Source organism: Suncus etruscus, chromosome 2, assembly GCF_024139225.1.
Source record: "Suncus etruscus isolate mSunEtr1 chromosome 2, mSunEtr1.pri.cur, whole genome shotgun sequence".
NCBI classification, from domain to species: domain Eukaryota; kingdom Metazoa; phylum Chordata; class Mammalia; order Eulipotyphla; family Soricidae; genus Suncus; species Suncus etruscus.
The window spans coordinates 115,516,984-115,661,162 of NC_064849.1; the positions used below are offsets into that span (position 1 = coordinate 115,516,984).

Consider the following 144,179-nt stretch of genomic DNA (forward strand, 5'->3'; position numbering starts at 1 on the left):
TCAAAAGTGAGGCAGTTATTAATGACCTTGCAAGATGGTAGGTAGGTAAGCACCCTCAAATTCAGTATTGCATTCCTTAGCATGCAAGTCCCTCCTGTTTCCTCATTGGGTAAGCACTCTGGTTTGTATGAGATTCTGTGGTTTACAATTCTATTAATAATGGTTTCAAGGGCCCGGAGAGATAGCACAATGGCATTTGCCAGGACCAAAGGCGGTTGGTTCGAATCCTGGTGTCCCATATGGTCCCCCGTGCCTGCCAGGAGCTATTTCTGAGCAGACAGCCAGGAGTAACTCCTGAGCACCGCCGGGTGTGGCCCAAAAACCAAAAAAAAAAAAAAAAAAAAAAGGTTTCTCATACACATAATTCCAGCACTACACCGGTCACCAGTGTATTCACTTCCCTCACCCAAGGACCCTGCACCTCACCCTTTTATTTTTTTGTTTTTGGGTCTCACCCGGTGACGCTCAGGGGCTACTCCTGGCTATGCACCCAGAAATCGCTCCTGGTTTGGGGGACCATATGGGACACCAGAGGATTGAACGGTAGGTTGGTCCTAGGTTAGCCATGTGCAAGGCAAAAGCCCTACCGCTTGCGCCACTGCTCCAGCCCGGAAGTCTGCAGATAATTTTTATATTTATCTATAATCAAAATAATCTCGTGTTAATGTTTCACTGGCAGCTGAACTATACAGTATAATTAAGTTGGGAAGATGCATATCTTACTGTATCACATGACTGACTCATGGCAACTTCACCTTTCTTGGCTCCCCTTGCACTTAGGGCTCCCGGTGGGATTGTGTGTCAATTCCTTCAGAGCTGTAGTGCTCTCAACACAATGTGCAAATCATCTTTTGGAAATATACTGACAGTATGTGTGTGCTAAACATTTTAGGGAGGCTCAGGTTGGTCCCTGATATCATGTGGTTCCAGAACACTGCTGGGAGTGCCTTAGAGCTAAGAGCTAGGAGTAGCCTTAAGTATGACCAAAAGGGGCCGGAGCGGTAGTAAAGGTAAGGCATTTGCCTTGCACGCACTAGCCTAGGACGGACCACAGTTCAATCCCCTGGAGTCCCATATGGTCCCCCTAAGCCAGGAATGATTTCTGAGTGCATAGCCAGGAGGAACCCCTAAGAGTCACCAATTGTGGCCCCAAAACAAAAACAAAATAAAAATAAAGGAAAGAAAGGACCGAAGAGGGGCCTGGGAGATAGCACGGAGGCAGGGCGTTTGCCTCGCAGGCAGAAGGTCGGTGGTTCGAATCCTGGCGTCCCATATGGTCCCCCGTGCCTGCCAGGAGTGAATTCTAAGCATAGAGCCAGGAGAAACCCCTGAGCGCCACTGGGTGTGGCCCATAAACAACAAAAAAAAAAAAAAAAAAGAAAAAAAAAAAAGAAAGGACCGAAGAGATAGCGGAGATAGTATGGAGGTAGGGCATTTGCCTTGCATGCAGAAGGACTGTGGTTCAAATCCCAGCATCCCATATGGTCTCCCGAGCTTGCCAGGAGTGATTTCTGAGCATAGAGCCAGGAGTAACCCCTGAGCGCTGCCGGGTGTGACCCCCCCACCAAAAAAAAAAAGTATGGCCAAAAAAGAAAATTAAAAAATAAACTACCCTTCCGTTTTTTTTCTCTCCTAGATATCAGACTAGATCTTACTGTCTCCTAGCAAGAAACTTTGATTCAGTATTCCATTGTGTATCTGCATTATTCTTCCCCTTTATGGACATACAAAGATGCATGCTGATAGAACAGATTGTTCTTGTTGGGCCGCTCCGGCCCCTTTTGGTCATACTTAAGGCTACTTCTAGCTCTATGTCACTCCCAGCAGTGTTCTGGAACCATATGCTAGCAGGGACCAAACCTGAGCCTCCCTAAAACTTTCAGCAAACACACACTGTCAGTATATTTCCAAAAGATGATTTACACATTGTGTTGAGAATACTATTTGATGACAAAATCGCACATTTGATGACAGATCAAAGGATAGGGCACATGCTTTCCAGGCCTCAGGCCCAGGTGAGGCCTCTCCCCCACCCACCACAAACATAGAAACCACATAGTCACCTGAGCATCACCTGCACACACTCCCACACCCCACCTCACCCCATCCTGCCTTCAGGGGTGAACCTGGGCAAGGCTGGTGTGACACCCCCCCAACCAAAAAAAAGAAAACTCTCAGTGTTATGGAAAGTGAGAAACAAATAATTGGATGGATTAGTATATATGTTTTAACAGTAATTGAGGTAAGAAGAGAGTTTGGTTGTGTTTGTTTTGCTTTTGGACCATAGACTATGGTGCTCTCCCCACTCGGTACTTGGGAGTCATTCCTGGCAAAGGACCTTTAGGTGCTACAAGGGAAGGAACCTAGGACTCCTGAAAGCAAAGCCTATATGCACTCAATGCTTTGACTTCTCTTTGGCTTTTTCTTTCTTTCTTTTTTTTTTTTTTTTTTTTTTTTTGCTTTTTGGGCATATCCATTGACACTCAGGGGTTACTCCTGGCTATGTGCTTAGAAATTGCTCCTGGCTTGAGGGACCATATGGGACACCAGGGGATCGAACCAAGGTCTGTCCTAGGTCATTGCATGCAAGGCAAATGCCCTACAGCTAGCACCACCACTCTGGCCCCATCTTTTCTTTTCTTTTTTTTTCAAGACAAAAGCACATTTTCTTTGTTTTGTTTTTTGGTTTTTGGATCACGCCCGGCAGTGCTCAGGGGTTACTCCTGTCTCTATGCTCAGAAATCACTCCCGGCGGGCTTGGGGGATTCGAACCACCGACCTTCTACATGCAAGGCAAACATTTTATCTCCATGCTATCTCTCCAGCCCTGACAAAAGCACATTTGATGAATCTTCTCTTCCATGATTTCAAGTATCAGAGTCCCCTGCTGCCTCCCACCCACACACATTTAATGGCAGCTCTCCTGCTAAAAAGTTGGACATTCACCGTGATAAACAGAATTTGCTTCCACAGAACTTAGTAGGCACCAGATTGTACCACATCAACAATAGAAACAACCCATTTTCATTCTGTTAGCATTTACCCTGGATTGCTTTCTGACTAAGGCCCACAGTTTATCGAGATAGACAGTTGGGGTGTTCCTACTTAAGAGCTAATGCCTCATCTCAGCTCTCACAAGATGATATTTGTCTAAGCTGAGCCTCTGGTTATGAAGGTCACCAGCATTGCCCTGACTCCTGGGTGCTTTCAGTGCTTGCTTATGTGGGTCATTGTCTTCGGAGTGTCCAGATTTTACATGAAGGAAAGAGGAAACCCTCTGCCTAGTACTGAGTTTTTCAGCTGGACTGTCGGATGGGGATAGAAGGTTTGAAGAAAGGGAAACAGGGTGGAAATCAACACTGAGGAAAATAGAAGCTGACTTGAGTAAATAAATCTGTAAGAACTGAATTGGAAATGTGGATACTTGTAATAGGATCAGTGAGCATGATTTTCTACAGGAGAGAACACACACGCAGAGTTGATTATAATCAAGAGTAATTGAAAGCCTTCCGTTTTAGAGCATACAGAATCCAATCAGGATTTGGCTTTGTTAGATTATATGATCTTGCAGATCTCATCCACTCCTTAACCTTTCTAAAAGAAAAGAATGAGGAGATCTCTTTTTTTTTTTTAATTTTTTATTTAATTTTTTAAAAGTCTTTCACAGTTATGGGCCGGAGAGATAGCATGGAGGTAAGGCTTTTGCCTTGCATGTAGAAGGACGGTGATTCGAATCCCGGCATTCCCTTGTGGTTTCCCCAAGCCTGCCAGGAGCAATTTCTGAGTGTAGAGCCAGTAGTAACCCCTGAGCGCAGCCGGGTGTGACCCAAAAGAAAAAAAATAATAAAATAAATAAAGGGGCCAGAGAGATAGCGCAGCGGTAGGGCATTTGCCTTAGACACTGAATGACGGTGGTTCGAATCCCGGCTTCCCATATGGTCCCCTGAGCCTGCCAGGAGTGATTTCTGAGCCTGGAGCCAGGAGTAACCCCTGAGCGCTGCTGGGTGTGACCCAAAACCAAAAAAAAAAGTCTTTCACAGTTGTATTTCAGTAACATAGTGACAGTGAATTAGGGCCATTCCTACCACCAGTATTAACCTCCCTCCACCATAGTTTCTAGCATGCATCCTATACCTCCACTCTTAGCCCCCTAGACTGCTAGCATAACAGGTCCTTTTTGTGTATAGCTTGTTATAGTTTGGGTCTCTTGATTCTACTGTCTTTGACATTGGTTTGGGTATTTAGGGCTGACCATTTTTTTGTTTTTGTTTTTGTTTTTGGGCCACACCCGGCGGTGCTCAGGGGTTACTCCTGACTATCTGCTCAGAAATAGCTCCTAGTGGGCCTGGAGAGATAGCACAGCGGTGTTTGCCTTGCAAGCAGCCAATCCAGGACCAAAGGTGGTTGGTTCAAATCCCGGTGTCCTATATGGTCCCCTGTGCCTGCCAGGAGCTATTTCTGAGCAGACAGCCAGGAGTAGCCCCTGAGCACTGCTGGGTGTGGCCCAAAAACCAAAAAAAAAAAGAAAAAAGAAATAGCTCCTAGCAGGCATGGGGGACCATATGGGACACCGGGATTCAAACCAACCACCTTAGGTTCTGGGTCAGCTGCTTACATGGCAAACGCTGCTGTGCTATCTCTCCAGCCCCAAGGCTGACCATTTTTTATTTCCATTCTATGCTCCTGAGACCGTTTGGTCCCTGGGTCCCATCCACTTTTCTTTTTTTTTTTTTTTTTTTTTTGGTTTTTGGGCCACACCCGGTGACACTCAGGGGTTACTCCTGGCTTTGTGCTCAGAAGTTGCTCCTGGCTTGGGGGACCATATGGGACGCCGGGGGATCGAACCATGGTCCGTCCTAGGCTAGCGCAGGCAAGGCAGGCACCTTACCTCCAGCGCCACCGCCCGGCCCCCTTTTTTTTTTTTTTTTTAATTATTGTTTTTGTTTGTTTTTTGGGTCACATCCAGCAGTGCTCAGGGGTTAATCCTAGCTCTGTGGTAAAAAAAAAAAAAAAAAAATCACTCCAAGCAGGCATGGGGGACCGACCGTATGAGATGCCAGGGATCAAATCTGAGTTGGCTGCATGCAAAACAAACACCCTACCCACTGTCCTATTGCTCAGGCTTCTGACATCTCTCTTTCGTCTAGGACAGGGGTCTCAAACTCAATTTACCTGGGGGCCGCAGGCGGCAAAGTCAGGGTGAGGCAGGGCTGCATAAGAGATTTCGCTTACTGCAGCGTGGTGCTGAGAGATAGCATGGAGGTAAGGCATTTGCCTTTCATGCAGGAGGTCATCAGTTCGAATCCCGGCGCCCCATATGGTCCCCCGTGCCTGCCAGGAGCAATTTCTGAGCCTGGAGCCAGGAATAACCCCTGAGCACTGCCGGGTGTGACACACACACACACACACACACACACACACACACACACACACACACACACACACACACACACAAAAGATTTCGCTTACCGAATATTTGCAATAAAAAAATCGCATTAGTAAGAAAAAAACCGCAAAAAATCACATTAAACATTTGCATACCCCGAACGGAACTGCTCAGGGTATGCAAATGTTTAATGCGATTTTTTTCTAACTAATGCGATTTTTATTGTGATTATTCGATAAGTGAATAATCGCAAATACTGCGATATTTGAAGGCCGGCCTTGGGCCACAAAATGTTGTAGGGAGAGCCCGCGGGCCACGAGTTTGAGACCCCTGGTCTAGGAATTCCCTTCCAGGGAGGAAAGAAAGGATAAACTGGAACTAAGAAGTCCAGATAAGGTCTAGGAGCTCTCTTCCTTTTATTAGCATTTCTTTAAAAAAAAAAAAAAAGTAGAGATTTCTCTGTAGAATTCCCTTCAAGTGAATTGAAGTCAGGTAGGGAGGAGTAGGCAGCAACTGATCAGAGGGATCTGCTCCTTAAGCTTGAAGCAGAAAGTATCTGTGGGTGTGGGCTGGAAATAGGAGAGTGTTTTGGTCAAAAGAAGAGAGCATTTTTTGTTGTTGTTTAGTAAGCAATTTAAGCACCTTGTTCTCATTTTTGAACCTGCTAGCAGCACTCTGGGGATCTGGAAGCATCAGAGCCAGTCCCACGGAGATTCAGCCTAGCTTTGGAGGTGGAGTGGTTCAATGCTCAGCTAGCCACTGAGCCACTCTGAATGCTCAGAGTCTACCAAGGCTGTGCCTAGAGGCCCTTGAGGGACTATGCAAGAGTGTCAGGGCTCAAATGCAGAGCCTCAGTTATGCCAGGTATGCTCTGCAGCCCTTTGAGCTATGTCCCTGGCCCAACACTGAGCATTTTTTATTTTTTATTACCATCTCCCCTGTTAGTGTTGCGATAACAGGAATTGCACACAGGTTGGCTAAGGTACTTACATGTTATTTTTAAGGTCCGGTGTCCCTGAAGTTTGCACATAAGTTTATGGTGCTCACTCAGTGGGCCATAATGCTTACTGAGGTTTGTACTCATTTTATTGTGGTGTTGCTCACATGCTTGCCAGGGTTCATACTCTTAATCCAGGCATATATATATATATGTATATACACACACACATACATACATACATACATACATACATACATATATATATGTTTTGGGGCCACACCTGTTGACGGTCAGAGGTTACTCCTGGCTATGTGCTCAGAAATTGCTCCTAGCTTGGGGGGGGGGCATATGGTATGCTAGGGGATCGAACCACAGTCTGTCCTAGGCTGGCACTTGCAAGGCAGAAGCCTTACCCCTAGCGCCACTGCTCCAGCCCCTTAATCCAGACATGTTAATTATTCTTTTGGTACTTGCCTGGGGTCACTGGAGTATTCATATGCATGCTTGCCAAAGGTTGTGCTTCTTCACTGTGGCACTAGCAAGTGTTTGTAGCTGTGGTGATAGCCAGGAGTCAATAACCCTTTTGGCTTTTTATTTTTGGACCATACCTGGTGGTGCTCTGAGATTACTTGAGCCTCAGCACTCAGGTGGGGTACAGGGGACCTATAAGGTTCCTATGTGGTTCTGAGGATCAAAAGTGGGTTGTTCCCTGTGCAAGGCAATATCCTACCTGTTTTGTGGTGCTCACACATGCCTGGCTATGCTGATTTGGAGTGGTTCACAGTGCCACCAGGTATCACTAATAACCAAGGTAATGTACTCACACAACAGAACTACCAGGAACAATCTCAGTGCATGTGGGACACTGGAGGTTTGTACTTGTATGCTTTGTGGCATGTGCTCTATCCCTCTACTATTACCCAAGATCCTCAATACTAAGTATTCTTTTTTGGGGGGGAGGGGGCACACCCGGTGACACTCAGGGTTTACTCCTGGCAGCTATGTGCTCAGAAATTGCTCCTGGCTCAGGGGACCATATGGGACCCCAGGGGATCGAACCACAGGTCCTTCCTAGGTTGGCGCATGCAAGGCACGCTTTCACTACCGCTCCATCCCCCGGGTGCCAGAAATTGAATCCTGGTCAGCCACATGCAAGGAAAGTGTTGCCCTACCTGTTGTACTATGTGTCACTCTGGCAACAATACTAAATGTTCTTGTCCAGCTTTAATGTTTATTGAATTTCCTAGGATTGCAAGTACTAAACAAACTAGAAGAAGTCTCACCAAGAAACATTCAGAAGTTTAGAAAATAATACACAAATCATATGTAACCCAATATTAAGTTCATTAAATTTTTTAGTCTGCCATTGTAACTTTTGGAGTCGATGATAACCATAGGGAGGTTCTGATAAAAAATAACTGAGACAGACATATGAAAACCTTTTTAGTTTGAGAATAATATTTACATATTATATATTTTTATATTTAATATATGTTAGATATCTAGATAGTATAGTATATATAATATTATATAATATAAAATAATATTAAGGAAAAATTTTTGGCTGGAGGGATAGCACAATGGGTAGGGTGTTTGCCTTGCATGTGGCCTACCCAAGTTTGATCCCTGGCATCCCATATGATCCCTTGAGCACCAACAGGAATGAATGACACCTGAGTGCAGAGCTAGGAGTAATCTCTGAGCATTGTTGGGTGTGGCCCAAAAAACAAAAAAAAAAAGAAAAAGGAAAAATTATTGTTTGAATCCAGCACTGAACACATCTAGTCCAGCAGAGAGAAAACACCGCTGGAGAGTAGGTTGAATTGAAAGACTTTTATGGACAAAATAGGGTGGGAACAAAAGTTATGCTATGCACTGCCTCTAGGGCATTTGCCTTGCATGCAGAAGGACACTGGTTCAAGTCCCGGCATCCTATATGGTCCCCCAAACCTTCCAGGAGCGATTTCTGTGGGTAGAGTCAGGAGGAACCCCTGAGTGCTGCCGGGTGTGACCCAAAAAAACAAACAAAAAGAGTTACTTTCTACTTAAGGCATAAGTGAATTCAGTCAGCGATGATCTCACTACAGACCATCAGATGATTTCTGGGAGAACCAGAATAGACATGAATTCTCTGCTGACCTGGACTTAGAACATTAGCAATTCCTTTTGGGTGGAGCCTATGGTCTTTCTTTCTCAACAGTCTAAACTTATGACTATGCCATTATGCATGCCATTGAAACTGTGATTAAGGATTTGCACATTGAACTGTGTATTTTAATTGTAAATTTTTTCAGTAAAAGGAGCAACACAAAACATTTGTAATCAAATAGAGGTGGGGCATGAGCCAGAACTCAAAGGGCTAATTCCAGAGTATCACCAGGTGTGGTTCCCAAACCAAATAATAAAAAAGAAAGACAGTGGGATCAGTGAGTGAGACATGTTGTGGAATAACCCAGGAAAGGGAAGAGACAAAGACATAATTTTGGATAAAGCAAGAAAAAAACTATTTAACATGGGCGTTGACCCAGCTTAGTTGTCTTCAAAGGCTCAGTGCCAGGCCAAAGTTCAGGAGACATTGCAACTAGGCTTGGGAGTGGTCTTCATTGGGAATATGCAGCTGGGAAGGGAAGTGGGCAGAGTTACATAAGTTAAGATGCTTTACAGACATGGTAAAAGCAGGATCAGGAGTCAGGCTTCCTGACAGTAGTGACATAGTAATAAGCAAAAGCGAAATCAGACCTCCCCTCATTAAAATGTGTATAGAGCTCATAAAACAGGTACAGAAATCAAGCTTCCCTTCACTGTACAGGAGATAAAGTGCTTGCCTTGTGATGACCTCTATATATGTTTTTTTTTTTTTTTGGTTTTGGGCCACACCCATTGGCACTCAGAGGTTACTTCTGACTCTATGCTCAGAAATCACTCCAGGACTGTTAGCACAGTGCTAACTTCTGACTCTATGCTCAGAAATCACTCCAGGACTGTTAGCACAGTGCTAGCACAGTGGTAGGTCATTTGCCTTGCACGCGACTGATCCAGGATGGACCAGGTTTGACTCCCACCATCCCATATGTTCCCCTGAGCCTGCCAGGAGCGATTTCTGAGCGCAGAGGCAGGAGTAACCCCTGAGTGCTGCCGAGTTTGCCTCCACCCCCCAAAAAATATCATTCCTAGCAGCCTAGGGATGCTAGGGATAGAACCTGGGTTAGCCTCATGCAAGGCAAATGCCCTACCCACTGTGCTATCACTCCACCCCCCCCCCCATGCTTGATCCCTGTCACCACATATGGTCCACAATCTCTGTACACAGTGTCAGGATTACCCCCTGAATACCACTGGTTGGGTTCGAACACCCCCCCCCAAAAAAAAGAGAAAGTGAAGATTGAACACAGAGCCAAGAATGAAGGTTGAACACTAAGGAGAGGAGAGAGTCCCATTGCCTCATTATAAGAGCTTTTCACAATGGGACACTATGCTGATGGCTTGGTAAAGTCAGGGGTGGTGACGGTAGTGGTAAAAGAGGTAGACTTGAGGAAAAAGTGCTTCCACATCTCTCAACCTTTTAACCACTTCAACCACCAGTTTAGTTCCAACTGATGAAGTCTACACTGACCATATTAGTTCCAACCAATGTCTGACCTACATCAGGTTAGTTCCAAACTCAGCGCAGACCTTATGGGTCCATCCACCCTTCCCTGAATTTCAGGAAGAGGAAACTGGAGAAGTTAGATTTTTATTTAAATATACTTAGGAAGATGTAAGAAGATAGAAGTACAAGTTGAAAAAAGAACACAGGTTTCTCCAGAATGGAAATAGGCAAGCTAAGAAACAGACAAGCTAGATATGTGTTCAAGGAAGAATACGGGCTTGAAGAGCAAGAAGCCCTGAATGGCTTTTGGGAGGAGCTTTTATACAGTTTGTCCAAATGATTTTTATCTGCAGTTTTGCATACATTAAGTTAATTTGGGTGTTGTCACAGGTATTGCTGGTTGGTGATCACATGATCTCATTTCTTGCACTGTTGATGGTTGATGGTCTCCTTTTTTTTTTTTTTTTTTTTTTTTGTTTTTGGGTCGCACCCGGCATCGCTCAGGGGTTACTCCTGGCTCTGTGCTCAGAAATCACCCCTGGCAGGCACGGGGAACCACATGGGATGCTGGGATTCGAACCACTGTCCTTCTGGATGTAAGGCAAATGCCCTACCTCCAGGCTATCTCTCCGTCCCTGTTGATGGTCTCCTTATAATCTGAAATTCTTCTATAGCTTCTCCTTTTCTGAGGGGACTGCTCTTCTGTGTGTGGTACCTTGGATATCGGTATCTGTGTGGTTACTCAGTTTCTCATTCCAAAGAGTTTAGAAGGGGTGTGTGTGTGTGTGTGTGTGTGTGTGTGTGTGTGTGTGTGTGTGTGTGTGTGTGTGTGGCTACTTCAGGGTGAGGTAATCTCTTTTTAAGTTTTATTTTTTCTTCAAATTACATTACTCAGGCTTCCTTACCTATCTGCCTACAGTAGGATCCTTCTCGGAATACCATGAAGACAGGAAAAATTGGGCCATGTGTATGTAAGGATAAATTGCCTAAGTGCCTGGTGCTTTGATATATACAAAAGGAGTCACTCTTTGAGGGATAGTTGGATAACAAGACTGGGAGGAATTTCAGTAGTTTAATCAATAAACTAGACATGCAGGGTACATGCAGAAAGCAGCATCATTCTAGTATTGGTGCATGAGGGTTGGAAGGCGTTACTTCTCAAGGTGCTTCGGGATTCCTGTCAGTGCCAGGAATTGAAACTGGAGCTTGGGTCTGAGTTAATACAGGGGTTAAGGCATTGCATTTGCCCTATCTGGGTTTAATCCCTGGTGCCACATACCCTGAGTACTACCAGGAAAATCCTTGAACACACGCAAAGCCAGGAATAAGCCCTGAGTACAGTCTGGTGTGCCCTAAATTCCACAGTATCTCTCTCTCTCTCTCTCTCTCTCTCTCTCTCTCTCTCTCTCTCTCTCTCTCTCTCTCTCTCTCTCTCTCTCTCTCTCTCTCTCTCTCTCTCTCTTTTAACAAATATGTCCATTTATTCAGGGAGGGACATTAAACATACATGGAATCGCCTTTTCCAAGTCATTTCCAATAAGCAAGAGGACAGTTAATTTTGTTTTTTACCTTGTGTATACCACATTACTTAAACTATTTTAGAGGGCTGAAGCCAGCAGAGAGACTTATTTTTTTTGCAAAATACCTTTATTTAAGCACCATAATTACAAACATGATTGTAGTTGGATGAGTGCATTTAGAGATATAACTACACTAACAACTATCATGACAATGTTAATGAGTGAGAGAGGTGGAATGCCTGTCTCAAATACCGGCAGGGGGTGGGGAAGGAGGAAGGGGTGGGCATTGGTGGTAGGAATGTTGCACTGGTGAATGGGGTTGTTCCACATTATCTCTTAAAAAAAGAAATAGGGGGGCCAGAGTGATAGCACTGTGGTAGGGCATATGCCTTGCATGCAGCTGATCCAGGACAGATGGTGGTTCGAATCCCAGCAACCCATATGGTCCCCTAAGCCAGAAGTGATTTCTGAGTGTTTAGCCAGGAGTAACAGGGCATGGCCCAAAAACGAAGGAAGGAAGGAAGGAAGGAAGGAAGGAAGGAAGGAAGGAAGGAAGGAAGGAAGGAAGGAAGGAAGGAAGGAAGGAAGGAAGGAGGGAGGGAGGGAGGGAGGGAGGGAGGGAGGAGGGAAGGAGGGAGGGAGGGAAGGAAGGAAGGAAGGAAGGAAGGAAGGAAGGAAGGAAGGAAGGAAGGAAGGAAGGAAGGAAGGAAGGAAGGAAGGAAGGAAGGAAGGAAGGAAATTGAGGACCATGTGTAGTGCCAGGGATCAAACTAGAGTCAGTTGCACTCAAAGCTAGCCCTCTGGACTATTTCTCCAACCCCCAAGCCTTCCTTTCCTTGAGAAGAGGAAAGTTAAGGAGAAAGGTCTTACATGGCTATCATTAGTATTGGCATCCTCTAGATTGGAAATACTTTAAATGCTGATCTCTGTTACAGAACCTTTCTGGACATTTATATCTAACCTTATCAACCATATTTATAGGCTTCTGCAGGCTCTTCCAGGGGGCACCTGTGGTCCTCTCTTGGTTCTGACAGAGGTTATCTCAACCAAATTCTCCCAAGCTCCTTTGGGCCCTTTCTCAGCAAGACCTCAACCTTGGCCCATAAATACACGGGCAAACACTTTACATGTTTTCTAGCAACTCAAGGCTGTATCTCTAGAAAGAGTCCAACCTCCCTTTAAATTCCTGCCTAAGAACACTCAAGGCTTCCCAAAGAATTTACTCTGTTCCCCCCAAGCTCACCCAGAGATAGGATCCTTGTTTCCTGGCTCTGGGGGAGGGGAGGAGCTTAACTTCACACAATGGGTCTCACTCAGCCTAAGCACCTCTCCTATTCATTGTAGTTTCATTTCCTTATTCTACTGCTGCAACTTGCTCTCCCTCCCAACCCCCACTTTTCAGCTCTCCTGCATTCTCTTTTAGTTCCTCAGCCATCTCTGTAGACAGAAATTGAGTTCACCTTGTTCTTTTTTCTACAAGAGTATATTACCTGTTAACATTTGTGCTTACCAGGCCTGGAAAGAGAACAAAAGTTAAAGCATATGCCTTGCATGTTACTGACTCTAGTTTGATCCCTGGCATCACCTGCTCCCCAGAGCACCTTAAGGCATATCCCCCAAATCTCACCCCCTAATTTTTTTCTTTTTTTGGTTTTTGGGCCACACCCGGCATTGCTCAGGGGTTACTCCTGGCTGTCTGCTCAGAAATAGCTCCTGGCAGGCACGGGGGACCATATGGGACACCGGGATTCAAACCAACCACCTTTGGTTCTGGATAGACTGCTTGCAAGGCAAACGCTGCTGTGCTATCTCTCCGGGCTCTCACCCCCTAATTTTTCTCTTTATCATTTAACTAGTGCTCCATGACGGGTTTGTTTGTTTGATTGTTTCTGGACCACACCCAGCAGTATTCAGGGGTTACTCATGGCTCTGCATTCAGAAATCACTTCTGAACAGGCTGTGGGGAGAGGAGTATGGGATGCTGAGGAATGAATCCGGGTTGGTCCTAGGTTTGTTGTATGCCAGGCAAACACTCTACTTACTGTGCTAGCACTCTGGCCCTGGTTTTTTGTTGTTTTGTTCTTTGGAGCTCTTCCTGGTAGTGCTCAGGGGAACATGCAATCCAGCCTTTTGGACCATCTTCTTGGTACCATGAATACTGTTATTTTATTGTTGAGTCAAGTACACTCCTTTCACTGTACCCATTTGACTCTTGGGAAACTCTATTCTCTATCCACTGCCAAAATTTGGGTGCAGGTCTAACTCAACTGCCTTGTTCAGCTTTATTGTCAAAGAAGCATGTTGCCATGGCCTTAAAATTTTAGGTCAGGAGCTGGAGCAATAGCAAAGCGGTAGGGCATTTGCCTTACATGTGGTCAACCGGATGGACTTCAGTTCGATTCCTGGCATCCCATATGGTCCCCCGAGCCAGGAGCGACTTCTGAGCACAGAGCCAGGAGTAGCTCCTGAGCGTCACTGGGTGTGACCCAAAAAACAAACAAAAAACCTTTTAGGTCAGTAAGCTACATCATGACCACCCTCTTTATTCGTTTAAGAATGTTTGGGCTGGAGCCAGAGCCATAGCATAAATGGTAGGGTGTTTGCCTTGCACACGGCTGAATGGCTTTCAGTTACTGGAATCCCATATAGTCCCCTGAGCCTGCCAAGAGTGATTTCTGAGTGCAGAGCCAGGAGTAACTCATGAGCATTTGCCAGGTGATGGCCCCCCCAAAAACAAAATGATGGCTGGGCTGAAGTGATAATATAGTGGGCAGGTGCTTGCGTTGCATGAATCTTATCTGGGTTCCATACCTGGCACAGAGATAGTTCCCTGAGAAGTGAGCCTGTGTACAGAGCCTGGAGTAATCTCTTAGTACTTCCAGGTGTGCCTTCCTCCTAAAAAAGGAATCTAGGCCAAAAAGATAGCATAGGTACAGGATGTTTGCCTTGATGAGGCTAAGTCTGGTTCGATCCTCACATATGGCTCCCTAATTACTGCCACGAGTAATGTCTCTGAGCACAGAACAGGAATAAGCCCTGCAAACTACTGGGTATGGCCCAATGTTTCCCCATGCCCCACCCCCCAAAAATTGCCTAAACAGACCAGGATGTGGCTCAATGGTAGAGAGAGAAAGTGGCCTAAGCATTTTTAGTCATTTGACTATTGCCAAGGGCATTAGGACACTGAGTACATCACGCAATAATGTGGGTGTTTGACGTTCATTCTCTTTTCTTCCTAGAATCAAAAGCTGACTTTCATAAATATAAAGGAAGCCATAGGTATCTGACTTTGTGCACCCTCAGCATTTCACTCCAGAGTTTAGGTCAGAATAGGCTTTGTACCACTATGACTGTTTAGTAGGTGACTGAAGGTATCATTGCTAAGTATGTTTTCTGCTTATAAAGTGCAGAACAAAGAACATTTTAAACAAGGTCATTTTTCTGTTATTTGGGTTTCCTTTCTCCCTTATTAACCAATTCTATTTTTTAGCTCACTTTTTTAGTTACCAGTTTTATTTTATTTCCCAAAGTGATTGCCTGCCTTCCACTAATCTTTATACTTCTAGAAGTTTAACTTCATTTTTGCAGTAGAATAGAATGTCAAATGTAAGGAGACTTCCCAGAGAAATCTTTCTCGGATTTCCATTCTGCTGAAGTGAAAAGCACGCTTGTCCTTGTGAGAGAGGCAAGGGGAGAGGATAAATTGCTTCCTTTTCAATTTATTCTCCACAAAGGGGATCCTGCTTTAAAGGAAAACTTGTTTACAGACAGCAGAAGTGAACTTGATTCTTCTTTGGGTCAGCTATCGTGATGACACAAAAAGAGAGAGAAACGGTTGAATTGCTAGATTTACTGCATGGTTTGTGTCCGGCAGCCAATTTCTTTCCCAGAACGGGAAGGTCTGTCCTGGATGACTATGAATTTGATGACTTTAAGAAAACATTCACAGTATCAGTTACCTCCCAGGACAAAACCCCTTGAATTCATAGATCCTTTTTAGATGGGGTTTCAGAGACCACCTCAAACTAGTGAAGCAACCTAAGGAATTAATTTGCCTTTGTGGCTGCAAGTTCACAGATGGTCACTACTTCGATAAGTATCTGAAAGCTGGTGAGAGGTAGATCAAGTGGTAGAGCACATGCCTAGAATGCAGCCAACCTGAATCTGATCCTGGGCATCCCATATGGTTCCTGAACACCACCAAGAGTGATGTCTGAGCACAGAGCCATGAGTAACCCCTGAGCACCACTAGTGTGGCCCAAAAAGCAATATTAAAAAATATATATAAGGCCAAAGTGATAGCACAGCGGTAGGGCGTTTGCCTTACATGCGGCTGACCCAGGACAGACCTGGGTTCCATTCCTGGCATCTCATATGGTCCCCTGAGCCTGCCAGGAACAATTTCTGAGCACAGAGCCAGGAGTAACCCTGAGTGCTTCTGGGTGTGGCCCAAAAACCAAAAAAAAAAAAAAAGTCAAACAACTATGTCAAATTTTGCCTTAATTTTTTGGTGACCTGGAACAGGGGCAACTAGAAAGAGAAACAAGAAGAAAAAGACATTGATAAAAATAGATGCAATATACCTTTGTGCTTTTTTGGTTGGATTGGGGGGCTACTCCTAGCTCTGTGTTTGGGAAAACCGTTCCTTGCAGTGCTTTGGGGGGATGAGGTGCCAGGGGTCTAACTGGGTTTCCCAAATGCACAACATTCTCTCTACCCTAGCTACCTCCTGAGCCTAGTCACCTTTAAGAATGAAGAAGTAGGGGCCGAGAGATAGCATGGAGGTAATAAGGCATTTGCCTTTCATGCAGAAGGCCATTGGTTCAGATCCCGGCGTCCCATATGGTTCCCCGTGCCTGCCAGGAGCGATTTCTGAGCGTAGAGCCAGGAGTAACCCCTGAACACTGCCGGGTGTGACTCAAAAACCAAAAAAAAAAGGGGGGGGATTATCTTAGTGTTACAGCTCTTTTAGAATTTGTCCAGCAGGTCTTCTGGTCTCCACCAGAAGGGCCCCCTATTAAAAAAAAAGAATGAAAAAGTGTGATCTGACTGAGACAGTCAGCAGCCTAAGTTGTCACTAGAGTCAGCAGCAAAGGTGTCACAAAGAACTCCATAATAACAAGGATGAATAAATGACAGTGAGTAAGACTGCCAAGCAAGTGAAGTAACCCTAATTACAGCCACAGAAAGCCAAGTATTGGAAACCCACAGATAAGGCTGGCATTTCTTTTACATCATGTCCCCAGTTTCTCAAGCCTTTAATCAACATTAATTAGCATTTAAAATGTTCTGGTTGGGGCTAGAGAGATAGCACTATGGGTAGGGCACTTGCTCTACACAGCCAACCCAGGTTCAATTCCTGGTGTCTTATACAGTCCCTTGAGCAGCGCCAGGAGTAGTTCTTGAGTGTAGAGCCAGGAGTAAATCCTGAGCATCGCTGGGTGTGGCCCCAAACCCAAAAATAAATAAATGAATGAATAAATAATTTGGCCCCTTTTCAGAGCCTTTCTTGATATATTGATGATGTCATTAGATTCATGAATTATTTAATAAAGTGGCACTCTAGTGTAGGATGGACCACGGTTCAATCTTTTTTTTTTTTTTTTTTTGGGTCACACCCGCAGCTCAGGGGTTACTCCTGGCTCTACACTCAGAAATCGCTCCTGGCAGGCTCGAGGGACCATATTGGAATATCTGGATTCAAATCACTGGCCTTCTGCATGCAAGGCAAACGCCCCACCTCTGGCCCCATTTTTTTAAATAGGAAAGATGAATTATTATTTTTAATAAATCTTTATTTAAGCATCATGATTACAAGCATGTTTGTAGTTTGGTTTCAGTTATAAACAGAACACCTTCCCTTCACCAGTGCAACAATCCTACCCACCCCCAATGCCCCCTCCTCCCTAACCCCTGCCTGTATTCTCACGACAGGCATTCTACTTCTCTCATTCTTTAACATTGTCATTTTAGTTGAGTGCATAGCCAGGAGTAACCTCTGAATGTCACTGTGTGTGGCCCAAAAACAAGCAAAAAATAAATAAATAAAATTTATTAGATCGCTAAACTAATCAAAAAACTCCGAGATGTTCTGTTTGAGTTTCAGTTTGGTTTTTATGCCTGTCAGTGTTTAATGAGTAGTGCTGGTAAAAATGGATATGTCTGTGGCTGGGCAGAGGGCTCATGTTTTACATGCTCATGACTTGGGTTTAGTCCCATGTTTTCCTAACACTACAGGGAATGGCTCCTAAGCATAGCACTGGTGGGTTTGGTTATTTCCCTCAAAAGAAAATATCTGAAACATACTGCATGTGATAATGGCATAAACTATTAAACTATTAAAGAATTAACAACAAGAGTCTAGAAATATACGTTATCATGTGCCTGCCAGAAAGTTGACTTATCTGGACATATACAAATTTTTACAATCAGTTTTAATTTTGGAGGATGTATTTGATTCACACCTCATGGTACTTAATGGTTACTCTGAGCTCTGTGCTCAGAGTTTGCTCCTGGGGAAATTTAGGGAAATCAAGAGATGCTAGGTATGGAACCCAAGCCTCTTATGAGTGAAATCATTTGCTTAGCCTGTTGAGTTGTCTCTTCAGTCCCTACAATGAATAGTCAGTAATTTTATCAGGATTTGATTGACTTTCTAGAGATCTTACAAGTCAATATGGAAGAAATGAATGTTTTTCATCTGCTATTTATAGTACTTAAATTAGCAAATTCATAGTGATCAGTGAACCTATGAAGAGATATTATAGAGGTTACCAGGGGTCTCAAACTTGCGGTCAGTGGGCCATTTGCGGCCCTCCGTACAACATTTTGTGGCCCTGCCCTAGAGGAATCTTTTTTGTTTTGTTTTAGTTGTTTGGGTCGCACACCCCCAATGTTCAAGGCTTACTACTGACTTCGCACTCAAGGATCACCCCGACTTTGCCTCCTGCAGCCCCCAGGTAAATTGAGTTTGAGACCCCTACCTTTAAGCACTTACTTTTTTTTTTGTTTGTTTTGTTTTTTGGGTTACACCCGACAGTGCTCAGGGGTTATTCCTGGCTCTATGCTCAGAAATCGCCCCTGGCAGGCACAGGGGACCATATGGGATGCCGGGATTTGAACCATCGACCTTCTGCATGAAAGGCAAATGCCTTACCTCCATGCTATCTCTCCAGCCCCATAAGCACTTACTTTACATATGGCTGGCCTGGGTTCAGTCACTGGCACCATATATGGTCCTCTGGGCAACACCTGAAGTGATCCCTGAGCACAGAACCAGAACTAAGCTCTGAGCAAGGCCAGGTGTGAGTTAAGCCTTCCTGCCCCCAAAAGAAAAGGTGTTTAACTTTAGTATTATTCAAAAGAATGCAAATTACAATGCATTTAAAATATGCTCAATATTTGAAATACATAATTGGTGTTTTTCTTTAACAAAGCTAATGTCAGATGCTTTCTCAAGCTTCTTAGAGGAGTACACTAGTAGACCAATTCTGGGAAACTATATTTTCAAACTTATGATTTTGCTTTTCCAAGAACATACCAAAAGATGATAAACATCAGTGCTTTGGGAGAGCCCTGAGGTCCAGGGATGTTGGAATGTAAGGCCATGATGACTCTGGCAGAATGTTGGATAGCAGTATCAGTGACCAGGATCAGGGTTGGGGGTCAATGCCTAGGTGGGCTGTTCCTGTAGGCTAGCCTAAGGACTGGAAATAAATTTATCACTTGGCTGGACAGCCAGTCCCAGGTCACGAAGATGATCAGATCCTTGGAGGATCCTTGGAGGATCTTTATCTTTGTTCATTGCCCATCAAGGAATCTGAACTCTCTCTCTCTCTCTCTCTCTCTCTCTCTCTCTCTCTCTCTCTCTCTCTCTCTCTCTCTCTCTCTCTCTCTCCCCTTCTCTCTCCTCTCTCTCCTCTTCTCTCCCTTGTCCCTCTCCTCTCCCACTGCCCTCTCCTCTCCCTCTCCTCCCCCTTTCTCTCCTCCCCCTCTCACTCTCCTCCCTCCCCCCTCCCCCTCCTGCCCCTCTCCCTCTCCCTCTCCCTTTCCCTTACCTCTCCTTACCCTCATCCTCTTCCTCTCCCTGGAGCAATCCCTCAAGGATGAAATTTTGAGGATTAATCCTTGAGAATCCAACCTGCTGACTAAATTCAAGGCATTTGTTGCCATTGGGATTATAATGGATACTCAGTCTTGGTGTTACATGCTCCAAGGAGATAGCCCCTGGCACCCCAGGGGTTATGGAACTCACCAAGCTCTCCATTGGTCCCTTGCTTCAAGGCTAATGAGGAACATGTTCAAAAAGGTACACATAGTTCTTCTAGAGAGATCAAGCGCTTTGTTACTATGCTGGCACTCATCATTCCTCCCCCGTAGTCTCAATCCCTGAGCCCAGGAACCAACTGCTGAGAATTAGATAGGCACTTTGCCAATTTACCTTTGATGCTGTCCTTGGGAACTTCAACTATTCCCCTGATTTCTTCAAAGAAAGCATTCACAAGTCTTGCTGCCAGCAACCCAACAAACACATTGTAAAGAAACACACCAGAATTCCTGTGAAGAGGATTCAGGCTCCATCTGTGGCCACTACATAGTGTTTTTATTTATTTATTTTTTTGCCACACTCAGCAGTACTCAGGGGTTACTCCTACCTCTGCATTTAGAAGTCACTCCTGTTAGGCTCAGGGGACCATATAGGATGCTGGTAATCGAACTTGAGTCTGTTCTGTGTTGGCAGCGTGCAAGGCTACCCTGGCCCCAACTACATACCGTATTTTTCGGCCCCCTAATTTTGCAGTTAAAACATAGGTTTAGGCCTATATTCGCTGTATCAGACAGAACGTTCCTGTGCTGCAACTGTATGTACCACAGTGAGCCAATCACAACAAGCAACGGTTCAGAGGTTATACTGTAATAGACTTCCTCTCTGACTCTGGCCAATCTGAGCAGGCTTTTTACAGTGTAGATTCGGGTCCAGAACATTGTCTAATTTGCATGCATAAAAAGCCTGCTTGGATTGGCTGAGTTAGAGAGGCGGTCTGAGCAGCCTTGCAGTGATTGATCCCTTATCATAGGCACCTTTTCTGACAATTCCCTGGTGGCATCAGTTAATCTCCCCCACTACATGAACCAAACAACACCCAATCCTCAGACCCTAGCACTGAACCACCAACACGGTTAGCTGGGTTTTGCCAGAAGTGGCCCCCAGATCTCCTGAGTACTGTTTGGGAGCCCCCAAGAAAGAGATTTGGAAACTCTGCGGCCTGATTTTTTTTTTCCTTTAGTGGCATATTGAAACATTTTTCTGGATATACTTGGTGTATAAGACGACCCCCAATTTCGGTTGACTTTTTTTGTTTCAAAAGTCATCTTATACGCTGGAAAATACAGTAGTTTCTTTGTTTTGGGGCCACACCTGGCAGTGTTCAGTTGTACTCCTGCCTCTGCCCTCAACAGTCACTTTTGGCAAGGTCCAGGGGAACACAGAACCCCAGCAGGCTCTGTGAAAACTCAAGTACCCTGCCTGCTGCACCATCTTTTCAGCCTAGTGTTCCTGATAGAACCTAGAGCTCCAGCATGCAAAGCATGTGCTCAAGACCTTTGAGCTATCTCCCTAGCTCTAGAACCTTTTGTTTTTGTTTATGACCATACCTAGCAGTACTCAGTGGCTACTCCTGGGCCTCTATGCTCAGGAATAAATTGAAAATGACTTGCAGTTCTCCTTTGAGCTATTTTTTTGACCCCTAGAACTTTTTGTTTATACCCAGTAGTGTTCATGTCTTATTCCTGGTTCTATGCTTAAGGATCACTCCTATTGGTGCTCTGGGGACCATCTGAAGTACAGTGGAATGAATCAAGTTTGGTCACATGCATGGCAAACACCTCACCTGTTTTATTATCTAGACACTGACCTCCAGAATTTAGAAAAACATACAACACCCTTTAACAATGCACATTTCTCACCCCTGGTGGTATCTCCGGTTTCCCTCCTGCCCTCTCCCTCCAGTCTGCCTCTATGGCAGACATATTCTCTCTCTCCATTTTTTTTCTTTTAGACACTGTGCTTTTCAATAATGTTACTGAAAGGGTATCATGCATATCACTTTATCTCATTTCAGCATCCACTTTTTGTCTAGAGGGGTCATTTCCAACTGTCATTGTCATTAATGGTCCCATTCTGCCCTAACTATACTCTCCTGCTATTTGTGGCAAGCTTCTTACTATTTTGCTTATTGTTCATGTTGTAAGCTATTTCTTTCCTGCTACTTGATTCCTTCTCTCTTGACTCTCACTACAACCCTCTTTTTTGTTTTTGAGCAATATCTTGCAATACTGAGGAATTATTCTTGGCTCTGCATTCAGGATTCACTCCTGATAGGCTCAGGAAACCATATGGGATGCCAAAGATAGAGCCTGGATTAGCCAGGTGCAAGGCAAGTACTCTACCTGCTATACTCTCTCTCCATACCCCTCAAACCCCACTGCAGCTTTTTTTTTTTTTAAACTTTACATTATTTTCTTTTATTTGTTTGTTCGTTTGTTTTCGTTCACCACCTGTTCCTTGCTCTAAGGGATGCTCCTGGCTGAACACAGAATCCCAGGGGACTGAACTCTGGTCAGTCACATTGTAAAACATGAGCTTCAGCTCTTATGTGGGCTACACCAGGCGGCACTCATGAGTTACCTCTAGTTTTCTGCACTCAGAGCAAAAGCAAACAAAGAAACAAAAAGAAATAGCTTCTGGCAGGCTTGGGACGTTATAGGATGCAGGGATGTCCTTCCTGAATTCTTTTTCTTTGTTTTTGCTATTGGGCAATACCTGGCGGCACTTAGGTGTTACTCCTGGTTCAGTGCTCAGAAATCACTCCTGGTAGCAGGCTGTGGGAGGGACAACCATATGGGATGCCAGGGATTGAATCTGAGTAGGCTGAAGGGCAAATGCCCTACCTGCTGTGCTATTGCTTTGCCCCTTCATTCTGAATTCTTAGCAAGACTGAGTAACCCCCCCCCCCCATGAGATATAATTCCAGGAAAAGGGAAACATCCTAACTTGAATGAAACTTCAGGAAAACAGAACTTATTTATTTTTTTTGACCACGTGACTTTTGGGGTTATCTTTTAGACTCTTTTCTTTGGGAAAAGAACTGATAGTTCTCAGGCACTACTCCTGGCTCAGTGTTTAGGGGTCACTCCTGGCAGTGCTCAGGTGACCGTGCAATGTTGATGATTGAGACTTGAGCTTTGGGTCTAGATTTTGTAGCTTTTAATGATCCAAATTGAATTTGCAGCTTCCTTTATCTACCTAATTTGTTTCTTTACCTGATTTTTTAAAACCTACCAGCTTCCACCCAATGAATCAAATTGGAACTATGTGTGGCCAGAAAGATAGCTCAGCATGTAGGAGATTGCCAGTAAGTATATGGTCTGGTGAGCAGGGTCAAGAGTGAATTCTAGAGGGCTGGTGTAATAGTAACAGTGGCTAAGACTCTTGTTTTGCACGTGGCCAACCTGTGTTTGATCCCTGACACCCACACAGGGTCTCCAAGCTTGGCAGAAATGATCCCTGACCATAGATCCAGGGTAAGCTCTCAGGGTTACCACACAATACAGGGTGTGGCCCCAAAACAAAACAAAAAGAATGAACTCTAGAGCATAGCTGGGAGTGGTGTGCATGGCTCTCAAAACAAACAACAAAAATATGGGGCTGGACAGATAGTACCTTGTGTAAAATGTTTGCCTTGCATATAGTCCACTGGGGTTTGGTCCCCAGCACAGCATATAGTCTCTTCATTCCCCACGAAGACTGATCTCTGAACAGTCCCCAATGCCACCAAGTCTTGCTCCAAAACAAAAAACCCAAAATGAAAACCATAATAAATTGAAACCAGTTGCAATCTTTGACTTTTTCTTATTTTATTTTCTTTACAAACATTTAACTACTTTCTTTCTTTTTTTTTTTTTTTTTTGGTTTTTAGGTCATACCCAGTCGTGTTCAGGGGTTACTCCTGGCTCCACACTCAGAAATCGCCCCTGGCAGGTTCAGGGGACCATATGGGATTCGAACCAATGACCTTCTGCATGAAAGGCAAATGCCGCCTTACCTCCATGCTATCTCTCCGGCCCCTATTTTTCTTTTTTTTTTTTTAACTATATTTTTCTATGTTCATTTTTTTTTTTTTTTTTGGTTTTTGGGCCACATCTGGTGACATTCAGGGGTTACTCCTGGCTATGTGCTCGGAAATCACTCCTGGTTTGGGAGGACCATAAGGGACGCTGGGGTCAGCTGCATGCAAGGCAGATGCATTAGAAGGAAAATTTGAAAGGAATACCAATGGCATAAGAACAGTAAAAAAAAGGGGCTCGAGGGGTAGCATGAGGTAAGGCATTTGCCTCATATGCAGAAGGACGGTGGTTCGAATCCTGCATCACATATGTTCCCCCGAGCCTGCCAGGAGCGATTTCTGAGTGTAGAGCCAGGAGTGACCCCTGAGCGCTGCTGACCCATTACTCCTGCCTCTGTTCACTTTCTTTTTTCTGTTTTCAATGCTGAGGATCAATCCCACCTTAAAAGCAAGATAAGGGCTTTATTGCTTAGTTACAGATACTGGACCTGTATCCACTCTTGAACCTGTTTATATCTTTCCCTGCCCATTCATTCACTTAATGAATTCCTTTTGGATTTGGGGTTTAACCTGGCAGCTGTCAGGACTAGTTACTCCTGGCACTGTTCCAGAGTGACCTTTGGCAATGCTCAGGTAACCAACCATGGGCATTTAAACCATGGTGGCTGATGTGGCCACATGCAAGGCAAATGCCTTACCCACAGAATAATCTCTGCCTCATCAGCCATGAATTTTTCTTTTTTTTTTTTTTTTTTTTTTTTTTTTGTTTTTGTTTTTGTTTGTGGGCCATACCCGGTGACACTCAGAGGTTATTCCTGGCTATGCGCTCAGAAATCACTCCTGGCTGGGGGGATCATATGGGATGCTGGGGATTGAACCCAGGTCCATCCTGGGTCAGCTGCATGCAAGACAAATGCCCTACCGCTGTGCTATCGCTCCGCCCCTGCCCTGAATTTCTTATGAGATCTGTTCTTGCACTGTGTAAAATACATAGTAAGCAAAATATATATAAGTAATTTGAGAATTAGGATTAGTATTGTGACAGTTGAAGAAATAGGGACCAGAGTGTGCTGCCTAAGGATGTAACATTTAGTTTTTAGTCTATATCACTCCTGCATTGTGAAGGGCTTACTCTTTGCTCAGGCATCACTCCTGGAGGGGCTCTGGGGACCATTGTGCCTGGCATTAAACCTGGGTCATCTGTGTGCAAGATAAGTGTCCTTCCTGCTGTACTAGCTCTTCCTTGCCAAGGATGTACATTTAGATTGAGGCTTGAAAATTTGCAAGAACTGGTGGTAGAAAATAAGGGAATTCAACCATAAGGAAGAGTTTGTGTTATAACCTTCACACAATCATGAGGTTTTCTTTTTTTTTTATACAATCATGGGGTTTTAGAATGATCCTTGAAGACAAGCTTGGTGTGTAGGACACATGTAAAGATGGCAGGGAGTTTAAGCTATTATCATCTTTCACCTGGATTACTGCAATAGTCTCCTAGCTTCCTAGAGTTTAATTTTCTTAATCTCTTCTCTAGAGGATTACAAGACTCTTTGCAAAGCTTGAATCTAATCATGTCCCCTTGATTTAAAAGACTTCAGGGCACACATCTAATCTAAGTAGTTTAGGGTGAAGGTTCTTGCTGTTCTCCAGCCTTTCAAAACAGATAACAAGCCTTTGCTGTTCTAGTGGCTTCTTGTATTTTTGGAAACTTCTTGCTTCGACTTTCTCATTTCTTTATATCCCTAGCTGGGCAGCAATTAATAGAAGACCCGCTTCATCTCGAAGGCTGTTTAACTTACCTTATTTAGTGTATATATATATATATATATATACTGCTGAGCTACATCATGATCTAGAGGTTGTGTTTTTGGAAATTATCTGTTGAAGAAAATATATATATATGTATATATAGTTGTTTTCTTGTTTTTTGTTTTGGGTCACACCTGGTGTGATGCTCAAGGGTTACCCCTGGTTCTGCACATATTTTGCTGGGGGAAACACTATGGGATGCTGGAGATCAAGTACTTGTTGGCTGTGTGCAAAGTAAGCGTCCTACCCGTATATATCATTGGTATATAACATGTTTGTACAGTTCAGTGTTTGTATATATTATGAAATGATCATTGCAATAAATATAATTAATGTCACCATAATTACAAGAACTTCTGCTGACAAGAACTTTTAAAATCTTGGGCCACACCCAGCAGAGCTCAGAGGATCATGTGATGTCTGGAACTGAATCCAGGGTTCCTATGCAAAACATGTGCTTCAGCCATTTGAGTAATGTCCTTCTCTCTAAGACCACTGATCTTCTTAAAACTACAAAATATGGGCTGGAGAGATAGTGCTTAGGCTTTACATATAAGGGGCCCAGGCTCATTTTGGCTCCCCCTGCGTGGTTTCAATCTCCAGCACATTAGAGAGAACAATCCCTAAAAACTGCTGGGTATGGTTTTCTACCTTAAAAAGGTTTGTTGTTGGTTTCTTTTTGTTTATGGGCTACATCTAGTGGTTCTCAGGGCTTAACACCTGGCTCTGCTTGCTCAGGAATCACCCCTCTTAGTGCTAAGGATTGAATGGGAGTCAGCTGCCGGCTAGGTAGCACCTTACATACACTAACTGTATTATTCTACTCTTCTCTGGCCTTTCTCTTGGATTTTGTACAAGCCTGGGGCTGGAAATTAGAATCAGTACAGTGCAAGTTAAGCACTCTACTGCTGAGCTACATCCTGATCTAGAGGTTGTGTTTTTGGAAATTATCTGTTGAAGAAAATATTTCCTTTTGTTTTTGGTTTTGGATCACACCCAATGGTGATCAAAATTTGCTTCTGGCTCTGTGCTTAGGGATCACCCCTGGCAGTGGAAACCAAATGGGATGTTGGGGATCGAACCTAGCCCTGGAGAAATTAAACAGTTTTACGCTTCTTGTTTGTTTTTGGTCACACCCAGCAGCGCTCAGGGGTCACTCCTGGCTCTACACTCAGAAATCGCTCCTGGCAGGCTCGGGGGAACATATGTGATGCGGGATTCGAACCACCATCCTTCTGCATGTGAGGCAAATGCCTTACCTCATGCTACCCCTCGAGCCCCTTTTTTTACTGTTCTTATGCCATTGGTATTCCTTTCAAATCTTCCTTCTAATCAGAGGAAGGAGAACAGAGGTGAAAATACTAATTAGGTAACCTAGGTTAAACATAACTAGGCCTGGAGTAGTTTTTACGAACCTATGCATGTGTTTTGATTAAGTGGTCAATTTTCCAGTAATTAGTTTTATGTATAATTATATTTTCGAGGGGCTGGCACCCAGTGGTACTGATGCTTCAGACAACTTACTCTTTGGTTCTTGGGGGACTATGTAGTATTTTTTTAGCCACACTCAGCTGCGCTCAGGGGTTACTCTTGGCTCTCTGGTCAAAAATCACTCCTGGCAGGGTTGGGGGTACCCCGTGGGATGCTGGGAATTGATCCCGGGTCGGCTTCATGCAAGGCAAACACCCTACCCCAGTGCTATCGCTCCAGTCCCAGCTATGTAGCTTTGGATGGAATCCAGGTTTCCTGCATCTTAAACATATCTAGTTCTTTGAGACATTTCCCCTACCCCAATTTTATGTACAATTTAAACTCTTCAGAAGAGAGAAAATAAACATTATAAACAAATTTATAATCATGGGTTCCATTGAGAATCTTATTAGCACTTTTTTAGAGTGGAAGGTGGGTTAGAAAAATAACTCAAGGGGCCGGAGAGATATCATGGAGGTAAGGCGTTCGAATCCCAGCGTCCCATATGGTCCCCCGTGCTTGCCAGGAGCAATTTCTGAGCCTAGAGCCAGGAATAACCCCTGAGCACTGCCGGGCTTGACCCAAAAACCACAAAAAGAAAAAAAAAATAGCTCAGAAGGTTACTTTTTTTTTGTTATCCCATTGTATTTGGTGCTACAAGCATCAAGGATCAAGCCTTCCATATACAAAGCAAGCACTCAGCCTGCTAAACTATTTTCAGGTCTTGTTTATTTGGTTTTGGACCTTACCCAGTGGTGCTCATGGATTACAGTCAGGAATCATTCCCTGGCGGTGTTCCGGGACTGTATGCCCATCAGAAACCTTTACCTGCTCTACTCCATCAGGGCTGTTTTTTATAAAGGAGACCCTGGGTGGGGAGTAAAAGGAGGTAAAGGTTCTCTCCTGTCTACTATTGAAAATAACTCCTGAGCACAGAGGAGGGATCAGCCCCGGATTGTGGGGTATAAGATGTTCCTTGTCCCCACCAAACCAAAAGAAAATTACAAAAATGAATATAAAATGTTTTAAATTGAGAAACAAATTTTATTTCAATCCTTTAAAAGCAACAGAAAAACTTGTGCTCAGGAATCTTCCTTTTGCAAGGTTTGGGGGACCTTCCTTGTGTGGCTGGTACCGGGTATTTGAAGTTCCTGTTTTTGGAGAGCTCTGGAGAAGCGGCGTGGTTTGTCAGAACGTGACCTACACCTGCATTGAAGAGCGGCGCAGTGAGGCTGTAGCGCCGAAGTCGAACCCTCCTGTTGCTTACCACGCTAAGCGCGTTACTTAACCTAAACCAGTTTCAGACACGCAGAAAGGGAAAACGATCCCCTTTGACACGGTAGATGAACGTGCCCGACAAGGAATCCAGAAGAGCCGATTCTCTTTTCTTTGCATTCAGCTGCGCATCACTAATTTGCCAAAGCGTCCATTTCTCGGACGAAGCGAGGCCAGTGAGAAGTGCCATTTCTGGTGCATTTACATCCGTACTTCCAGGGCTAGCTGTTGAGCACGACCAACTCCACCCCGGACACAAAAAGACAGTAGTTTCTGTGTGTGGAGTCCTGGTGGCTGGGGGCGGCGAGGAGCCAAATACTAACGAGCTTTTCCGAACGTTTCGTCGTTAAGTCCTCCTCGTTCCACACCCAGCGTAGGTCATTTCCTTCCTCCTAGACTAATTCTTACAGGTTTCTCGGTGAGCCAAAAATACCTGGCCAAAAGAGAGCCCAGTTTGGAAAACGGTGACAGTCATCGGCTTCTTTAAAAGAAACAGTCGTCCTAACTGGTCCGGGCTGAGTCTCCGCGGAGGCAGCGCTCAGCTGGCGTAGATGGAACCCAGTCGCAACAAGGAGCAGGTGGCGCGTCGGCCGAGACAGAGAGACGGGCGCCTCGGCTTTCCCCGCCGACCGACACTCGATCTGCATACGAGGAGCGAGCTGCAGCTTCGGGGTGCCCGTTAGCCCGGCGCTGGCCCGCCCGCCTGCGCACAACCGTGATCCGCCTCCCGCCGGACCCGCCGAGTGGGGCGCGCGCGGCGTGCGGCTCCTCCGAGGATCAGTTACAGTTACGAGGCTTCGGAAACGCCGCGGCTCGCGCCATTCGGGGCCCGGCGCCGCGCTCCCCGTTTTCCCTCAGGGCGGCCTCCCCCATCCCCATCCCCATCCCAGGCCCATCCCCGGCAAGGGGGGAGGGGACGGGAGGTGGGGCTCTCGGGGAGCGGCGGGGAATTCCCCCTCCAACGAACGTTCCCGCTAGTGGAGCGTCGGCGCGTCAGCAGCAGGGGGTAATCCCCGGCGCCAGCTGCTGCTGACGTCATGGCGCGTGGCCGCCGCCCCCCGCGAGCCCCTGCCTCGGGGGCCTCGTCGAAGCCCCGCCCCCGGCGCGGCACGCCCTCTTCCGCTCCCCTCCCGGCTCCTCCCCGTCGGCGCCCGCGGTAGGGGGCGGGGCTCCTTGGGCCGGGCGTGAGCGATGGCGTGGGCCGGAGGGTCGCCGGGGAGGGCGCTCCTCGGCTGGCTCCGCCCGTGGGCTCCGCGTCGGCGTCCTCCGCACCCTTGGCGTCCCTCCTCCTCCTCTTCGCCCCGCCTCTCCCCCGCCCATCCGCTTCCCCGCCTCGCCGCTCCGACGCTCTCGCGAGACTTGGCCCAGAACATTGCGGATCGGGTCGGCGCCATTTTGGGACCGAGACTGGCGGTGGGGGAGGGAAAAGCGGCAAAAGGGGATTATTCAAAGTACCGAAAACCTCCTCCCGGGATCGAGCGCGGCGGCACCCCAGGCCCGGAGCCCCTCTGGTGCGGCCGAAGGTAACGCCGTCCCCGGGGCTCGGCGCCGGCGCCTGCGGAGGCCGCGGGGCCGGGTAGGGCGCCGGGGCCGGAGGGTCGGGCCGGGTCGGGTCGGGAGCGGCGTTGGCGGCGCGAGGTGCGCGGCGGGCGGGCGGGCGAGAGGCGAGGCGAGGGAGGCGAGGCGAGGCGAGCTGCCCGCGGACGCGGTGGGGCGGGGAGCGGGCCCTGGAGCGGGCGAGGGCTGCGCGGCGCCGGAGGCCCGTCTGGCCCGCGGCGGGCTCGGCCTTGTGGCGGAGGCGGCGGTTGCGGGCCGGGGCTGCGCGGCTGCGGACGGGCTCGGGCTCGGGCTCGGGCTCGACGCCCCGGGCGCCGCGCCGCGCCCCGCCTCGCCTGCCTGCCTCCCGCTCCTCTCGCCCGCGGCCGACGCCGACCCGTGGCGCGGCCTTCGCGGCCCCCGGGCTCGCCCCGCCCGGGCCCGTGGACGGAGACGGAGACGGAGGCGAGCGGCGCCGCGTCGCTGGGAGCCGGCGGGCGGGCGCGCGTGCGGGGCGCGAGCCGCTCGGAACGCGGTGGCCGCGGGGCTCGGCGTCCCCCGCCCCCTCGGGCTCGCGCCTGGAGCCGCAGCCGGCTTCTCCGCGCCCCGCGCTGGCGGCTCCGAGCGATGCTCTGCCCGGCTTCGCCGGCCGCCTGGGACGGGGACGGGGACGCCCGGCCGGGCCGAGGCGCGCACGGCCGCTCTGGACGCGGCTTTCGGGGCCCTCCGAACGCTCCGGCCCGTTCAGGGAAGGAGCCCCGCCACACGCGCGCTCCTCGGGGGGAGGGAAGCCGACCCCGTTGAGTCCCGCCTCGGGGTCCGAGGTGCCCCCGCCCCCGCCCCGCGTGCGATCCTCGCCGCCGCTTCCTGCCCGGGCCGGCCTCCCCGCCCGCGCCTCCCCCGCTTTCGGATTCTTGGCTCACTTGCAGCCTCTTTGGGGTCCTCCTGACATTTCCCGGAGCCCGGTCGAGTCTGTGGAAGTGATTCTTCTTCCCTCCCGTGGGCAGTCGGTTAGGACGGGATTAACTTTTACCTCGAAATGGAAACGCGAGTGTGTAATTTCAGTTTGTCTGATAACTTTTGCAGGTGATCGAATTACTCAGATATGAAGATTTTCTTCTAGGTTTTGTGTGAAAGGCCCCGGATATTTCAAGTGGCCATTTTGGAATTACAATGTTTTTGGATAATTTTGCCCCAGAAGTTTAAGATCGGCAGGAATCGTCTCGGAAGTGTTCTGATAGTAGTGAATGTTTCTACAAGCCGCTTAAAAAGAGTGACGGACACCGCTTCACTATTTCGGTTCAGACGGATTCTATAACATACTCAAGTATTGCAGCTGGTGGTATTTTTGCCTCCCCCACCCTCTCTGTTGGTGTTCTTCAGCCAGAACTGTAAGATATGTTTGATTTGTGTACTGAATAGTTCCGACAGTTTCAAATTACTGTTTAAATATTTCTGACGTCCCATGGCAGTTTATTTTTACTTTTATTAAAAATTTTAGGAATTGTTTACCTCAACCCTTTTCAGATCACAATGGGACAGAGTTTCTAAATGAAGACATTGAAAAACACAATCTTTCTCCTTCTATCTTTTATTTAAGTGGGATTTAAGATGTTGCCATTTCCCAGCAGCATGGTAGTATTGAGATAGCTATGTGTCTGTAGATGCTGAATGTTTAGGAATGCCCTTCAGATGTGAAGTTTCTTTTTGTTTTTGCTTTTGGGCTCATAACTTGGATATTTCATCTGGAGTGGATAAGTACAACTGTGACAAATACATGGAATAATTCAAGAAGACTATAGAATCTTAAATCCAAGGAACTTGGCTTATTCTGAAGATAGCCATATGAAAACTTTAAAACAGAAGTATGGGTAGCTGACTTGAAGTAGTAACTCTATGTCAAATAGTCGTAGGTTAAGTATCTTTAAAGAACTTGGATATTATTTCAGAGGATACAAAATAAAAAAACAAACTGGAAAACATAAAGATTACAGAGAAAAACGCAACACCTTCCTGTGCAGTCCTATTGGAATTTGTAAGTACTGTGTGGTAAGCAAAGCAAATGTTCATGTGTAAACTGTGAAAGAGTGTCAAATTTACCCTGTTCTTGGAGACAGGTTCTTGTAATACTGTAGCTTGACTTAAATTTTTTCCTGGACTGTCTGAAAACAGCTATCAGTAATTATTGGACAAACAAATGTGGAATGATGAGAGATTTAAGAATATTCTGCACTGGGGCTTGAACAATAGCACAGCAGTTAGGGTGTTTGCCTTGCGCTTGGTAGACTCAGGTTTGATTCCCAGCATCCCAAATGGTCCCCTTAGCTGCCAGGAGTGATTTCTGAGAGCAGAGCCCGGAGTAACCTCCGGGTGCCACTGGGTATGGCTCAGAAACAAACAAACAAAAGGATATTTTTGCACAAATATGATTTTTTTGGCTGTGAGGTTTGGGGCCTCACTTGTTGGTCCTCGGGGAACACCCAGCTTTTGCCTTAGATTTCTCTTGGTGCCTTGTTTTGTTTTGGGGCCACATGCAGTGACGCCCAGCTATGGGCTCAGAAGTCCTGGCTTGGGGGCTTGGGGGACCATACGGGACACTGGGGGATGGAACTGCGGTCCATCCTAGGTCAGCCCTATGCAAGGCAAATACCTTACCTCTGTGCCACCACTCTGGGCCCCTTGGTTCTTAATGTGAAACTCCTGCATGCAAAGCATGCATTTTGTGTTTTTACTTATATTTCTTTTCTTTCGTTTTTTTTTTTTTTGGGGGGGGGGCACACCCGGCGGTGCTCAGGGATTACTCCTGGCTCTGCACAGAAATATCTCCTGGCAGGCACTGGGGGCCATATGGGGTTCCGGGATTCGTAGGTTGCTTGCAAGGCAAACGCCCTACCGCTGTGCTATCTCTCTGGCCCCTTGAGTAATTTTTCTGAACTAAAATTTTAAAATCGGAATGAGTGGGTGGCTTCTGGGATCAATCCAAAGGCCTCAATACATATCCATGGGAATGAAGCCTATATTTTTGAGTTATAATACCCATTTCCAGATAATCCATATTTTAAGAACTTAGTTTTTTAAAATAAGTTTATATGGTCAGTATTCACCTTAGTTTTTGTGGATTCATAGATGTGTGGGAACATAGAGCTCAATATGTGTGCTTAGGTGGTGCAGTTTATAATTAGGTTTGTTTAAAACTTTAAATTTTTTTTTTTTTTTTGGGTCACACCTGGCAGCACTCAGGGCTTACTCCTGGCTTTACGCTCCGAAATCGCTCCTGGCAGGCTCGGGGGACCATATGGGATGCCAGGATTCGAACCAATGACCTGCATGAAAGGCAAACGCCTTACCTTCATGCTATCTCTCCGGCCCCAACACTTTAATTTCTTGGTTTTTGAGTCACACCCGGTGGCGCTCAGGGGTGTTACTACTGGCTCTGCACTTAGAAATCACTCTTGGCAGGCTCAGGGGACCATCTGGAATGCCTGAGATTGAACCTGGGTTCTCTGTGTGGAAGGCAAATGCCCTACCTGCTGTGTTATATCACTCTGGTCCAACATTTTAATTAATTAGTTAATTAATTAATTAAGGGTTACACCCGGCAGCACTCAGGAGTTACTCCTGGTTCTATCCTCAGAAATCGCTCCTGGCAGGCTCTGGGGACCATATGGGATGCTGGGATTTGAACCACCGTCCTTCTGCATTCAAGGCAAATGCCCTACCTCCATGCTATCTCTGGCCCCATTTAATTTAATTTTATTTTTTCCGACCCCAATACTTAATTTTAAAAACAATTTAATATAGGTCCTAGTTGTATTTTTTTTAAGTTAAAACAATTTTTGAAAACAAAACAAAACAAAAACAGGCTTTTGGAAATTTTGAAGGAGGGAGGAAGAGTAGAGTGCTCAAGAAAGCATTTGGACTTATCCAAAGGCAGAGAGTGCCCCAGAACACAGCTTGAAAGAATGAAAGGGGTCAGAGCAATAGCATAGCCGGTAGGGCATCTGCCTTGTGTGTGGCGTACCCGGGTTTGATCTCTAGCATCCTGTATGACCTCGAGCCAGCCAGGAGTGTTTTCTGAGCCAGGAGTAACCCCTGAGCACCACTGATTGTGCCCCAAAACCAAAATCAAAGAAAAGATGAAAGTACATATGTCAAGAGGGGAGATGCATGCCACATACTTTCTTGGCATCCTGTGGTACAGGCTGGCAGCACAAATGTGTGCCTAGGTCTTAGTTTTCTGTTTAGTTTCTGTTTTATGAAATCATGTATATTTTTTTCCCCTAAATTCTTAGTGGTGCTGGGGATTGAGCCTTTCAAGGTTTGTGTACTAACTGCTGAGTCACATACCCAGCCTTCATGAAGTAGCTTTTAATGCATAACCATCCCCCCTTATTTTGTATTTGAATATTACCTGCTCAGGGATCTATATTTGGTGTAGGGGCAAACTGCATGCATACTAAACACCTTAACCTCTGATAGCTCTCCCCTCCATGTTGTTTTTTGGGGGGATTATTGGGAGAGGGTGAAGTACCTTTACTCTAACCCAGTCTCAATGCATGTGCTCTACCCCTGAGCTATATGTACTTGGCTTAAGAATAGCCAACTATTCTTCCTCACATTTTAATTCATTATAGAAATTAAGTTTATGAGGGCCTGGAATGATAGCACAGTGGGTATGAGTAGGGCACACAGCCTGGCATCCCCTATGGTCCCCTGAACTTAGCAATGATTTCTCTGCACAGAGCCAGGAGTAACCTGAGTGCCACCGAGTATGGCCCAAAAACAAAAACAGAAATAAATTACTTTTATTTTTATTTATTTATTTATTTGTTTGTTTATTTGTTTGTTTATTTATTTGGTTTTTGGGTCACACCTGGCAGTGCTCAGAAGTTACTCCTGGCTCTCCGCTCAGAAATCGCTCCTGGCAGGTTGGGGACCATATGGGATGCCGGGATTCGAACCATCATCCTTCTGCATGCAAGGCTAATGCCTTACCTCCATGCTATCTCTCTGGTTCCCAAGAGATTACGTTTATGAATATTTGCTTAGGTGTTTTTATATTTTAACTTATTCCTTAACAATTTAGTTGCAAAAAGTCTAGTCATGAGTTGGAGACAGTAAGTACTGTTGCTGAGGCATTTGTCTTGAGTGTTGCTAGAGACCACAAACCTATTTCAAAATATCTGGCACTACATATGGTCCCCTGAACACTGTTCAGAGTGACTCCTGAGCTCACAGCCAGGAGTAAGCCCAGTTGTGACCCTGGACAACAGCAACAATAATTGTTAAATGGGGGAAAAACATGGAAACTGTGTGGTAAGAAGGAAGCATCAGAAATTAAGCATTATTAAGAGTGAGAGAATGTCACTGAAATGTAGTATTTTTGCCCAAGGGAGCATTGATTGGTCTAACAAATTTTCACTGTAAGTAGCTCTTTGCCTATATTTGCAGTTGCGACCAAAATTTTTTTGGGGGCCACACCTGGCAGCGATCTGGGGTTACTCCTGGCTCTTCACTCAGAAATCACTCCTGGCAGGTTTCTGTTGATTTTGTTTATAGCAGTTTAAAGGAGACTAACTTGTATGTTTTCAGTCTCTTTCCTTGGTATTGAGAACTATTGTACTGGTAATGGAACAGTTACTAAGTGTTGCTTTTTCTCTCATAAGAACCACTTTTCTTTTTTCTTTTATTCCATTTTCTCTTTACCTGCTTTTAAATTATAGGCAGAAAAATCACTTAAAAATAGTCACAAAAAGGCTGGAGTTACAGTACAGGAGGTAAGGCTTTTTTAAATAGCCTTTTCTTGTAGCTGACCCTGATTCAATCCTAGCATCTCTTACAGTCCCCTGAGTCTTTACAATAGTGATTGAACAAAGAGCCAGGAGTAAGCCCCAAGCAGAACTAGATGTAAAGCAAACTCCCCCTCCCCCCTTCCTGGTCAAAGAGATAGCATATTGGGTGGGGTGTTTGTCTGATTTGTATTTGATCCTTGATACTACATATGGCACTCTGAGCATTTTGCCCAGTGTGTCCTTGTTGCAAGTAAGCTCCTGAAGAGGTTGACTGATGGAGGATGAGGTCTTTTCCCTCCAGCTCGCAGACAGTCAGGCTTGTGGAAATATTAGCTTTATTCGGTGGACAAGACTGAAGTCCAAAGCCTCAGCATCAGTTCCAGCCAAAAAAGCCCCTCGCCTTCCACAGACCCTTGTTTTTATCCCCCAGAATCAGGTACCACCCAATGGTGGGATCAGATACCACCCAACGGTGTAAGCAGAATCAGGTACCACCCTAGGGTGGGAGCAGAATGCCAGGTCACACCTTAGGGTAGTGCACAATCACCTATCAGGGTAGGGTCAGTAACATAATAATTCCATAAAATGTTTACATACACATGTCCTAAAAACATAAAGTACAAATGTAAACTCAAATTTTAAAATATAAATTATAGCATTATTATGTGTGGGTTGTCATGTGCTTTTAATTATATTCTAAATCTTAGAATCTTATGAAAAAAAGTTAACAGTGCTAGGTGTGGATTTTGAAGGAGTTTGGGAGAAAATTTCTTGGGATAAGGAATAAAATCAAATCTCCAGCTATTGGCGCATTTTACAAATTATTAGTGTGCCATAATTACACTGTTTTTGTGTGGATTTGACTCATCCTCTTTGAGCATTATTTTACCTTTTTTTTGGCCTTTTGCCACACCTGGCGGCATCTGGGTTACTCCTGGCTCTGTGCTCAGTAATCACTCCTGGCATGCTTGGGGACCATACAGGATGCCAGAGCAGAGATTGAATCCTTGGATTTTTTTTCTTTTTGGGTCACACCCAACAGCTCAGGGATTACTCCTGGTTCTACTCTCAGAAATCACTCTTGGCTGCAAGGAGCGGTATCTGAGCATGGAGCCAGGAGTAACCCATGAGCGCTGCCGGGTGTGACCCAAAAACTAAAAAAAAAAAATTGCTCCTGGAAGGCTCTGGGGACCATAATGGGATGCCGGGATTCTAACCACTGTCCTTCTGCATGCAAGGCAAACGCTCTACCTCCATGCTATCTCTCCAGCCCCTGAATCCGGATTTACTGTGTGCAAATCAAATGCCTTACCCGATGTGCAGTAGTCACTCCAGTCCTAGGCCTTGTTATTTTTAAAATGCTTTTTTGCTTAATATTGATCACAGAACTTGAGATAGTTTACAAATAGGATAGAAACTATATTAGTAAATGTTAACTTCAGCTAGCTGAGTTAAAAAGTTGTATTTAGATCATACTTGTTTCTCTGCGTTTTTATGAAGCTGAATGCTTATTAGCTTTAACTTTACCTGCTTCTGATCAGAGATTACTACATGGATTTTATTGTGGGGAGGGCACTCCCAAGCTGTGCTTAGGGTCCTGTTTCCTGGGATTACTCCTTGCTTTTCTCAGCCAAATAGCCCTCATAGTTGAATGCTAGGTTCTGAGAATGTAAAGCTTTTTACTTTTTAGGACGTAAGTGCTGGGGACCAAATGTGTTTTTTTTTTTTTTTCTTTCTTGCTTAAAGCTGTGAGGCATTTTTTTTTTTTTTTAATTTTAAAGTCACACCTGACAATGTTCAGGAACTATTGCCAGTAGTGCTCAGGGGAACATATTGTGCAGATCGGGATTCAGTCCAGATTGAGCTCGCTTTCTGGCCCTAATTCTGAAGCCCTTTATTGTTGAGAAAAATAATAGTATATGGAAATAACAGGAATGGGAAATAAGAACAGGAATGGTTAGGAAAAAAAGAGAAATGATAGTTACGGGAGAAGGAACTAAGTAAGAATGAGGATATAGTAGGAAGCATGTAAAAATACACTCTGTCAGTGAACCATATCCTGTAGTAAGTGCATTTACCTTTAATGTGTGAGTATTTTTGTTTGTGATCTACCATTTCTATGGCTTAGGAATTTGGGCACTGTTGGGGCCAGAGAGATGGCATGGAAGTGGGGCGTTTGCCTTGTGTGCAGAAGGGCGGTGGTTTGAAGCCCGGCATCCTATATGGTCCCCCGAGCCTGCCAGAAGCGATTTCTGAGCCTGCTGGAAGCTATTTCTGAGCGTAGAGCCAGGAGTGCTGCTGGCTGAGTGTGCACACCTGAGTGCTGCTGGGTGTGACCCAAAAATCAAAAAAAAAAAAAAAAAAAAAAGAAATTTGGGCACTTTTGAGTTATTGTTCCTGATTTCTTCTTGGGCTTACATAAATTTCACATATGATGTTTACAGGACTATTAATATCAAGATTTGATTGGGACCTGGAGGACTTTCCTTGTTTTGGTTTTTGGGCCACACCTGGTGGTGTCTGCTCAGAAATAGCTCCTGGCAGGCATCGGATTCAAACCAATCACCTTTGGTCCTGGATTGGCTGCTTGCAAGGCTAAGGCCTGTGCTATCTCTCCGGGCCCTGGAGGACTTTTCTTAAGATTGTGTATTCATATTACTTTCAGGTTGATCACTTTCTGTTTTCTGATTACTGTTAAATTTCCTTAATCATGTGTGTGTTTCTTTACCACATGGCAACTGCAACTTCCAAAACAGAGTAGTGCCTTTATGATCTAGTCTCAAAAGTCACTGATGTCTCTTTTATTTAGAAGTTAGCCGAAGTGTAACCTCTACTCTATAGCTGAGGAAGAAGTGTGCCTTTTCGTTTGTTTTCTTTTGTTTTTTTGTTTTTTTTTTTGGGGGGGGGCCACACCTGACAGTTCTCAGTGGTTACTCTTAGCATGTTCTCCAGAATCAACTCCTGTCAGGCTGGGGGGTGGGGGTGGGCAACACCTGAATTGGCTGTGTGTGTGTAAGGCAACCCTACCTGCTGTACTATCTCTCAAGCCCAAGGGTTTCATTTTTTGTTAGAGGATTTAAATTGCATTAAGGGGTAATTCATTACCCTTTAGGTTTTTATTTTGTTGGTTATAGTGAGTGTTGCTCTGAACATGGATACAAAGGTTTTGAGCCACTCCTAGCTGTTTTCAAAGGCTGTTCTTGACTTTGTACTATGGAATACCTTGTAGTACTTGGCTATATGATGCCAGGGATTGAACTAGGGTTAGTTGCAATGTGAAGCAGTATCTTACCTCCTGTTACGTCTTTGACTTTTCTTTTTTGGGGGGCAGTTTTGGGTCACACACGGCAGGCTCAGGGGTTACTCCTGGCTCTACGCACAGAAATTGCCTCTGGCAGGGTCGGGGGGGGGGGGACCATATGGGATGCCATGATTCGAACCACCATCCTTCTGCATGCCAAGGCAAACACCTTACCTCCATGCTATCTCTCCTGCCCTGTCTTTGACTTTTCATTCTTTGTTTTGATTTTGTTTTTGGGTCACACCTGGTGATGCTCAGTGGTTACTCCTGGCTCTGTGCTCAGAAATTGATCCTGGCTTGGGGGAACCATATGGTTCACCAGGGATCGAACATGCTCTGTCCTAGGTCAGTTGTTGCAAATCAGCCCCTGATGAGGTTGATGGAGGATGAGGCCTTTCTCCTCCAGCTCGGACCAGGCAGTCAATCAGGCTTCCAAAGAAAACAGCTCTTTATTCCGTGAAGAGGCTGAAGTCAAAAGGCCTAAGAATAGGCCCCAGGAAAAAAGCCCCTCACCTTCTAAAGACCCTTGCTTTTATGCCCCAGAATCAGGTACCACCCAATGGTGAGATAAGATACCACCCAATGATGGGAGCAGAATGCCAGGTCACACCCTAGGGTAGGGCACATCATGATCAGGGTAGGGTCAGTAATCCCCATAAAAATGTTTACATACACAACAGTCAGCTGCATGCAAGGCAAACACCCTACCACTGTGCCACTGCTCCACCCCCGACCTTTCTTAAAATACTTATGGGCATGTACCTAGAAGAGCAATTACATTGTATGATAAACCTTTAAAATTTTTTGAATTGGGGACGGAATGATAGCACAGTGGTAACCAGGAACAATTTCTTTTGTTTTTTTTTGTTTTTTTTTGTTTTTTTTTTTTGCTTTTTGGGCCACAGACAACCGCACTTGGGTCATTACTCCTGGCTCTGTGCTCAGAAATCACCCCTGGCAGGCTCAGGGGACTGAATGGGCTGCCAGGAATTGAACCCAGGTCTGTCCTGGGTCAACTGCGTGCAAGGCAAACGCCCTACCTCTGTACTATCACTCAGCCTCCCAGAAGGGATTTCTAGCAGTCAGGAATAACCCCTGGGAGCCGCTGGCTGTGGCTCCAAAACCAAACCAAACCAAAAATCCTTTTGAACCACCATACTCCTTTCTATAGTTTGATTTTGCCTTTCAGTAATTACAATAGTTGTTTACTCCATTTTTTTTCTCCCAACATTTGTTTTTAGGAACCCCTCAATGGATGTGTAATGACACTGTGGTTTTGATTTGCATTTTGTAATGCATTTGCATTTCCTTATTGGTGTGATTAGTGATGTGCTTATTAGCTCTGCATAACTTCTTTGGAGAAATGACTAAGACTGTTGCTCATTTTAAAATCTTGGTTGTTTAGTTGTATTTTCTTTATTCTGGATATTAACACATCATAATGTGTAGATTCTAATAACTGTCAGTGCTTACCTGCTCTAAGTAGTTTAGTAAGTTTGTTTTTTTTTTGGTGTGGATTGAACTGAGGTCCCTGCTTATACAGGGAAGGCCTTACCAATTACTACAGAGGTTCTCTCTCTTTTGTTCTGAAGTTCTGTGATACCGAAGTCATGATAAGAGATGTTTGATATTGTTTAAATTAGTCTTAAGGAGACTCTTCCTGAACTGTACCACAGTGCTGCTTTTCCTGGTTTACAAGGTTATTAGAATATGAAATAGTGCTTTGAAATTGTAAAATGATGAAACAGTAATAGTAATGGTTAAGAACTATGTTTAGGAAGGATACTGTAGAACATAGCAAATGTATATTGAAAGGACAGATGAATAGACAGTAGATAAATATAATGACTATATATGTATGTGTGTATATATAAATATATGTATGTGTATATATATATCTATATATATACCCATGATTTATTTTGAGGGTGGGTCACACAACTTTTCTATGGATACTGTGCAGTGATGGTGATCAAACTTGGATCTCATTGTCATGGGTTCCATTTCCTGACATTGGCATGATGCTCACTGGGAGTCCACACTCCTTTGTTTTTATTTTGTTGTTTTGTTTTCAGGCCACACCCAGCAACTCTCAGGGGTTTTACCTGGCCCTGTGCTCAGAAGTTACTCCTGGCAGGCTGGGGGGCACAATCTGGGATGCCAGGGATTGAATCAGATTGGCCTCATGCAAGGCAAATGCTCTACCTGCTGTGCTGTCTCTATCGCTCCAGTCAGGGGTCCTCAAACTTGTTTAAACAGGGGGCCAGTTCACTGTCCTTCAGACTGTTGGAGGGCTAGATTATAGTAAAAACAAAAATTATGAACAAATTTCTATGCACACTGCATATATCTTACTTAGAAGTGAAGAAACAAAATGGGAATAAATACAGTATGTGGCCTGCGGGCCGTAGTTTGAAGACCCCTGCTCCAGCTCCTTTTATTTTTGGTGTTCACACACACACACCTGGCCGTGATGACAGGAATTACAGATAGCAAAGCTGTAAGTCTAACTTCACCTATATTGGAAGCACAGAATTGGATTTATGATCTTATGCTAGAATGCAGCTTGTTTCTAAACCTAGCTAGCAACCTATAGTTAGACTCTTTTTTTTTTTTTTCAGGCCACACCCGTTTGATGCTCAGGGGTTACTCCTGGCTAAGCGCTCAGAAATTGCCCCTGTCTTGGGGGGACCATATGGGACGCCGGGGATCAAACCGTGGTCCTTCCTTGGCTAGTGCTTGCAAAGCAGACACCTTACCTCTAGCGCCACCTCACAGGCCCATATTGAAAACCCATGTTTTTTTTTTGTTTGTTTGTTTTGTTTTGTTTTTTTGGGCCACACCCACCGGCGGTGCTCAGGTGTTACTCCTGGCTTTCTGCTCAGAAATACCTCCTGGCAGGCATGGGGGACCATATGGGACGCTGGGATTCGAACCAACCACCTTAGGTCCTGTATTGGCTGCTTGCAAGGCAAACACCGCTGTGCTATCTCTCTGGCCCCAAAACCCAAGTATTTTATTTTATTTATTGACATTAAATACTTAAATTTTTTTTTTATTTTTGCGCTACACCTGGTGACACTCAGGGCTTACTCCTGGTTATGCACTCAGAAATCACTCCTGGCTTGGGGGACCATATGGGACACCAGGAGATCTAACTGTGGTCTGTCCTGGGTCAGCCATGTGCAAGGCAAATGCCCTACTACTGCACCATCGCTCCGGCCCCTAAATATTTAACTTATATTCCTATTTTATATACTTATGTACCTAGGATTGCATAAATATTTCCCAGGTGAAAGAGGGTGTGAATGGATAAAAGCTTTAAGAAACCTTGTTCACTTTCTTTGATTTTCCCCTGACCACCATTTTGTTTTGGATATCTGTAACTGGTGATGTTCTACTGGAGGAACAGTATGATTCTGGGGATTGAAAGCAGACCTACATGCAAAGCAAAGTCTATATTCTCAATCTGTTCAAGCTTTTTCCTACCCAAGAAGCAGCACTGTTCAAAAGAGATAGCTGTCCTCTGCATCTTGGTATCATGGCTTACATAGTCTCTGTTCAAAAGATCCCTTTCTGTGTGTTTTTGAACCACACCTGTGGTGGTGTCAGGATTATTCTTTACCTGCTCTGTGCCTAGGGATTAACCTTTGGTCCTGGTGGTGCTCTGAGGGTCATTTGTGGGGCTAAGGAGCAAGTCAGAGTAGCTGTGTGTAGAGTAAGTGCCCTTTTTTTCGTTTTTGTTTTTGGGCCACACCGACGGCGCTTGGGTTAGTTACTCCTGGCTCAGTGCTCAGAAATCGCACCTGGGGGACCAGAGGACCATATGTAAGGCAAACACCCTATCGGTGTGCTATTGCTCTGGCCCCAATAAGTACATTTTTGGGGTTGCTTTTGGGTTACACACTCCTCAGGACTTAATCCTGGTTTTGACCTCAGAGATTTCTGGTGGTGCTTCTTTGCTACTGTACTTTGTTTCTGGCCCAGCAAATGATCTTAATCTTCCTCTTGCATTCTACTTGGATAGTTAACATGTCTAGAACTAGTTGTATGAACTTGAGTCTTTTGCGGTGCTGTGCTTGATTCGTTTCCTAGACTGATGAATGGCTGCATTATCCACTTACTATAAAAATGAGCCTTCTTTGATTTTTTCGGGGGGGGGGGGGAGTTCACACCTATCGGTGCTCAGGGCTTACTCCTGGCTCTGTGTTTAGAAATCACCCCTGGGGGGCTGGTGAGATAGCACAGTGGTAGGGTGTTTGCCTTGCACGCAGCTGATCCAGGACGGACCTGGGTTCGATTCCCAGCATCTCATATGGTCTCCCAAACCTGCCTGCCAGGAGTGACTTCTGAGCACAGAGCCAGAAGTAACCCCTGAGCACGGTTGGGTGTGGCCCAAAAACCAAAAGAAGAAAAAGAAAAAGAAATCACCCCTGGTAGGCTTGGGTGTGCCATATGGGCTGCTGGGGAATTGAACGGAGGTCTGTCAGGGTTGGCTGCGTACAAGGCAAACACTCTACCACTGTGCTATTGCTCTGGCCCAACATCTTTGATTTCTTCCCATTTCCTCAGTTAACAAATCTGACTTGCTTCAGACTTCACAGATATATTTATTTCTATTATTTGCCACTTGTTATTGTCTATTACCTGAGCTGCAATAGTCTGACTTTTGGGGGAAGAGGAGACACACCCAGTGGTGCTCAGAGTTTACTCCTGGCTCTGCTCAAGGACCATTCCTGTCAGGTTCAGTGACCATTCCTGTCAGGCTCAGTGACCATGGGGTGCCAGGGGTCAGCTGCATGCAAGACAAACATGCTACCTGTTATTGCTCCAGCCCAAGAATGTTAACTTGATTTCCTTTGCTTTTTTTTTTTTTGCATCCCTACTTTAATTTTCCAGATTGTAAAGTTTTTTTCATTGGGCCCGAGAACAGCTTCCAGACTTCTATAACTTAGGGCTTATTTTCTACTTGTGACCACCTTTTTTTGAGGGAGGTCTGGACCACACCTAGTGATGCTCAGGTTTTACTCCTAGCAGTGTTCAGATCTTTTTTTGGGGAGGGGCCGGTGGGTGGGTGGGTCTGGGTCACTGGACCCCACTCACAGATTGCTCCTGACAAGCTCAGGGGACCATATGGAATGTCAGGAATTGAATGTCAGGTCTGTCCATATTTGGCCTTATGCAAGGCAAATTTCCTACCATTGTGCTTATTCCTCCTACCTACCACTGTGCTTATTCCTCCGGCCCCCTAGTGCTCAGATCTTAGAAATGTCAGGGCTGGAGTGATAGCACAGTGGTAGGGCATTTGTCTTGCACGTTGCCTACCCAAGACGGACTAAAGTTCCATTACTGGCATTCCATATGGTTCCCTGAGCCTACCAGGAGTGATTTCTGAGCACAGAGCCAGGAGTAATCCCTGAGTGCCGCCAGATGTGCCCCCCCCCCCCCAATTTTATGCAGTCAAGAATCTAATCAAATTGGCCTCTTGCAAGGCAAACACCTTACAGAGTATATACTCTGTGGCCCCACAACCTGGATGGAGGATAAAGTAGGGGAGGCTTGGCCCTCACCTGCTACTGCTTGAGTCACTCCTGATGTGGCTTGGGGATTTTACTAAGAAGTTTGCATGCAAAGCATGTGCCTTAATCCCCCTGTACTGTTGCTGCTGCCTGAGAAACTTCTCAAAGTCCTGGACATATAAAAAAAAAGACTTACAAATCAAGTATTTACTGATATAATCATAAATTTATATAATTTTTAAAACTCCATGTAGGATTCTAGCTACAAGTATAGCCACTTGCACGTGGCTGACCCAGGTTTGATCCCAGGCACCCCATTATGGTCTCCTGAGTCCCACCAGGAGTAGTCCCTGAGCACCCTCAAACAAAAATTCAGAGCAGCAAAGTCAAAGAGTCAGCTCCACAATCAGGAATAGCACTGAAAGTTGGGTAAGCCCTGAGTAAAACAAAACAAAAAATGCCAGGTTATACCTCTGTTCACACCCATTTTTATAATTCAAACTGAGTACATTGACCTTATCTCTTAGACGTCAATAGTCTGGGTACAGCTGCAGAGCTGATAGTAACACTTGAGTTAATTTAGATTAATGTAAAATAAAAACCCACGCTGTGTTTTTCTAACCCCTTAGGTGGACGGGTCTGAAGAAACAGGGTAGAAGCAAAGAAATAATATACCAAATAGCCAGGAAAGGCACACATGGCATTTGTGGCCTTTTGCCTGGTGCTCTCTCTGTCCCAGCAAGCAGCCAGAAATCTTTCTTTATTCAAAACACTTCACAATACCAGGAGAGGAAAGATTGAGTAATCCAGGTGGGCTTTTACATACCAAAAGAAGAGGGTTAGGGAAAGAGGGAGTTGGGGGGGGGGGCACCTTTGTTTAGGGTTGTTAGCTATAGTTTCATCTCACATTTCCACTTTTACTGTTTGAAACAAAACAAAAAAACAACCAAAAAAACAAGAAAAGCTATAAAAGTTTTGTTCTACTTTTCTCCACCAGAGGCTGGAATGATCAGAACTCAAGCATCAAAGTTTAAATTGTATACATCATTCTCAGAACAATTAGTGTTTCATCTTTGGAGGGGGAGTCTACACCCAGTGGTGCTCAGGGATTACTCTTAGCTCTGTGCTCAGAAATCACTCCTGGCAGCTTGGGGGGACCACATGGAATGCTGGGAATCGAACCCGGGTCCCTCCCAGGTTGGCCACTTGCAAGGCAAAGGCCTTACACTGTCAGCTGCCTGTAAGGCAAATGCCTTACCTCTGTGCTATGGCTTCGGGCCCTGTCTGGGAATTTTTTGAATGTGCGTGTGTGGGCTATATTCTGCATTACTAGGGACAGGGACTACATGGGCCACATGTGGTGATGGTGCTCTGGAGACCATGCAGTGTCAGGGATTAAACTTCGAACCCTTTTCAGATGAGGCGTATATATCTTGAATGTGACCTGAGTCACATTCCTTTTTTGGGGGTGGGATCACAGCCTATGGTGCTTGAGTTACTCCTGGCTTTGCAATCAGAAATCCTCTCCTGGGCCCAGAGAGATAGCACAGCGGCGTTTGCCTTGCAAGCAGCCGATCCAGGACCAAAGGTGGTTGGTTCTAATCCCGGTGTCCCATATGGTCCCCCGTGCCTGCCAGGAGCTATTTCTGAGCAGACAGCCAGGAGTAACCCCTGAGCAATGCCGGGTGTGGTCCAACCCCCCCCCCCCCAAAAAAAAAAAAAAAGAAAGAAATCCTCTCCTGGCTGTCTCGGGACTCTATGGGGTGCCGGGATGCACACCACCGCATCCATCCTGAGTCAGCTGTATGCAAGGCAAACACCCTACCGCTGTGCTATCTCTCCTGTCCCTGAGTCACATTCTTGGTTCAAGTGATTGAATTCTTTATTTGTATGGTTTGGTATAGCTCTAGGCTAAGACAGTACTTAAGAGAATTATTTTATGTATCTGTTAAGACTAACACTGTAGAAGATACTATCTTCATTAACTATTTTTTCAGTTATTTATACTATGTATATTTGTATAATGGCTGAGAATTAAGGGGCTGGAGAGAGAAAGTACATTGGTGTTTGGGTGCTTGACTTGCATGGGGCTGGCTGACTTATCGTATAAGCATGTATATCTTGAAGGTGCTGAACTGGGTTTGATGATATGGTCCTCTATTCTGCCAGATGTGATCCCTGAGCAGAACCTAGCATAAACCCTGAGTACTACAGGATGTGAGTCCCCTACCCTCCCCCCCCCCCATTAGTTTAAAGTATCTGTTTTCCCTCCCCTCCTCTCTCATTCTCTCCCCTCTTTTCCCTCCTTTTCCTCCTCACCCTCCTCTCCCCCACACTCAGGGGTTACTCCTGGCTCTGCGCTCATTGAAAATTCTTTAGAAAAGTGTAAGGGTAGAGAAGTATTGTTGAGAGAGAACACAGGCTTCTCCTGAGTGAGAAAAAAGCAAAAAAACAGACAAGTGAGATGTGCGTTCAAGGGAAAACACAGGCTTAGAAGTGGAAATCAACCTATCTTTGTGCAGGAGAGAGTGCAGTGGATAAAGGTCCAGCATTGCAAATGGCCTACCTGGTTTTCATCTCTGATACCTTTTATAAAATCATACCCTGAACTCTGCCAGATGTGATACCTGAGCATAGAGTCTGGAGTAAACCCTAAGCAAGCACCACTGGGTGTGGCCTCAAAGATGTCAAAAAAAATTTTTTTAGGGGCCTTATCTGTGGCGCAACGGTAGGGCATTTGCCTTGCAGGTGGCTGATCCAGGACGGACTGCGGTTTAATCCCCCTGAGTCCCATATGGTCCCCAAGCCAGGAGTGATTTCTGAGCGCATAGCCAGGAGTAACTGGGTGTGGCCCCCCAAAATAAAAAATTTTTAGCTATCATTGATTAGTGCTATGACCTTGAAATTTTTATTTTGTATTTAGGTTTTTGGGTCACACCTGGTAATGCTCAGAGCTTGCTTTTTTTTTTTTTTTAATTTATAGTTAGTTATTTTTCAGGACTTAACCTTGCCTCTGCACTCAGGAATTAGTTCTGGCCATACTTGGGGGACCATATGGGATGATCAAATCCTGATAGGCCCTTGCAAGACAAGAGCCCTACCAGCTGTACTATATCACAGTCCTCCCCCTTAGACCTTGATCAGTTTCAAATGTGCTTTACATATGCATAAAAGCCTGATTTTTGTTTTGAAAAATAACCTTAGGTACTGACATACTTGTAAAATCTTAAGCTAGCTAGTTAGCATATAATGTGTGTAGAAGTAAATGTATGCTTCTTAAAGTTGTTAGGAATAATGCCAGTGAATATCCATGTAAATATTAAGTACATTTTTGTAAGTAGGATTTCTGAATAATTTTGAATGCTGCACCAAATTGCTCTCCGGAGTTTACAATAATTTACAATTGTAGTACTAATGGGTATGAGACATTTTTATTTGGTATTTTGCTTTTTTCCTTTTGAATTTATAGCCTTTCTCATTTTTCTATCCTCTTTGAAGTCCTCTCCAGTGAGGCTTAGTGACCTGGGGACAATTGCATAGTAGTATTGGAGCCATCAGGGATACACTTGTAGTGTTTGGATGATCATTCGGGATTGAGGATCATACTCAGGGCCATGAGCAGCATGCAAGGCACTAGTCCTTTTTAGGTGTGTAAAGCTTGTTCTATCTACCCAACTTTTCCCTAGATTGAACGACAAACAGCATTCAGGGTTTACTGCTCAGGGATCAAACCTGGATCAGCTGTGTCAAGCACAGACACTATTCACTGTGGTCCTTGCAAAACATGTTCTTAGAGCTATATCTTTGGTTTAGATAAAGAAAAATATTTTTGTGCTTGTGGCTTATCGATTAAATTTTCTCCTAGTGGAATGGTTTTGGAATTTATAAATTTTGCTTTACTAGTTAATTGTTGATTTTGAGATCAAAATAGGTAGTTAGTGGGGTAAATTTTGCAGTTGAAAACTCAGAGGGCTTACTCTAGAGTTTGAAGTCTGACATGTGCATATATGGAATCAGTTTTGGCCAGGACAGAAGCACCAGAAAGAAGTAGGTGAAATAATACCCAGAATTTGTGTAAGGATAGGAAAAATTTTATGTTCCCTTTCAGCCATTGTGGAAAAAGTCCTCCGTATACAGGTCTTTTGTAAGTCTTTAAAGACTGCTAATCTTTCCAGTTTGGTGGCTGGTATTCTAGGTTACCAGCTTTCAGTTTGTGTGTATATGTGTGTGTCTCTCCCCCTGCCCCTCTCCTTCTCCCTCCCTTCCCTTCTCCTCCTCTTCCCTCCTTTTCTCTTTCCCTCCTTCCCTCTCTCTGCCGGAACAAACCAGGATCTGTCCTGGATTGGCAGCATGCAAGGCAAATACCCTACTGCTGTCCTATCACTGGGCCCTCTTTCTCCTCTCCTTTGATTGAGTTGTTTTCATTTTTGTTTTGTTTTGTTTTGTTTCCCGACCACACCTATTCCTGGCTCTGCTGTCTGGAATCACTCCTGTGAACTCTCAGGGGATCTTAGAGTGCTGGGAATTGAACCCAGGTCTGCCTCATGCAAAGCAAAGCAAACACTTTACTGCTGTTATCACTACCCCTTAAGTTGTTTGATTTCTTTTGTTATTTTTGTACTTTGTTGACCAAAAACATCTTGGCATAATAGTCCCCTCCCCCCCAGTTCTAAAAGAACTGCCTGTTTGAGAATATATTTTCCTCACTTTTGGTCTAAGCTTTGTAATATCCTTAAGTTTTCTTCAGACAGAAGTTTATGGCTATATTGGATTTATATATAGCAGCGTGTTTGTTTAATATATCTGATTTTTTTTTTTACCCCTTCATTTGGGAGAGCTTTTTAAAATTTTCTCTTTAGAAGCTATTCTTTTTTTTTTTTTTTTTTTTTGGTTTTTGGGCCCCACCCATTTGACGCTCAGGGGTTACTCCTGGCTATGTGCTCAGAAATCGCCCCTGGCTTGGGTGGACCATATGGGACGCCGGGGGATCGAACCGCGGTCCTTCCTTGGCTAGCGCTTGCAAGGCAGACACCTTACCTCCAGCGCCACCTATCCGGCCCCTAGAAGCTATTCTTTATTAGTGGTTCTGAAATTTTCAGTCATTTGGCTGTTTTTTATTTTTTATTTTTTATTGCCACAGCCGTTGGTGCTTGGGTTACTCCTGGCTTTGCACTCAGAAATCACTCCTGGCAGACTACGGGGACCATATATGTATGAGATTGAACCAGCGTCTCTCCAGGATTGGCCACATGCCACATGCAAGGCAAAAGCCCTAACATTATTCTTTTTTGGGGGGGGGGGGTCACACCCAAATAGAGCTACTCCTGCCTCTGTGCTCCTGGCAGGCCCCGGGGGACCATATGGGATGCTGGGATTCGAACCACCAACCTTCTGCATGCAAGGCAAACACCTTAACTCCATGCTTTCTCTCCAGCTCCGCCCTACCATTATTCTATCCCTCCGCCCAGGCTGGTTATTTTTGAATTGTTTATTTTGTATTCATAGCTTTCAATTTTTATGTTGTCACTTAAGCACTTTAATGATCATTAAACATGAATAATAACGAGGTAATAAATGCTATTTGGGAGGCTAGGTATTTCGGTATGTGAATAGTGCTTATTGTATAGCTTTTTATTTGTTTTTGATTCACACCTGGTGGCACTCAGGTGTTACTCCTGCAGGCTTGGGGACCATATGGAATACCAGGAACCGAACCCAGGTTTGTTTACCTGTAAGGCAAACACCCTACTTGCTGTGCTTTGTTTCCAACCCCTATTGAATATCTTTTTTTGCTATACTCCACTGAATGAAGCCAAGTATGTAGATATGTGGTGTCAGTTCTCCTGTTACTCCTCAGAGAATCTGTATTTTGAATAATTGCTCATTATTAGTTTTCCAATTTTCCAGTGTTTTCAGTTTTCCAATTTTCTATGGACACCAAACTGGTATCCTCCACTGCAACCACATTTTTGACTTTTTTTGACTAAGTTTTCTTAAATTAACTAAAAAAACCCATAAGGAACTGTTAAAGGTTTCAGTTTCTTATGACTTCTCTTTGCATACACATACTCCACATACAGATCTCTAAAAGTAGATTTTTTTAGGTTACTTTCACTTATGACTATTAGTTTGCAAACTGGTGATTCTTAGAACTCTTTTTTTTTTTTTTTTTTTTTGGTTTTTGGGCCACACCCTGTGACGCTCAGGGGTTACTCCTGGCTATGCGCTCAGAAGTTGCTCCTGGCTTCTTGGGGGACCATATGGGACGCCGGGGGATCGAACCGCGGTCCGTCCTAGGCTAGCGCAGGCAAGGCAGGCACCTTACCTCCAGCGCCACCGCCCGGCCCCGATTCTTAGAACTCTTAAGGATTCTTAGACCTAAGGTTTTCATAATTTTCTTGAAATAGTTACAAAACAAGAAAACAATTTACTACAGGTGGGTTATTGTAAATTATATCGCACAGCTGTGTGAATCTTAGGTCAAGGCCTGGAAGGTTCTCACTGCTGTAGTTTCTGTTACTGTGGAGTCTGGGCTACATCACCATCCACAGCAGACATATTTACCAACCTGGAGTTGTCTGATTTTTTTTTTTTTTTTTTTTTGTGTTGTTTCTGTTAATACTGTGAGGGCTCTACTTCTGGCACAGTGCTTGCTTATTCCCAGTGAACCTTGCTAGAGATTGAATTCAGGTTTTGCATATGCAAAGAATGTGCTCAGTCACTTAAACTGTTCATTCAGGCCCCCTTGATGCTCTCTGAACCTTTTCGTTTACATAAATTTGGTAGGGCTGGAGATTTGGGCTACCTCAGGGATGCTCAGGAGGTCACTCTTGGCAATACTTGGGATTCCAGGGATCAAAATGGGAGAGGTCTCATACAAGGCATGTGCCTTAACTTCTTGATTCTTGCTCGTTGACCTTACACAAGGGTGTAAATGATTACATTACAAAGTTAGCAGACTAAGCTTTTTAGTAACTTTGATGCTGGGTTTCTCTTCTCTTCTCTTCTCTTCTCTTCTCTTCTCTTCTCTTCTCTTCTCTTCTCTTCTCTTCTCTTCTCTTCTCTTCTCTTCTCTTCTCTTCTCTTCTCTTCTCTTCTCTTATTTGATAATTAATAAAAAAGGGCAGAATTCTAAGAATATAGCTTGACATTATCATGAAGTATATGTCATGTTAATTATTACTAACATACTCAAATCTTGTGTCCCAGCACATTTACGTTTGAAATGTTATTTTTCTGAATTTTTGCTTTACTTAGCACTATACATTGATCTATAGTTTGTTTCTGCACAATCTCTCTCTCTTTTTTTTTTTGTGGTTTTTCTGGGTCACACCCGGCAGTGCTCAGGGGTTATTCCTGGCTTCATGCTCAGAAATTGCTCCTGGCAGGCACGGGGGACCATATGGGACCCGGGATTCGAACCGATGACCTTCTGCATGAAAGGCAAACACCTTACCTCCATGCTATCTCTCTGGCCCCACAATATCTCTTTTTAATGATGTATTTTGCTTGTATTAACTTATTCTTGCTCTCTGTTTTGGGGGTGGTGTGGGTTTCATTTACTGCTCATGGTGGTGCTCTGGGGACCATATGTAGAGTGTCAGGGATAGAACCAGGGTTGGCTGCATGTAAGGCAAGCATCTTGTTCATTGTATTATCTATCCAGCACCTTTTTTGCTTTCTTGTCCTCAAAATCATTTAGCCCTGTCCAGTAGTGATCACTTGGCAAAGGTACTCAGGACGACAAGGACGATTCGGTGTCAGAGAACAAACCCAGGACTCCTACTCCAACCTGTTGAGTTAAGGTCTCCAGTCTGAGCTTAATTTTTAGCTAGGCATATTTTCCAACCCTTTGTGCCACTCCCCTTTAATCATAAAATATTATAGTATATAAGTAGTTTTGGAGTGGTTTTATTTAGATACATGCAGCATTTTATTTTTTATTTTGATTTTGGGCTACATGTGGTGGTGATTGGCTTACTCCTCCTGGTCTACATGTAGGAAATACTACTGGTATTTTCGGGACCATTTGGGGGTGCCAGGATTAGCCATGGTGCCTTACCTACTATATTACCGCTTTGGCCCCTGCAACATTTTTGCTTGTTTTTGAACCCCACCTGGTGGTGCTCCGGTTTCTCCTGGCTCAGAAATTACTCCTGGCAGGCTCTGGGGGGGGATTAAACCCAGTACCTTAGGTCACATTAAGGAAAATGCTCTACCCTCTGTGTTACTGCTCTGGCCTCCTTTTAATTATTACTATTTAAATTTTGGGGGTGGGCTACACTCAGTAGTATGCAGGAGTTACTCCTGGCTCTGTGCTCAGAAATTATTCCTGGAACTGCTTGTGAGACCATATGGGGTGCTTGGGATCAAACTCAGGCTGACCACATGCAAGGCATACACCCTACCCCCTGTACTTCTCTTTGACCCTGCCTGTAATATATTTTCTCTCTCTCTCTCTCCCTCTCTCTCCCTCCCTCCCTCCCTCCCTCCCTCCCTCCCTCCCTCTCTCCCTCCCTCTCTCCCTCTCCCTCCCCTCCCCCCCCCCCACCAGCAGCAGGGGTTACTCCTGGCTCTATGCTCAGAAACCATTCCTGGCAGGCTTGGGACCATATGGGATGCTAGGATTTGAACCACCAAAGTTGTGCATACAAGGCAAATGCTCTACCTCCATGCTATCTCTCCAGCCCCCTATTTCTCATTTATTTATTTTTCCTGTAATATTTTTTATTTAAGCCACATTCCTTTCCCATTTTATTGTTGAGATAATGTGAGTTTCATGTGTTAGTGTAGCACTTCTAGTTGTGGTGCTTGCCAGGGTGTTCTCTCTCTCTCTCTTTTTTTTTTTTTTTTTTGGTTTTTGGGTCACACTAGGCTGTGCTCAGGGCTTCCTCCTGGCTCAATGCTCAGAAGTCACTCCTGGCAGGCTCGGGGGACCATATGGAATGCTGGGATTCGAACCACCGTCTTTCTGCATGCAAGGCACACACACTACCTCCATGCTATCTCTCCGGCCCAACTTGCCAGGGTTCTTACTTTTAGTTAATACTTTGCAAATACTTAGTTGTGTTGTAGATGCATTATCTGTTGTGCTAGGAGTCCCAAGTAGCAGAATTACTGAGACCACCCAGTATGCACTTGGTGCTAGGCATCAATCCCTTTTCAGGCAAGCATTATTTAGCATTACATTCTTCCTGGGCCCCTTTCAGTTACTATTGATTTTGTCTAAAACAAATTTTGTATCATGGAAATACTTGTTAGCTGTATTTAAGAGCTTTGTGCATACTACAGCTATGCATGATCTTCCTTGCACTCTTTTTTCTTCCACCCCCTATCTTCCGAGTCTCCCTTCCCTTATAGCCCCCACCAGTGCTGCTTCCTCTGTGTTGTTCTGAGGTTGTTCTTTGTGCTTAAGGCGGCCCTTTGGTGCCTGGGATTGAATGCCTGCCACGTACAAGACATGTGGACCTGACTTGAGCTATCTCTTCCTGACCTCTACGTATGCTTTTTATTGTTTTGTTTTTTTGGGGGCCACACTCAGCTGTGCTCAAGTGTTACCCCTGGCTCCTCATTCAGGAGTCATTCCTGCTGGTTCTTAGGGGACCATATATGCATATATGATGTCAGTGATTGAACCAGGGTTGGCCTCATTCATGCAAAGCAAGCACCTTCCTCACTGTACTCTTGACTCCATATGCTCATTTTTGTGCATGTTGGTATTTCAGTTGAACTCTAATGTTATTTCTGGGATAATTCACATATTAATACTCGTGAACATGGTTAGGGGATCTGTAAGAGGGGGCCAGAGAGTACAGCAATAATGTATTTTTTTTTTTTTTGGTTTTTGGGCCACACCCGGTGACGCTCAGGGGTTACTCCTGGCTATGCGCTCAGAAGTCGCTCCTGGCTTGGGGGACCATATGGGACGCCGGGGGATCGAACCGTGGTCCGTCCTAGGCTAGCGCAGGCAAGGCAGGCACCTTACCTCCAGCGCCACCGCCCGGCCCCAATGTATTTTTTTTTTAGAAAATTTTTTTTGTTAGATTTATTGTAGATTGACAATAAATAGGGTGCTTATCTTGCATACTGCAGGCCCAGGTTCTATCTCCATGACCACCTTTATAGTTGCTGAGCACAGCTAGGATTAAGCCCCGAGAGTAGAGCCAGGTATGGCTCTTCCCTTTCCCCAAAAAATAAACCTATAGGGAAAACGAAATAAACACCTCTTCCTGCAAGATATTTTACTTGATAGTATTATTTCTGTTCAGGGTTTACTCCTGGCTCTGTGGTCAGGGATCACTTCTTCTGGGGATCATGTGTGGCAGAGATTAAACCAGGGTCAGTCCAAACATCTATAACCCTTATATTATTTCTTCAGCTTTGTTTTTGTTATTTATTTGTATGTTTTTTTTGGGGGGGGGTTCACACCCTGCAGCGCTCAGGGGTTACTCCTGGCTCTACTTTCAGAAATCGCTCCTGGCAGGCTCGGGGGACCATATGGGATGCTGGGATTCGAACCACCGTCCTTTTGTATGCAAGGCAAACCCCCTACCTCAGTGCTATCTCTCAGGCCCCTACTACTTTTTTTTTTTTTTAAATAATTATTATTGTGACCAAAGAGTAAATAACAAATCTTTCACAGTAGTATTTAAGGTATATAGTGACAATGAATCAGGGCCATTCCCACCACCAGGGCTGTCCTCCTCCACCCCTTTTTCCAGCATGTGTCCCATATCTCCCCTTGGTCCCCCCTACTTCATATATATATTCTTGATAGTGCTTGGTGGACTATGGTGCTGGGAATTGAACTGGGCACCATGCAAGGCAAACACCTTAACCTTTGTACTATCTCCACACTGCCCATCTTCTTGAAAATGCCTTTTCACACTGCAATAAATACACTTAGTAATAATTTCAGTTGAGCTCCCATAGTGCTAAGATAAGTTTTACTTTTTTTTTTTTTTTTTGGTATTTGGTTTTTGGACGACACTCGGTGTTGCTCAGGGGGTTACTCCTGGCTCTGCGCTCAGAAATCATTCCAGGCTTGGGGAACCATATGGGGATTCTGGGAAGTGAACCAAGGTTGTTTGTTTGGGTCACAATCAGCAGCACTCAGGGGTTACTTCTGGCTCTATGCTCTATGCTCAGAAATCGCTCCTGACAGGCTTGGGGGACCATATGGGATGCTGGGATTCGAACCACCGTCCTTCTTGCTTCCAAGGCAAATGCTTTACCTCCATGCTATCTCTCTGGCCCCTAATTTTTCTTTTTCTTGTGCTAGATATCTTATCTGGTCTAGTTCTTGGAAAATGACTTACAACTGCTTTAAGCAGAGGAACTATTTGTTAATTCAGCTTTATATATATTAGAGGCCAAACTGCCCTCTTGACTCTGTTCCTTCTTTTTTAAACTTAATTTTCTTTTTTTTTGGACCACACCCATTTGATGCTCAGGGGTTACTCCTGGCTAAGCACTCAGAAATTGCCCCTGGCTTGGGGGGACCATATGGGACGCTGGGGGATTGAACTGTGGTCCTTCCTTGCCTAACCTTACCTCTAGCGCCACCTCACTGGCCCCTAAACTTAATTTTCTTAAAAGTTACTTATACTGTTCTACTGCTTTTCTTTTCTTTTTTTTTTTTTGGGCCACACCCGGCGGTGCTCAGGGATTACTCCTGACTGTCTGCTCAGAAGTAGCTCCTGGCAGGCACGGGGAACCATATGGGACACCAGGATTCGAACCAACCACCTTTGGTCCTGGATTGGCTGCTTGCAAGGCAAACACCGCTGTGCTATCTCTCCGGGCCCTGCTTTTCTTAAAATTTTATTAATACTCTTTGGATTTTATTTTCATCTCCATAAAGCAGGGGTCTCAAACTCAATTTACCTGGGGGCCGCAGGAGGCAAAGTCGGGGTGATCCTTGAGTGCAAAGTCAGTAGTAAGCCTTGAACATTGGGGGATGTGACCCAAACAACTAAAACAAAACAAAACAAAAAACGATTTCTTCTAGGGCAGGGCCACAAAATGTTGTACGGAGGGCCGCAAATGGCCCACGGACCACAAGTTTGAGACCCCTACCATAAAGGATAGAAGGTTTTTAAACAAAACTTCTGATCTCCATTTGGGATTACTCCTAGTAAGTCGTGCTCTGGGGTTAGCTTCCTATCTCTGGCTTGAATCTGATAAGATTTCTAAAAATCTAGCATCCTTTAGGGTGTAACTAGATCCCTACTGCCCCTGCTCCACCTTTTTTATTTATTTATTTATTCATTCATTCATTTATTTATTTATTTTTTTAAGTTTTGGCTCCCCGTCGGGAAATCGAACCCCCGTCTCCCGCATGACAGGTGGGGATACTCACCACTATACAAACGAGGATTTATTACTTTTCTAAAGTTACTAAATCAGTACCAGTTGATACACATATATAAGAAAATATAGCCATTTTAGTGTATTTTTTATTTATGGTTTTACTAGGGCTGCCACAATAAAGTACTGCAAGTAGAGTGGTTGGAAGCCTCCAGGTGGTCACAGGTTCCCTTCAATACTTACCTGGTTTTTGGCTTGCATAAGTTACTTACTCTCTATATTGCTGCTTAAAACTCTGTTGTGTTTCTGTCTTTGCCGGATTTGGAGTTTTTGAAACTCTGTTTGCTCTTCGAATTTGGGTTTTACTTTATTCTAACCTAGCTTTGGGGGAGAGGGGAGTATAGCTTGGCTCTGTAAATTAGACTGACAAGAAACAAATTAACAGGAGAAATAAGTTTATTAGCATGTGCTAACTGTTGGACTGGGAAAAGGGGGGAAAGCCTAAATGAAAAAAATTATTTTTTGTTTTTGATTTTGAGCCACACCAGAGCTGTTCTGGGCTTAGTTCTGACTCTGTGCTCAGGACTCAACTCCTTGCACTGCTTGGGGACTAGACCATATGGGTGCCAGAAAGAAATCCAGGTTGGCCTGTGAAAGACAACCCTCTGTTGTTCTAGCTCTGCAAGTGATCTTTTAAGAAAAAAAATACAAAATGGGGCCGGAGCCATAGCACAGCAGTAGGCTTTTTGCCTTGCACACAGCTGACCTGGAATGGACCGGGTTCGATCCCTGGCATCCCATATAGTCCCCTGAGCCTGCCAGGAGTGATTTCTGAGAACATTGCAAGGAGTAACCCCTGAATGTTGTTGGTGTGCCCCCCCAAGAAACAAAAGATTGAAAATGCATCTTTTGGGGCCGGGAAGGTGGCGCTAGAGATAAGGTGTCTGCCTTGCAAGCGCTAGCATAGGACGGACCGCGGTTCGATCCCCTGGCATCCCGTATGGTCCTCCCCAAGCCAGGAGCAGCCCCTGAGCATCAAATGGGTGTGGCCCAAAAATCAAAAAAAAAAAAAAGCATCTTTTTTCTATTTAAAAGATTGGAGCTACTGTAGGGGTGGGGAGTTAAATTTTGTTCTTAAAGATGGGAACTTTCGTCTTTGAATTAAAATGATTAACTTAAAGTTACTATTGGGGGGTCATAGTTTGATTCCCTTTACACACTTCCATAAATACCATAACTAAAACTTTTTGTGTGTGTGTTTTTTGGGTCACACCCTGCAACCCTTGGGTTATTCCTGGCTGTGTGCTCAGAAATTTCTCCTAGCAGGGGCCCGTGCAATAGCACAGCAGTACAGTGATTGCCTTGCATGCTGCCAACTCAGGACCGACCTGGATTGATTCCCTGCATCTCATATGGTCTCCCGAGCCGGCCAGGAGTAACTTCTGAGCAATGCCACCTGGTGTAGCTTATGCCCCCCCTCACCGAAATCACTCCTGGCAGGCTTGGGGGACCATATGGGATGCCAAGAATTGAGCCTGGGTCCTCCTGGGTTGGCCACGTGCTAGGCAATCGCCCTATCATTGTGCTGTCTTAATTTCTCCAGCCCCATAAACTTCTATTACTTTTTTTCCAGAACACAAATTATCACTTTCATTAGCTATTCATATTTCATTCTTTAGATTGGCTTTAAGTTAAAATATATAGACATTGCAGAAAAAGTTTTTAGTTTATAACTTCTCATTTAATCATTTATTTTTGTGGAATGGGGAGTGTTTTGCCAAATCTTATTTTGTACAAGCTATAAATATTTTTATTCCTGTCAAAGTATGGGAACTATAACTTCATTTCCAAAGTAAGTTATTGAAATAAAATTCCATCACATATTAAAGTCGTACAGTGTTTCATAGTAGATAATAAAAATCCTTTATATAATTCTACAATACTTCATTTACACAGATTGTAGTAAAATTAGAGCTCACAATTTCTGAGTTTTTTGTTTGTGTTTTGGTTTTCTGGGTCAAACTTGGCAGTGCTGGTGGTTACTCCTGGCTTTGCACTTTGGATTCACACTCCTGGTGGTGCTCAGGGAACCCATCATATGGGATGCCAAGGTTCAAACCTGGGCCAGCCACCTGCAATGCCTTAATTGCTGTACTATTGCTGTGGCCACTAATTCCTGAGTTTTTATGTCATTTATTTTTTTATTTAAAGAAAATACATAGTTCACACAGTTGATCATAATACATTTGTTTCAGGAAGAACAAAGGCAAAGTTATTAAAAATATAGAAAAACTAAAGAGAAGGAAGCGAAAGGAAAGAAGAAAAAGTTCAGTAGCAAGTATATTTTTGAAAATTATTGAATCACCAATGAACTCATTAAAGCCCTAGCAGCAGGTTTAGTGAGCTTTTTTTTTTTTTAAGGATAAGAGTTAAAGAAACCCAGTAAAAACAGTGTTAGAGTGGCAGTTGTTGTTTGCATAGGCCCAGCAAAATATGGGGGAAATGAAAAGGAAAAGCCTTGGCCTAAATACAAGGAGATCTTACCCCTGAAGTTTTGTGGCATAAGACCAGCTTTGGGCTCCAGGCATACTAGGTTGTCCAACCCCTGAGTCATTCTCTGTGGTCCCAGTAAAATTTTTTTCACACAATTGCTGTTGTTGGTGTCAGGTTTTTGTAGTTAAAGATCCTGTATTCTGTACATATCTTAAATTGAAGTCAGGATGATGTGGAACACCCTCTAGTTTCACCTCACTATTAGAGGGCAATTTGGAGAGCCCTGCCTTGAAAGCAGGTTGTTGTTAAATCTTCTTTCTGGGTGTTAAGGGAACCCTCTTTGGAGTAAATTGATGCCAAGGCAGCTGTAGGGTCTTCCCTGGTAGTGGATTGCTTCCGGGTGATGTTATAGATAACTGTGGTTGTTTCATAGATAGTATCCCTGGTTCAGGAGTGAATGGACAATGCCTTTTCTTGAGGCCTGAGCCAGGTCATTATATGCCATTTATTTTGATTAGTCATAAGCTCTTATATTTGTTTTATGAAGAGTACTATCACTGCATCCATAAAAGTAGGCACTGTAAAAAAACAATTAAATAAGGAAGTTATTTTAGGGCTGGAGAGATAGTGAAGTAGGTAAGGCACTTGGCTTGCATGTGGTCTCACAGGGTTCAAACTCCAAGCACCCCTCTGGTACTGAGTGCACCAGAAGTCATTCCTGAACACAATGTGGCCCCAAAACAAACCACAGATGTCATTTAATTGTCCCAAGAGATTAGACCCTTTGACTGGAGCAAACTGCCAACATTATTCCGTTTGAGTGCCGGAGAAATAGTATAAGTGATTAAAGTGCTTACCTTGCATGTGGTCCACCCACATTCGATTTTTGGCATCCCCTGTGATTCCTTGAGCACTGCCAGGAATGATTCCATAGTGCAGAGCCAGGACTAACCACTGAACAATACTGGGTGTGGCCCCCAAACAAAAACAGACAAAAAAGATGTATATAAGTCCTAACAATTACTTTCCTATACCTGGAATTTGTTTTAAAATAAACTGGAGGTGGCCTGGGGCATAACACAAATGGGTAGAGTATTTGCCTTGCATGTGGAAGACCTGGGTTCAATCACCTGCATCTTATATGTCCTCTGAGTACTGCTAGGAGCCAGGCCTGAGTACAGCAGGATGTGGCCCCAAAACAAAAACAAAAAAGAACCTGGAAATAAAACAGGCTGAAATTTGACTTTGTTATTGAAGTGCTAAATAACTCATACTAGTGGTGCCTAAATAAGACTAAATTGTATATATTACTTCTATGACTTTTTCAGTAATGAGTTTTCTGAAAGTTGGTAGGTAAATGAGATTTCAAATTGGAAGAGTATGTCAGATGGTTCTATTTTAAGTGTATGATTTCATGAGTTTTACATATGTGTGCATTTTTTCTTTTAGCCTCATCACAACCATGAGAAAGAATACACCCAGTCACCCTTGAAACTGCTGCCTTATATTGACACAATTTCACCATCAGTTTTTTGTTTTTCCTAAAAGAAATTTCTGATATAAGAAATACACTATAGTAAAATTATTATAACTTAAAGGAGACGAAGTATAGAAGGTAGTATTTACCAGGAGCTCTAGGTGTTTAATACCTTTAATATTTTTATATGACAGGGACTTGCCATGAGGTGTTGAAGCCTATTTCATTGAGTCGGAGAGACTGGACCTAAATGGCGCAGCATGACTTTGCACCAGCCTGGCTTAATTTTCCTACTCCGCCATCGTCAACAAAGGTACTCTTCCCTTCATCTCGTCTTTTATCCAGACATTCCTGTTTATTTTCTATACAAATGAATTGCAGTACAAAGATTTAATATTTTTGCAAGATAGTTTTGCTTTATAACTAAATTATTTCATATCTGGTCACTTTCCAATGTGCCACCATTTAGCATGCTAAATCATGTACGTACTTAAAACCCAAAGTATTAAAATTGAAAATAGATTAGTTGAATATTTCTTTTTTTTCCCATGTTTTTCTTATAAATTATCTTTAACGTTTTACGCACATACTTTTTTTGTTTTTTGTTTTTGGGCCATACCTGGTGATGTTCAGGGGTTACTCTTGGCTATGTGCTCAGAAATTGCCCCTGGCTCAGGGGACCATATGGGACACTGGCAGATCAAACCAAGGTCCATCCTAGGCTAGCGCGTGCACAAGGCAGATGCCTTATGCTCTGTACCACCGCTCCGGCCCCACACATACTTATTTTTTAAAGTTTATAACTGGAAGTAATTCTTCAGATAGTGCTTTGAATGTCACATTGCTAATACTTCAGGAGTAATAAGAATTTTGTAGCACTGGGGCTCTAGAGATACTTAGTGAGCAGGTGCTTGCATGTATGTGGTCAACACTAATTTGATCCTTCAGCACTTGATATATTCCTTCACAAACCTTTACTAGGAGTGATTCCTGAGTACAGCTGTGCGTGTGTGTGTGTGTGTGTGTGTGTGTGTGTGTGTGTGTGTGAACAATTTGCAGCACAATTCATTGTCTTGCTCATCTAAAGTGATTATTATTTTTACTTATTTGGGGTTTGGGGACAGTTAGGGACATTTAGCCGCTTTCTGTAGCTGTTCTCAGCCTACTTCTGACTCTGCTTAGAATGGACACTTGTTACTATTTTTTTTATGGTGATGGTGGGGGAGATAGGATACTTGGCTGCTTTCAGGGCTTAATCCTAGCTCTGTGCTCAGGGGTTTGAAGTATGATGTGCAGAGAGAATTGAACCCAGGTCAGCTGCTTTCAAGACAAGTGCCTTAACTTCTGTACTATATATCTCTTGACACTTTTGAGGTACTGGGGATTAAACTGTTATTGACCTCATGGAAATCAGTGACCCTAAAATGGTCATTGCTTTTAAAAGTTAACAGTAGTTTGAGGGGCCAAAGTGATAAAGCACAGCAGGAAGGGTGCTTGCCTTGCACACAGCCAATTCAAGTTTGATCCTTGCCATCTCATATGATTCCCTGAGCCTGCCAGCAGCACAGATCCAGGAGAAACCCCTGAGCACTGCTGGATGTGGCCCCAAGAAACAAAAACAAAGCAAAAAAAAAAAATAATAAAGTAGTCTTGAGTTACATATGTCTTTATGTTTCCTCATAATGATGTAATATTTTCAAAAAGCTGCATTGGAATGGCAAATTTATTCCAGACCAAAGAACTTTAATTTATGAACACAAATCTCTTTAATAATCGTATGTACTGGCCTTATTTTGTATGGATATGAGGATTCTTTTTTTTTTCCTTTGCTTTTTCCATAGTATCTGCTTTTAGACTTTTAAGTTTTTGGGCCACCTAAATCATACTGTTGCTTTGGCCTCCCACTTTTCGAATTATGTACAATGAATGACTTAACATTTCATTTTTATTTTATTTTGTTTATATATTTATTTTTTGATTTTTTAGGCCACACCCGGTGAAGCTCAGGGGTTACTCCTAGTTATGTGCTCAGAAATCACTCCTGACTTGGGGGACCATATGGGATACCAGGGGATCGAACCACGGTCTATCCTAGGCTAGCGCATGCAAGGCAGATGCCTTACTGCTAGCGCCACTGCTCTGGCCCCATAACATTTTATTTTATAGACTTAGGTGGTATTTGAAGGTACGAAATAGAAATCACAGCTGATCACAGTACTTTGATAGCATGATTAGTCACACACAGCCTCTTCATTGTATATCCTGAAACTAACCCCCCTTGTTTTTTTTTTATCTCTTCTGTTCTCATTCTTTTTTTTTTTTTTTTTTTTTTGGTTTTTGGGCCACACCCGGTAACGCTCAGGGGTTACTCCTGGCTATGCGCTCAGAAGTTGCTCCTGGCTTGGGGGACCATATGGGACGCCGGGGGATCGAACTGTGGTCGGTCCAAGGCTAGCGCAGGCAAGGCAGGCACCTTAACTCTTGCGCCACCGCCCGGCCCTCATTCTTTTTATAGACTTTTTGTTGGGCCATTTCTTGGGATGTTGGGGGTGGGATTGGGGGAACATCCAAGTGTCCTTCTCTTCTCAATGAGCTGCCTTTTTCAAAACAAGATCTGGGCCCGAGGAATAGTACAGTGGGTAGGCTGCTTGACTTGCACCCTGCCAACCTGGGTTGGCAGGTCCATCTTTTTTTTTTTTTTTTTTTTTGGTTTTTGGTTTTTGGGCCACACCCGACCCAGGGGTTACTCCTGGTTGTCTACTCAGAAATAGCTCCTGGCAGGCACAGGGGACCATATGGGACACTGGGATTCGAACCAACCACCTTAGGTCCTGGATCAGCTGATTGCAAGGCAAACACCACTGTGCTACCTCTCCGGGCCGAAGGTCCATCTCTTGCATCTCATTTGGTTTCCTTAGCCCACCTGGAGTGATTCCTGAGTATAGAGCCAGGAATAATCATTTATCTTGGAGGCTCTGACATCCCCCAAGAAACAAAAAATCCAGACTTAGATATTTAGGAATTTCCTTCTCTTTTTCCTTTGTGTCTTGAAATAAGAACTGTTTTCATTTTTTTTTTTTTAACCCAGCAGTGTTCAGGGGTTATTCCTGGCTCCAGGCTCAGAAATTGCTCCTGGCAGGCAAGGGGGGGTAGAGGGAAGATGGGACCCTATGGGACACCAGGATTCAAACCAATAACCTCCTGCATGAAAGGCAAACGCCTTACCTCCAGGCTATCTCTCAGGCCCCAGGACTGTTTTCATTTTAAAGTCAATTTTGATAAAAGTGGACCAGCTCCAGTAGTACCTGAAAATTTATATACAAAACATTACAAAGCTTCAAGGTAATTTATTTTTGGGTCACACCCATTGTTTCTCAGTTTTTCTTCTGTGCTCAGGATCATTCCAGTGTGCCTTGGAGGACTATATGGGAGCTAGGAATTGAACCTGGGTCTTCCATACTATTTCTCCAGTCCCAAATCTTGTATTTATTAAAATTTAGTCTAAAATTACAATTAGGAATTGTTGATCTATGAGGCGTGAATAGGGTGCTTACCATAGGCTGACTCTGGTTTTATCCCTGGCACTACTTATGGACCTTGAGCCAACCAACTTATGTGATCTCTGAGCACAGGACGGGCTTGGAGTGAGCCCTGAGCACCTCTGGTTGTGGTCCTCTCCCCACAAAACAGATTAGAAATTGTTGTTATGCCGAATAAAATCCTTAATACTTTATAGATAAAATCTGCCTTGATGAATTAGGCATTGAGATTTTCCATTCTAGATTTTCAATTGTTAAAATTCTTATTTATCTCCAGAAAATGATATCATTTTACCTTTGTGAAACATCGGTGTGGGGCACATGATAAAGCTTACTTGGAGGTGCTACTTTCATCTCAGTATTAGGGACCATCTGCTGGGTATTGAAACCAGGAACTTTTATCATGTAATGTCTATACTTTAGTCCTTTAAACCACCTCTTTCCCCCTCAATTTGAACTCTTTAGTTAACAAATGTTTGGAATGAACCAAAGTGTTTTTGACAGTTAAAAACAAAAAACTTTGTGATGACTTCTTGTCTCTCCTTTTGTCTTTTTTTTTTTTTTAATGGTTTTTGGGTCACACCGGTAGCTCTCGGGTAGCACTCGGGTGTTACACTTGGCTCTATGCTCAGAAATCGCTCCTGGCAGGTTCAGGGCACCATATGGGATGGCGGGATTCAAACCACTGTCCCATCTAAGGTAAACACGCCTTACTGCTGTGCTATCTCTCCTGCCCCTCTTCTTTTGTCTTTATCTCAAAAAAACTTTTCATAGATTTTCATTTACAATTGACTTTTTTTTTTTTTGCTGGAGCTTTTTAATCCCCCCCCCCCCTTTTCTTTTTTGGGACACATCTAGCAGCACTCAGGGGTTACTCTTGGCTCTGTACTCAGAAATCGCTCCTGGCAGGCTTGGGGGACCATATGGGATGCTGGGGTTTGAATCACAGTTCTTCTGCATGCAAGGCAAATGCCCTACCTCCATGTTATCTCTCTGGCCCCTAATCCTCTTGACAAAATGAAAGATACATTAATTACTCTGTAGGTTTTTTTTTTTTTTTTTTTAAAGTTTTTGGGTCACACCCGACAGCCCTCAGGGGTTACTCCTGGCTCTTCCGCACAGAAATCACTGCGGGGGAGGGTGAGGGTGAGGGTGCCGGGACTCGAACCTCCGGACTCGAACCTCCGACCTTCGGAATGCAAGGCAAATGCCTTACCTCCATGCTCTCTCTCCCGCCCCCTACACTATAGGTTTTTTTTTTTTTTTTTTTTTTAGGGCCACACCCAGTGATGCTCAGGGGTTACTCCTGGCTACTCAGAAGTCGCTCTTTTATTTTTTTTTTTTTTGTGGTTTTTGGGTCACACCCGACAGTGCTCAGGGGTTATTCCTGGCTACAGGCTCAGAAATTGCTCCTAGCAGGCACGGGGGACCATATGGGGTGCTGGGATTTGAACCGATGACTTCCTGCATGAAAGGCAAATGCCTTACCTCCATGCTATCTCTCCGGCCCCTCAGAAGTCGCTCTTGGCTTGGGGGACCCTATGGGATGCCGGGGGATCAAACCGCATTCTGTCCTAGGCTTGCGCTGGCAAGGCAGACACCTTACCTCTAGCGCCACCATGCCGGTCCCTACTCTGTAGTTTTAAACTTTCTTTCTCCCTCTTTTTTTTTTAAACTTTCAAATTAACATTTTAAATTTATTTGGAAGAATGATATAAAAACCTAAATTAAGGTTAATGTTTTCAGATTGCACATCAGTGTTTTCTGTGGCTGATAGTATGTTAGCCCCATCTTGTGGTGAAAATTTAAACTGCATATGCTTGATTCTCTATGGAATAATAGGGCAGGGAGCCTCAAACTTTTTAAATGGGGCCAGTTCACTGTTACTCAGACCATTGGAGGGCTGGACTCTTGTTTTAAAAAGTAACTATGAAGTTTCCTCAAACCCAGGACTTCTGCTTGAGACTGAGGGAGTAGTCGAGATACAGAGAAGGAATGGAGTTGGAGAGTGTGCTGTACATCCTCATACACACATTATGCATGATCTTGGCTGCTAAGTAGGATAGGTAGTGGTGGCAAAAAGACAGGAGGGCTGGATAAATGACCTTGGCAGCTTGTATGTGGCCCGCAGGCTGTAGTTTGAGGACTCCTGATAGGGGTCGTTTGCTATACAGCAGTATGTAGCTGATGAGCTGTGTTAATGTATTTTTGTTTGATCTCTGCCATTTCCTGGTCATCTCCTAAGCGTATGTCCCACTTAATGATGCCCTCCCAAAATTTACTATGTATGTGACTGTTAAGTAGTAGTGCATGTTTAAAAACTTGAATGATTAATGCCAGAGTGTTAATACAGCTGGTAGGACTCTTGCCTTGCATGTAGCCAACCTGGGTTCAATCCTTAGCATTCCACATGGTCCACTGAGCATCGCCAAGAGTCCTGAGTTTAGATCCAGGAGTAACTCCTAAACTTCTTTGGGTGTGGTCCAAAATCCCAGAAAGTAAAAAGCAATTTGAGTGTTTGTGACTGGAGCCATGATATAGTGAGTAGGCCAATTGTACATAGTCAACCCTGTTTTGATCTCTAGCATTCCATACAGTCCTTTGAGCCTACCAGGATGATACCTGTGTGCAAAGTCAGGAGCATATCCTGAGTACTGCCGGTTGTGTCACAAAAACTAAAGATAAGTATGTAAATAAGTTTGAATAATTGTATTTATATTTTATTTTGATCTTTGCAGATTTTATTTTTTTGTTTTTGTTTGTGTCATTTTCTTTTGGGTCCACACTATGATGCTCAGAGCTCATTACTGGCTTTGCTCAGGAATCTCTCTTTGTGGTGCTCTGGGAATCATAAGGGATGCATAGGGTCAAACCTGTTTGGCTGTGTGCAAGGCAAGTACCTCTCCCACTGTACAATGGCTACAGCTCAAAGTGTTGGATTTTAAACTATAGTGGTTTATGTCATGTGTTTCTACATCCCCCTGTTTTAAGTTTACATAATTTATAATTTTGGGTTACTGGCAACAGTATATAATGGGTATATTCTCAAACAATCAACCTGTATTTGTGGATTTTTTTTCTTGAACACTTCTGAGAAATAATAGTAAGAAAGTTAACTGGACATTTTCTTAAAATAAGGCTTATTTCGGTAGGTCTCAAATGGGGATCTAGTTCTAACTGTATTTAAAAATAAGCTTGGTGAGATGTGCTTGCTTCATGCACTTGGCTAATACAGGTTTGTTCTTTGGCATCCCTTGTGGTCCCCAGAGCAGGGTCAAGAGTAATCTCTAAGCATTGAACCAGTGGTAAGCCCTGGGCCCCATTGGATAGGGGATCCTCCACAAGTATTGGGACTAATTTATATTGAAAATTAAAATGGCTAGACTTGCCTAGACATTGCCAAGTTATGTTTGCATGGGGTGTACTGTATGGTACCCATGATACTCCTGTCAACATCTTGTCTGTCATTTATTGTTCTTGCCACTTTGTCATAAATTATAGTCTATTTTATCATTGGGCTTTTCTTTGATAATTAAAAAAATTTTTTTTTCGGGCCACACACGTTTGATGCTCAGGAGTTATTCCTGGTTACGCGCTCAGAAATTGCCTCTGGCTTGGGGGGACCATATGGGACGCCGGGGGATTGAACCACGGTCCGTCCTTGGCTAGCGTTTGCAAGGCAGACACTTTACCTCTAGCGCCACCTCGCTGGCCCAGATAATTAAAATTTTTAATTTCTGAATTACTGAGTTACACAGTTAATTCATTATTTCAGGCATACAATACAGTGAGAACTTCTGTTGTCTGTTCATATCCTTTATTTTTTGTTGTGGGACTTGTTTCAGAAAATGTGTATATGTGTATCTTTTCATTTTTACATTTTCTTTTGCTGTTCAAATACCTTTTATTTTAATAAATAATTCTTACTGTTTTATATTTTCTTTTCCTTTAAAGTTGGATTGGGTCTTATTTTATGAACCTTTAAAATGTTCTTTGTAATACCTTTTGATTTTATTTTTGTGGGGGATGGGCAACACTCATCAGTGCTCAGGGATACTCCTGACATGACAAGGGACCTTATGTGGTGGTACCAGGAATTGAACCCTGGTCAGCCATGTGCAAGGTAAGGATACCCAATGTAGTAGTAGTGTTCTGGCCTCTACCCTGAATTGTATAATGTTCCCTTCCCCTCCCCTCCTTTTTCCTCCTCTTCTCTTCTCTCCTCCCCTTTCCCCCCTCCCCTCCCCTCCCCTCCCCTCCCCTCCCCTCCTCTCTTCCCCTTTCCTCCTCCCCTCTCCTCACTTCTCTCCCTTCTTCCCCCTCCTCCCCTCACCCCTGTTTTCATCTCCTTCCCTTCCCCTCATCCCCTCCCCCTCCTCTCCTCTTCTTTCCTCTCTTCCCTCTTCTCCCCTCTCCCTTCTCCCTCCCTTCTCTCTCCTTTTGTCTCCTCCTCCTCCCCTTCTCTCCCCATCTCCTCTCTTCCCTTTCCTCCTCCTCCTTCCTCTCCCCCTCTCCTCCCTTCCCCTCCCCTCTCTTCCCTTTCCCTCTCCTCCCCCCATTTCCTCACTCCACTCCACTCCCCACCCTCCCCATATCAACTGTTCCCTCCCCTCATCAACTGTTCCCTCCCCTCTCTTTTTCTTTTTTGTTTGTTTGTTTTTTGGGTTACACCCAGCAGCACTCGGGTTAGGGTTACTCCTGGCTCTGTTTAGAAATCATTGCTCCTGGGGCCCGGAGAGATAGCTCAGCGGCGTTTGCCTTGCAAGCAGCCAATCCAGGACCAAAGGTGGTTGGTTCGAATCCCGGTGTCCCATATGGTCCCCCGTGCCTGCCAGGAGCTATTTCTGAGCAGACAGCCAGGAGTAACCCCTGAGCACCGCCGGGTGTGGCCCAAAAACCAAAAAAAAAAAGAAATCATTGCTCCTGCTCAGCTAGGGGAACCAACCATATGGGATGCCTGAAACTGAACGAGGGTCCTGGTCTAGGGTTGGCAAATGCAAGACAAGGTAATTGCCCTACTGCTGTGCTATTGCTCTGGTCTGAATTACATAATGTTTCATTCTATTGGTAATCGGATTTTTCTAAGCTGGCTATATGCCAGTCTGAATCATCTGAGATTTTAGCCTATTACAAAACAAACAAGCTAGTCCTCGTCTGTTAAAATTTTCTCATGGATGGTAGTAGAAGACATGAGATTCTTGAGTTAGGCTTTATTACAGAACTTTGTTACTTATGACCAGAAATCTAATGTGGGCACATGTTTGTCAAGGTCTCTAAAATTTTTGGTAGATAACATGGAGGGGTCCTGGTGGCCACTAACAGTGCTGGTGTGTAGGGTCTCTATTACATGTATTATAAATATAAAACTGTCCTTAGTTCTGATGGATGATCATTGTATTAGTTATTTTCTTCAAGCAATCTCCAAGAAAGGATATGCAAATATCTAGGACATATATTTTTAGAGTGGATTTGATTGTTCAGAGCTAGTGGTGGATTGCCTCTCCCATTCATTATTGTCCCCTACGTGTTTTGAGCATAATGTGAATTATCATTTGATTGTACCATTGTGTTAATCTGCTTTATTAATGTATCTGGACTGGAATCATATAATTGTCTTAATTAAAAACTAATTAATGAAAACTCTTGCAACATCTTAAGCAATGGGGTAGGCCAAAATTCTGCCAACTATGAATAAGTTCTAAAGCAGAAATTATAGGTGATTCCCCTCCTTTCCCGGCCAGCAATGTGATGTATGATTATTAAAATCTGCCCCAAAGAGTTTAAATTGACCATAGTTATGGTATCATTACCAAGTGACATGGAAAGTGGGAGTGATACACCCATAATTTTCCTAAGACATTCTGTGGCTTCTCCACCCCCTGCTAATTAACATACTAACTGATGGGAACATCACTTTAGTTAGGAATTTGTTGCTATTTTATTTGGAATACTTTAGTTGGTTGGGTTAAGAAACATGGTCCATTTCACCATTACTTGCAATACATTACATCATCTAAGACCAACTCAGATGCTATTTTATTTATTTATTTATTTATTTATTTATTTATTTTTAACCCCCGATGATGCTCAGGGGTTACTCCTGGCTGTGCACTCATAAATTGCTCCTGGCTCGGGGGACCATATGGGACACCGGGATATCAAACCGCTGTCCATGCTGGGTCAGCCACGTGCAAGGCAAATGCCCTACCGCTGAACCATCCCTGTGGGCCCCTGGTTATATAAATATAAATATGTATATATATGTATATATATATATGTGTGTGTGTATATATATGTCAAACCCAGCAGTACTCAGGGGTTTCTCCTGGCTCTATGCTCAGAAATTGCTCCTGGCAGACTCGGGGGACCATGTGGGATGCTGGGATTCGAACCGCTGTCCTTCTGCATGCAAGGCAAATGCCCTACATCCATGCTATCTCTCCAGTCCATTTTTAATATTTTTTAATCACACTGAAACCCGGTTTTACTGAGATGAATACTTATTTTTTTAAGTATATTTTGGAGATTCATTAACATTAGGTACATCTGAACATATCAGGGCTTTCTATGACTACATAAGTTACAGTTTATGCAGCATGTGGGTAGAGGTTGACATCTAGTGGTAGGATCCTTGTTAGCTCTAGCTGCAAGGTTCTTTTCCTACCTCCTGCCCTGGTTTCTTTGTGCCATACCTGGTGATGCTCAAGGATTACTTCTGGCTTTTTGCACTTAGGAATTACTCCTGGGCAGGGCTAGGTAGATCTTAAGGGATGCAGGAGAAAAATCCCAGGTCTGCAGTGTGCAAGGCAGGCACCCTACTTGTTGTATTACTCCAGCCTTGGGATGCCAGAACTTAAACCCAGATTGTCTACATGTCTAGCTGCTCTTTGATTTAAATATAGTTATTCTACTTCTGGGTTATAGAATAAGCAAAGCTGTTGATCCTTTTCTCATCTAGTTGTTTTTTTTTTGTTTTTGTTTTTGGGCCACACCCATTGATGCTCAGTGGTTACTCCTGGCCATGTGCTCAGGAATCGCTACTGGCTTGGGGGACCATATGGGATGCTGGGGAATTGAACTGTGGTCCGTCCTAGGTTAGCATGCAGAAAGGCAAATGCTCTACCTCTTGTGCCACCACTCTGGCGCAAGTCTTTAATGAAATTGCTGTCTCATAGCACTGGTTTTACTTAAACAAAAATTTTTTTTTACTGGAAACCATTATTTCCTCTTACCCCATTTGGTTAGGGCATTTTTTTTTTTTTTTGGTTTTTGGGCCACACCCGGTGACGCTCAGGGGTTACTCCTGGCTATGCGCTCAGAAGTCGCTCCTGGCTTGGGGGACCATATGGGACGCCGGGGGATCGAACCGTGGTCCGTCCTAGGGTAGCGCCACCGCCCGGCCCCTGGTTAGGGCATTTTTGCAGACTCAATATGATTCATGTCATTGTCTACATTGAACTTTTATAGGAAGACTTGGTGAAAAGTGCAAATGCTAGTTTTCTATATGATCTAGTGTCAGGTCAGTTCCAGGTGTCCAGTGCAGATAAGTTGAATTTCTTATTAATTTTGATTTTGCTCACACCAAGCTCTTCTTAGGGCTTACTTTTGGCTCTAGACTCAGTCATGCTTGCTTGGCATGGTTTGTTGGGACCATATGCTGTGCTAGGGATTGAGGCCAGGTTGGGCTCATGTGGAAAAAACAGCCCTGTACCTTGAACTTATTTTGCTCCCTAGTATTGAGAGGTGGCTTTGCAAGGTGGCCTGCAGTTATTTTTGGGTGAAATAAGTGTAGGTGAGATCAAGGCAAAACTTTAAATATTGTGGGGGTAGGTTGGGGGAAAGGAGAGGAGGGAGAGAAAGTACAGTGGGTAAGAACCTTTAATCCTCTGCATCCATATATTCCTGGAACACCACCAGGAGTGATTCTTGAGTGCAGAGCCAGGTGTAAGTCTAGAGCATCACTGGGTATAGCTCAAGAACAAACAAAAAGATAACTGGGGGCTGGCACGGTGGCGCTAGAGGTAAGGTGTCTGCCTTGCCAGTGCTAGCCTAGGACGGATCGCAGTTTGATCCCCCGGCGTCCCAAATGGTCCCCCAAGCCAGGAGCGACTTCTGAGCACATAGCCAGGAGTAACCACTGAGCGTCACTGGGTGTGGCCCAAAAAAAACAAAAGAAAAAAAAAAGAAACCAAAACAAAAAGATAACTGAATATTCACGTGTCTGGATTACACCTGGCTGTGCTCATGGACTACTCCTGGCTCTTTGCTCAGGAGTGACCCCGTGGAAGTATCAAGGAAACTATAAGCAGTGCTGGGGATGGGGCCAGCAGTATGCAAAGAAAGTGCATTTTACCTTTCCTACTCAAAGCTCTGAATTTTTAAAATGTTTATATGATACACATTTCCAGTACTTTAATTCTGAGTTTTTACCTACAGAGAGATAAACAAGTTAAGTTAGTTATATTGTAGTCATGGACAGAAATGAGGGTATAGAGTTGTAGATTGTTCTTGAAGTTTGAGAAGACATTTCCAAAACATAATTTTAAATGCTTATAAATGATATGCAATACATTGAGTACTTTGATTATTGGTTCATGAATGAGAATATTTTTGACAAGAGCCTTATACTGTTGAATTGTGATTAGTGGAATGCCAAATATGGCTTGATCTTTTATTGGGGTTTTAATGGCTTATTCAGGGTACTTAGGTATGTTTTCTACTTACGAGTACACCAGGAAGCAGTCTTTTGTGAGGGGGGAGTGCTTTTTTTGGCCACACCCGGTGAAGCTCAAGGGTTACTCCTCGCTATGCACTTAGCTCCTGGCTTGGGAACCATATGGAACCATGGAGGATCGAACTGAGGTCCGTCCTACGCCCTACCGTTTGCATTGCTGCTCTGGTCCCAGGAAGTAATCTTGGTAGTGCTTGTAGACTATCTGGGATGTTTGGATTCCGAGTCTGCTGCATATAAGGCAAGTGCCTTTGTTGTACTATTTGTCCAGTCTCTTGTTTATAATTTTTAAAATTTTGAGCCACACGGGGGCGCTCAAGGTCACTTTTGGCTTTCTACTCAGGGATCACTCTTGGCAGGCTCCAGATACCATATGGCATACTGGGGATTGAACCCAGGTCATCCATATATGCAAGGCAAATGCATTTACTGTTGTACCATCCCTCTGGCCCTCATACTCAATATTTTTTTTGTCTGTCTTGATTTTTTTCTCTTGAAATCTGTGATGATTATTGAGTGATTCACATTTGAGGAATTTTTTGATTTAAATTTTGTGTTTTGAGAGCTCTGTTGAATTGATTGGTAACTTATCACAGCTGGATTGGTGGGAGGAAATAAAGTTTATAGGTCTTTTCTACTTCATACAAAATAAGTATGTTCTGAGGATCAGGCCAGCGGTATCCCTTGAATACTTGTCCCTTGAGCATTATATTTGACTGATCAAGAAGCACTGATTTGGGGACTGGAGTGATAGCATAGTGGGGAGGGCTATACTTGTATTTGCTTTGTACTTAGCTGATGCAGGTCTGATCTCTGGCATCTCATGTGGTTCCCCAAGCAACCCAGAAGGTGATTTTTGTTTTTTTTTTGTTGTTTGTTTGTTTGTTTTTATTTTGTTTTTGGGTTACACCCAGCAGTGCTTGGCTCTTCAATCAGAAATCGCTCCTGGCAGGCTATGGGATTCGCACAAGGCAAAACACCTTACCTGCTGTGCTATTACTCTGGCCCCCACCTCCCCCAAAAAGCACTGGTGCTTATCTCCCCTGCCCCCCCCCCCCCGCCCCCCACTCGGTACCCTGCTTTGTTTCAGTAAGAGCTAAATAGGGCAAGAGGCACAAGCAGGCACACTTTTAAAATTATTGATGATTTTGGTTTTTGGTTAACTTCTGAAAGTTCTTAGATGGTTCTCTAGCCTGGGAGTAGATAATGCTCCAAAACTATGCTGTCAGTAGTTCAGGGCTCCAGCATGGAAAAAATGCACTTAATCTTTGAGCTGTTTCCCCCTTATTTCTTTTTTAAGATTAAATAAAAAAACTTTTTCTTGAGCCTTTTAAGCAGTGCTCAGATTTGGCTCCCTATTATGATTCTTGGCCAGTGGTTTATAGCAAGGACTCAAGGATGCAGGGCGTATCAGTCAAATTGGCAGATTGTGTACCAACTTAGGAAGTTGGTACTGCATATCGGGACTACAAACCAAGCTTTCAGAAGATGACATTTCATAAACTGGGAATGTGGGGAAAGAGGTAAGTGGGGGAACTATATTTTCCCCACAGGGATTGCATAGATGGAGGCTTTTGTTTTGTTTGGGGGGGTTGCTGGATGGTTTGGTGCTTAAGGTGGTTCCGAAGTATACGCTACTGTATACTGTGTCTTTTTCTTTGTTTTTTGTTTTTTTTTTTTATGGTTTTTGGGTCACACCCGGCAGTGCTCAGGGGTTATTCCTGGCTCCATGCTCAGAAATTGCTCCTGGCAGGCACAGGGGACCATATGGGACGCCGGGATTTGAACTGATGACCTTCTGCATGAAAGGCAAATGCCTTACCTCCATGCTATCTCTCCGGCCCCCAATACTGAGTCTTATTCTAGCATTTGAGTTTGAGTTCTTGTGCAAGTATCCTATGGTGGTTTTTTTTTTTTTTACCTATAGTAGTAATCTAGCACTAATCTTATCAGTTTCAATTTGCCTCTACTAGTATTCTCAAGTGACCACTCCCTACCCCCAAGCCTGCCACCTGATGAACTTTTAAAGTTCATCATAGTTTGAATTTCATGTTTTCAGTGTTGTTGATTGGTTTAGATATATATCTATATTAGTTTTCCACATTACTGATGTACCCGAGGCTCCTTGATCTATCTGTACTCCAATGTTTATTCCCTTCCTCATTTTATTCCCCCCCCCTCCCCGATTTCTGCCACCTTTGTCCTTCTCTCTGTACTCTGTGGATAATAAGGGTGATAAGTGTGATAATAGGCACTCCATCTTTACTACATTGCATTATATTCTATTTATAACAGATAGGTGAAATCATCCTGTGTATATCTTTCTGGCTTAGATACAGTAATTTTCTTGTGAGAGGAGCACCATGCTTGCCTTGTTTTCTTTATCGGGCATTTCACCTTTAATATTTTGTTTTAAAGCATATTGAGCTGTGTTTGGAGCTTTTTCTTGGCTCTACACTCAGGGATCACTCCTGGTAGACTTGGGGATAAAAGAGGATGTAGGGGGATTAATCAGGTCAACCATGTTCAGGGCAAACACTCCTCAACTGTACTGTGATTCCAGCTTCTGCCCTTAAAGTTTGGGATAAGTCAATATAATTGTTGTTCTGTTTGCTCTTCAATTAGAGAAGAAAAGACGGTAACAATGGACTCTATCTTGTGTTTAAATTTACTACTTACTAAACACATTGACAATAATCTTGATCATTTAACATTTCTGGAATGAAATCAAGCTATAGTGTTTTGAAACCATATTTATATGTTTATTTACCTACTTATTTCAGTCGTCATTGAATTTTGAGAAGCATTCTGAAAATTTTTCATGGACAGAAAATCGGTATGATGTGAATCGTCGACGACACAACTCTTCAGATGGCTTTGATTCTGGTATTGGACGACCTAATGGAGGTAAAGTTGGTTGAAGAATACAAGTTCTTTTAAGAATACTTTGGTAATTAAGGTGTTTAAATAAATTAAAAAAAAAAAAAAAGAATACTTTGGTATGGTCCCTTGTGCCTGCCAGGGGCTATTTTCTGAGCATGGAGCCAGGAGTAACCCCTGAGAGCTGCGGGGTGTGACTCAAAAACCAAAAAAAAAAAAAAAAAGAATACTTTGGTTAGGGCACATGCGTTGTGAGTTTCTGACCCTGGTTTGATCCCGAGCAGCATATATGTCCATGTCTTTGTTCATCATGTATGGTAGAGGGTTGATGGGGAAAGTGTGCTCAAGCCTATAGCAGTATATTGCATCCTTAGGCCTGCACGTTGAGCCAGCAGACTGGTTTGCTAACCAATAAATGCACTGAGCAACTCTGGGAGAGCCCTCTTCCACCCCACAGAGTGTTTTAATTATGAATCAGTCTATAAATAGCCATCTTCTTTGAATTTATAATACTTTACTATTTGTCAAATATAGGTAATTTTGGAAGGAAAGAAAAAAATGGATGGCGTACACATGGAAGAAATGGTACAGAAAACATAAATCATCGAGGGGGGTACCATGGTGGAAGTTCCCGTTCTCGTAGCAGTATTTTTCATCCTGGAAAAAGCCAAGGACTACACGAAAACAGCATACCTGACAATGAAACAGGGAGGAAAGATGATAGGAGAGAACGTAAACAGTTTGAGGCTGAAGATTTTGTAAGTCTGTTTGTTTTGTTTTTATAATCTTAATACAACCAAGATTTCTATAAGTAACATTTTATCATTAAGATTTTCATGAGTTTTTGTGAGTTCAATTAATTAAACATAGTTCATATTGGTAGGTACAGTAATGTTTGATGAAGACAGTACAGTAACACTTTTCTCTGCCTTTTCTTGCTCCTTTTCTTTTTTGTCTTTTAAGACTTAGGACATCTATTTTACTTTTAGAAACAAAGCATTTCTGTATAAAATAGTGATTGAGCTTAGTGTTTGTTAAGTATACCATAATACCTAAAATGTTACAAAATCTTTTTTTTTTTTTTTATTTTGAGTAACACCTGGCAGCACTCAGGTTATTTCTGGCACTATGCTCAGAAATCGCTCCTGGCAGGCCAGGGGGACCATATGGGATGCAGGGATTCGAACTACTGTCCTTCTGCATGCAAGGCAAACGCCTTACCTCCATGCTATCTCCAGCCCGATTTTTTTTTTTTAACAGAATCTTTTTAAAGAGTATTTACCTATATAGTTTAGATTGTTTCTTTTAGATAAACTAATCCCCCAACGATAGCACAGCCGGTAGGGATTTGCCTTGTATGCAGCCGAAAAATTGTGTGCCGGAAAAACCAAAAACTTTTTTCTAAATAGATTAATTCCCACGATAGAGCATCTTTTTTCCAGCTTCTATTCAGAAGTTTAATAGTAAAGGAAGACAACATTAATTGCTAACTTAGACCAGATATTAGGAATATTAACTCCATTATTAATAACAGGTTTGAGTTAATTAGAGGCAAATTTTAATGTTTCTAGCTCCTGAATATGACTGTATGGCCTACCTAAGCACTGCTTTTTAAGTCACATAAAAATTTTATCTATGGGCTTGAGTGGTAGGTAGTACAGCGAGTAAGATGTTTGCTGTTACATGCTGCTGACCCAGGTTAGATCCCTGGAATCTAATATGTAGCCTGAGAACTGCCAAGAGTGATTCCTGAGTGCAGATCTAGGAGTAATCCCTGAGCACTGCTAGGTATGGCCTAAGAAACCCCAACCCCCTCCCCCACAAGTTTGCCTAGTTAGTGCTTAGATTGATACATACGTTATTTTTGAGTTGCACTGTGGGCTTTTTGTTTTCTTTTTTTTTTTTTTTTTTTTCAGCCATCCGGCTTTTTGTTTTCTGATCCACACCTTTTCATCAGATAGAGGAGAGTTGATCATTTAAAGACAACATTTTGGAGGGGGCCGGGGTTTGGGTCACACCCAGCAGCGCTCAGGGGTTACTTCTGGCTCTATGCTCAGAAATCACTCCTGGCAGGCTCGGGGGACCATATGGGTGGGATACAGGGATTCGAACCACCATCCTTCTGCATACAAGGCAAACAAACACCTTACCTCCATGCTATCTCTCCAGCCCCAAAGACACAATTTTTTTTGTTTGCACCTAGCAGCACTATGGTTGGTGATTTACTTATAAAAATAGTTTATTGATGTGTCATGTTTATCATACTGTTATTATTTGTACTTTTGGGTAAATCAAGTTAAGTGGTAATGTTTGCTAGTAGTAAATTTTTTTTAAATTATCTTTATTTAAACACCGTGATTACAAATATGATTATAGTTGTATGATTACAGTCATGTAAAGAACATCCCCCTTCACCAGTGCAACATTCCCACCACCAATTTCCCAGATCTCCCTCCTCCCCACCCTCCCACCTGTACTCGAGACAGGCTTTCTACTTCCCTCACTCATTCACATTGTTATGATAGTTTTCAGTGTAGTCATCTCTCCAACTGCACTCATCACTCTATGTGATGAGCTGCATGTCATACATGAGCTGCACCTACCAGCCCACATCTCTCTCGTCTCAGAGATACTGTTAAAAATGTCTTTCATTTTTCTTAAAACCCATAGATGAGTGAAACCATTCAGTAAATATTTTAATAGTTAGAATAGGTTAGATTTGGGGGGGGGGGTGTTTTGGGTCACACCCTGCAGCACTCGGGTTACTCCTGGCTCTATGCTCAGAAATTGCTCCTGGCAGGCTCAAGGGACCATATGGGATGCCGGGATTTGAACCACCGTCCTTCTGCATGCAAGGCAGACACCTTACCTCCATGCTATCTCTCCGGCCCCAGAATAGGTTAGATTTTAATAGATTAGAATAAACAGAAACTAAGACTTTTTAACAAATCTGGCTTCTGTTTGATTTAGTTGATTATAGCTTGCTCTTTAGTATATATTTTAGATTCCATTTAAAGGAATTATTATTATTTTTAAAAATGAAGTTAAACATTTGTTTTATGCTTTTTATTACAATTTTCTTCCAGCCATCTTTAAATCCTGAGTATGAGAGAGAACCAAATCAGAATAAATCTTTAGCTGCAGGTGTATGGGGTAAGTAAATTTTGACCTACCTTTAGGGGTGGGGTATAAGTGTCAGGTTTTACATAATTAGTAGTTCAGTATTAAATTTTCTCTTAAAAGTGCTTGTTTTGGGTTGAAAAACTAAAATTAAAAGATGCACTTATTTAGAAAAAAAAGATTATGGGATTAGAGAGGCATTAGATTTGAAATAGTTGATTTGCACGTTAGTACCATTAAGACAATTCAAATAGAGGTTTCCGAAAATAATTCTAAATTACTTCATTCAGTTGATCTCATTTTGAGAGCAGCCTAATAAAAGTTGAAAACTTAGCTGGAAAAATTAGTACTTTCAATAAAGTGAGACAAAAATATTTTTTACATATGAAAATGATGATGCAGGGTATTAAAATAATTGTATAAATTTGCCTATGGAACTAGTTGATGATTTGAAATTACTTTCCGTATTGTTAAAGCTTTAATTACAGTTTCTGGTAATAACTCCCTTTTCTTTAAAGAAAAAACTTAACTGCTGAGTTTAAGTTGATAGGATCTTATATAGAAGATTAAACTGCACTCATAGTAGAAGCCAGATGGCTTTTTAAAGATTTGAGTGAAGTTTAAAATAATGGAAAATGTAAAAATTTGATAACTGAAAAGTAAATTTAATTATTTGATACCAAATTCAAAGGTGCTGTGTCAACCAGGGAATTTTATGTTTGCTCTTTTTTCCTATTGTAAATCAAAAATGTTAAAAACAAAAGGATTGTGGCTTATGACAGCATACTAGACCTAACATAAAAGGTATTATTTTAAACTTTGCCACTTCCTGTGCTGTTCTTTATTGTATTTATGGGTGATACTCTGGGGAATTAATTTGTTTCTTCTGTTCTCCCGATTTATTTAAGGGTTTTTTGAGGGTGGGGATTGGGGGTGGTCAGACACTTTTGTGAGAACCATGTGAATGGCATTGTTTTTTCTGTATTGCAAATTAGTATTTCTACCACTCTCCCCAGGCCTACACGCCCAGACACACACATACCAAACCAAAAAAATCTCCCAAGCTCCTCTCTTAGGTATGTTTCCTTATTATTCAGTTTTTATGGGAACAGCTGATTGCATAATAATATAGAACCACCTGAAAGGTGTTAAATAGTAATCTCTAAGCAATTAGGAATAGTTTGGATTTGATTAGAATGAAAGTAATAAAAAACAAATTAAGAATGTCAGTAAGCATTTGTCAAATAAAACTACCTATAGATTCTATTGGTACTGATCCTTGGTTAATTTAATATTTTTACAAATAAATTAAGGGTAAAGACATTTTGAAAATGAGAATAAGATGTATTAATATAAATATTTTCATTCTGCTGTTTCAGATTGGTTTAAGATTTTTGAGCAGTAGTTGAAAAGATGTTTAGAAAGATGTATTATTTACTGTGTCTTAGATGAACCACTTAATGTGTCTGTATAGAAAGTGAAAAATAATTGTGGTTGATTGTTAAATTCCCAGTACTTCCCATGGAAATATGGTTAAACATTCATTGTATTACACTTCACTATTCCTTTTCACTTTACCCCCCGAGTCCCAAATACTGTCTGAGTATTAAAAATATGTATGCTCCTGAGGAAGATAAGAAAGAATATTAGGAAAGACTTGAGTAGAACTTTTCTAGTGCTACTTCTTTCCAGGTAAGTCAGAATTTAATGATGGAAATGTAATGTGCATTAAACCCCCCCCCCCAAAAAAAAAAAAAAAACCCAAAAAATGTTTGTTCCTGAACTACTCATTTGTAGACCACAGTATCACATTAAAAAATTACCTTGAGAAAAAGTATTTAAATATAGTTTAATTCTACTTATAATCTTTCTTTAGTTTTGTTATAAATACTTTGATGTAGCTCATCTGTGACTTACTTTGTGTTTAAGGTTAATGTCTAACTGCCTTTATGTTCTTAATAATTTAAACCTAACAAGAATTCAAGGTATTAAGAGTACCTCAGAATTAAAATTAGCATAAGTAAGTGGAATACGAAAATATATTTTAGGTTTATGTATTTTGGAATATGATTAGTAGCAGTTGAGTTTTGTTTTTAGAAATCAAAACTTTCACAGTAAAACAAGTTTTAACTTGAGTGACATAATAGTAATAAATGATTGACAGATCCAAAGCTTGAAATATAAATTGAGTAATAGCTTATGGTGAAAATCAGTGAGGTTGTAAAGAATTACTTAATAGAATTAAGAGAAAGAAATGTTTATTGAGCTTTGTAAAAGAAGCTATTTCATTCTTGATATATTAGTATTGAAATGACTTTGTTTTCCTTCAGAGTCAGAGAATTAAAAACTAATAAGAGGATAGTAATAGAAAACACACTCAGTTGTTAAAGAAACTTCACCCAAATATTATTTCAGTTTAGAATTAGTACTTGCTACTTGTTCATCATGTATATAAGCCTTTTATAAATATTACTAATATACAGGACCTTGTATATATTGTAGAATTTATGTCCCTCTTGTTATATTAATCAGTTACTGAAAGTGGTCTGCTTAAGACTCATATAGGGGCTGGGGAGATTGCTCAAAGATCTGCAGTGCTTGCTTTTTGTGCCAGTTGTCCAAGTCTGATCCCTGACACCACATATACTCCAGGACTGCATGTATAATTATTGTATTATAATACAATACAGGACCGCATCATCTTCAGGACCGCATGTATAATTATTGTATTTGTTTCACCTAACTAAATTTTCTCTTTAAATTAGCGTGAAAGCATATTTTAAACTATTTTACCTTTATTTTGCTGTTTTTAATTAAACATTAATGTTACCTCTTGTGATAAGATTGTGATAAATGGGGCCCGGAGAGATAGCACAGCGGCGTTTGCCTTGCAAGCAGCAGATCCAGGACCAAAGGTGGTTGGTTCAAATCCCGGCGTCCCATATGGTCCCCCGTGCCTTCCAGGAGCTATTTCTGAGCAGACAGCCAGGAGTAACCCCTGAGCACTGCCGGGTGTGGCCCCCCCCCCCCAAAAAAAAAAGATTGTGATAAATGAAGTTGAGATTTTTGTGGACTGTAGGGGCACACCCAATGATACTCAGTACTACATGCCATATTAATTGGCATCAATGTCAAAGTGAAGAAGAATATCACTTGCTTTGTACCTTTACTGGTTTCTTATTCTAGTTATTTATTATAGGGTTTTAATTTAGTATTTTTAGTTGGGATGGTAACTATTTAAAGGTATCTTAACTATTGATATTTTAACTTCTGTTTTCTCTTGTATATATAATGGTGAAATAAATAGGCTTTAAAATCATAGTCTAAAATTAGATCTTTTAAGTACTGGTTATTTAGATTTGGGGTAGATTATTTAATCTCTTAATATTTAAATTTATATTGCCCTTGCCCTTGAATACTGACCAGACTTTACGATTTTCTATTTTATTTTGATTTCAAGAATTGCTAGTTTAAGGAATATTTTACTATTTCATTCATGCTATCAGTTATTTGCAATAGTAATAATTATAAAACTTGTTTAATAATTTCTGGTATTATTTTGATCTATTTGAAATTTATTGTTTCGTGGTACACTAAAGTTTGGAGGGAAATAGTGGTGCTAAGCATTAACTCAGGACCTTGCTTATACGGCAGGCTTACCACTTGAGTAACTATCAATGGGTTAATTTATAGTCTAAGCAATATTTTAAAAGAGGCACTGTGATTTTATTAAGTTACTCATGATTAAGTTTCAGTCATAACGGTTTTCTAATACCTGTCCCTTCTACTACTAGTATTAGTACTAGAGTGTACTTCTCTCTACCCATTATGTCCCTAGTTTTTCTCCTTATCCACAGTCTGCCTCCATGGCAGGCTTCCTTTATTTTATTTAGGCACTATGCATGGTTTACAGTAGTTACTGATATGTTTCATGCATACCGCTTTGCTAGTTCTCCAGAGTAACCTCTTTCTTATACTATTGTATAGTGTTCTCCTTCTCTCCCAGTCCCTTCCTTTCCTATACTGTGCTATCTTCTCCTGGACACAATCCCCACCTCACTGCTTACTATTGAGGACCACTTTGCACACTTTTCATTTCTATTGCCTTTGGGCATTTGTTCTACTTCTACTATGCTTCTTTATGTCCCTCAATATTTAGGAGTAGGATAAGTTAGCAGTTAAAACAAATTGGTTCCATACTTGGCATCCCCTATGGTCTCCCAAGCCAAGAGCGATATCTGAGCACGTAGCCAGGAAGAAGTAACCCCTGAGCGTCACTGGGTGTGGCCCCCAAACAAAAACAAAACGAAACGAAAAATCACCAGTGAAACTAGGACAAGGTTATATAGTCTCAAAGGATTGGAGCACAGGCTTTACATCTCTAACTACTTGTTCCTAAACATCACTGGGAATAATAAAAGGGAAAGAGAGAGGCCAGGTGCATATTACATATTTTTGACTCATCACTCATGGTCCCTAATACCAGTAGCAACTCTTTTGAGAGAAGAGAGTTGGGTGTAGTCTCAGAACAATACTGAGTTTTGCCCCATGATCCAGGATGAATAGATAAATAATAAAACATTCTAGAATGCATTTAATCTTGATAATTAGCTTTTTAGGCCACTGTCTAGCTGAATTCATCACTATTACTAGATGCTGCTTAATTTTAAAATTTATTGGATTATGTTAGCTTTTCTAAAGTTGGAATAAAGTTCATAGTCAGTTTGTTTGGCCCCAGATAGTTACTTTTAAAGACAGTCGAAGTTTGAAATGTTATTCTATAGGTGGTTTTAGTTTATACTGAAATTTAAAGCTGTATGTAACTTTTGATCGTGCTTTATTTATGCAGAATATCCTCCGAATCCTAAATCTAGAACCCCAAGGATGCTGGTTATTAAGAAAGGTAATGCAAAAGACTTACAGCTCTCTGGATTCCCAATTGTAGGAAATCTTCAGTCACAGCCAGCTAAGAATGGGACTGGCCCAAGTGTTTATAAAGGCTTAGTCCCTAAACCTGCTGCTCCACCTACAAAAGTAAGTTCTAACTTATTAAAAATGAATAATAATAATTTTCAAGTTGATTTTAAGTTAGTTACTTTGGGAAAATGTTGTTCAAAGTCTTGTTATTGGTATGCTGACTTCCAGGTCGAAAGTGTAGTCACTTCGTCATTAATCTTAATGGTCTTAAGTGGCATATTTTTTGTTTTTGTAATAGTGAAGATAAAATCCATAAAATTTTCATACCTTAATATTTTTGTTTAAATTATATGATCATTAAACATGCTGTTTCCTGGTGTCCAGTAACTGGGATTTTTTTTTTGTGTGTGTGTGTGTGGCACCACACCCAGTGATGCTCAGAAGTTACTCCTGGCTATTTGTTCAGAAATCGCTCCTGGCTTGGGGGGACCATATGGGATGCCGGGGAATCAAACCACATTAGTGCGTTCAAGGCGAATTCCCTACCGCTCGCGCCACCGCTCTGGCCCCAGTAATTGGGTTTTTGAAAAGCCTACTTTTCTTGATAATAATCAAAAACTCTATTGACTAAACTCATTGAATCTGAATACACTGCTTTTTTAGCTTTACAAAATTTTTAAAAGCTGAAAAATAAAGCAGTATATTCAGATTCCCCCCCCCCCCGCCATCATGCTTTCTTTTTAATTATAAAATAAGAAAGGAACCCTGAAGGAATGATTAACAATAAATACAAAATTATTGTTCTTATGAATCACATGTAGTCATTTTTATTTTATAGAGTTCATTTTTTTAAAACTTTAAACAATCTGTTATTTTTAGTTTGCCATTAATATTTGTGTTTTTCTTCAGCCTACACAATGGAAAAGCCAAACTAAAGAAAATAAAGTTGGGAGTTCTTTCTCTCATGAGTCTACTTACAGTGTTGGTAACTTTAATGCTTTTAAACCAACTGCCAAGAATTATAGTCCATCAACAACTTCAGTAAAAGAGGTATGGCATAAGATTATTTGTAATCTTTGGAGAATTATGGGGAGGAGGTTAATGAACATTTTAAGAGTTTAGCAAGTTGGGGCCGAAGAGATAGCATGGAGGTGAGATGTTTGTCTTGCAAGCAAAAGGATGGTGGTTCGAATCTTGGCATCCCATGTGGTCCCCGAGCCTGCCAGAAGCGATTTCTGAGCGTAGAGCCAGGTGTAACCCCTGAGCATAGCCGGGTGTGATCCCAAAACCCCCCCCAAAAAAGTTTAGCAAAGTAGAGTAGTTGATTTGCACATGTCTGATCCTGCTTAAATCTCTGATACCCCTTTCCCAAAAGCACTGCCAGGAATGATCCCTGAATACAGAGCTAAAAGTAACCCTGAGTGTTGCTGAGTATGGCATGCTCATCTACCCCTTCCTAGTTTAACAGAATTCCAACAGCAAAGGAAAATGGGAAATCATACTTTTTGTTGATTTTGACTTTTTTTTGGGAGGGGACACACCTGATGACGCTCAGGGGTTACTCCTGGCTATGCACTCTGGCTTGGGGGACCATATGAGACGCCAGGGGATCGAATTGCGGTCCATCCTAGGCTAGCACTGGCAAGGCAGATACCTTACCACTCCACTTCTCCAGCCCCTCCCCCCCCCTTGTTGGTTTTGGACCACAACTGGCTGTGCTTCAGGGCTTAATCCAGTCTCTACTACAGTTCACTCCTAGCAGTGTTCTGTCCTTGACCCAGAAAGTATACTTTGAATTATACCCTTTTTTTGTTTTTGTTTTTGTTTTTTTGGGCCACACCCGGTAATGCTCAGGGGTTACTCCTGGCTATGCGCTCACAAATCGCTCCTGGCTTAGTGGGCCATATGGGATGTCAAGGGAGCTGAGGGGTGGAACCGTTGTCCATTAGTGCATGCAAGGCAACGCCCTATTGCTTGCACCACTGCTCCGGCCCCATATGTTACCATTTTTAGTTGCTGTAAACATTAAATTGGGATGCCTTATATTCTACTTATTTTTATTTTATATATTTTTAAGTATATAATATATTAAACTATATTAATATAATTAATAAACTAATATATAAACTATATTTATATAGTTTAGTTTACTTAGATTAGCTTAGTTTAGTTTAGGCCCACACTTAGCATGTGTGGGCTTAGGGCTGTTCTTTTTTGGGTGGGGGTTGATTTTTGGGTCATACCTGGCAGGGCTCAAGGTTTATTCCTGGCTCTGTGCTCAGAAGTCGCTCCTGGCAGGCATGGAGGACTACTGGGATGCAGATGCCAGGATTCAAACCACTACCTTACCTAAATTTGGCTGCGTGCAAGGCAAACGCCCTACCGCTGTGCCATCTCTCCTGCCCCTGGGCTTATTTTTGTGTCTGTACTCAGAGGTTACTCCTTGGTGCGGCTATGGAATTATATGCACTGAATGGGATTGAACACAAGTCAATATCCTGCAAGAAACTAGATTTTATGGTTGAGTGTGCCAACATTTTCACTTGTGAATTAGATTTATTGCAATTTATAGACATTCTCAATAGTTAGCATTAAGGTTTATTTTTTAGCAAAAAAAAAGTACAAAAAAAAAAAGTACTTTGTGACCATCCTCACTCAGTAACCCCAATTTGATCATACCCAGCTTTCCTCAGAGCTCTGCTGCCTCTGCACTCTAGGATCAGGGAACCATGGGAGTGCTGGCAATCAAACGTAGATTTCCTTCATGCAAGGCAATTAGATTGTGTAGTCAGCATTACACACTGAACTATCTCTTTGACCCCAAAATTTTATTTTATGTTTTATTTCACTTTAAAACCAAAGTTTTCCGTATGGGGACAAGTCTTCATATGGGATTGAAGGGGATAGGATGCTTATCTTGCTTGCAACCAACATGTTCAGTCCTTGGCATTTTATATAGTCCCTTGAAAATTGGCGGTGTGGTTCAAAAAACAAGTCAAAAAATGGTGCTAGTACTCATCCCTTTGTACTTGGCCTTCCACAAGTTTTTGATTGTGGGTCATACCTGGCTGAGCTGAAGGGTTTGGGGGACCACATGGGATCCTGGGTACCGAACCTGGGTTGACTGTGCAAGGCAAACAACTTCCCTGCAAAATTTTTTTCTGAGAAAATGCTACATGGATTTCTCTATAATTATAAAATAGGTCTTTGGACTTATCCCACCACACAAGTTTAGGATTCTTTTTCTGAAATGGTATTTTAAATTATAATTTAGAATATAGTTCTTATTAATAGACCTTAATTTCTAGAATAAAATAATTCTCTTCAGGGAGTCCAGGAATAACTTAACTGTTGACCTCCTGCCTAGCAAGCAGAAAACTAGTGAAGCCCAACTTAATTCCCTTGGGTGATCTTTGCAGTACAGTAGCCAAAGCACTACAAGTTTGCAACTACAAGTTATAAGCACTACAACCCCAGTGTGTAATGACCCCTTGCTATCATTAAAAAATAAAAAAAGGGGCCCGGAGAGATAGCACAGTGGCGTTTGCCTTGCAAGCAGCCGATGCAGGACCAAAGGTGATTGGTTCGAATCCCGGTGTCCCATATGGTTCCCCGTACCTGCCAGGAGCTATTTCTGAGCAGATAGCCAGGAGTAACCCCTGAGCACTGCCGGGTGTGGCCCAAAAACCAAAAAAATAATAAAAAATAAAATAATAAAATAAAAAAAGGGGGCCCGGAGACATAGCGCAGCGGCGTTTGCCTTGCAAGCAGCTGATCCAGGACCAGAGGTCGTTGGTTCGAATCCCAGTGTCCCATATGGTCCCCCATGCCGGCCAGGAGCTATTTCTGAGCAGACAGCCAGGAGTAACCCCTGAGCACCGCCGGATGTGGCCAAAAAACAAACAAACAAAAAACCGAAACAAAGGGAAAAAACTCATTCAATGGGATAAAAGTATATAAGGGTAGGAAAAATTCACTTTCATTTTTATATTATATTTTAGAGTTCATAAAGACAAAATAAGTTGTAATACTGATCTCTTGGCATTTTTCTGCCTACAAATTTATCAGTATTTCTAAATTTTTTTTAGTGTAATCGCTCAAATTCCTCTTCACCTGTTGACAAACTTAATCAGCAGCCTCGGCTAACCAAACTGACCCGTATGCGTACTGATAAGAAGAGTGAATTTTTGAAAGCATTAAAGAGGGACAGAGTAGAAGAGGAACATGAAGATGAAAGCCATGCTGGTTCAGAGAAGGTAACTAAAATTATATTTACTATTGGTTTCACATTCATAACATTGAGATATTTGGGTTAAATATGTTTAGCCCATATTATCAGCAACAATATCTGAACAAAGTATGTAACAGTTGTATTCTAAAACTAATTTTATTTTTAACTTCCTAAAATTTAGGATGACGACTCGTTTAATTTGCATAACAGCAATAGTACTCGCCAAGAAAGGGACATAAACCGAAATTTTGATGAAAGTGAAGTTCCTCAAGAGAATGGCAATGCCTCAGTGATATCTCAACAGATCATTCGTTCTTCTACCTTCCCACAAACGGATGTTCTTTCAAGTTCACTTGAAGCAGAACACAGGTTAGTTCTATAATGATAATGATGATTGCTCTCTCCAGCATTTTTTTTTAGAAATTTGATATTATATGATTGTGTATCTTTTAACATTTAATTAGACTAGTAATTTATGTCATAAAATTTTAACCTGTTTTAAGCATGCAATTCAGTTAAGTTTTCATGTTTTCAAAGTTATGCAACTGGTACTACAACCTTGTTTGGTTTATTGGGCTATACCTTGCAATACTCAGGAATTTCTCCTGGTTCTGCACTCAAGACTTACTCCTGGTGTACTTGGGGGATCCTGGAGATTAAACCTGGGTCAGCCCATGCAAGGTAGTCTCCTTACTTGTTGTACTGTCACATCAGCCTGGCATTACAGTCTTAACTTAGAACAGTTCCAAAAGGAAACCACAATATTTTGCAGTTGCTAATTTTTACTCTGTCCAATGGCAACCTACAGACTGCTTTCCATATTTATAAACTTGCCTTTTCTGGATATCTTAAACATAATAGAAGCTTAAATTACTTGATCTTTTTTATTTGACATCTTTCAGTTATCTTGCTTTTAAATGTTAATATTGTAGCATGTGTTGTTACACTGTTCTCTCTTTTTTTTTTTTTTTTTTTTGAGGGGTGGTTGTTTTTTTTTGTTTTGTTTTTTGTTTTTTGTTTTTTGTTTTGGCTATACCTGGCAGTGTTCAGGGGTCATTCCTGACCGCATCATACATTACTTCTGGCAGTGGGGATTACTTCAGTGGTGGTGAGGTCATATGGGATGCTGGGTATTGAGCCTAGGTCAGTCACATGCAAGGCAAGTTCCCTACCTGCTGTACTGTCTAGTCCCATTTCTCTTTCATTGCCAAATTACTCACTGTATTATGCTACCACATTGTGTTTTTCACAATAAATACAATTTTTTTTTTTTGGTTTGAGTCACATCAGCAGCACTCGGGTTACTCCTGGCTCTGTGTTCAGATTTCTCTCCTGGGGCTGGAGAGATAGCATAGAGAGAGGTAAGGGCATTTTCCTTGCGTACAGAAGGATGGTGGTTTAAATCCCAGCATCCCATATGGTCCCCTGAGCACTGCCAGGTGTGACCCAAAAACCAAAAAAAAAAAAAAAGAAAAGAAACTGCTTCTGGGAGACACAGGGGACCATGTGGGATTCTGAGATTCGAACCACCATCTGTCCTGGATTGGCTGCGTGCAAGGCAAACGCACTACAGCTGTGCTATCTCTCTGGCCCAATACTGGCTTTCTTTTTAGAAGAGTAGGGGCACATCTGGCTCTTTGCTCAATGCTTATTTTATTATTTATTTTATTTTTATTTATATTTTTGGTTTTTGGGGCTACACCTGGTGGTGCTAGGGTTACTCCTGGCTCTGCTCTCAGACATTTCTGGCAGGCTTGGGACAATATGGAATGCCAGGGATTGAGTTTGGCTTGGCTGTGTGCGAGGCAAATGCTCTATTCACTGTGCTATTGTTCAGGCCCCCAGGTCTTATTTTTTGACTGGGGTGGGGGCGGGTACTCACAGGATTGTATATTGTGCTAGAAATCAAATTAGAATTTGCTGCAGACAGGCAAGTTTCTTAATATCTCTATTCTGAATTTGTTTATATAGCTGTTTTAGTTACAGTGCTATTAAAAACATTTAAATGTGTTTTTGTAAGGTCTTTTTTGTGTGTAAATACTTAGAATTTAAATAATTAGGATCTATGTATGTGATATACATAGGAATGCATGTCAGTTTGATATACAAATTGCTTAACATTTTGAGAAACTACTAAATTAGTTTTCATAGAGGACTCAATTTGTTATCAGTATTGTCTGAATTGACTTCTGTTTTATTTTAATGCTACTTCTCTTAGAACTTCACAGGGGGAATGAGGGCTGTATTCTACATATTTTGTAGCATCTTTTTAAGAATTTATAATTTCAACTTCATTTCACTTATATTTCAAACCACAGTTGGGACTAGAGCCATAGTAACTGTGGGCAGGGCATTTGCCTAGCATGTGACCAATCTGAGTTTTAATCCCTGGCTTTCAATATGGGTACACCAGTAGTGATCCTTGAGTGTCACCAGCTATGTCCAAAAACTTAAAAGAAAAAAAAAAAAGAATTCAAACCACAATTGGGACAAAGTGTTTTTTTTTTCTTTTTTTATGGTTTTATTATTATTATTATTATTTTTTTTTTTGGTTTTTGGGCCACACCCGTTTGATGCTCAGGGGTTACTCCTGGCTATGTGCTCAGAAATCGCCCCTGGCTTGGGGGGACCATATGGGACGCCGGGGGATCGAACCGCGGTCCTTCCTTGGCTAGCGCTTGCAAGGCAGACACCTTACCTCCAGCGCCACCTACCCGGCCCCGGTTTTATTATTTTTTAAATTTTTGCACTTTGGGTCACATCTGGGGATGCTTAAAGCATAAAAGCATACTCCTTGCTCTGCACTCAGGAATTGCTCCTGGCAGTGCTTGCTGGACTATGGGTTTCAGGGCGGTGGAGTGCAAAGCAAATGCTCCACTCATTATACTTATACTATTGCTCTGGGCCCTAAAATTATTTTTGATTTTTTGGTTGGGTGACATTACTAAAGGGTTATTCCTGGCTTTGTGCTCAGAAATCACTCTTGGTAGTTCAAGGGGAGAAATATATGGGATGCTGGCATTGAACCCAGGTCAGCCACATTTAAGGCAAAATACCCTTCTCGCTGGGCTTTGGCCTAATTTTTTTTTTTTTTAAGCAATATTCTGGTGCTTAGGAATTACTTCTTTTTTGGTCTTTGGGCCACACTCGGTGATGCTCAGGGGTTATTCCTGGCTATGCACTCAGAAATCGCTCCTGGCTTGGGGGACCATATGGGATGCCAGGGGATTGAACCATAGTCAGTCCTAGGTCAGCTGTGTGCCACCCTACTGCCGTGCCACTGCTCTGGCCCTACCTTTTTTTTTTTTTTTTTTATAATTTTTTTAGTTAAATTACTGTGATACAATTGTAGTTGTTCATGATTGTGATACAGTCACACAGTGTCCAACATTCACTAGTGCACATTTTCTGCACTCATGTTTCGGTTTCTCTTACTTTTTCCTTATTTCCTCCCTGCAGCTTGCCAGTCCCTCTCTTCCTCTCCCCCCTTCGCCTCCCTCTATTTCAGCCCTCCACCCTTCCCCCCCATTGGACATGGTTTGCACCCCCTTTCTCAATTCTTCACCCTTTTACCAACCCTTTTAGACACTGGCTTGCAATATCATTTGTTGCTGAAGGATTATTATGTATATTTATTTTTGCCTTTCAGAATCCAGTATTTTACTAGAGTGATTGTTTTTAATTTTCATTATCATAGTGGTCTCTTCTCTGTCCTAACTGAACTCTCCTGCTCTTTGCGGCAAGCTTGGATTGTCCTCTTGGTCCTTTGTTGTCTCTGGGTATTAGTGCTATACTTTAAAAATTAAAAAATTTGGGGGGCTGGAGTGATAGTGGTTGGGTGGCTTAACCAGGATGGACTTGGGTTCGATCCCTGGTATCTCATATGGTCCCCCAAAGCCAGTAGCAATTTCTGATCGCATAGCCGGGGTAACCCCTGAGCGTTAGTGGATGTGCCCTCCTCCCAAAAAATCCCACAAATGAGTGCAATCATTCATGACTTCATTTTTCCTAACAGCGATGTAGTAGTTCATCATATAGGTGTACCATAGTTTCTCTATTCACTAATCTGTTCTCAGATAATTGGGGGGAGTTTCCAGATTGTGTAGCAATGAACATAGGAGTGCAGATGCCTTTTTTGCACTGTTTTGGATCCCTACTTTATATTCCCCAGAGTGGTATTGCAGGATTATATGGGAGCTCAATTTCTAGGTTTTTTCTTTCTTTCTTTTTCTTTTTGAGGAATGTCCATACTATTTTCCAAAAAGTCTTGGACCAGTCTATATTCTCAGCAGCAGTGATTCAGAGTTCCTTTCTTTGCAGTGCCACCAGCACTTGTTCTGGTTGGCTTATTTTGGGGGTGGGGGGAAGGGTTCTTTTTTGTTCTTTTAGTTGCACCTTAACCTGCTATGCTATTTATTGCTCCAGCCCATGTTTGTTTTTGTTCATTACTGTATCTTGTACCTGGCATAGCACTTTTAATTACCAACCCCTTAAATTAACAGTGAGTGGTCTTAGCAGTTGTTATATTTCTCTACCTACTTTATAAAACTAATTTGGTGGAATATTTTTAGCTTTTTTCTCCTAAGATTGGGAAGAGGACAAGAGGCATGGCTAGGAGGTCTGGGGTTCATTGAAGGAGGCTGGGGCATGCAGATTCAATTCCAAGAGCTGAATCCCATAGAGCAGGTTCCATCCCAAGTATGATGGCACCTTACCTAACCACAAGATGAAACTTTAATCATTATTAAAGAGTACTTTAAGTCATTGTCTTTGTGTTCCAATTAGTACCTATTTTCTCTTTCTCACTTCTCCTTTATGATTTTTGGCTACACCTGGCAGGGTTCAGGGTTGAGAGACCATGTGCTGCTGGGATTTAATTAGATCTCTTTGTGCAGTGTCTACTGTTAGCCTCGAACTGTCTTCCCAGCGCAAGTGTGCTTGTTAATTCATTTTTGAACAATTTTAAAATTTACTTCATTTTGGAATAGATTTTAGGGCTGTACTTGGTAGTGGTTTGGGATCACTCTTGGTGTGGTTCTGAGGGACAGTAGGTTTCAGGATCAAATTTGGTTGGTTAGGGACAGGTTCAAGCACCTTAACTCTGTACTATCTCTAAACCTAGGAAGACAAAATAAAAACTTAAAATAAAATCATATTTTAGGACATTTGTATAATAGACATATTAGGCATAATCCAATAAAATTATTTCATCAGTTTTCTTAACTCTTTTTTCAGATTGTTAAAGGAGATGGGCTGGCAAGAAGACAGTGAAAATGATGAAACTTGTGCTCCTTTAACTGAAGATGAAATGAGAGAATTCCAAGTTATTAGTGAACAGGTATGATTGAATCATACAATTCATTGTAATTTGCCCTTTATCAGGATAGCATAATAACCATTTTTGGGAGGAGGAATTTTTGTTTTATTTACAAATCATTAGGCACATTATATATAATTTGCCTTTAGTAGAGGCAGAAATGACTTTGAATCTGGATGTACAGTCCTTAGGAATTATTGAAAATAGTGTTTGACATTGTTCAGATTTTCTCTTAGTAATTTGTGTGCTTTACCTTTGATTTTACCATGTATAATCATTTTAAAACATTTTAAATCTCGTTTTTCTTTATACATACATAATTCTCTGAACTCACAAATAGATTTATTTTTCATATTATATGATTTAGACTGAAAAAGAAGGATCTAGTCTGTTAATAAAGACTCATTACTTGGTGTGGGGGGGGTTGGTGTAATGAGAGCTTATTTACTCCACAGTCTGTGCCGAAGGGTCACTTATTTCTATCCTGGGGACCTTGTGCAGGATTTGAACCTGGCCTCCTGTGTACAAAACATATTCAGCTCATTGAAATATTTCTGTATTTACTGTAGCCTTATATTGGTTTTTTAAATTTTTTGTTGCTTTTTAGGGCCACACTCATTGTTATTCAGGACTGGGCTTGAGGGACCATATCTGATGTCAGTGATTAAATCTGGACTGTCTATGTGTAAGGCAAACACCTACCTGCAGTAGTACTATTGCTTTGGCCCTCCTAGAAACTCTTTTCTAATTATTTGTTTTTGGGCCATACCTGGTGGTTATTCCTGGCTCTGTGCTCAGACATTACTCTATGAATTTTTGATTTCAATTTTCATGTTCATATCAAAAAAATATTTTGTTTTTGTTTGTGGGCCACACCTGGCAGTGCTCAGGAATAACTCCTGGCTGTGGGACCATATGGGATGCCAGAGATTGAACCTAGGTTGGCCGCGTGCAAAGCAAATGCCCTACTTGCTGTGCTATCACTATCACTTTGACTTCTGACTTGTATTTTAAAGACTTACTTGTGTTCTCTCCCAGATGATGAAATGAAGACTCAGATGTTGAATAATTTTCTTTAGGCAATGTAATTTATCAAATTTGGAGTTGGAATTTTAATTTGGGTGATATTATGGGTTCTGCCTTTACCTTTGATCTAGGATTGGAATAAAAATTTAAAGGATTATTTATGTTGTTCCAGGAGTGTATGTAGATTTGTGTTTTAGGATAAGGAACATCTGGATAATTTATGAGTATGAGATAAATGATCTATGTGTATATGATTAATTAAAAGAGTATTTTAATAACTCAGATATTAAAATATCTTTCAATAGAGAATGTGTGATTATACATTGTGTGTTTTATGCAGTAGAGCGAGAACATGGGTAGTGTACTCGATGTTTTTTAAAATTTTCAAATAAGGAAATGAAAAGTTTAGTACGGGTTAATGACAATTGAGGTTTGTCTTGCCCTTTGGTTTCAAAATTATTGCTTTTTCTGATTTAGGGATTTGAAGAACTGAAACATCTTTTTTCTTAAAGTATAGTGATTTATTCCTAAGAAATATTTTTTGTTACATCAGTTTGCTCAATTACCTGTATGTAAGGTGGAGAACAATTTTACTAATATATTCATAGTTATCATTACTTGTAACTCTTGATATGAAGTGAACTATTTAATGATTGTTATCTTTGACATTTTAGTTACAGAAGAATGGCCTGCGGAAAAATGGTATTTTGAAAAATGGTCTGATCTGTGACTTCAAGTTTGGACCCTGGAAAAACAGCACTTTCAAACCCACTATTGAGAATGATGACACAGAAACAAGTAGCAGTGACACATCAGATGATGATGATGTGTGAAGGATTTCCTAACAGCTTTAGAAATTTTAGTGTGATACATCTCATACAATTTGGGGTGAATTGTAAAAATGAAGAACTATAATTTATGTAGTAAAAAACCCCATTAGAAGATGATTTTTTGGGGGGACTTCAATATGAAGAAAACCCAAGAATGTTGTGTTGGGCTGTGTTGAACTTTATTTCTTTGTAAATGAATGTTGTAGAAATGAGGACTTTGGTTGATCCAACATTGACCTTCTTCATCACTGCAGCATTTCTCTGACTAGCAATGTGACGATGTAACAAATGAGATTTTTCTCATTTAATAATAAAAAATTGTGTAATGTTTTGCAAAGCTTCTGTCTTAAAATGTCCAGGTCTTAAGGAAAAAAAGGCAGCTTACACTGTTTTGCTTGCAGAGTCATACCTTTTTCTTACAATGGAACTCCTCAAGTCTACTTTGTGCGCTCCCAATTCCCTCCCCTCCCCCCAAAGGACAATGTAGCATGTTGGCTAAATCTGGAGCAAAGTGCACTAAAATTAATTTCATGAATTCAACTGTTGTATTAGTCACCTTTCCAAACATAATTGCTCTTTAGCCATTTGTAGTTCAGTAAATGTTACAGGAAAGACTTGGCCACACTTACAAATTTTAAGAGGTGATTTCTAAGAGCTTTATTTGGGTATGTTGTCAGACCAGGATTTTCTGGGCTGGTGGAAAAGAATCTTGTGGGAAAACTTATTTTGATAAATTATTACACATGCAGAAAAACTGATCACATTGACTGGATCTGTCCACAACATGGAAAATAAACTGGATTTTCAGAATGTTGTTCTCTGTAGTATTCAAGGTATTGGTCTCTACTAAATAAACACTGTGCTTTATTCACATATTAAAACAAAATTATACTTTATGAAAGATGGTGATTACTTTCTAATTTTACAAAAAGAAAGCTTTGGAAAATAGACTCAGCTGCTTTAATCTTACTAAATGAATGTTGACCACTTTTTCATTTGCACATCTTTAATTTGTTTTACTGCTGACTAGAAAGTAGCTTGGCTTTATGTGTTTTTTGATTTTTTTTGGTTTTAACTCATTTGCCTTTAGCTGTTCCCATTCACATCCCCCATGTTTAAATATATTTCACTTATAAATAACATAATCTTAGAACAAAAATGCTCTAGATTTTGTTAAAGTTGGCTAATTCTCACTTTTTTAAAAATTTTAATTGATCTGCTTAGAAAGCTCCAATGTTTTTGCTTTTTCCTTTTCAGTATTTCAATATTCAGATTTCATAAGCGAATTTGGGGGGGATTCACATTGAGACTGATGAACAGCACAATCTTTCCCCCCTCAGAATTAATGATAAGAGTGATAACAGAAAATGTTAAATACATTTTAAATATCGTGTGGGTGTAGGTAGGTTTTTTGGGCCCCATCCAGCAGTGCTCAAGGCTTACTCTTGTTTCTGTGTTCAAAGATCATTCATGGCAGGCTTAACCATATGAGGTGCCAAGGTCAGTCACATGCCCTACCCACAATACTATCCAGCCCCATATCTATATTTTTAGAAGGTATTTATTGTATACCCTAATTTAGTCACTTTTAAATTTTATTTTACCTAGAAGAGAACCTCAAATATGTTACAAGATCTACCTTACCATATTTACTATTTTTGGGGGGGGGGGGGAGAATTTTTAGGGCCTGAGCTGTAGTACTACTGTAGGACATTTGTCTTCTATGTACTTGGCTTGGGATTGATCCTCACCAAATATGGTTCCCTGTAGCCTGTAGGTGTGATCTCTGAGCACAGCCAGTATTAAGCCCTGGGCACTACTGAGTGTGTCCCAAATATAATCTCAGCCTTTTTTTTTTCTCCATTTTTTCTGACATCTTCATGCCTAGATGTTTAAACGGGGGGCATAATTCTTGCCATTTGTCAATTATGTCAGTTTATGCATTGTAATATAGGAATACAGTTAATGTTATGCTTTAAATATGGTTATTTAAATATGTTAAATATGGTTATGTATAAATGATAGCATTAATAAGTTTGATTACTGAGATTGTACATGTATATTTTGATGGAACTGTTAAAGCTTAGTTTAATTTGAACTTATTAATGAACAACTGGTTGCATATGGGCCATATTGTTTGAAAGGGAGCTAAAAGTAACAAACCTGTTATAATGTACATCTAGTAGAAATGTTGAACTCAGAATAGGCTGTGGAGGTCTTCAAAAAGCTAATTTATGATTCTTCAAACCCAGTTTCTCTGCACCGATTTTTTTTTGGGGGGGGGAGCACCAACACTTAAGTTTAGATCAACAAAGTACATGCTGAAATCATGTATTAGTTGCTTTGATTTGTGAAACTACTACAATTAATGTATAACATCCCCCAAAGTTTTGAGTATTTTCTTTTTTAAATAATTTCCCCTTAATACATTCTTTCCTCAACTTGTCCTTTTTATGGGGGGAGGGGCACACTCGACGCTCAGGGATTACTCATGGCTATGCGCTCCTGGTTTGGGGGACCATATGGGACACTGGGGGATTGAACCGTGGTCCATCCTAGGCTAGTGCTGTCAAGGTAGATGCCTTACTGCTTGCGCCACTTCTCCGGTCCCCCTCAGCTTGTCTTTTAAATATGAAATTCAATTAATGAACAGTTTAATGGCATTTCAAAATCGTATCTAAGTTTGTATCTAAATTTAAGGATGAGAAGGATTTAAGGATCAGAATTTTTAAATTTCCATGTTTTTCATTGAAGTTGAAATACAGATATTAGCTTGGAGCTATACATTTATATTGAAAATAAATTGAGGAGGATAAAGCTTAGTGGTAGAACACATACTTTGAGAATTTTGGAGGCCATCACAGAAACTGGGGGAAAAGTGAGAATGGGTCTGAGGAGAAAGCTCAAGGGGTTCAAGTGTATAAGTTTTTCTGTGCCCGAGACAGCATTTGATCTTCTGAGTCTTACTGGTTTGTGGGAGGCCCCCAGCACTGGCTTGCTACATCCTTGTTCCTGTGCACTTTTTGGCCCACAGTTGGTTCAAATACCAGGATTTGATCTGAATCACTGCTCCAACGTGCCTCCCAATTTACACCATTGCTTCAGCAAGGGAAACCTACAATAATACCTAGTTGAAGCTAGATGGAGGGCCAAAACTGGCTTCAGAGTTTAAAGGGAATGTTCTGTCATTCATCCTAGTTACGGGATCTTATTCCAAATAAATGTGAAGGCGATTTTCATACATCATTAAAATACATGGTTTCTTTCCATGTATTTTCAAATTCCATTTTGAAAAGGAAGTAGAAATGAGATGTCATTATTATCCCAGTGGTATAAATTACCAGATACTTTGGGGAGTAACAGTTGAGACACATTAGGGAATTAGAGAATTTTAGGCAATGTAATTGGCCTGTGTAAATTCATGCTTTTTTAAAAAATATATTTACTCTCGAGTGTAGGTACAGATGAGACTAGTGAGGTAGTAGAAGGCAGATCATAAACAGAAGTATGTTGACCAAATTTCAGCACTTTGAAATGCTCTCAAAGATAATGAATTGGGATGTCAGGCTTTTTCTGTTGAGCTTAAACATCAAGGTCTGTATGATTGCTTACAACTGTAGGGAAATGTAGATGTCTCATTCAGAAATTACTTTGAAAGTGACTATAGTTAGATGAGTATGTCTAGCAATGGAGGCCAATTTACTGGCATGTTGGGGGGAAGTTGACTAAGATCTTGGCTTGCCTTAGTAGAAATCATGGCAGTCCACCAGTAATGACTGTAAAAACTAGTCTTAATTTGCTAATTTTTTGCAACAATTTCTCTTTTCGCACTAAAATGACATAACCAAATAATGTCCAATTATTCAAGATACTAATGAATGAGAATACTCAAAATATGTCCCCGTTAAGGAAACAGGATTTTTTTTTTAATTTTACCTGCCCCTCCTACATAGCTGAGGGCAGGAAAGTTAAACCATATATGTTCTCAGTGTCTGAACATTTTAACAAGCACCTCCAAGAGTAACTCTGGAGCATTTGTGAGTGTAAACACATTACACCCACTCCCACTCTCCACTGCCCACGGTTTAGGGGATTGGAGGGAATTCTGAATGATATATCTGCATGCTTGAGTGATCCTGCATATTGTGTTTGTTGATACTAAAAGTGATTTATAATCCCACCATGGCCAGATATGTCAAAACTTTGCAACTAAAGGTAGTAACTTCCTCGAAAGCACTACAACCAAGTTTGCAACCTGAGAGCCTGTGAACACCAAGGCAACCCTGGTGAGTACTCCAGCTAAAATGTGTGTGACCCGCAGCAAGCTTGTGGGCAAGCACCATAAGCAAAGGACCTGGTGAGAACCACAGTCTGGCATGTTCTGGCTATCAGCAGGCAGAAGAAAAAAAAAATTTAAATAAAGGACTTTCTAAAAGTACTGAATTTTCATTTAAAGTTCAGTCAAGTTTTGTGCACAAAAATTCAGTGAATTTTTGGGGTGAATGAGTTCCAGACCTTGACTTACTATGAAGTTCTGGTGTTAAAGATTGTTAAATGTTTCAAAAATTCACTAGGTAATGATGGAACATGACCAAAGCCATTTACATCTTCAACACTTAGGTGCCTGGTACTATTGAGTATTAGGTGTGTAGTTTACAAATATGACAGCTCAGGGAATTCCTTGACTAGCTTTAGTATGTTTTATAAAATTAAGGCATCTGTGACTAGTGGGGAAATTGTATTAAATGTTTAGTAGAAGAGTTCTTTTGGGGGGGAGGGGCCACACCTGGTGATGCTCAGGGGTTACTCCTAGCTTGGGGGACCATATGGGATGCTGGGGATTGAACCAAGGTCCCGCCCTGGGTCAGCCGCGTGCAAGACAAACACCCTACCACTGCCCTATCACTCCAGCCCCTGAGTTATTAGAAGAGTTCTGTGAAAAATTGTATTTGCTAATTTGAACAAGTTTCAGGCTGGGGATAGTATAAACAGAATAGATTTCTCCTAGTATACCTCAATACAGACTGGATTGTTCTTTGTGGTCTTTATTTTTCTGACCTCATAAGCATAGGCATTCTTGGGTTATTGACCAACTGCTTGGACTTGAATTTGGTCTCCCCTCCCCCCTCCTTTTCTCTCCCTTCCCCTCCTCTCTTCTTGCATCCCCTTCTCTTTGCTCTCACTGCCACACAGTGATGCTCAGGGTATACTTGAGGCTCTGTGCTCGGGTCACACCTGGCAGGGCTAGGGGACTATATGGGTGACTGGGATCAAATGTAGGTCTGCAAAGCAAGTAATGTATCTTTGGTACTATCTTACCTAGTGGCTTTTTTTTTTTTTTTTTTTAGTGGAAAGGGGCAGGAGTTCTACACTTGCCTGTGCCTGGGTCTTACTCCTGGCTCAGTGCTCAGGATCACTGCTAGAGTTGGAACCAGGGTCAGCCACAAGTAAGGCAAAAGCACCTTCATATTGTCTTTCTGCCACCAGGTATTGGTGTTTTAATGAATCTCTCCTTATGTGTGGATTTCTCTAGTCAGTGCAGAAACCCTGAAAGAGCTATGATGTTTTTTTCTTGTCTAACTTGGAAAGCTTGAGGCACAGTATTTTTTACTGACAAAACTGACTACATCCAAGTTTAAAATAATAGTTTTCCTAGGGTGCTATGATAATGTGTCACAAACTGGATTGCTTTAAAATAATTTTGCTCATGATCATGGCTGGATGTCTAAAAATGTGTTCAGTGGCCCTGCTTTCTGTGAAGTTTCCAGAAGACCCCTGCCTCTTCATAGAGAGGATAGTCTGACTAGTGATCCTTGACAACACTTGGTTCATGGCAGCATAATTCTGATTATGCCTCAGTCTTCACATGATTTTTCAGTGTTTGTATTTCTCTCCTTATAAGAACAGACACCTGTCATTGATTGGTCGAAGCCTAACTCCAGCAGGACCTGTTAGCTAACTACCTCTGCAAAGACTTTCTATAATTGATATTCTGTAGTTCTGGGTGGATATGAATTTCTGGTGCACACTTCAACATGATTTTTTGTTTGTTTTTTTTTTTTTTTGGTTTTTGGGCCACACCCTGTGACGCTCAGGGGTTACTCCTGGCTATGCGCTCAGAAGTTGCTCCTGGCTTCTTGGGGGACCATATGGGAAGCCGGGGGATCGAACCGCGGTCCGTCCTAGGCTAGCGCAGGCAAGGCAGGCACCTTACCTCCAGCACCACCGCCCGGCCCCTTGTTTGTTTTTTTGTTTTTGTGTCACACCCAGCAGCGCTCAGGGGTTACTCCTGGCTCCAGGCTCAGAAATTGCTCCTGGCAGGCTCGGGGGACCATATGGGATGCCGGGATTTGAACCGATGACCTTCTGCATGAAAGGCAAATGCCTACCTCCATGCTATCTCTCCGCCCCCCACCCCTGTTTTTTGTTTTATTTAAATTCTATACTTGAAACATCTCAAATGATGCTGTAACTTAAGTAGCATTTTAAGACTAAAAATATTCTGCATAAGGTATTATGTAAGTTATTAGCATGTTTAAAGCCAAGGGGATAATTTTTTTTTAGCATATTCATCTTTATTATTTTGGGGAGGTCACACTGGTAATGCTCAGGACTTACAAACATGTTTGTAGTTGGGTTTTAGTCATAAAAAAGAACATCCCCCCCTTCACCAGTGCAAACTTCTCACTACCAATACCCTTTTTCTTCCCCCTCCCCTCCCCTCTGCCTGTATTTAAGACTGACATTCTATTTCTCTCACTATTATTGTCATGATAGTTGTTAGTGTAGCTATTTCTCTAACTTCACTCACCACTCTTTGTGGGAAGCTTCGTATCTTGGGCTGGTCAGGACTTATTCCTGGCTGTGTCCTTGGATCTCCACTGGTGTTGTGGCAGGGATCAAACCCAGGTTGGCCCTGAGCATACCTGTTGTACTATTTGCCCCCCATACCCCTATTTTCTTTTTTTAGTTTTTGGCTTTGGGGTCATATCTGGCAATGCTCAGGCACTATTCCTGGCTCTGCTTGAGGTTTGCCTGGGTGGTGCTAAGGGAACCATTTGCCAAGGAGCAGACCTGGGTCTCCTACATGTAAATTATGTTTCCATGGGCCTCTTTTCTGTTTATAGTTTTGCCTTTTTCTTTTTTTGAAGTAGATTCTTCTAAAAGAAAGTATGTGGCTGTTTCATCACTTTTAATATCATTAGATAAATATATAACAGCTTTGCATGAAAATTAATGGCAATTTGGTCCAGGAGATAACCCTGTGCTTCTGACTGGAGTGGAAATGGGGGTAGGGGGAATATTTGTGCTAGATATTGAATCTGAGTCTGCATATGAATCATATGCTCAGCTTGTTGAGCTATCTGATTCTAAATAAACTATTCTTAACTCTAGTAATTTTAGTATAAAGAATTACAAAATAATGCTTTGCATCAAATTTTAGGGGCTTGAGAAATAGTAGAGGGGTTAAAACACTTCCCCTACATGCTGACCACCACTTAGATCCCCAACATCACCAGGAGTGATTCTTGGTGACAATATGGAATAAGTCCTGAAAAACCATCAACTGTGTCCCAAAATAGTTCTTCCCCAGTCTTTTTTATTTTTTAATTTGAAGTTTTCAAGAATTAAAAAACCAAAAGACGGGGCCGGTGAGTTGGCGCTAGAGGTAAGGTATCTGCCTTGCAAGCCCTAGCCAAGGAAGGATTGCGGTTCGATCCCCCGGCGTCCCATATGTCCCCCCAAGCCATGGGCAATTTCTGAGCGCTTAGCCAGGAGTAACCCCTGAGCATCAAACGGGTGTGGCCTAAAAAACAAAAAAAAAAAAAAACAAATACAAAAACAAGAAAAACTACAAAACATGGGCTGAGAGATAACATGGAGGTAAGGCATTTGCCTTTCACGCAGAAGGACGGTGGTTCAAATCCCGGTATCCCATATGATCCCCTGTGCCTGCCAGGGCCGATTTCTGAGCATAGAGCCAGGAATAACCCCTGAGTGCTACCTGGTGTGACCCAAAAACAAAAAACAAACAAACCCCCAAAACAAGACACCAAAAGTATCAGTAATGTTTTCTCAGAGATACTAAAAAAAATTGTGGGATTCAAAGTATTACATTATTATTATAATGGAAATAATTGAACCTCATCAAACTGTGATAGGGGGTCAGACTCTGGAGTTGAGACCTTAAAACATCACTTTTTTTTTTTTTTTTTTTGGTTTTTGGGCCACACTGGCGACACTCAGGGGTTACTCCTGGCTGTCTGCTCAGAAAGCTCCTGGCAGGCATGGGGGACCATATGGGACACCGGGATTCGAACCAACCACCTTTGGTCCTGGATTGGTTGCTTGCAAGGCAAATGCCGCTGCGCTATCTCTCCGGGCCCAAAACATCACTGCTTCTATCAAGCAACAATACTTAATTCAAAACATGCCACCCTCCCTTGTAGCAAGCAGTCAGGCCATTTCTACAAAACATTGAACCCATTCACTAAAGGGAGTGATTATGTCTTGCTCATCTTTGTGTCCTCCAGCCCCCGTCCATAAAACTGAATAACCAAATTTGTAAAAAAAAAAAAAAAAAAAAAAAGACAAAAATCGACCATTTCAGAAAACATGAAAGTATTTTTAAAACTTTGGTGCCCTCAAGTGGCAATATGTTGTAAAGTCACTCAAAATATGCAATTTTATTAAAAATTTTTTTTTAATTTGTTTTTTTTTTTTTTTTACAAAAAAATATCTTTATTCCTGTAATACTTCTCTGATTTTTTTTTTAACTGTGAAAGACTTTTAATTCACACGGTCTCAATAAAACATTATTTATACAAGTACAACAATTTTAACCAATGGGAGCATAAACACATTTTGATGGCGGGAAGGATAAAGAGGAACCTGGCAGGATGGGGGGAGGGGAAACAAATTTTTAAACAAATAGCTAATTGATATTTACGCAAATACAATTATTTGTTTAGCCTATTTTCCATTTAGATCTATCTTTTGTGCAAGCAATAAGGATCATAATTTAAACTTTACAAAAACATATCTATAACTACATGCTTGAGAGCAGTTACAAAAACAGGTTCCATGGAAAGGTTAAGGCATCTGGTTAAGCCAGATTCTTTGTGCTGAGCTAAATTTATTTGCAGAGTTTTCTGTTGGTTCGGGGCTATGCAAACTTTTGTGGCTTGAATCAGGCAGGCGGTGAAAAATTCATTCAGAGTTCCTTTGATATGTGGGGTGCTCGGTCTCCCACATCTCCCCCTGTTTAGTATACAATATGGAAGGGACAGACGTGCCTCGGTGGACTGGCCACACTGGGTGAAGAGGTGTGGGGCTTCCAGTCACCGCATCTGCTACCCTTGATTCAGTCGTTTCCAAAGCTTGGCAAGGCGCGAGCGCACAGATTGAGGTCTATGCGCCAGCTCCTCGATAACTTCAAACTTAAGTGGCAGAGAGTTGGCAGGAGGGGAGATGTCAGGTGTCAGCTGGTCTTCTGAGGTGCATAGTTGTTGGTACAGAACCTTTGAGTCCTTTCTGGTTGCTTCATCCACTTGATTCTTTACGAAGGTGGTGAGTTTGCGAAAAGCCCAAGGACCAAAGGAAACTAGCAACATAAAGCCAATGAAGGGCCCCAAAAAGGCTGGGAGCACTGTTGTTATCCATGGAGTGGTAGAAAACCAATTTTTGTACCAGCTCTCACTCTGCTCTATATCTTTTTGTCTATTTACTAAATTTACTCTATATCTTTTTGTCTATTTACTAAATTATCCTCTATGTGTTGAATGCTATCTCTAGCTAATAAAATTTTTTTTATTTTTTTTTTATTTTTATTTAAACACCGTGATTACAAACATGGTTTTGGTCACAAAAAGAACACCTTTCAACAGTGCAACAGTTCCACCACCAATTCACCCCATATCCCTCCACCCAACACAGGCATTCTACTCTCTGTACCCTCTACTCTCTGGGCCCTCTACTCTCATCATTAACATTGTCATGGTAGTTGTTAGTGTTCTAACTGCACTCGCCCCTTCTTCTTTTTTTTTTTTTTTTTTTAAGTGTAGGGTTCGAGTCCCGCGTACAGATCCCACAGCTCGGGGAGGCACCGTGGAGGGACCGACTCCACCTGGCCCCAAGCCGCGCGGCTGACAGAGGCGAACTCTTCGCGATGGCAATGGTGCCTCCGAAGAAGCCCGGACCGACCACGACCTTGGACGGGGATGGAGGATGGGGACGGAGGAGGGTTCGGGAAGGGCGAGAACCAGCCAGCCCCCAAACAGTGAACAAGTTGCCAAGGCAAAGCACCTATGCCTTTCTCTTTAGGGTTAGAAGAGACGGCTGCCCGCAGCTCCCGCAACCCGCCACTCACCCCTCCTTGAGGTGAGAGCTACATTATCGTGAGCCAGATAAAATATGCAATTTAAAAATCTTGTAATTTTCTTATGGGAGGGGGTTGGGGTCATCTGATGATGCTCAGGGACTTTTCCTGATCCTGAATTCAGTTGTGACCCCTGGCTGTATTTGTGGGACCATATTGAGTGCCAAGGATTTGAACTGTGCTCTCCTATGGGCAAGGCAAGCATCTTTTCCAGTGCATAGATATATTATTTTTGAATCTTGGCCCCAGTTTGGAATTAGGTTACTCTGAATAATAGTTCTCTTATATAAAACTGACAAATAGCAAGAAAGGAAAAATAAATCAGCAGATTAATAGTTAATTAATTGTTATTAATTAGTTATTGATTGGGTAGAGTAAATTTTTATTCCAGGCTTTAATATATTTGAATGTTCAACCTCTAGGGCTCTTTGCTCCTTATGTCTGACTGGAGATCTCTGCTGAATTGCCCCAAATCTTAGCACTCTGGAAGCCATGGAAAATATCCATTGCTCTTGCTTTCACCATGGATCAGATTGCTGAGAGCATTAAGTTCAGTCATCCGGGGATGGTATTATCTCTTGGATGATGACTTCTCACCTTGGTTGAGGAGCCAGCTACTCTTGTCTCTTTGGGATCTCATCAATTGCCTTCTAGAAAAGTGTGCAAGGCCCTAGGACTTTGAAACAATGATAGTAGCAAAGTGGGGAAAGAAAGGGGAAAGGATACTTGAAGGAAAGAGTACTTTCGTGCTTACATATTACAATTTGAAAAATCAATAGTCTCCTTGCCCTTCCCTTCATTGTTGCCGTAACTGGGGAATCACACTTGGTTGAGGTGCTTACTCGTTTAGTTGTGGTGCTTGCTGGAGGTGGATTGTAGAGGTAGGTGCATTCAGGACAGATCTGAGAGGGAAAGAGCTCCCCAGACAAGATTGAGTGTTGTGTTCTGAGTTTCAATTTGTGGTTCATAACAAATCTCCAAGGTGTAGGTGGAGGGTCTCCCTCTTGAATTCTGCTTAGTTTGCTTGCATACATTCTGGTTGTAGAACTTGCAAGTGGAACCCTATGGTACACTCTCTCTCCTTCCTTCCCTCTTCTTTCTTCACCCCCACTTTCTTTCACACAAACATAGCTACATGTGCCAATGGCCTTTGGCATGAAAATACCTGATGGTAGAGCTGCTAGGAGTATGGTTGGTGTGTGGTGGTATTGGGGATAGAATTAGGGCCTCATGCTTGCAATGCTGATGCTGTGAGCCACTGAAATGTCCCCAAGGTACTTTCCTGTTTTGGTGAAACTTAAACATAACTCTCTTGGGACCAGAGCGGTGGCCTAGAACGACCACGGTTCCATCTTCCAGTGTCCCATATGATCCCCAAGCCAGGGATGATTTCTGAGCATATAGTCAGGAGTAACCCCTGAGTGTCACCGGGTGTGCCCCCCCAAAAAACCCAAACAAACCAAACCAAACCAAAAACAAAAACATTGCTTAATTGTCCTTAGCAGAAAGCCATCCATTAGCTGGGAACTTAGCTTTAGCAAATGTTTATTATCTGTGTATTCAGTCTCCTGGTTTTGTGTATTTTCTAGCATGAATTGTCTTAAGTAGTTACCTAAAATTGTCTTCAGAAAGCACCCAAATGACAAAAACATTATTATTTTGGTTGATTAGAAAGAATTTTTTTGTTTGTTTGTTTTTGGGTCACACCCACCAGTGCTTGGGAGACCATGTGGGATTTCAAGATTCGAACCACCATCCTTCTGCATGCAAGGCAAATGCCTTACCTCCGTGCTATCTCTCCGGCCCCGAATATTTTTTTCTTTAGGGTTGTTATGAAACACAAATTGAGACTCAGAACACAGCACACAACTTTGTCAGGGGAGCTCTCTCACTCTCAAATCTGCCCTTTTCGTTCCTCTCTATCTTGCTTTTTTCTTCTTCCTTTTTTTTTTTTTTTTTTGTCCAGCTCCTTCCCCCTTGTATCCTGCTGCTGTCAGGCGCTGTTAGGAAGTGAGGAGGGAAAGGAAGCCCAGGCAGGATGCCCTCTATTCCCTTCTCTTTCTATCCTGCTCTGTGCTGCTCTGTTCTGAAGCAGGCTTTCCCTTTCTGGGGGTCTTATGAGGGTTTGGATTTGTGGCCTTGACAGTGAAAAGGAAGTCTTAGTTCTGGAGAGCTGCCAGTGGACGGCCTTCCAGGCCTACGCTAGGCTGATCACCTAGATCCGGGCATGTACCCCTGTTGAGGTTGCTAGCACAGAACTCATGTTGGTTTTTTGTTGCTGCTAAACGACATCACACAGACAAAATGTCTGAAAACAATCAGTGCACATTTATTATCTCACAGGACTGGTGGTTAGATTCTGCTGTGGGGAGCCAGGGATGCTGTGCAAATGGAAGACCCTTTATCTTATATGTGCAATCCCCTGGGCTCACCTCGACCCCATAGGGCTATTCTACCCTCTAGTTACCCAAAATCCCTATGAATATAAGGCCTGAGTTTCTCATATCCATACCTTTTTACTCTCTGAGATTGCTTGAATTCCTAGCTTCGTTTCCACTATTGCTTCAAACCTCACATCTCCCTCTTTTACTTATAGGGACCCTTAGGATTACATTGGTTCTGCCCAGATAAATCTAGTATAATCTGCCTATTTTAAGACTTTTGTTTTGTTTTGTTTTGTTGGGCCACACCCAGTGGTGCTCAGGGGTTACTCCTGGCTGTCTGCTCAGAAATAGTTCCTGGCAGGCACTGGGGAATTTTAAGATTTTTTTTAAAAAGCAATTTATTTAATTATTGATTGATTGGTTTTTGGGCCACATCTGGTGCTCAAGAGTTACTCCTGGCTCTGTGCTCAGAAGTTACTCTTGGCAGGCTTGGGGTACTATATGGGATGCCAGGAATCGAACCCGGGTCCATCCGGTCAGCTGCATGCAAGGCAAATACCCTACCACTGTGCTATCTCTCTGGCCCCATATCTTAAGATCTTTAACTTAATCAAATATGAAGAATTCCTTTGTCATGTAAGGTCATATATGGTGGGACCCTCTGGCTCTAGAGTTTAGGAGGTGGACATCTTTTTTGAGGGGCAGCGCTATTATTCCATATACTGCTCTCCCTTAAATCAGAGGCTATTAGAAAGTGAGATGGGAAAGGAGCCCAGGCAGGTAGGCTGAAGTTCTAACTTCCAGTTAACTTACTTAGAGGCTGTGCAGTATGAATCAATAATTTAATTATTTTAGGATTTAGCATGCCCACCTGTAAAGTGATGAGTTTGCAGAAGAAGAGCTTGCTTAGACCCCTTTTTAACTGTGTATTTGGTTCAATTCAAATTTTGGTTCAATTCATTCAAAGCTGGCAAAGGTGGGACAATAGGACCCCCATGCATCAATGGATGTGGGAATCTTTGGGGGAAATATAGTGTTGATTATTTAGTAAAGTCCTTTGGCCTAACACTGTCAAGAAAAAAACACTAAGATGTAAAGATAGTTTCTTTTTCTTTTCTTTTTTTTTTTAGTTTTTGGGCCACACCTGGTGACTCTCAGGGGTTAGTCCTGGCTATGCACTCAGAAATCACTCCTGGATTGGGGGACCATATGGGATGCTGGGGGATCAAACTTCAGTCTGTCTTAGGCTAGTGTGGGCAAGGCAGATGCCTTACCCCTTGTGCCACTGCTCTGGACCCAAGATAATTTCTTATGGCTCTTTCATGGCACCATAAAATGACATATATTGATATCTTATATCTATATATGATGGTAGAAAAATACATAATAAGGAACTTTCAAATAAATGAATAATTCATGTTGTGACTCACTTGAAAATATTAAAATAATGATATATATTTATTATTATTTTTCTTTTTTCTCTTTTTTTCTTTATTTTTGTGATGATATATATTTATTACCTGGAGTTATTTTTGAAAAAAAATTTTTTTGTAATTTTTATGGTGCTGGGAATTGAACCCAGGGGCTCACACATAGAGGTCCTCAACGACAAGGAACACACAAAGACCTGAAATTTATTTTTTTTGTTTGTTTTTTTGGGCTACATCTGGTGACACTCAGGGTTACTCCTGGCTATGAGCTCAGAAATCGCTCCTGGCTTGGGGGATCATATGGGACGCCGGTAGATCGAACCACAGTCCTTCTTAGGCTAGTGCAGGCAAGGCAGACACTTAGATAATCTATATGTTTATGATTCATTAAAACTTTACAGCCAAGGTTTAGCCCTTGTAATTCACCCAAGGCCATCTTCCTTTTTATTTCACTTGTTATTTGTTTAGTATATGTCATTTCTTTTTTTTTTTTTTTAATGCATAATTTTTTTTTTATTTAAACACCTTGATTACATACATGATTGTGTTTGGGTTTCAGTCATAAAAGGAACACCACCCATCACCAGTGCAACATTCCCATCACCCAAGTCCCAAATCTCCCTCCTCCCCACCCAACCCCCGCCTGTACCCTAAACAGGCTCTACATTTCCCTCATACATTCTCAATATTAGGACAGTTCAAAATGTAGTTATTTCTCTAACTAAACTCATCACTCTTTGTGGTGAGCTTCCTGAGGTGAGCTGGAACTTCCAGCTCTTTTCTCTTTTGTGTCTGAAAATTATTATTACAAGGGTGTCTTTCATTTTTCTTAAAACCCATAGATGAGTGAGACCATTCTGCGTTTTTCTCTCTCTCTCTGACTTATTTCACTCAGCATAATAGATTCCATGTACATCCATGTATAGGAAAATTTCATGACTTCATCTCTCCTGACAGCTGCATAATATTCCATTGTGTATATGTACCACAGTTTCTTTAGCCATTCGTCTGTTGAAGGGCATCTTGGTTGTTTCCAGAGTCTTGCTATGGTAAATAGAGCTGCAATGAATATAGGTGTAAGGAAGGGGTTTTTGTATTGTATTTTTGTGTTCCTAGGGTATATTCCTAGGAGTGGTATAGCTGGATCGTATGGGAGCTCGATTTCCAGTTTTTGGAGGAATCTCCATATCGCTTTCCATAAAGGTTGAACTAGACAGCATTCCCACCAGCAGTGGATAAGAGTTCCTTTCTCTCCACATCCCCGCCAACACTGTTTATTCTCATTCTTTGTGATGTGTGCCATTCTCTGGGGTGTGAGGTGGTATCTCATCGTTGTTTTGATTTGCATCTCCCTGATGATTAGTGATGTGGAACATTTTTTCATGTGTCTTTTGGCCATGCGTATTTCTTCTTTGTCAAAGTGTCTGTTCATTTCTTCTCCCCATTTTTTGATGGGGTTAGATGTTTTTTTCTTGTAAAGTTCTGTCAGTGCCTTGTATATTTTGGAGATTAGCCCCTTATCTGATGGGTATTGGGTGAATAGTTTCTCCCACTCAGTGGGTGGCTCTTGTATCCTGGGCACTATTTCCTTTGAGGTGCAGAAGCTTCTCAGCTTAATATATTCCCATCTGTTAATCTCTGCTTTCACTTGCTTGGAGAGTGCAGTTTCCTCCTTGAAGATGCCTGTAATGTCCTGTAGTGTTTTGCCTATGTGCTGTTCTATATATCTTATGGTTTTGGGGCTGATATCGAGGTCTTTAATCCATTTGGATTTTACCTTTGTACATGATGTTAGCTGGGGGTCTAAGTTTAATTTTTTGCAAGTGGCTATCCAATTGTGCCAACACCACTTGTTGAAGAGGCTTTCCCTGCTCCATTTAGGATTTCCTGCTCCTTTATCAAAAATTAGATGGTTGTATGTCTGGGGAACATTTTCTGAGTATTCAAGCCTATTCCACTGATCTGAGGACCTATCCTTATTCCAATACCATGCTGTTTTGATAACTGTTGCTTTGTAGTACAGTTTAAAGTTGGGAGAAGTAATTCCTCCCATATTCTTTTTCCCAATGATTGCTTTAGCTATTCGAGGGTGTTTATTGTTCCAAATGAATTTCAAGAGTGTCTGATCCACTTCTTTGAAGAATGTCATGGGTATCTTTAGAGGGATGGCATTAAATCTGTATAATGCCTTGGGGAGTATTGACATTTTGATGATGTTAATCCTGCCAATCCATGAGCAGGGTATGTGTTTCCATTTCCGTGTGTCCTCTCTTATTTCTTGGAGCAGAGTTTTATAGTTTTCTTTGTATAGGTCCTTCACATATTTAATCAAGTTGATTCCAAGATATTTGAGTTTGTGTGGTACTATTGTGAATGGGGTTGTTTTCTTAATGTCCATTTCATCCTTATTACTATTGGTATATAGAAAGGACATTGATTTTTGTGTGTTAATTTTGTAGCCTGCCACCTTGCTATATGAGTCTATTGTTTCTAGAAGCTTTTTGATAGAGTCTTTAGGGTTTTCTAAGTGAGTATCATGTCATCTGCAAACAGTGAGAGCTTGACTTCTTCCTTTCCTATCTGGATTCCCTTGATATCCTTTTCTTGCCTAATCGCTATAGCAAGTACTTCCAGTGCTATGTTGAATAGGAGTGGTGAGAGAGGACAGCCTTGTCTTGTGCCAGAATTTAGAGGGAAGGCTTTCAGTTTTTCTCCATTGAGGATAATATTTGCCACTGGCTTGTGGTAGATGGCCTTCACTATATTGAGAAAAGTTCCCTCCATTCCCATCTTGCTGAGAGTTTTGATCAAGAATGGGTGTTGGACCTTATCAAATGCTTTCTCTGCATCTATTGATATGATCATGTGGTTTTTATTTTTCTTGTTATTGATGTTGTGTATTATGTTGATAGATTTACGGATGTTAAACCAGCCTTGCATTCCTGGGATGAAACCTACTTGATCGTAGTGGATGATCTTCTTAACGAGGCATTGAATCCTATTTGCCAGGATTTTGTTGAGGATCTTTGCATCTGCATTCATCAGTGATATTGGTCTGTAATTTTCTTTTTTGGTAGCGTCTCTGTCTGGTTTAGGTATCAAGGTGATGTTGGCTTCATAAAAGCTATTTGGAAGTGTTTCTGTTTGTTCAATTTCATGAAAGAGTCTTGCCAAGATTGGCAGTAGTTCCTCTTGGAAAGTTTGATAGAATTCATTAGTGAATCCATCTGGACCTGGGCTTTTGTTTTTCGGCAGACATTTGATTACTGTTTTAATTTCATCAATGGTGATGGGGGTGTTTAGATATGCTACATCCTCTTCCTTCAACCGTGGAAGATTATAAGAGTCCAAGAATTTATCCATTTCTTCCAGGTTCTCATTTTTAGTGGCGTAGAGTTTTTCAAAGTAGTTTCTGATTACCCTTTGAATCTCTGTCATATCAGTAGTGATCTCTCCTTTTTCATTCCTGATACGAGTTATCAAGTTTCTCTCTCTCTCTTTCTTTGTTAGGTTTGCCAGTGGTCTATCAATCTTGTTTATTTTTTCAAAGAACCAACTTCTGCTTTCGTTGATCTTTCGGATTGTTTTTTGAGTTTCCACTTCGTTGATTTCTGCTCTCAACTTTGTTATTTCCTTCTGTCTTCCTATTCTTGGGTCCTTTTGTTGAGCATTTTCTAGTTCTATTAGCTGTGTCATTAAGCTACTCAGGTAAGCTCCTTCTTCCTTCCTGATGTGTGCTTGCAAAGCTATAAAATTTTCCTCTCAGTACTGCTTTTGCTGTGTCCCATAAGTTCTGAGAGTTTGTGTCTTTATTGTCATTTGTTTCCAGGAACCTTTTTATTTCCTCCTTGATTTCATCTCGGACCCACTGGTTATTGAGCATGAGGCTGTTTAACTTCCAGGTGTTAAAGTGTTTCTTCTGAGTCCCTTTGGAGTTCACAAATAATTTCAGAGCCTTGTGGTCAGCGAAGGTAGTCTGCAAAATTTCTATCCTCTTGATCTTATGGAGGTATGTTTTATGTGCCAGCATGTAGTCTATCCTGGAGAATGTCCCATGTACATTGGAGAAGAATGTGTATCCAGGTTTCTGGGGATGGAGTGTCCTATATATATCCACTAGGCCTCTTTCTTCCATTTCTCTCCTCAGGTCTAGTATATTCTTGTTGGGTTTCAGTCTGGTTGACCTGTCCAGTGTTGACAAAGCCGTGTTAAGGTCCCCCACAATTATTGTGTTGTTGTTGATATTATTTTTCAGATTTGTCAACAGTTGTATTAAATATTTTGCTTGCCCCTCATTCGGTGCATATATGTTTAGGAGAGTGAATTCTTCCTGCTCTACGTACCCCTTGATTAATATAAAATGTCCATCTTTATCCCTTACAACCTTCCTGAGTATAAAGTTTGCATTATCTGATATTAGTATGGCCACTCCAGCTTTTTTATGGGTGTTGTTTGCTTGGATAACTTTTCTCCAGCCTTTTATTTTGAGTCTATGTTTGTTCTGACTATTCAGGTGCGTTTCTTGTAGGCAGCAGAAGGTTGGATTGAGTTTTTTGATCCATTTAGCCACTCTGTGTCTCTTAACTGGTGCATTTAGTCCATTGACGTTGAGAGAAAGAATTGTCCTGGGATTTAACGCCATCTTTATTTCAAAATTTGGTGTGTCTTTTGGGTAGTCTTGTCTTAGATTAGGTCTTTCAGTTTTTCTCTTAAGACTGGTTTTGTGTCTGTGAAGTTTCTGAGCTGTTTTTTGTCTGTGAAACCATGTATTCTTCCATCAAACCGGAAAGTGAGTTTTGCTGGGTATAGTATTCTGGGTGAAGCATTCATTTCATTCAGTCTTGTCACAATATCCCACCACTGCTTTCTGGCATTGAGCGTTTCTGGTGACAGGTCTGCTGTAAATCTAAGGGAAGCTTGCTTGAACATGATTTCCCCTTTTGATCTTGCTGTTTTCAGAATTCTGTCTCTATCTGTGGGATTTGTCATTGTGACTAGGATGTGTCTTGGGGTGGTTTTTCTGGGGTCTCTTTTGGTTGGTACTCTTCGGGCATGCAGGATTTGATCACATATATTCTTTAGCTCTGGAAGTTTCTCTTTAATGATGTTCTTGACCATTGATTCTTCCTGGAAATTTTCTTCCTGGGTCTCTGGGACTCCAATGATTCTTAAGTTGTTTCTGTTGATCTTATCATAGACTTCTATTTTCGTCTGTTCCCATTCTTTGACTAATTTTTCCATTGTCTGCTCATTTGCTTTAAGTTTTTTGTCCAATCTCTCCTGCTGTATGGAATTGTTATGTATCTCATCTTCCACAGCACCAAGTCTATTCTCAGCTTCTGATACCCTGTCCCAGAGCTTATCCATTTTGTCATTCATTTCGTTTACTGACTTTTTCAGTCCTGTTAGTTGACATGTTATTTCAGTTTGGAGTTTTGTCATTTCTGCCTTCATATTTTCTTGGTTCTTATTAGTGTTCTGTTCAACTCGATCCATGGTTTCTTGGAGTCTGTTGAGCACCTTTCATATTGCTAGTCTAAAGTCCTTATCTGAGAGGTTGATTAGTTGTTCAGTCATTATCTGGTCCTCAGAATTGTCATCTTCATTCTCTATGTCTGATGCTGGCCTGCGTTGTTTCCCCATTGTCACACTTGTATTGTGGGTTTTTCTACGTGTTGTGGTGGTATTCATTGTCTATATGATGTAGGCAGCACACTCCTCTGGCTCCTCCCTTTCTGGATGGGCTTACTTGCCTCTAAGGGAGGGGAGTCCTCCGTGGATGAAGCCTCACACTGGGTCAAATCTTAGGCCCGAGCATGCAACAGAGAAGACAGTCCAGAGAGAAATGTTTGCTTCTGTGATATAGCGCCGTTCTTAGTGTGATTTTTCCTTCTTGTTGCAATGGAGTTCTTTCCTTAGAAAGAGTGCATGGCCGCGTAGCGAAGCGGAGCGGCCGTGCTCCTCTGAGCCTCTTTTTGCCCCACTCGCAAGAGTTTCACGCAAGAGGACAATAGACAGACATAGACAGGTCACACTCACAGTCTTTCACAGTTGAGCCCCACTGGGCCGGTGTACTTTCGCGGATTTTCCCCGCCTGGTGTCACACACAGGGAGCCAGCTTTTGCAAAGGTTAGCCGGTTTTTATGCTCTGAAGTCCCTCCCTGAAAATGGCGTCTGGGCGAGCGAGGTTTCTGGAGGCTCTTTTTGCCCCACTCGCAAGAGTTTCACGCAAGAGGACAGTAGACAGACATAGACAGGTCACACTCACAGTCTTTCACAGTTGAGCCCCACTGGGCCGGTGTACTTTCGCGGATTTTCCCCGCCTGGTGTCACACACAGGGAGCCAGCTTTTGCAAAGGTTAGCCGGTTTTTATGCTCTGAAGTCCCTCCCTGAAAATGGCGTCTGGGCGAGCGAGGTTTCTGGAGGCTCTTTTTGCCCCACTCGCAAGAGTTTCACGCAAGAGGACAGTAGACAGACATAGACAGGTCACACTCACAGTCTTTCACAGCTGAGCCCCACTGGGCCGGTGTACTTTCGCGGATTTTCCCCGCCTGGTGTCACACACAGGGAGCCAGCTTTTGCAAAGGTTAGCCGGTTTTTATGCTCTGAAGTCCCTCCCTGAAAATGGCGTCTGGGCGAGCGAGGTTTCTGGAGGCTCTTTTTGCCCCACTCGCAAGAGTTTCATGCAAGAGGACAGTAGACAGACATAGACAGGTCACACTCACAGTCTTTCACAGCTGAGCCCCACTGGGCCGGTGTACTTTCGCGGATTTTCCCCGCCTGGTGTCACACACAGGGAGCCAGCTTTTGCAAAGGTTAGCCGGTTTTTATGCTCTGAAGTCCCTCCCTGAAAATGCCGTCTGGGCGAGCGAGGTTTCTGGAGGCTCTTTTTGCCCCACTCGCAAGAGTTTCACGCAAGAGGACAGTAGACAGACATAGACAGGTCACACTCACAGTCTTTCACAGCTGAGCCCCACTGGGCCGGTGTACTTTCGCGGATTTTCCCCGCCTGGTGTCACACACAGGGAGCCAGCTTTTGCAAAGGTTAGCCGGTTTTTATGCTCTGAAGTCCCTCCCTGAAAATGCCGTCTGGGCGAGCGAGGTTTCTGGAGGCTCTTTTTGCCCCACTCGCAAGAGTTTCACGCAAGAGGACAGTAGACAGACATAGACAGGTCACACTCACAGTCTTTCACAGCTGAGCCCCACTGGGCCGGTGTACTTTCGCGGATTTTCCCCGCCTGGTGTCACACACAGGGAGCCAGCTTTTGCAAAGGTTAGCCGGTTTTTATGCTCTGAAGTCCCTCCCTGAAAATGGCATCTGGGCGAGCGAGGTTTCTGGAGGCTCTTTTTGCCCCACTCGCAAGAGTTTCACGCAAGAGGACAGTAGACAGACATAGACAGGTCACACTCACAGTCTTTCACAGCTGAGCCCCACTGGGCCGGTGTACTTTCGCGGATTTTCCCCGCCTGGTGTCACACACAGGGAGCCAGCTTTTGCAAAGGTTAGCCGGTTTTTATGCTCTGAAGTCCCTCCCTGAAAATGGCGTCTGGGCGAGCGAGGTTTCTGGAGGCTCTTTTTGCCCCACTCGCAAGAGTTTCACGCAAGAGGACAGTAGACAGACATAGACAGGTCACACTCACAGTCTTTCACAGCTGAGCCCCACTGGGCCGGTGTACTTTCGCGGATTTTCCCCGCCTGGTGTCACACACAGGGAGCCAGCTTTTGCAAAGGTTAGCCGGTTTTTATGCTCTGAAGTCCCTCCCTGAAAATGGCGTCTGGGCGAGCGAGGTTTCTGGAGGCTCTTTTTGCCCCACTCGCAAGAGTTTCACGCAAGAGGACAGTAGACAGACATAGACAGGTCACACTCACAGTCTTTCACAGCTGAGCCCCCCTGGGCCGGTGTACTTTCGCGGATTTTCCCCGCCTGGTGTCACACACAGGGAGCCAGCTTTTGCAAAGGTTAGCCGGTTTTTATGCTCTGAAGTCCTTCCCTGAAAATGGCGTCTGGGCGAGCGAGGTTTCTGGAGGCTCTTTTTGCCCCACTCGCAAGAGTTTCACGCAAGAGGACAGTAGACAGACATAGACAGGTCACACTCACAGTCTTTCACAGCTGAGCCCCACTGGGCCGGTGTACTTTCGCGGATTTTCCCCGCCTGGTGTCACACACAGGGAGCCAGCTTTTGCAAAGGTTAGCCGGTTTTTATGCTCTGAAGTCCCTCCCTGAAAAATCAGTATATGTCATTTCTGATACTTTCTATTTATTTACATGGCTTTGCATGTACATGGAAATAATTGATAGCATTAAAAATACATCATATGGGCATGAGAGGTCAAATTAAGGGTTGTGCCTTGCATGTGGTCAGTCCCAGTTTGATCCTTGGTACCACATATGGTTTTCTGAGCATCACTAGGTGTGACCCTAGAGGCCTCAAACACTGTTAGGGTGGCTTGAAGAAGCTCAGCACTACATGTTCTGAGAATCACCATATTCTTGGGCTCTTGCCCAATCACTTGTCTGATTGGCCAAGAGTTGCTTAGAGGGGACCCCAGACCCTATGATCAACTCCCAAAATACATGATACACTGTCCTATGAATTTTGGTGAAATATGCCTTTCATTTAAAGTCTTTGTGTGTGTATATGTGTGTATGTATGTGTATGCATATATATTTATATTTAATCAGTACATGTAAACCATCTTTTTGTTTTGGTTTGTTTTTTGGGCTATACCTGGTGGTAATCAGGAGTTACTATTTGATTTTCACTCAGGAGTCACTCTTGTCAGACTTGGAGGACCATATGGGATGCCAGGAATTAAATCAGGCTTGAACCAGGGTCAGCTGCATGCAAGGCAAGCACCTAACCCATACTATCCTTCTGGCCCCATGTAAACCATCTTTATGTTGAAACTGCTGAGTTGAAGCAACCATCTATTTAGCTTTTCCCTATTGTGTTTAAACAGTGCACAGTGGCTACACTTTTCTTGTGGGGCTGGGCTGGGTGTGAGTTGTGGAGACACAACTCTTTCTGCTTAAAGGCTACTATTTAGGCTTGGTGCTTGGGGTGACTCTCAGTGGTTCTTGGGGGCTGTGCAGTGCTAAGGATTGAAGCTGGGTCTATCAAATGCAAGTCATGTACATAAGGCCTTTGAGGTATCTCCTTTGCCTTTAACTTCCATTAACCTTTACCCCCTTTTAAAAATAGAGACTAAACAAGTAATGAATTTGCCAGCTTGCATGAAATTTTTAAGATCTGAATTCTCTATCGCAAGTGTATCTCTTATCAGTAGGGGGAGCCAAAGTGCTTTTCATGACAGAGTGCATGGCTCCTGGAGGCTAGTCATAGCCTTTTCTTTAAATCGAATTAAAAAAAAAAGTTTTAGGGGCTGGAGAGATAGCATGGAGGTATGGTGTTTGCCTTGCATGCAGAAGTACAGTGGTTTGAATCCTGGCACCCCACATCGTTCCCCAAGCCAGCCAGGAGCAATTTCTGAGTGTAGAGCCAGGAGTAACCCCTGAGTGCTGCCTGGTATAACCCAAAAACAAACAAACAAAAAAAGTTTTATTTAATATAGTATAAATTTATACAAAGGCCACTTTGTATGGAAAAACAAAACTGTATAAAATATCTCTACATCTTAACCCTTCATTCTCTCCAATGCTTCACAAAAGGGGTTCATTTTCAACTCCTTTTTTTTTTTTTTTTTTTTTTTTTTTTTGCCTTTACACAGTATTTGCTTAATACAATGCCAGAGTACAGATTTAAAAAGCACAAGTGGGGTGGTGGTGGTGGAGAGCCTTTCATGCAGAAGGTCGGTGGTTTGAATCCCAGCATCTCATATGCCGGTCCCCTGTGCCTGCCAGGGGCGATTTCTGAGCATACAGCCAGAAGTAACCCCTGAGTGCTGCCAGGTGTGACCCAAAAACCAAAACCAAACAAACAAACAAACAAACAAAAAAACACAAGGGAATTGGGAGAGACTGTGCGTGTCACCTGTGCATGTTTCTCTACTATTCTGTGTCCTGAACCTCTCCTGAGTGGGCTGAGAAGGGCCCAGCAAAATTGCTCTTTGAGAGTTGCTCAGGCTGAAAAGCCAAGGAACACTGAGTCCATGAGTGAAAACTGGCTAACAGCAGTAACTTTCAGAAAGGCAGGTCCTCTATCTGTGACATTAGGCCAGAGGAATCTGCCCTTGCTGTGTGATTACTAATTGGGAGAGACTGTGCATGTTGCCTCTGCGTGTTTCTCTATTGTTCTGTGTCCTGAGCCTCTCCTGAGTGGCCCGAGAAGGGCCCAGCAAAATCACTCTTTGAGAGGCTCCAGAAGAGCATAGCTGCTCTGCTTTGCTTCATGGTTATGCGCTCTTTCTAACGAATGAACCCTACCATAACATGCAGAAAAAAATCACACCACAAGTGTGACAATGGGGGAACCTTGCAGGCAAACACCATGCACAAAGAATGAAGATGATAGCTCATATGAACCAAAAAATACCAACCATCTGATTATCCTCTCAGATAAGGAGTTTAGTGTAGAATATGGAGGATCCTCATGGAAATCAAAGAAAATATAGCTCTATCTGAACAGAACACAAAGACAGAAATCAGAAAACTCCAAACTGAAATAACAGATCTGAAAAACACGGTAGCTCAACTGAAAAACTCAATGGAAAGCCTCTCCAAATGGGTAACAGCAGCCGAGGACAGAATCAGATCAAATGCAGAAAAACTCCAGAACAGAATGCAGAACAGCAGAAGAGATTGGAAAAGAACCTTAAGGCAAATGATCATACAATGGAAAAAGTACTCAAAAATGTAAACAGATGAATATAGAAGTCTTTGATATACTCAACAGAAACAACATAAGAATCATTGGAGTCCCAGAGGCCCAGGAAGGGGATCCACAGGAAGCATCAACAGTCAAAGACATCATCACAGAGAAACTCCCAGAGCGAAAGACTGTATGCAATCAAATCCTGCATGCCCGAAGAGTACCAGCTAAAAGAGGCCTGAAGAAAAACACCCCAAGACACATCCTAGTCACAATGACAAATCCTACAGATAGAGATAGAATACTGAAAGCAGCAAGATCAAAAAGGGAAATTACATTAAAAGGAACATCCATAAGATTTACAGGAGACATGTCACAAGAAACTCTCAAGGTCAGAAGACAGTGGTGGGAAATTGTGACAAGACTGAATAAAATGGAAGCTTCACATAGAATACTGCACTCAGCCTGACTCACATTCAGGTTTGAAGGAAGGATACATAGCTTCACAGATAAGCAACAGGTCAGAAACTTTACAGAGGCAAAACCAGCCCCCTGTGTTTAGGTTAGAAGTTTTTCTTTACATTTTCCTGTGATGCGCTTATGCAAACAGCCGCTATTTTATTATTGACTAGTTTTTCCTTTAATAATTGTAGACAATATTGTTTGTTTACTAAAAACAAACGGGGGAGTTGTTGTGTATGTAAATATTTTAGGGGATTATTATGTTACTGACCCTAACCTGATTGGTGATTGTGCCCTACCCTAGGGTGTGACCTGGCATTCTACCCCCACCCTAGGGTAGTACCTGATTCTGCTTCCACCATTGGTTGGTATCTGATCCCACCATTGGGTGGTACCTGATTCTGAGGTATAAAAACAAGGGTCTGTGGAAGGCGAGGGGCTTTTTGCTGGAACTGAGGCTGAGTCTTTGGACTTCAGTCTTGTCCACCAAATAAAGCTAATATTTCCACAAGCCTGACTGTCTGCGAGCTGTTAAGGTCTACTTTAAGACAAGACAGACCAACAGAAACACCAATCTTATATACAAAGATGACATTAAATCCCATGACAATCATCTCCCTCAATGTCAATGGACTAAATGAAGTTAAGAGACACAGAAAGGCTAAATGAATCAAAAAGATGAATACAACTTTCTGCTGCCTACAAGAAACACAATTGAATAGTCAGAACAAACATAAACTCAAAATCAAAGGCTGGAGGAAAATCATCCAAGCAAACAACCCCATTAAAAAAGCTGGGGTGTCCATATTAATATCTGATGATACAAACTTTAGACTCAGAAAAGCTGTAAGGGACAAAGATGGACACTTCATACTAATCAAGGGATGAGTGCAACAGGAAGAAATCACACTACTAAATATATATGCACCCAATGAGAGACCAGCAAATTATCTAATACAATTATTGACAAATTTGAAAGAGGACATCAATAATAACACAGTAACTATGGGAGACCTCAACATGACCCTGTCAACACTACATAGGTCAACCAGACTGAAACCCAATAAAAATATACTAGCCCTGAAAAGAGAAATGGAAGAAAGAGGCCTAGTAGGTATATATAGGACACTCCATCCTCAGAAACCTGGATACACATTTTTCTCCAATGTACATGGGTCATTCTCCAGGATAGACCACATGCTGGCACATAAAACATACCTCCATAAAATAAAGAGGATAGAAAGTTTGCAGGCTACTTTCACTGACCACAATGCACTGCAGATAGATGTGAACTACAAAAGAACACAGAAGAAGAACGTTAACAACTGGAAATTAAACAGTCTGCTTTTGAACAATCAGTGGGTCCAAGATGAAATCAAAGAGGAAATCAAAACTTTCCATTGTCAAATGACAACGAAGACACAAACTATCAGAATCTATGGGACACAGAAAAAGCAGTACTGAGAGGAAAATTTATAGCTTTGCAAGGACACATCAGGAAGGAAGAAGGAGCATACCTCAATAGCCTAATGACGCAGTTCATAAAATTAGAAAATGATCAACAAAAGGAACCAAAAATAGGGAGACAGAAAGAAATAACATAGCTTAGAGCAGAAATCAATGAAGTGGAAACCCAAAACAATCTGAAAGATCAACAAAAGCGTAAGTTGGTTCTTCGATAAAATAAACAAGATTGATAGACAACTGACAAAACTCACAAAGTAAGGAGTGAACTTGATAACCCATATTAGAAATGAAAAGGGGGATACCATTACAGATATTGCAGAGATTCAAAGGGTAATCAGAGACTACTTTGAGAAACTCTATGCCACCAAATATGAGAATCTGGAAGAAATGAATAAATTCTTGGACTGAACTTAAAAACAAATAACTGTAGTAGAATGCCTGTCTCGAATACAGGCAGGGGATGGGAGGGGGGGCATTGGGAGGGGGGAATGTTACACTGGTGAAGGGGAGTGTTCTGTTTGTAAGTGTAACCCAACTATAATCATGTTACTTAAATAAAAAAAAAGAAAATACTGAAAAAAATTCTTGGACTCCTATAACTTTCCACAGTTGAATAAGGAAGATGTAGCATATCTAAACACCCCCATCACAATTGAGGAAATTAAGACAGTAATCAAATGTCTGCCCAAAAACAAAAGCCCCAGCCCAGATGGATTCACTAATGAATTCTTCCAAACCTTTCAAGAGGAACTACTACCAATCCTGGCCAGGCTCTTTCATGAAATTGAAAAAATGAGTACACTTCCAAATAGCTTTTATTAAGCCAGTATCACCTTGATACCAAAACCAGACAGAGATGCTGCCAAAAAAAGAAAATTACAGACCAGTATTCCTAATGAATACAGATGAAAAGATCCTCAACAAAATCCTGGCTAATAGGATCCAATGCCTCATCAAGAAGATCATTAACTACAATAAAGTAGGTCTCATCTCAGGAATTCAAGGATGGTTTAACATCCATAAATCTATCAATATAATACACAACATCAACAACAAGAAAAATAAAAATCACATGATCATATCAATAGATGCAGAAAAGCATTTGATAAGGTCCAACACCCATTCATGATAAAAATTCTCAGCAAGATGGGGATGAAAGAAATCTTTCTCAATATAGTTAAGGCCATCTACCACAAGCCAATGGCAAATATCATCCTCAATGGAGAAAAACTAAAAGCCTTTCCTTTAAATTCTGGTACAAGACAGGGCTGTCCTCTCTCAACACTTCTATTCAATATAGCACTGGAAGTACTCACTATAGCGATTGGGCAAGAAAAAGATATCAAGGGAATCCAGATAGGAAAGGAAGAAGTCAAGCTCTCACTGTTTGCAGATGACATGATACTCTACTTAGAAAACCCTAAAGACTCTATCAAAAAGCTTCTAGAAACAATAGACTCATATAGCAAGGTGGCAGGCTACAAAATTAACACACAGAAATCAATGTCCTTTTTATACACCAATAATGATAGGGAAGAGATGGACGTTAAGTGCCACACAAACTCAAATATCTTGGAATCAACTTGACTAAAGATGTGAAGGACTGATAAAAGAAAACTATACAGCCCTGCTCCAAGAAATAAGAGAGGACACACAGAAATGGAAACACATACCCTGCTCATGGATTGACAAGATTAACATCATTAAAATGGCAATACTCCCCAAAATATTGTACAAATTTAATGCAATTCCTCTAAAGATACCCATGATATTCTTCAAAAAAGTGGATCAAACACTTCTGAAATTCATTTGGAACAATAAACACCCTCGAATAGCTAAAGCAATCATTGGGAAAAAGAATATGGGAGGAATTACTTTCCCCAACTTTAAACTGTATTACAAAACAACATGATATTGCAATAAAGACAGACCCTCAGATCAGTAGAATAGAGAATGTTCCCCAGACATACAATCACCTAATTTTTGATAAAGGAGCAAGAAATCCTAAATGGAGCAGGGAAAGCCTCTTCAACAAGTGGTATTGACACAACTGGTTAGCCACTTGCAAAAAAGCGAACTTAGACCCCTCAGCTAACATCATGTACGAAGGTAAAATCCAAATTGATATCAGACCTGAAACCATAAGGTATATAGAATAACACATAGGTAAAACACTCCATGACATTGAGATTAAAGGCATCTTCAAGGAGGAAACTGCACTCTCCAAACAAGTGGAAGCAGAGATAAACAGATGGGACTATATTAAGCTAGAAGCTTCTGCACCTCAAAGGAAACAGTGCCCAGGATACAAGAGCCACCCACTGAATGGGAGAAACTATTCACCCAATAGTCATCAGATAAGGGGCTAATATCCAAAATATACAAGGCACTGACAGAACTTTACAAGAAAATACATCTAATTCTGTCAAAAAATGGGGAGAAGAAATGAACAGACATTTTGATAAAGAAGAAATACAAATGGTCAGAAGACACATGAAAAAATGCTCCACATTACTAATCATCAGGGAGATGCAAATCAAAACAACAATTAGGTACCACCTTACGCCATACAGATTGGCGCACATCACAAAGAATGAGAACAAGCAGTGCTGGTGGGATGTAGAGAGAAAGGAACTCTTTTTCATTGCTGGTAGGAATGCCATCTAGTCCAACCTTTATAGAAAGCTACATGAGATTCTTCCAAAACCTGGAAATTGAGCTTCCATATGATCCAACTGTACCACTCCTAGGGATATACCCTAGGAACACAAAAATACAATACAAAAATCCCTTCTTCATATTTATATTCATTGCTGTACTATTTACAATATTCAGACTCTGGAAACTACCAATATGCTCTTCAACAGATGAATGGCTAAAGAAACTGTGGTACATATACACAATGGAATATTATGCAGCTGTCAGGAGAGATGAAATCATGAAATTTTCCTATACTTGGATGTAAATAGAATCTCTTATGCTGAATGAAATAAGTCAGAGGGAGAGAGATAAACACAGAATAGTCTCACTTATTTATGGGTTTTAAGAAAAATAAAAGAATTTTTGCAATAATCCTCAGAGACAAAGAAAGGAGGGCCCGAAGGTCCAGCTCACGACATGAAGTTCACCACAAAGAGTGGTGAGTACAGTTAGAAAAAAAAATTACAATGAGAACTATCATAATGGGCCCGGAGAGATAACACAGCAGTGTTTGCCTTGCAAGCAGCCGATTCAGAACCTAAGGTGGTTGGTTCGAATCCTGGTGTCCCATATGGTCCCCCTTGCCTGCCAGGAGGTATTTCTGAGCAGACAGCCAGGAGTAACCCCTGAGCACCACTGGGTGTGACCCAAAAACCAAAAACCAAAAAAAAAAAAAAAAAAAAGAGAAATATCATAACAATGTGAATGAATGCGGGAAGTGGAAAGCCTGTCTAGAGTACAGGTGGGGGTGAGGTGGGTAGCAGGGAGATTTGGAACATTGGTGGTGGGAATGTTGCACCGGTGAAGGGGGGTGTTCTTTACATGACTGAAACCCAACTACAATCATATTGTAATCAAGGTGTTCAAATAAAGATATTAAAAAAAAAACACAAGGGCTGGAGAGGTATTTCAGTGGCTCTGTATGGCCTTGCACACATGACTGATCTGAATTTGATTCCCAGAACCCCTTGTGGTTCAGCAATCCCCATTAAAAGTGATCCCTGAGCTCAGAGCCCAGAGTAAATCAGGACAAACGAACAAAGACTACAAGGTGGCTCTGGATGAAAAATATTCCCTTTCAACTTCTTTCTTTGCCTCCCACTTCCTCAGGTCTGCCTGAGGGTTAATGGGATTTTCAAGAAGAACAGTCATTTTAGAAAATCAGTATTTTCCCATGTCTCAAAATTAAAAACCTTCCAGTAGAAACTTTAATCCTTGCCTGTTAAGGGCAAACTATGAAGTCATATTTTAACTTGAGACTAGCTACTGGCTTTATGCTAGAAATAAAGTAAATAAAGACTTGCCTCTTAGGGGCCTGGAGCCATAGCACAGTGGGGAGGACATTTGCCTTGCACACTACCAACCCAGGTTTGATCTTTGGCATCCCATATGGTCCTCCAAGCATTTTCTGGAGTGATCCCTGAGCTCAGAACCAGGAGTAATTCCTGAGCACTGCCGGATATGGCCCCAAAACCAAAACCAAAAACCAAAAAACTAAAAAGACACTTGCCTCTTGAAGTCTCATGCTACCATTCTTCTCCATCATCTTGACATAAAATTAATAATTACATTGTTTTGGTATATAATTCTTTCACAGCTGAGCAAAGTACTTGAGTCACTTTTTTCTTATATAATATCTATCTATCTATCTATCTATCTATCTATCTATCTATCTATCTATTTTCGATGTTGATTGCCTCATTTATTTCACCGACTTGGCTTTTTTTCTGAGTGGGTGTTCTCAAGCAATACTCAGAAAGCTTGGGGGCTGCTCCTGGCCATACTCCCCTAATTGTACAGGTTTGGTACTTTGGGGGTTGTGCTAACACTCATGCTTTATAGAGGTTGTATTTCCTGGCCTTGGTACTCACATTTTTTTCTGGGTGCTGGGGATTTGGACCATTCCATTTGCACTCAGAGTTTATTCCTAGCTCTGTGTTCTGGCATCATCCCTGGTGGACTCAGGGAAGCATATGGAGGTGCTAGGGATTGAGCCTGGGCTCAAATGCCCTACCAGCTGTACTATCACTCTGACCCAAGTACTCACATTTTTAATGATTTAGTTACATTGCTTGCTGGTGGTTCCATCCATTTTTTCTGATGCTTGCATACATCTATAGTGCAATGGGAGATTGCTTGTATCCCTAGGGATCACAGACAGCAGAGCTTTCAATATTGTGTTTTGGCATGTGAAACACCAGGGATTTTAACTCATGCATGCTACCAGTTCCTGTGCTGTTCCTCTGAGCCCTGGTTTACCTTTGGAATGCACATTATCAGATTTGGCAAATTGTCGGGGTCGGAGAGATAGAATGGAGGTAAGGCATTTGCCTTTCATGCAGAAGGACGGTCATTCGAATCCCAGCATCCCATATGGTCCCCGAGCCTGCCAGGAGGTATTTCTTCCATGGCAGCTTAGATTTTACTAAATACACTTTCTACTTAATATTCAGTATCTACTGGGGGAAACATCCATTTTTACGTAAGATCTGCACTCCAGCTCTGGAGCTGCAGACCCTGGCGGCAAATTTCCACCGCCGCCTCCGCTGCCTCAACCATTTTTCTTTGTGTCTTGTTTTTAAGTCACAACCAGTGGTACTCAGAGCTTACTTCTGGCTTTGTACTTAGATACCTGGGTGATGCTTAAGGGACCACATGTAATGCGGAAGATGGAACCCGAGACAGCGCCTTACCTGCTGTGCTCTCTCCAGTTGCACCTGTAGGAGACTTATCTCTGACTTTGCTTTGCCTCTTCTGCGCTGGAATCCTCTCTAGCGTGAGTCTAATATATTAAACAAAGAGGCCATTACTCTGAGGTGACTTTAACACCAATTTACACGTGCCAACGAAAATATTAGACTCAAGGTTACAAAATCAAAATGCTGAGGACAATGAATCCCAAAGAGCCTATTGGGCTTGAATCTATAACTAAGCAATCATTTCCTTTCTTTGCTTTGGCACTTCCTCTAGTACCTGTCGCATCCCTTCTAACCACTTCCTATTTGGCACTGTCGCCTAATTGGGATCTATTTTTGTTCAAATAAAGTGTTACATTTCGAATATACCTAAGTTTATCTTTTAACATGTATTTTTTCTTTTTGCGGTTTCCACTCCCAGTTGACGGGAGTATGTATTCCAGGAACTTTGTAAAAGAGTGTATAGGGTTGCTATTTTGGCATATCATTATCCTCAATGCATGCTTGAAAGTACGTGTATTTCCAGTTTGGTAATTTTTTTTTCTGCAGGATTTTTCTCTTGTAGACTTTCTTGTTGTAGTAAAGAAGTTTGATGACATCATGATTCCTGATCCTTAGCGTGGTACCAGCTTTTTACTTCTGGAAACTTTTTTCTTCTCTAGACTTATAGAATTTTATGATGGCATTTTGTGTAGATTTTATGCTAGGTATTGAGAGGAATGTTTATGGAAAGCTTCTTATACAGGTTTTCCTGATTTAAAAAAAAAAGAGGTTTGGAGTTGGAGCGATATTACAGTGGGTAGGGTGTTTGCCTTGCATGAGGCCAACCCAACTTTTATCCCTCATATCCCATATGATCTTCTGAGCCTGCCATGAATGATTTCTGTGCAAAGAGCCAGAAGCCAGAAGTAATTCCTGAGTATTACTGGATATGAATCCAAAACAAAATAAGACAAAACAAAACAAAAAGGTTTTCTGACTCATTTTCTTCTTTTTTTTTTTTGGATGGGATTCCTTTTTTTTTTTTTTTTTTTTTTTTTTAGAGGGTGGGTTTGGGCCACACCTAGCAGTGCTCAGGGGTTAGTCTACACTCACAAATCGCTCCTGGTAGGCTTGGGTATCATAGGGAATGCCGGGGATCAAACCTGGATCTGTCCAGAGTTGGCTGTGCAAGGCAAACACCTTACTGCTGTGCTACCACTCTGGCCCCTGGGATTCTTTCTTGTTTTTTTTTGTTTTTTTAATTTGTCTGTTTATGTTGTTAATGTTGTTAAGTTTAATAAGGTATTTATGGATATTGAAAACTCCTGATTATTAGTCCTTGATCCTTATCACCAGTCTTTGTTCATGAGGTAGTTCAATAATGCTCAACTCTGCATGTGCCGAGAATTTGTTTGTTATTTTTGTTTTTATACAGGGGCATACCCACTGTTACTCAGAGGTTACTCCTTACCTAGTCCTAGGTTCACTCCCAGTGGTGCTTGGGAAACCAGGGGTTCTGGAGACCTTGGATCTGCTGCTTGCTAAACATGCACACTTGACCTTTAAAGCTCTTGCTCAGGTCCTGCAGTGAAATTATTTGGGAAGTTTTTGAAGTACAGGAGTCTCAGCTCTACTTTTCTGTGTTTTGTTTTGGGGCCACACCCAGCAGTGCTCAGCACTTAATCTTGGCTCTACACTCAGGAATCACTCATGGCAGTGCTTGGGTGACAATATGGGTGCCAGGGATAGAACCCAGCTTGACTGCATACCAGATAAGCACCCTACATGCTGTACAATATCTTCGGCCCCAGTCCTAGTCCTACTTATTTAGAAGCTCTGGGAGGAAGGCTCAGGACTCTATGTTATAAAAAAGAATCTTAATCTGAGAGGAGCCATTGGAGTAGCCAAGCCTTCTCTAGCTCAATAACTACTATCCTAGATTGCTTTGGAATGAGATAAACAGTGACATTTGCTGTTCTATCTATGTCCTATGGTCCTTCAGATTTAGTTTCACCTCACTGATGACATAGATTGTGAGTGATAAGTAGAGAAACTAAAGAGCTTGTTTCTGATCTAAGAAACAGTTGCATATGTGTTTAGAAAAGTCTTGTCTTTAATTTAGCATATGCCAGGACATAATTAGACTAGTTTGGTGACAGTCAAGGGGTTATTTTCTTTTCAGTGAATGGGTGGGGCCAAGTGGAGGAGAGGGAAATGATGGAAAATGACTTTAGGCTCATTGCAGAAAACCCAAAATGATTCCAAAGAAGCATTTTGATTTTTTTTTTAATAAAAGAAAATGAACAGTAGGGGACAGCAAACTACCACTTGGAGTGGGTTCTGCTCAGCAGATTGTTTCCTTGAAAAAGCAATGCTATGTTTGCTAAATGACTCCTAAGAAGGGCCTGAGGTCAAAATAGTGTCAAAACCATTTTTAACTTAGATGTTTCCCTTCATGTGGTCTCTATATGTCTTATATCTTCTATTCATAAAGCATATTGACAATCTATACTTTTCTTTATTTCTCCTTCCTTCCTTCCTCCCTCCCTCTTTCTTTCTTTCTTTCTTTCTTTCTTTCTTTCTTTCTTTCTTTCTTTCTTTCTTTCTTTCTTTCTTTCTTTCTTTCTTTCTTTCTTTCTTTCTTTCTTTCTTTCTCTCTCTCTCTCTTTCTTTCCTTCCTTCCTTCCTTCCTTCCTTCCTTCCTTCCTTCCTTCCTTCCTTCCTTCCTTCCTTCCTTCCTTCCTTCCTTCCTTCCTTCCTCCCTCCCTCCCTCCCTCCCTCTTTCTTTCTCTCTTTCTTTCTCTCTTTCTTTCTCTCTTTCTTTCTTTCTTTCTTTCTTTCTTTCTTTCTTTCTTTCTTTCTTTCTTTCTTTCTTTCTTTCTTTCTTTCTTTCTTCCTTCCTTCCTTCCTTCCTTCCTTCCTTCCTTCCTTCCTTCCTTCCTTCCTTCCTTTCTTTCTTTCTTTCTTTCTTTCTTTCTCTTCCTCTTGCCTTCCTTCCTTGCTTCTTTACTTTCATTCATAAATTCTTTCTATTTTTTTGGCCACACCCAGCAGTATTCAGGGGTTACTCCTGGCTCTGCATTCAAAATCACTCCTGACATAAAAAGTACACCCCTTTCACCAGTACAATCTTCCCACCACCAATGTCCCCCATCTCCCTCTTTATTATTTATGACTGAAATCCAAATATGACCATGTTTGCAACCATGATGCTTAAAGATATCATCATCATCATCATCATCATCATCATCAGAAAAATTACTGCTGGCATGCTTGGGGGGTCATGGGGTGCTGGAGATCAGCCCTGTGTTGGCTGTATCCAAGCTGATTGCCCTACTCACTTTACTATTAATTTAGCCCCCAGGACTTTTTCTTTAGAGAGAGAAGGCCATGCCTTCTGCCTGCCCCATTTGGGGCACCACTCTTGACTTTGTTCCTCAGAGCACACCCCCACTTCTGTACACAAGCAGTCTGAATAATTTATTTTCTGCACCTTGAGTGATGGGTTGCAGGACTGCTTCTCCTGTTCTGCCAGCACCCCAGCAAATAGGCCATAAGACTAGGTAGAAGTGGTTGTTCCCAGGACTGATTAGGAGGCACTGAGTAACCAAAGGCTAAATTGTTTCTTTTGGACCATATCCTTCTTAGATCTTTTTCCTTGGCCATTTCTGAATGTATTGAGTAGGGTATTTTCTTTTCTTCTTCTTTTTTTTTTTTTGGGTCACATCCGGTGGTGCTCAGGGGTTACTCCTGGCTGTCTGCTCAGAAATAGCTCCTGGCAGGCATGGGGAACTATATGGGACACCGGGATTCGAACCAATCACCTTTTGTCCTGGATCGGCTGCTTGCAAGGCAAACGCCGCTGTGCTATCTCTCCGGGCCCAGTAGGGTATTTTCTTAGCTAGAATTTTTTTTAAGAGTATTTGACCTGGGGGATGGTTGGTAGGAAGATAATATGCAGCATTTTTATGGTACAAATGGTCAAATATATTTGTTTTGGACACAAAAAAGGAGTTTTTCAGTTGGGACTCACAGCAGTCCTAGAACTGTGAGGTTTGGGAAAGCTGGAGTCCTAGGGTCTATGAGCTTCCTTGAGCTTCAGCATGGATGTTTGAGCTTTAACAGATCATGTGACCTGTCTTCTAATTTGGAAAATGAAGATATTGGGCCTCTGTGGTGATTTGTCACTAGAAATGCACCCCTGAATATGAGGTGAAGCACCTCTATGTCTATCCTTTCTAACAGAAAGGATATGTATGGGGGTAATGGTGTGGTGGGAGAAGGATAAAAGAGAACTTGCCTTACTCCAGGTGATTCTGCTTAGTTCCTCAGATTTTGAACATCCCGGCTAGAACACTGCAGGTAGTCCTTAACATGTATTCATTTCCTCAATTGTCTCTTCTCCAAAAGTTGGTTAAAGATTTACATAATGTAGATCTTTATGGAATACAGATTCAATAAAAACAAACACCTGTAAGGTTATCAGAAAGGTTACACAAGCTTATTAGTATGCTTCAATTAGTTAACAACTGGATTGGGATCCATTTATATTATTTGTTGTTTTCTAAATCTCAGCGACCAGATAATTAATGAACAAATAACCTTGCAAACAGGAACGAAAACATGGTTCAAAGTGATGTCGAATCAAGTACCTGATTCACAAGAGTTCCCAAAAGAAAATCTGAAGCCTTGTGTTGGACAGTTTTACAAACAACTGTTTTTGTGATCACTACAAATGTTTTCGTTTCGTGGTGATGAATGATCCCTTTCCCCAGGTGATCATAAAATCTCTATTGCTTATCACTGGAGATGAAGATTAGGATGAGATGTGATAAGATGTGCAAAGCATTTACATCATGTAAATAATGAAAAGCCCCAAACTGTAGCAAGAGTGTTCTTTTTAATTCTATCGAGCAGATGGGATCTACAGGCCCTGACTCTAAGGAAACAGTGGACAGGGCTAGCTTGTGTGTGGTCCTGATGAAAGACCTCTCTGGGTTCTCCATGTATCATCACAAAACAAATCTCAGGTCTCTGAGGTCTTGGCTGCAGCTGATTTCTCTCTTACGTGCCCTTCACTGGGGTATCCAATCACCCAACACATGTGTCCCCCTCCCCAAAGTCCCTCTTTACAGCCTGCAGACATATGCTTGTTTACTTCATCTGTAAATGTTAGCTTTTGTGGTGGACTGTGGCTTCAAAGATACAATCTTGGTTTGTTTGAGATAGACTTTTGAAGAAAAAAAAGCCATGGGAGTCTGAGAAAGGCTGGTTTTGGGAGTCTGGCAGGTGGATGCCTGGTGGGGCTATAGGGTCTTCCAGAAAAGCTTTTTCACATCAGAAATAGAGGGTTCCTTTCCATTTCCTCAGTTGGAGCATGGAGACCTGTGTTTTCTTTTACAAAGAGAGGAAATGCAAAACCAAAATCTATTGTTGGGGAGGCATTGGGGGATCCAAGGATCAATGGATGAGCCACAGCTGTACCACTTTCTAGGGAATCTGGGGCTCTGTTACCTCATGGGTATCTTCCCAAGGGGAAAGGTTGCTGAGGCTACTTAGGAAACCCCCAAGATAAGGAAGTGTCTGAAGGATATCTAAGCACTTTCTCTCAAATTATATATTCTTCCTTCAGTGGAAGTTCTAGAATCACCGAAGACAACTAACTCATAAGAGGTCTGAAAAATACTAGTTTCTCTCTACTCCTCCAAGGCCTCTCATTCTCAATGACCAGAGCCTCCTTCAGAGGGCATGACCTGCCATTGAGCCAGCCCTGCTCACCAACCTTGCTCATCAGTGATCTCTGTCTGTGTTTTGCTTTTTAGGTTTTGGGTCATACCAGGTTGTATTTAGGGCTTAGTTCTGTCCTCAAAGATCACCCCTGGGAGGATTGGGCATCAAACCATGCAAAGCAAATGTCTTATCCCCTACACTTTCTCTCCAGGTCCTCTTTGAACTTTGAGACTAGTTTCTCCTTCCTTTTCTCTGTGGTGTGGGTCCAAATATTTTGAGAATTCCCAGTACTCTAAAGTGACAGTTGTGTCCCAAGGACAATGGCAGAGTTTTGGAGATGACTTTCCAGGTCAGCAGGGGGCAGTCAGCCTCCATGATCCTACACTTGGTCGTAGTAGTGGTGATTTGGGACCCAAACATGGGATTCCTCTGCTCCAAATGGAATGGGGTAGTGATGTCCTTGCCTCATAGAAAGGTGAAATGAAAGGGCTTCTGTGTGTGTGATTGTGTATGTGTGTATGTGTGAGTAGGGGGAACTGATCTTTGAGAAGAGGCATCTCTGTTACTGGTAAAGTGTGAGCTCAGAGAAGCAGACTGTGTACCAGAGGCTGTGCAGCTGGGACACAGACTGAGGCTGGCATAATGGTAGCACATGAGGCCACCTGCTTCATGATCTTCTCAATCACAGGTCACACTTCCCTCTTCTTACCAAATGCTCATGTAGGTACTCTGGAAAAATTGAAGCTGCAGACATTACAGGTGCTTTGCCTTTTATTTAGAATTATTATTATTATTATTATTATTATTATTATTATTATTATTATTATACCTTTAATTTCTGACTTGAAGTATTATGTTAACCCCCATGACAAGACCTGGCTGCCCTGCCAGTCTCCATTCTACAAGGTACTCTTACATCTTTTGACTAAATTTTGTTTGTTTTGGGACCACACCTGGTGGTGCTCAGGGCTTACTCCATCTCTGCACTCAGAAATTGTTGCTGGCAGGCTCAGGGGACTCCATATGGGATGCTGAGAATCGCACCCAGGTTGGTCCTGGATCGAACATGCAATGTAAACACCCTATCCACTGTGCTATTTCTCTGGCTCCAATTATTATTATTTTTAAACCACACCTAGATGTTCTCAGGGCTTACTCCTGGATCTGCTCTCCGGGGTCACTCCTGTCAGGGCTTATGAGACCATATTGGGTTCCGGGAATCAAGCTCAGGTAGGCTATATGCAAAGCCAGTGATCTCTCTGTAAGATCTCTCTGACCCATGTGCTCCCTTGGCTCCCTTATGACTTACCAGCAGTTTTATTTAGAAAATGAGAATCTATTCAACCAATGTGTTTATCTTCATTATTTCTAGTTAGTTTCTTTCTAGTTAAAATATATAAAAAAAAGTTTGTGTGTGTGTGTGTGTGTGTGTGTGTGTGTGTGTGTGTGTGTGTGTGTATGTGCTTAAAGTTCACAGTACGGTTGGGGAATGTTTAGATCTAAAATAAACTGTTTCATCAAAACTGAAAATAACAAAGATTTGTTTAATCCCTGTACTCTTCCCTACCTTCTCTTTAGATGAAAAACATGAAAAACATGGAATTACTTTAGTTTCTGTGGAGTTTTTGTGGCATTCACGTGTTCAGGGCAGAAAAATTTAATGCCACATTACATTTTTATAGATTTACTTTTGGAGCAGGGGTTGAACTTGGGGCCTCAGATTTCTAATCTATCTCTGTGGGCCTTTCATGAGGTGCTTTAAACAATTGAATTGGGCAGATCAAGTCACTATCCAATGCTGCAACCTATAGCATCAATATTTCAAAAATAACCATTTCACAGTATTCCATCAGAATTCATATTTACATTGCATTTCCCTTTCAATACAACAAAAACTGGGCTAGAAAGTTCTATTTATGTCGTGAATCCTCTTTCTCTACTGGCTTCTGTTCTGCCTTTTCACAGCAAAATTGTTGACTTGAGCACAAACAAAAGCAGTGCAGGATTTCAACCTGAAAATGACTTGAAGGTGAGGAGGAGATCACTTCCTTTTTGCCTCTGTTCACCCACCAAGGAGAGAAATCACCATTGGACCCTGGAGCACAAACTGGTGACATAGGTCAATCAGGCACGTCAGGGCCCATGCAGCGTGGAATCATCCATGTTGAACTGCTGCAGGATCGGTTGAAAATAACTTTGAGAGCCTCCCAGGATTCCGTGGGAACTGCAAGGGGCCTCATCAACCCTCATAATAAAGAGAAAGAACAGTAAACAAAAGACAAACCTTGCATTACTGGGGTTCTTGTTATCCCAAGGTGTTCCTAAGAACCCCTATGTAGTGAGGCTTTGCCTGCCCCTGAGTGATCCTGTGAGCACCCCCATTCCCACTGCAGACCCTAAAAGGCACTGCTGGACCTGCTGTGCAGAGCTGGAGAAGGCTGTCCCCTGCTCTCCATGGGCTGTTCTCTGCTTGCTGAAGGCTCCATTCCTAGAGGCCCTGAGTGAGCCAGTGTCCTGACGACCTGGGAGCAGTTGCACTGATAGTCATCGACAGCACGTCCTCCAGCTTCTTCCAAAAGGTACTAACTGACTGGGCTCCCAACCCTGAATTCTTGGGGAGACCTGGAGTTCTTGGGATCCCTCTTCTGTTTTTCAGGCTCAGCTATCTTAACATGTCTTGAAATTCTCTTTCCGCTGATAAACCCCATTCAAATCAGAACCTTTCACCCTGCCAAACTTCTTTATCTATTTGTTTGTCGAGATTTTGGGTTGTTTCCACATCCTGGATATTTTATGTCGTGCTCCAGTGAACATGGGTGTGCATGAATCCTTTCTGATTAGTGCTTTGTATATTGGGGGTAGATGTTAAGAAGTACAATTGCTGGGTCATATGAAAGCTCTTTTCTTAGTTTGTATTTAACCTTTTGGGCTTTTGGATCACACCTGGCCATGCTCAAGGCTTACTCCTGCCTCTGTGCTAGGGATCAGTCTTGATGGGCTGGGGGATAAAACCTGCCCACTGTACTCTCTCTCTCTCTCTCTGGCAGTGCTCAGAAGCAACATATGGGATACTGGAGATCAAACCCAGGTGGGTCATAAACAAGGCAAATACCCTACTCACTGTACTAGCTTAGTTTTTGGCTTCACTCAGGGCCTCCAGGAATAGAGCCTTTACCAAGCAGGGAACAGCCAGTGGAGAGCAGGGTGTGGCCTTCTCTAGCCCTGCACAGCAGGTCTGCAGTGGGAATGGCAGTGCTCAGACCACATCACAAGATCACTCAGGTGCAGGCAAAACCTCACCAAAACAAAACTATTCTTGGTTTTTGTTTGTTTGTTTGTTTGTTTTTGGGCTACACCAAGTGGTGCTCAGGGATTACTCCTGGCTCAGGCATTGCTCCCGACAGTGCTTGGGGAATTTTATGGGCTGGAGGGGATTAAATCAGTGTTGGCCATATGCAAGACAACCATATGAGTGGCTGTGCTATCACTTCCACCCCCTCATTCCTAGTTTTCAAAGAAATATCAATGCCATTTACTTTATATCTCACCCATGTGCAGGAAAGTGTCTACCTGTTGAACTATCTCTCAGTATTCTAGTATTGTTGATAAATGTCATTCTCATTGGTGTATGATACTTCATTGTTGTTTGATTTGCCAGTGCTAACAATTCACTAATTGTTATCCAATTTTTAAAAATCACCAGCCGATAAGGCATAATAGTGTTTTTTATTTGTTTGTTTTATGATTTTTGGATGCACACCCAGCAGCCAGGTTACTCCTGGCTTTGACTCTGAAATTACTTGTGACAAGTCTCGGGTACCATATGAGATGCTGGGGATCAAATCTGAGTTGGCATTTTGCAAAGCAAATGACCTATTTGCTGTATTATTGCTCCAGCCCCCTGGCCAGAATGTTTTAAATTGTGGCTTTTATAAACAGTCCAATTAAAAAATGGAGAGAGGAAGGGCTGGAGTGACAGCATAACAGATAGGGAGTTTGTCTTTTTTTTTTTTTTTTTTTTTTTTGGTTTTTGGGTCATACCGGGCAGTGCTCAGAAATCTTTTCTGGCAGGCTTGGGAACTACATGGGATGCCACCATCTGGATTGGCTGCATGCAAGGCAATGCCATACCACTGTGCTATCTCTCTGGTCTCCAGAGTTTGTCTTGTTGACCTGGGTTTGATTCTCTGCATCCCATATGGTCCCCTGAGGCTGCCAGGAGTAATTTTTGAGAGCAGAGCCAGGAGTAACTCCTGAGCATCGCTGGGTGTGGCTGCAAAACAAAACAAAACAAATAGAGGGGGAATATGAATAGACATTTCTCAAAGATATCATAAAGATGACTGAGAAGCATATAGAAAAGTGTTTTTCATCACTAAACTAATGGAGGTGCAAATAAAAAACAAAAGGACATTGAGATGCCATCTCACTCCAGTGAGAATGATGTATGTAAAAACATCGAAAAACAGTAAGTGCTGACAGAGACGTGGCAAGAAAGGAACTCCCCCCTTCACTGCTCAGAGGGTTTTTGTTTGGTTCAGTCTCTTTGGAAAATAGTTTTGGGAATTATGGGAAAAAATAGAACAGATCTTCCAACAATCCTGTGATGCCAATCATGAGCATCTATCCTAAGAACACAAAAACATTAATCTTTAAGTACTTTTGCACAACTATTTCCATCACAGCATTACTCACAGTAGCTCAAACTTGGAAACAAGATGGGTGGATAAAGGAACTGTGTTATATATACACACAATGGAATACTTTTCTGCTATAAGAAATGATAAAACCTGGCAGTTTTTTGTAATGTGGATGGATTTTGAATATATTGTGCTAAGTGAGGTGAGTCAGAAAGAAAAAATCTAATACAAGTTGATCTTGGTCCTATGTGGAATATAAAGAAACAAAGGGATTAGTCATCATAGGAGATAAGCTCTGATATGTGATCAATAGAACCCAATCTGAGTATGCTGGGGGAGAACATGTTGTAACAGCACTGAAAGTACAGACAGAAATATCACTACAATTTACCTCAGTAAAAACTATTTAAAATATAAATTTTGGTTATTGTACTTTTAGTTCCTGAATTTCAATTTGCTTCCTAATCAGATTTGCAATGCAACTTTCTCCTTTTGCTGAATTTGTTTAGTTTGTTGTTATCTCCTTGAGCACATTAATCATAACAGTATTCTAGTCGCTGTCTGGCAATTTTATTATCTGGTTTCCCCATGTATTCTTTTTTTTTTTTTTTTTTTCTTTTTTTACTGTCGTTTGCACTGATTGCTGTGCAGGTTGTCCTATCTCCTTGAGGACAGGTTATATTCAATGGTGTTGTTAGACATTGTGTTTGAAACCAATACTTGTAAAATAATTTAAGAATAAGACCTTATCTTTCCTTAGATAGGGTTTTCTCTTTTGATTTTTACTTGGACCTCTGTTAGCTGAGTGATGATAAACACTTTTCTATATGCTAGATGCCTTGAAAGTACTTGGCGACACAGTCCAGGAGCATATTCATCTAATTATAGGACTTCAGGCTGTGGTTATAAATGGGTGCAGATTTGGTTGCTATCTGCATTTTATTTCAGTGTAACATTCAGGATATGCTGCTGCCCAAGTCCTGGGAGGTTCCCTGCAACCCTCTTTTAGCATAGTCAAGACTCTGCCACATGCCCCAATGGGCTATAAAAAGTACTGCTTTGACTTTTAGGACACTCACCCCAAAGTAGTACTAATTCTGGATTTCTACTGTGTGTGTGTGTGTGTGTGTGAGTAAACAATCATTGGCTAATTCTAATTAGGTATTGATCCATACAAAAATACTTTTGCATCATTTATCAAGTTTTCAATGAATGAATTTTTGCTGTTTGGTTTTGGGGCCACACTCAGTGGTGTTCAGGAACTATTTCTGGTTCTGTGTTCAGGAGTGATTCCTGGCAGTGCTCATGGATTTGAAACCAGGATGTGTCCACTGCAGCTGCAATTAAAGCCAGTACCTTACCTCTGTGCTGCCTCTATGGCCCTTACTCAATTTTAAAGTTTGATTTCATTTTTGGATTTTAGGCCACACACAGCTCTGGCTTAGTGCTCATGGATTACTCCTTGTAGGCTTGGGAAACTGGATGTCTGGGATTGAACCAGGTCAGCCACATACCATGCAAGTGCCCTACTTGTTGTATTATTGCTCAGGCCTCTGATCGATTTTTATATGGGTCCCAGCAGCAGTGTTTATTAGAAGGGTCTTCATTGGGATCAGTTTTATAAACCTCAGCCAGTGCTTACCTCCACAGAGAGAAAGAGGCAGGTGCTTGTTATTTTATTTTTATTTTTATTTTGCTTGCTTGTTCTCTTCTGAGTGAGTCAGAGAGAGATTAGCTTGGATGGGCCTGGGATGGGGTTCCAGGAGTAGAGCCACATGTTTTCATGTGAAGCTCTGAGTTTTACCTTTAGCACTGGGGATCCTTGATAACCTCTTATCATCCTGTATAAAGATGCTGGTTCCAACCTCAAAAACATTCAAAGCTGCAGAGGCCAATGCCCTGACCACTTGTGCTCTTGGGACCTGTGTCACATATCCTGGGACCTAAAGCTGGTTTGGGATTTGGCAGGCAGTAAATAGAAACTTGTCTGGGTCCTCATTTAACCCTGTATAATATGCCTATTCAGTCTGGTGCCAAAGTTCAGAACCAGGAGAATGTAAGGGAATGAATTGTTAACTAAAAAAAGGCAACAAAATCACCATTTCTGGACCTTAGCCAACCTCTGGCAGAGCCAGGCTCTGCTTCTACTCTGCCTGGAAGCACAGGCTGTGCTTTTGTGCAACATTTCTGATTCAGTGGTTCTGGGCTGGAGTCAGAGAACTTTGCATTTCTCACAAGTTTCTACATGTAGTGCTATTGGTTTGGGGGCCACATTATGAGTCTCCCTTCTTTAATTTTTATAAATGACTGTTTTTTTATTTGTTTTTGTTTTGGGTTCACACTCTATGGTTCTAGGTTTATTCCTACCTCTGTGCTAATGGATTACTCTTGTCCCAGTTGGGGCTTACCATAGTGTTGTTTGGGATCAAACAAGGGTCTGATGGATGCAAGGTAAACTCCCTACCTGCTGAATTCTCACTCTGCCCCTTAAATATCTTTATTTTTTTCTCCAGGGATCATTCTTAGAGATATTTGAAGCCTCTTGGGCCACTGTTGGCATATTTGGGGAGCTTTGTGGTAGAAGGAACTCTAGATCTCACATATTCTAGGTACATATCCTACCAAAAGAGTTATCTCTCTTAACCTCTTATAAAACTCTTGAAGGTGCCTCCTCTCTGGCCTCTTCTCTCCCCTCAGCTAAATCAGTGCAATCTGCCTGGAGTTGCTTGTGTGATGCTAGTCATCTGTTGTGTTGGCACTTCCCAGCCTAAGGGGTATGAGAGCTTTGCTGTCTCTTTGTTGGAAAGTACCAGGAGGACCTTGGACTTGACAGTTAGATCAGTCTTAGGACCAGTATCTGTGTGAAGCCACACTCTTCATTTTTTTTAATGTCCCTGCCCATTTTTATTGAGGCACTGTGTTTTAAAATACTGCTAACAATAGTTAACAAAATACAGTTAACATAATGTTCAATCCCACACCACCACCAGAATGCCTGCTTCCTGAAGACATGCACCTCCTTTCCCTTCTATGCACCTCCTGCTTACCCACCCTTGGTAAGCTCAATTCTCTACACCCGTTCTCAGTCTATGTGTTTTTTCTTATGAGCTTCCGTATTTTTGACCGTTTGTAATTTTCTTTTTTCTTTTTATTTTTGGGTCACACCCAGCAGCGCTCAGGGGTTCCTCCTGGCTCCACGCTCAGAAATCGCTCCTGGCAGGCTCGGGGGACCATAAAGGATGCCGGGATTCGAACCACCATCTTTCTGCATCTAAGGCAGGGGTCTCAAACTCGATTTACCTGGGGGCCGCAGGAGGCAAAGTCTGGGTGAGGCAGGGCCGCATAAGGAATTTCGCTTACCGAATATTCGCAATAAAAAAATCACACTAGTAAGAAAAAAAAATCACAAAAAAATCGCATTAAACATTTGCATACCCCGAACGGAACTGCTCGGGGTATGCAAATGTTTAATGCGATTTTTTTCTTACTAATGCATTTTTTATTGCGATTATTCGGTAAGCGAATAATCGCGAATACTGCGATATTTGAAGGCCGGCCGCGGGCGACAAAATGTTGTACGGAGGGCTGCAAACGGCCCGCGGGCTGCGAGTTTGAGATCCCTGATCTAAGGCAAACGCCTTACCGCTGTGCTATCTCTCCGGCCCCAACTGTTTGTATTTTCTTACTATGTTTCACTATACCCCACATATGAGAGAGACGATTCTGTATTTGCCCCTTTCTTTCTGTCCAAATTCACACAGAATGATTCCCTATAGTTTCTCCCTCATATAATGGTGAATGATTGCATGATTTCATTTTATATTATAGCCAAGTAGTGTTCCATTGTGTGTATATACTACAATGTATCCACGTATCTGGCTTATTTCAAGATCTTGGTTACCAGGGATAGAGTTGCAATGGATATAGGAACACAAATGTGTTTTCAGAAATAGTGTCTTTGAGTCCTTGAGATAGAGGCCAAGAAGTGAAATTGCTGGATAGTGTAGAAGTTCAATTGTTAGTCCTTTGAGAAATCTCTGTTCTATTTTCCAAAGAGGTTAAACATGTCGATATTTCCACCAACACTGGATAAAAGTTTCTCATTTGGGTTTTTGCTTATCTGGTGGTGCTAGGGGCTACTTTTAGGTCAGTGCATGGAGGGAACACTCCTAGCAGTGCTCAAGAGACCATGCAATGCTAGGCGTTAAAACTGGGTTTCCACAAGCAAGGCCTGGACTTTGCCCACTGAGCCATGTCTCTGGCTTCAGTTCTTCATATTTGCACTGAGAAATGATCTCTCTCTCTCCCTCTCTGCCCCCCCCCCTCTCCCCCTCTCTCTCCCCCTCTCTCTCTCTCCCCCTCTCTCTCCCTCTCTCTCTCTCCCTCTCTCCCTCTCCCCCCTCTTTCTCCCTCTCTCCTCCCTCTCTCCCTCTCCCCCCCTCTCTCTCTCTCTCTCTTTCCCCCCTCTCTCCCTCTCTCTCTCCCTCTCTCTCCCCCCTCTCTCCCTCTCTCTCTCTCTCTCTCTCTCTCTCTCTCTCTCTGGGTCATACCTGGGGGTGCTTCTTTCTCTGTGTTCAGAAATTGCTCCTGGCAGGCTCCAGAAATCATGTGGGATGCTGGGGATCGAACCTGGGTCCATCCTGGGTCGGCCCCATGCAAGGCAAACTCCCTACTGCTGTGCTATCGCTCTGGCCCTGATTTTTCTCTTTTTGAACAGTGCCACAAGTGTAGCTGCTAGAAATCAGGGGTATTTAAATCAACTCTAATCACAGAGACCATGAGCATGAAACCAAAAAGGGAATCTAATAAACATGGGATTACATGGGGAAGGAGGCAGACCCTTCAGAGTTGGAGTAGGAGGCTCCTCATGGCAGAGAGTATCTGTGAGATATTCTGTGAGTATCTGTGAACCCAGGCCTGGGTAGGGGTTGTGGTCCTGGCTGTACGCAGCTGCAAAGGGAAGGCTCATCTCTGAGGGGTCACATGATCCACTGAGACTTTCTCAGGCCCAGGTTGGTCTCGCTGCTGACTCCCTGACAGTTCTTCCTGGATGCCCTGATCTCAGCCCCTTCCTGTCTCATAAGTTGGTAAGTGGCTGGACATATGAATATTGGTGAGTGAAAGAAAATTTCATTTTAATTTAGGTAACGGTGTCACTGGTCTGTGCCATAGGTCCCAGTGTCTCTGGACACTGAAAGGCAAAATGTCACTTTCCTTTTACTGGAATGGGAGACGATCTGGGGCCACTCCAAGAGATGCTGGGAGTGGTTCTTGGGATCAAACAAGGGTCTGATGGATGCAAAGTAAACACCCTACCTGCTTATATTATCACCCTGTCCCTTAAATATTTTCATTTTTTTTCTGAGGTACAGGCCTGAAGGTTCAGGACTCTGACTGGAAGTGTTCAGACAGCACCAAGGTATCCCTAGCAGTGCTCAGGTGACCATTCGGGGCTAGAGATAGAACTAGGCCTGGTATTCCAGTTTGAACTATTTCTTCACCCCTAGAACACTTGGATTTTAAAACAGGAGTCTAGGAAAGGAGCTCTTCCTCCAAAATAACTCTAGTGGTGGATTTTAGGGTTCCATGTCTCCTCAGAGTGTACGTGGGGAAAGCTTCCAAGTAATACTATTTTGGATGACTACCTAAACACTTTCTTTGCTCAAGAAGCATTTGTTATTTTCAGGGTAGCAAGACACTAGTTTCCACATATATAAAATAGAAGGTCAGTTGATTGACTTAGAACTCTCATACAAAAACAAAAGAAAAGAAAAGAATAAAAGATCCCACTCCACTTTTTTCTAAGTTAAAAATAAGTGCAGCTGTTCTTTAAGCTAACAGTTGTAACAAGGTCAGTCCCAGATCTGGAGAGAATTGGTGTCTTAGTATTTCGGCAAAGCTAGATTCTCCACATTAGAGCTAAGTGTCATTTACTTGGGGTCTACATTTCCGCTGATCTCTGCCCTTGTCACTTTCTTCCTCATTACTGTGCTGGGGTTCACTGTCTCACCTGCTGGGAGCACATTCTCACAGTGGCATAATTGCAGAGCTGTGGATTATATTTTGCTACTACTTTGAGTATAATTTGCTGCAAATAAGGACATTTACAATCCCTGAGAGATGTTGAAACAGTCCCAAAATAGCAGACATGCAACCACTTTGCCTGATTAGCTGCTACTTATTAAACGTATGTTTTAAGGACTGAGTTACCGATTTTATGTTTCCATAAAGCATTGTATGATCTTGTATAATGAGGAAAATTGCAGAATACTGATGCTTATGGAGCAGTCAAATAAGTGCATTTGGAAGGCTTAGACCATGAATTCTAATATGTCGTTTTATGTTATGTTAATAGAAGCTCGTTGGCATTACATATTGTGACCATTTTTGACTCCTGTAAAGACAGC

General features: G+C 42.3%; 1 protein-coding gene, 1 long non-coding RNA gene and 1 other non-coding gene across 5 annotated transcripts; all 3 read left to right on the forward strand.

Moving 5' to 3' along the window:
• Positions 1-16,387: 16,387 nt before the first annotated feature.
• Positions 16,388-16,450, forward strand: LOC126002408 (U7 small nuclear RNA). Its single transcript, XR_007493120.1, has one exon. It is a non-coding gene; the product is annotated as a U7 small nuclear RNA (small nuclear RNA).
• Positions 16,451-29,494: 13,044 nt separating this feature from the next.
• LOC126000966 (uncharacterized) lies at positions 29,495-31,187 on the forward strand. Its single transcript, XR_007492864.1, has 2 exons — positions 29,495-29,637; positions 30,737-31,187. It is a non-coding gene; the product is annotated as an uncharacterized LOC126000966 (long non-coding RNA).
• Positions 31,188-60,757: 29,570 nt separating this feature from the next.
• On the forward strand, positions 60,758-95,254 carry GPBP1 (GC-rich promoter binding protein 1). Of its 3 annotated transcripts, XM_049768117.1 has the most exons (11): positions 60,758-60,854; positions 75,595-75,718; positions 76,226-76,449; positions 78,778-78,844; positions 79,828-79,887; positions 83,661-83,845; positions 84,638-84,778; positions 87,817-87,984; positions 88,141-88,328; positions 93,195-93,297; positions 94,977-95,254. In XM_049768117.1, exons 1-11 carry the CDS (start codon positions 60,792-60,794, stop codon positions 95,133-95,135), a joined length of 1,482 nt encoding a protein of 493 aa, XP_049624074.1. In that variant the 5' UTR covers positions 60,758-60,791; the 3' UTR covers positions 95,136-95,254. The 3 variants fall into 3 exon arrangements, with proteins under 3 accessions (XP_049624074.1, XP_049624072.1, XP_049624073.1); XM_049768115.1 differs by lacking the exon at positions 79,828-79,887; XM_049768116.1 differs by lacking the exon at positions 79,828-79,887 and having other exon boundaries at positions 94,983-95,254.
• Positions 95,255-144,179: the final 48,925 nt, after the last annotated feature.

Bases quoted from the DNA above. Each gene is read 5' to 3' on its own strand.
- GPBP1 (XM_049768117.1), top strand. From the start codon at position 60,792: ATGGCGCAGCATGACTTTGCACCAGCCTGGCTTAATTTTCCTACTCCG. The intron at 76,450-78,777 runs GTAAGTCTGTTT...ATTTTCTTCCAG, and splicing joins AGTTTGAGGCTGAAGATTTT to CCATCTTTAAATCCTGAGTA. The intron at 83,846-84,637 runs GTAAGTTCTAAC...GTTTTTCTTCAG, and splicing joins CTGCTGCTCCACCTACAAAA to CCTACACAATGGAAAAGCCA.